At 40.4% G+C, this 118,434-nt stretch overlaps 2 protein-coding genes across 4 annotated transcripts; both read right to left on the bottom strand.

Annotated features, from left to right (window-relative positions):
• Positions 1-1,788: 1,788 nt before the first annotated feature.
• PYGO1 (pygopus family PHD finger 1) lies at positions 1,789-15,126 on the bottom strand. The gene is made up of 3 exons (XM_021537407.3): positions 14,884-15,126; positions 10,437-10,522; positions 1,789-8,704 (listed from the first exon to the last, which is right to left on the bottom strand). The coding sequence occupies exons 1-3, from the start codon at positions 14,930-14,932 to the stop codon at positions 7,583-7,585; spliced, it is 1,257 nt and encodes a 418-aa protein (XP_021393082.2). The 5' UTR covers positions 14,933-15,126; the 3' UTR covers positions 1,789-7,582.
• A 9,453-nt stretch (positions 15,127-24,579) lies between these two features.
• On the bottom strand, positions 24,580-105,423 carry PRTG (protogenin). Of its 3 annotated transcripts, XR_014957598.1 has the most exons (21): positions 105,209-105,417; positions 104,218-104,520; positions 75,365-75,509; positions 74,249-74,382; positions 73,826-73,963; positions 72,550-72,708; positions 71,808-71,967; positions 70,954-71,201; positions 66,894-67,058; positions 65,525-65,830; positions 64,475-64,663; positions 39,441-39,536; positions 38,741-38,927; positions 36,974-37,101; positions 36,046-36,216; positions 32,290-32,472; positions 31,622-31,742; positions 30,513-30,678; positions 29,434-29,538; positions 27,549-28,360; positions 26,541-27,470 (listed from the first exon to the last, which is right to left on the bottom strand). XR_014957598.1 is itself a non-coding variant. In XM_021537397.3 (20 exons), the coding sequence occupies exons 1-20, from the start codon at positions 105,267-105,269 to the stop codon at positions 28,091-28,093; spliced, it is 3,435 nt and encodes a 1,144-aa protein (XP_021393072.2). In that variant the 5' UTR covers positions 105,270-105,423; the 3' UTR covers positions 24,580-28,090. The 3 variants fall into 3 exon arrangements, 2 of the variants coding, with proteins under 2 accessions (XP_021393072.2, XP_085444829.1); XM_021537397.3 differs by having other exon boundaries at positions 24,580-28,360; positions 105,209-105,423; XM_085588703.1 differs by lacking the exon at positions 105,209-105,417 and having other exon boundaries at positions 24,580-28,360; positions 104,218-104,765.
• Positions 105,424-118,434: the final 13,011 nt, after the last annotated feature.

Below are 118,434 nucleotides of genomic sequence, written 5' to 3'. Positions count from 1 at the left end.
TTTTAAAATGAGACCAAGAATAATGGAGTTTAATGGCTCACATTAGCTAGTATTTCTAATGTGTATCACTGAAGATTTAATTTTTATGTTAAGATTTAATTTTTACATTCTATTACATGTAATACACAGCAATATTCAAACAGTGTAGGTTACTTTTAAGTACTGTTTATATATAAAAGTAGTTTTTGCAGAGATTTATTACTTTTTAGAGCAAGAAATCCATTACAATGCATATGATTTCTGGGTTATTCTCCACCCTCACTCACCCACATCAATATCATCTGGAAGAATTCTTGCATAGACTGGAATCCAAGAATTGAATTAAATTCCTCTTTCCAAGAACATTCAAAGTACATAGCAGCAGCAGCTAGAATGATAATAATGTAGTAACTCAAAATCTCCTACCACTCCAGCTGTAGTCATCCAGAAAGTCAGAGCTTTTGAGTGCAGGTCTTCTGTCTTGGTCACCCAGGTATCATTTTTGGTTTAATCACAGAGAATATACTGAATTTAAGCACTTATTTATTCCTGCTAGAAGAACTATATTATGCATACATACTTTACAAGACACAGTAATGGTTACCAGTATCCAGTCTTCTCAAATTACACAAAAGAGCTCTAATACATCAACCAAAATGTCTATTTACTTAAAACCTAGCTCTGCAATGCACAGCTTGTAGGAGATACAGTAAATATCACTAACATGCTTTTATGTCAAAGTAGTAGATTTACCTGCTAAAGGACACAAAAGGGATTCAGCAAGGTCTTGGATCAGCCTTAAAGGTTTTGAATTGTTGTGTACATGCAGAACCACCTCTGTCCCACCCACTCCACAGCCTTACCTGGACAAGCTGCTGTGCTCTCACTTGAAAAATAAACAGGAGACACCCATACAGCATGGTTCTTCTGCTGGCACTAACTTTATCAGTCATAAAGTCTGCAGTGGAAAGCTTGCAGTGAAAGAAGATAAATTTTTCCATTGAAAACCTGATTCCTAAATTCCCATCTCCTGTGCTATGAAGGATGAAGATTTATGTTCCAAACATGTTTGTATGTTTCACATAAACCTTAACAACATTATTAATATTCTGCACCTTCCAGCTGCCTATACATACATATATCTTTTTTGGGGGTTATTTAACTTCTAATGTCTTCAGAAGTTTTAATATATGGATACTTTTAGATACTTTACATTTTCTTACTTTTAATTACTAACCATTTTTTATCACATCCTTTCTAAATTCTCTCATTTCTCTCATCCCTCCATATTTTTAATAAAATGCAGAAACATTTTATGAGACTCTGTTTATTCCAACAAACTGTTTTGCATATGTAGCTTGGGACCTGTATCAGTTACTTGTAAAAAAGATTGGTAAAGCAGTGATTTGGTATGTGCTAGTTCTGGCATTTTAACAAACAGGAAGAACTTAGTAATAATTTTATAAACTGGAATAAATAATTATTTGTATAATCACTTTCCAAGTGCAGAAAATTATTTTAAAAAATCTATTTGAACAAATGGTGCTTGAGCATCCCTTCCCATCCTGTGAAGAAAGAAATGGGGCTGAAGGCACAAGACCTTTTCCCACCTGCCTTGAAGTCACTGCAGATGAACACCTTTACAGAACAGTGGAGCTCTCCAAGAGAGGCAGGAGCTGCATTTTCTGATCCACATGACCTCATGCTGCTTCTTGCAGGACTACACCTAATCCGAATGTGTTATCACAGGCAGAATATGAGAAGCATCCATCTAGGCATTGTATCATCTTCAGAAAGTCCACAGGCAACTTCCCCACAAAAATTATCTTTATTTTAAAATAAATTGAAACCAGACAACAGAAAGCAACAAAGTTACATACAGTGCTGGACAAAGCCTACCATATACATTTTCCAAGAACACTTGAATCAGATTCTGATATATGTTCTTCTAGAAGGTAAAAATATCACATCATAATTAACAAAAAGAGATTAAATGTCAACAATCTTAATCAGCTTATATTTTGCATTGTTTGGATGGCAGTAGATTGGTAAATTGCCTTTTTCTACTCACTTTTAACTCTAAAAGGAGAAGGTGAACAAAAAATTCCAAGTCAGAAGGCCCTAAAGACCATAGTGCCTGCTCTAAAGGCCACACACAAAAGCTTGGAGGAAAGACCAAGTTTTGAACAAAAAATCTCTAACAACTTTGTATTATTTCACATTTCAGAAAAAAAAAAACTATCAAGAAAGAAAAACAAAAATAAAAAAAATAATATATTAAGAGCTTTCCCTCCCTAAGTTATAAGGAAGCTCAGATTTAGACCATTCTGTAGAGGAAAAGATGAGTGTCTAGGAACAGACAACTCTCATAACTCCAATCCCAAAATGTCCCCAGTACAGCAATTCCTGAAATACAGTGCACAAATCTCCAAGGAAAAAGGTGGGGTTGGATAAAAAAATTATTTTGAGAGAGTTTCATTGAACATGAAAAGGAAAATAATGTATGGTATGCAGAAATAGTCATTCCCTGTGGTGCTGGGATAAGCCATTTCTAAACCAGGAGACAAAGGGTGACACTGAAAACTTCAAGCTAGAGGCAGCACTTCTGAGGGCCTGAACACCACTCAGAACTAATTACCCCAGAACGGATGACACACAGCACTAGGCCACTAAAGGAACCTTTCTTTTCTTCTATATAAAGCAAATGTTATCACTTCCACATAAAGAAGTGAATGTACATAACTCAAGATGTAGTGTAGGATAGTTATATTGCCTTAAAAAGTTCTGCTAAGTACACTTAGTTTCCAATTTTAGGGAAGAGTCTATTCCAATATAGAAAGCTTCAGCCAAAACTTATTATTGAAGTTATTCTGCAACTGCAGAATAACTTCAAAATACGTCCAGTTCTACATCTTCCTGCATATTATCTAATCACATCCAATAGACAAAAAAATTATATGCCTCCTAAGCAAACAAAAAAAATTATATGTTTTGTAAAACAAGTAAAGAGTCTTAGAACAGAATTTTCACGCACAAGAGCTGACTACCAAATGTCCACCCATTTATCAGTGGATAACATTAAGAAATTCATATTAAGTAATGGCAACAAGAAGATAATGCATATCAGTGCTGTGGGTTCTGAAAGGTATTCAGTTTTAATTACGAATTGCTACCATCTAACATACCTCATTCTATGCAAGATACCTCACCAGCTACCAATCCATAAACAATAATGTTTCACATACTTCATAGAGTAGCTTAAAACACATCATGGTATGAAATAATTTGTATTACATAGTAATTTAATCCCTGGCCACAGGGTTAATGTTGGACAAAGTCTGGAAACTTTTCCAATTTGAATTACATACATTAACTTTGTCACACACCACAGCACTAATGCATGTATTACATCAGACATGCTCTAATTTAAAATCAAAACAAAAAAGTTGTTGCAAAAATACATGTCACCAATGTGGAACACATTCAAGATTGTATAAAAAGTACTGAACTGATATCCCAAAACAGGCATATTTAAGCAGTACATAAGGAAAGATTAGTTTTAATATGAAACAGTCGTTTAAGTCACATACAACATGATAAGAAGCATGACTTCCTTTTTTTAAAAATGTTACACCAATACTTTTACTGACAGGCAATGTTTATTTATAAAATGAGAGGGATGTATTTAATGCAGATGTGTTACTGTATTAAGTTGGAATAAAGACAAATGTTAAAAGGGTGCTACATTTTAACACCACTGATTTTGTAAAAATCTCAAACCATATAAGCATTTCACTTGCAAATATCACAGCCCCCAAACTGCAAACACTTTAAAACATTCTTGACTGTGTGCATACAGTTTCACTGGCTTCATTAATTGTCACATGCTTGAAATTAAGCCTGAAAAATGTGATTACAAAACTGGTTCTTAGATTAAAAACTTCAGCGGTCACAAAGTATAATCTTCTTTGAGCAGCCCCCAAAATTATATTTTTCTTTTAAGCAGAGCAAACTTCATTACTTCTCTCTAGCTTCTTCCATATGAAGATCTTAAATAATAACTAAGCCTCTAAAGAACCTTTGGAAGCAAGCACCAGTCCCATCTTCTTTCAGAAGAGACAAGCACAAACCTGCTAGTTTCAAGTTGTAGAAGGAATGAGTAAAACAGGAAGAAACAGGATTTTTGCTACCTGCTCTCTAGTCTGTATCCAGCACTGTCACTTACATGTTTTCTCATTTAAAATTGGTCACTAACAAAAAAGTATTAAGGACAGCACAATCCAATTTATACCTGTTTATCTCACCCTGGGAGGAGGGTGGAAATTTGGGAGCAATCTAAGGCTGCATTTCTGATTATGACCACAAACCATGTAAAAAGGACATAGGCATTTCCCACAAAAATGTTAAGGTTTGCAAGATTTACAAAATCTTTGCAATATTTTTGGTGTGCAGCACCAGTAAAGTCTAATTCACCAGTAATGAAAGAAGCGCATGAGAGCTCAATACAAATTGTTTCATGTATTACAAAAAAACCTCACCTATTCTAGCCAACCCTCCCACCCTCCCTCCCACCCATCATTCTAGAACTAACTTCTAATGCTAATCAGCTGACATTTTCCTAGTACCTCACTAATTAAACATGATTGCTGTTTCTCCTGTGCATACCTGAACTACTACTTAGTCAACACATGCAGAGAAAACCAAAATATAACTGCTCTCTAGATAAAGAGTTCAAGTATGCCAAGAGCATATCAGTAGGGCAAGCATATTGGCTAGATGACTTCTGGAGATCCTTGTCAGTCCTATCTCTAAGATCAGTGTGCTAACAAGTGTGGAATTGGTTGTTCATTTGTTTTTATTTGATATCATTGACATTTGCTAATGCCTTGAACTTAAAAATTAATAAATGCAGAAAATTTACTGGGTTACAAACTCAATATAATACCAGTTTAGAAAAAATCTAAAATAAATTGTTAGAATAAGTTTCATAAATACACAATTTAAGGCCTCATAAAATGATATTCCAGATTATTTTGGGTATTTAAGAACACTGTTTAAATACTAATGTCCCAACAGCTAATCTAGAAAATAGTTGCTTAACTTCATGTTGGGTTGAGGAAAGGAGTAAGAAATACATGGCTATTTTAAATACAATGTCTGCTCCAAATGTTAAAACATTAATTAGACTTCTGAGAACAAATGCCCCAAAATCTTCTCACAAGAGGCATGGGGCACGGAAGTGGGAAAGGTAACAATATCATCATTGGACCTTTGGTTGAATTGGCACTAAGCAAAATTTTGATTTCACTTACATTACTGTAGGCGTGAACTAGCTCCACTATGTTCACAGTGCTAATTGTTGCAGTGATTAAACTGATTCCTAGAGGAACAAATCTATCTAAACAAGGTTTGGTTTAATTGCTACTTCAGGTACCAAAAGCAAATTCAAATAGTCTGTCAGTCATTAGAACTACTGAAGAATAAATCTCTCTAACAGAGGGTGTTGCTTGTTTGGTGTTTTGTTGATAGTTTTAAAATCACACCTCTAACAAAACAAGATTCAGTCTAGTTAATGTACTAAATTAAAGCAACTACTGATGAAAACAGCAGCTCTGGATCTACCTTACACTTTATATCTCCATACAGTAAAATTCTCAATTTCTTATATGAAATATGTCACACTCTAGATATTATTTTCTTTTTCCTAATTAAAGGGAAAAAAAACAAAAACAAAAAAAAACACCCAACAAAAAAAATGGTGGAGTAATGGGGTAATACTGCACTTATACAACTTTCCACTTTTAAAATAAAACATGTTGTGTAGATCTGCACAGTATCTTCCAGAAATGTACACAGTAGAGCCCATTTAAAATCAAACACAAGGTGACCTATCAGACAGGCCTTACTTTCATTCATTAGCATAGCTTACCATGAAAACTATCTCTTTATTAGATGACTATTCTCTATAAACTCCTATATCACTCATCATCACAGACCTGAAAAATTTATCATATTAAGGAACATGACTAGTACCTGTAAGCTTGACATACGATTTAATTGCTGTTTAAAGACTATTTCCAGCACAGTGGTACATATTCCAAGCAGAATTTGTTATCACAGTACCTCCTTTTAATTCAAAACAATATTACTCTCAAAAGAAACTTTTTCAGTTGCACGTGCAACTTAATCACACTGCTAAGGCTGAACTGTGCAAGGCTAGATGCTTCCCAACATTCAAAAAAGAATGGGAGTTATTTTTGAGATCAAGAATAAGATCAAATTACCCTTATTAAAATAGAATTTCTTAGCTTCACACATAAGGCTGTAGTGCCATTAATACTTGTCAGTAGGCTATCAGGTTTAGCAAAGGAGCTAAACTTCTGATTACTTAGTTCTGATATGAGCTAAACTCACCTGATATGACAGATGTATTTTCTTTCTTCACCTTAGATTTCCCACCCCCTCACTGCAAGACTGGCTGAGGCAGTGGTGGGAATTTAGTTTTAAGACTTTGCTAGCCAAATTATCAAGCAATTTGGAGGCTGTGAAGAGCACACTCCACTGCCTTGCCCCCTCCTTCATGCCAAGTGGACTGTGTAAGCTCAGGGTGACTGAGCAGGCTGGAGCTGACAGCCCTAGAAGCTGGATTTTCTGTGCACTACTTCATCACAATTCTCAAGCAGCACTGAGGCAGGAGACTGGAACCATCAGTGAGAAAGAATGAGAGAGAGGTGCATGACTGCACAAGCGTAACAGATGCAAAGACTGTATCCCAAGGTATGTCCTCAAGATAAATGAATTAAGGTTACATGAACAATCCTAGTTCTGGCAGTCTCTAGATTTAAAGCAGTGGACTTCATAAACTCAATGTGTTCTTTTTCCAATTTAATCTTATTTCACAACAATTTCCAAATAATGCAAGGCCTATCAAGAGTCTTCAGCATGTAATTGCTGAGAAGTCAAGAGATTATTGCCTTTTCTAGGAAACAGAAATGTGTAATAGTTAGCAGGTTTCATTGTGTTACTAAGCATGAATTCATGATTTTTGAATAGCACATTAATGCTTTACTTCAAAAATAGGAAAAAGCACATTCTCTGTATTTACCCTAAAATAACAACTATTAGTACTGCACATTCCTCCATGTCATGTCTACTATATTCAAAGAAAGGCTAGTAAGAATATCAATAACAGACATTCACGCCAAAAGAAAAAAACAAAGTCATGAGTACTTGCAAATATAGTACCATTAAAACTAAGCACTAAATGCTAGTGTTAGTTAACACATTAATACACACTAGCAAATTAGGGCTATTCATACAGGCACATTTTTTCCTTCAATAATATTGTCAATGCTCATCCTACTTCCGATCAATTGTCAGTTACAGTTTAATCAGAAACAAAAAATATTCCATCCTGTAAAACATTTGCACGCATAAAACTAAGAGTACAAAATCTGAGATGGAAGTTTATGAATGAATACAGATTAGGGGGAAAAAGATGACAGCAATCAAACACAAGTGATTGTCTGCAGAAAGTGAAGTACCCAATTTGTAACCGAATTTTCATTGCAAGTATTTGCTCCACTAGCACCCATTCAGGCTGTCAGCCTTCTGTGTTCAGTGCAGGTGGTCCTGCAGTCTCTCTCGTGCGCATTAGCTGCACATCCTTGTCAGCCATGCAAGTGTCACAGCCCCACACCGCCGATGCCTCTGCCGTGAGAAGGCCATAGGCTGACTCTGTCATGCCTGTACAGATCCGATGGAACCATTTCTGACAGGAGGCTTCACACAGGATGGCATCCTGGTCATCATTGACTTCGTGTGTACAAATTCCACACGGGTAGACGGGTTCAGAGGACGAGTGTCCATGACGACTGGGATGGAGGGCTGTTTTACTGCTCTTTTCAGAGTTGCATCCTTCAGCAGTACCTCGAGACTGGCGGGCCTTGCTCTGAGTCCCATTTGAGTGGCCAGCATTGGTGTTATCAGCACTGTTAGAATGGCTGTTATCCTGATTTACCACATTGTTTCGAGTAACATTTTTCAGGTCACTGTTACCTTGACTCACAACGTCCTCTGTCCTGTGATGATGCTGATGAGCAGCAGTGTTCTGGCTGGATGCTTTGCTTGCACCTTGACTAAAGTCTTGCTTTTGTGCTGATGATTTTGTCTGGTTGTAAGTATTTGGTGGAGGAACAAAAGAATGGTTTGACTCTAGCTGAGAATTTGGAAAATTTGGATTGTTTCCAGGACCAAAGTTAGCTGGCACATCAGGGTGAGGTATCTGACCAGAATGGCCAAAGTTCTCCCCAGGATTTGGTCTGAAATGCTGAGCAGACATATTGACATTTTGATTTATCTGACCACTGCCATAAGGTGGTTGATTCCCAAAACCTGGATTATCATGTGGACCAAAGCTGAAAGAGTGGGGTCGACTAAAACCCATGCCAACAGGGTTTTGAGGAAGAGGATGTGGTTGGTTTCTGAGGGAGTAAGAACCACCATATGGTGAGGACACTCTGGGCAGCATGTGAGGTGGCATTCTGAAAGTGTTATAGCCTCCAAAACCAGGATAACCAGGATTACTAAAATATGGATTTCCTGAAGGAAGTGGTTTATAAGACACAGTATTATAGTTGTCATCAAATGGATTTGCAGCTACAAGGTGGTCAGAGCTTGGGTTCGGTGGTGGAGCATATTCAGATGGAGGAGGAAATGATGACCCCTACAAATATTTTAAATACAACACTTTAATTAGTTTTAGGATTTCCCTGCAAGACAGACCAACCACAAAGATTCTGGATTAGCAACACAACTGCTGAAAGAACTGTTCAGTTGTTGTGTAAAATTCACCCACTCTACCCTGCCAGGCTGTCTGAAATTTCAGTACAGAGGCAGGGGAGGAGTTTGGGCTCCAGATAATGTGGAGATTTATAGTAGTTTCAGTGTTTCAAAAAGTTTGCAGTTGAAAATACTACTTGACATGTGACTTCTATTTCATAATCTTTTACAAAAAGCAAGCAACAATACAGAAATCCAGCTGTCACAAACACATACACAAAGTATTTCCAAATGTTGAAGAGCAGATTTGAAGCATTTCCTTAATTTCATTTTGGGTTCATGTTACTGATTATACATCTTTTAAGACACCCCACTTCTATGAGGATATACAAACCTAATGGTACTATAACTCTAAAAAAGGCACTTAGAATATAGGACTCAGCAGACTGGTATTTTCTATAGACTGTGGAATATTCTATGCTGTACATTTCTATACCAAACAGAGCATTCAGTGATTGTGGGCAGTCTGCAAAGCATAGTCAGTAGGTATGAAACATGAGGATTATGCTCTGGTTACAGAGCATAATCAAGTGTTTAATGGAGCCCAGAGTCTGTTTAAATGTCACCAGTACAGTCATACAATTGAAATTCATTCTAGACTAGCCTGTAGGGAACACCTGCTGGGTTCACCCTCACACTAACTGTGCTCACAGAAAGCACTTCCTCCTAAGTGCTAATAAACCAAGACTGAAAATTTATTAAAAAAAAAAAAGCTGCAGCACAAATTTCAACCTGATCTGAAGGAACACAAGCTAGTCTGCATGTCCTCTAGAGTTATTACCATTCCAGAACACAAGAAAACTGAACCAAGAAAGAGGTGTGAAGCCTTGTAAAGTAACTGAATATTTCTCAGAGCAAGTTTCAGCATGACTACTTTAAAACAAAACAAAAATTAAGAAAACAGATCCACATCTCAATGGACTCTACATAGGCCTAAGTGATTGTTTTACCTACATAAATAAAGGTATTCCCACTAGGCAGTACAAAATTAACAGATATTCTCACTCAAAGAATACACAAAGGAAAACTCAGTGCTATACCCAATTGCTTAAGATATTTTGTATTGAGGCTTTCTTTTCTGGAAAGAACAACTGCATAGAAATGTCACATTGCAAGGATTTACCTTGCAAGAGCTCTACCTGACTTAGCTTTTGCCTGAAAATCACTTGGAGGGTATGCCAAGAGCTTGGTCAAAGCAATAACAAACAGTACTGATTCATTAGCCCACAAACCTACACCTACTGAAATGACAGTAAGGTAAGGAGTCGTCTCATCGCAACTACTCATGCTGTACAGATTTCTACCAATGGCTACAAAGTCATTAAAAAAAAGCCTGCCTCAGAATCAAATCCCTAAGGTAAAAATCCATGTTATTGCAGTTTTACTGCGCTCCTCTCTTTATATGTCTTTGGCAACTTACAGGGATTAAAATAACTTCTGCACAAATACTAGTACTCAGGAAGATTTCAACTTCAAAGTAAAACTGAAATACTTGGTATGTAGCTGCTATTTGTGACAACAAACTGATATTCTGAACAATGAGAGATAGTCATACCAGCAAATAACATTTGAGTGCACTGTTTATTAAGAATTCAAAAGAAGCAAAGGAAATTTACCTGTGTATTTGCTTTGCGCTTTTTCTTATCAGGGCTTCCAAGCTGAACTCCTGGTCCTCCTAACCCATCCAATCCAGTGTCACCACCTACAAGATACCAATCAGTGCAATAGTACATTAATTTTATTGCAGACTGTATTTTAAGTTTAACTACCATAGCTTCAGATATCTGTAACAAATACTGAATTTGAATTGACTCTGGTGCCTTTATGTTCCAAGTGCTAAAGGAGCACAGATCTGGAGGAAATCTAACATCCCTCCTATAGCTCTGTCTGCTACCACTTTCATGTCCCATTCATGCTCATTCTTATTGAAATAGACATTCCCGTTTATTTTATTTTTATCTGTCCCTTGATTCTTAACATCTCCACATCACCAGTTAGAAGTATTTCTTGTTTGCATAAATCATAAAACTTTCAGAAGAACTGCAAAAAAGCCATGTCTAAGATTCACCTTTTAACTCACATAGACACAGCATCAATGTAGCAATATACAACAGATTGTTACAATCCACCATGAAGGAAAAGCAAACAGTAGTAGATCCATGAACAAAAACCACTGAAAACTTGCCATGTTGTTTAGACCAATCTCCAGTGCATCAAATCTAAATGCAAGACTTGATCAAACAAAAAGACACCTCACAATAATAAGTGAACCAGCCCAGCTCTGCAGAAACCTTACATAGTAACAGAGCAAGGCTATCCTGGCACAAAAAAAAAAAAAAATATATATATATATAAGGAATGTTAATTTCACTGGTTGCTCAATCAGACTTCACCCAGTGGGATTCTCCACCTTTCACAGCAGTGAGACAAGCTCTCAAATTTGTATAAATTGTGGCTTTCATTTTTATAATCCTAGTTAGATCATAAGTGAAAAATAAATCTAGCAAATTCATTATTATCCCAGCCAGTCTGCCTTCACAGACACAAGTGAAATTGCCACAATATGGGAATGTAAAGAAAACCCTGGGCTGAAGTATGAGAAGCATTTTCAGGTGATACCAGAGCAACACATATTAAAGTATTAACATCATTATATTAAGAAACTAGATTAATTCTTTTTTTCCCAGGCCCATTAGGATAATAGCTTATTTGCTCTTTTATATAAATATATAGCAATAGCACAGAACAGTAAGCAGGCAATCCAACCTAAACATTTTACTGTTGTTTGTTTAAAATTGATATTCAGAATACGAGTCAAACTTTATCAAGATGTAAGCACCCAGCTGAAAACACAGGTCTTCATTACCAAAGACAACCTGGAGATAACTGTGAATTATCAACAGTATTATGCAAAGCAGCACAATGTATGACTTTACACTGCTCTGTTAGACAAGTGTTCCCAGCAGACAGGTAAACCAGCTTTAGGAATATTCAGCAACATAACACAAAATCTCTTCTCACAGGGAAGCAGCAGACCAAATTGCCTGTACACAGACCAAAATATCCAAGTTATTTGAAATACCCCTGATCCAAGGAGGCCTGACACATTTTCACTCCTAGCACTTCCTCCATGCCTTTTTTTTTTTTTTTTTTGAGGTTTTGGGGAATTTACCAGTCCTACATCAATTAAGAATCCAGTTCTGCCTCTGCTTTAATAAGTTCCTTTTGGCTCTATCTGTCACTGTTAAAACTGATTTTATTTTTCATTGCACATAAGAAAGATACGTAGATATCCCAGATCAACACCTATCAAATTTTAAGTCTGAATTTCAAAGCCAAGGGCATGATGTCACAATCAAGTTCTCAAAATAAACTCATGCACATAGCCATATTGTGGTCTAAGATACCATCAGAGAAACTAGGGATTATTCTTCAAAAAGAGACCTTTTTGCCTTGATTTAGAATATAAAATCCTGCATATACACAGTGCACTATGCAGCATTGCCACTACATTACCTGTAGATACTAAATGATTACAGCATGAAGTTTTACATAAAGAATTATGCCAAATTTCAACTCTATAAATCATCTTCTTTATAATCTATTTTCTCAAAACTGTACTTCCTATTGGCTTCTTCTCCAGTGTTCCTATAAGTTTATACTAAATTTAATGTAAGAATGCACTGTGAACACTAATCCTCACAACTGCATAAATTACAATCCTGTTCATGTCCCTGTATGCTTAAAAAATAATTGACGTTAACCACTGATAGCAAAATACTCCAAATATCCAGATTTCTTTTAACAGATTGAACAACTAGCAGCACAGATATCAGTAAATTTGTGATCAAGTAGAATACTTAGAGTCATACACAAGTGCTGGTTTACAGTAGCTGAAGTTAAAACTTTATAAAATTACATATAAATTCCCTCTCTGGGACATCATTCTTCAAAAGCATAAGCATATGAACATTAGGACTCCAGTGACAAGTTCCATCAATTTCTACCTGAATTACTTTCATCAGCAAGGCCATTCACATGCCTCGGTTTACAGAAGGGAGTCCTGTGTCTGGAAAGGCACAAAGCTTTTGTATTTTCAGTTCTCACTGTGTGAGGCCAATGATTTAATTCAGCCCTAAGAATTTATATTTTCCCTTTGGGTTCTATAATGATTTAATTTATACATGAAAGGAAACAGAATGTTAGTCCTAGCATACCTCCAAAATAGAGTGAATAAGGCTTATTTTCATGAAGCCAAAATAAACTTTCCACAAAGTCACTTTTGGTACCTACCACACAGACTTTCATTAAAGGAATACCAAGCATTTTGGAACACTGCACTAATGAAAAATTATTCATAATCTGAGACTATTTTTTTGGGGCAAAATTACAATCCTTTTGACTGGGACATCACCTGTCTCATGGATCTGAAGATATAAATACATATCTGATAACTCTTCCCCTATTAAACTACAGATAAAATTAATTTCAGCCATTCACAGTTGGGCAAAGGAGAAGAGATAAGCCTCATATTCCCTTTTACTTCATACGTACCTAAGATGGACATTTTCAGTATTAAGAAAATTGCAAGTTGTATATTGTTTACACATTAAGGGATTTTGACTTTGCATGTAATTTATGCCATACTTAACATACTGCAAATACAGTATGGAATATTTTCATATTCACTGACAAATGTCAGTCTAGGTTTTTAGAGGATGGATGCTGGAGTCTTTTTAAACAGTACTTTATCTCAGTAAGAACATTTTCCCAAGAAAATTAACCAGCTGAATAAAGTTTTCATTATAGACAGAAAACTAAAAATAGTCCAATTTCAACCAAATTTGGTGAGCCTATTCTGTGGCCCTAAGACTGTAAACAGTTTTGATATTAAGCTGTAATCGGGTAGAACTTGGTGGATAACTCCAGCATGTGAAACTATATATGCTTAAATATTTGCAGAATCAGGGCTTGAGAGTGGAGGAGGCTAATGAATCCCAGTCTCCTTTGTAACACTGCTGCGTGTCTTCATTCTCTCATTTTCAAGTTTGCAATCCAGCTGTTACTATAGCAGTTTTAGAAAAGCAAACTGTAAATCAATGACAATGTGCACCATGGAATCCACACCTTTCACCACTTACCCAACCAGAAAAAAAAAGCTTAAAACATCAAGAACAATAGAATTCCAGGGGCAAAACAGGAGGCAAGAAAACGAGAAGCACTAAATTGCAAATTTTATAATTTTGCCATGATTTTCACCCAACTCAGTCACCCATCCTGCTGTCTTTGATTATTTCATTCAGAGAGGCATTGCTGTGTCTAAGGACTATAAGGACACAACAATCACTACGCAGGCTGATGTGCCACTGCCATTAAAGTCAGCTGCACTGCCGAAGTCAGAGGAGACCCTGCATTTCTGCCCTTCTCCCTACTCCTTTGAAAGAAACGCATACCTCAAACCTCACCAGAGCCATACGCCAGTGCTATTAGTAAAGAATAATATTTCGATATTTTTTTTTCTTTTTTCATTTCCCGAAAAAGGAAAGAAAAAATTCCAACTAGACTCAAGCACAGGAGCCAGGACTGGGGGCAGAAGAGCGAACATTCAAGTGTAATTTATGGGCTCTGCATCAGCACGAACTCGGACATGTGGCACTGCCGCCGTATTCCCTTGCACCAGCAGTATGCTCGCTGCATACTAATGCGCTGCACATCCCCAGACACACAAGAGACAGGACCGCACGCCGCCCTCCCCCGCGGGGCACACCTGCGCGCACAGCGAGCCCCGGGGCTGCTTTTCAAGGCCCGCAGGCTGCGGGAGCCCGCGGGGCCCGGCCGGGCCCCACCGACCAAACTTCGAGCGGCCCCCGTAGCGCCGGCCCCGCCGCAGCCGCAGGGAGGGACCGCGGCGGGGGCGGCCCGGCCCGCGCCGCGCGGCGAGGGGAGCCCGGCGGGCAGCGGCGGCGCGGGCGGTGCGCGCATCCCGCGGCTCCGCCGGCGCTCCGCACGGGAGCCAGGCCCCAGCGGCGGCCGCCCCCGGGCCCGGCCCGGCCCTTGCCGTACCTCGGGATCTCTTCAGCGCGATGGGGTCCTTCTCCTGTTCCGCTGACATTACAGACAGCAGCGCATGGCTCCCAGGGCGGCAAGAATCGGGGCTCTTTGATGCTGCTGCCGCCGCCGCCGCCGGCCCGCACCCCGCCCCCTCCGCCCCCGCCTCCTCCGCCGCCGCCCCCGCCCGCCGCTGCCCTAGCCGCCGCCGCCCCGGCAGCGGAGCTACGAGACTTTGCAAACTTTGGGCGCGGGAGGGCTCCGCTACAGCCCGCGGCGGGGGCCAGGCCAGGCGGGGTCCGGTGAGCGGGGCGCCGCTGCCCGGAGGCCGCCCGGGGGTCCGCGGAGCGCCGAGCCGCGCCGGCCAGGGCCCCCGCAGGCTGCAGGCGCCCGCCTCGCCCGGCCCCCGCCGCCGGGGCTGCCGGGCCCCGCGCAGCGCCCCCGCCGGACACGGCGCCGCTCAGCGCGCCGAGCCCCCGCTGCCCGCCGGCTCCCGGGCGCGCAGGGGCGGCAGCGCCCGCGGGGCGCTCCGCGGGGCTCCCGCCGCTCCCGCCATGAGCGCGGCGGGACTCTCGGCCGCGGCCGCGCCGCCGCTCGGAACAAAGGCGCCGCGCTGGGGCGGCTCCGCCGCCGCTCCACCCTCCGCTCGGCCGCCGCTGGGACTCGGTCCGGCCGCCGGACGGCCGCGGGGCGGGCCGGGGCCGGCAGTGCCCCTGAGCGCGGGGGCTTGGCAGGAGCGGGGCAGGGGCCGCCTCGGCCGCCGTGCCGGGGGAGTCGCCGGCCGGGACCGCGTCCGGGGCCGTCAATGGTTCCACGGCGCGGCTCCGGTGCGGCACGTGCCTCACGCCTGCCTCCCGCCTCCGGCTGCGGCTCCCGCTCTGCAGCCCGCGCGGCGACGGCGCTCCGGCGGCTCCCGGGCAGGGGGGCACCTTCCGCAGAGAGCGGCTCCCCACTCCAGGTATCGCCCGCCGGCCGGGTCCCTGGCCTGGGGGTGCTGCTCAAACCACTGGGCCCAGCCGGTGCCCTCACGGCATCGGTAAACGCTGCCGAACCCTTAAAAACTACGGGACAGAGAAATCGCTGCAGGTGTCGGTGTAATTTTGTGCAAACACATTCTGCCTCAGTTTCCCATCTTCTGAAATGACTGCATTTTAGAGGTGTTACATAGGCAGTTCTTGATCTAGATCAAAATTTTTAATCATCTGCATAAAAAGTAGCATTTGAATAAAGATTTATTCTCCCCATAAGGATAAAAAATGTCCAGCTGTACAGTGTAGGGTTTGCTCACGTGCCTCACTTTGAAATACTTGTCAGTGCCCTTTCTTTATGCACCTTCTTGTTAGATGGATAATTGATGCTTTTCCAGCATTTGGAACACTTTCTCTGAGAGGAAAAGGTTACATTCATGCAAGGGTTAAAATATTGGTATAGCTATTACTTTGTTAGACATGCAAAATGCAAAAGTAAAGTGGAGAAAGTAATTCAATTTATGTTGATTTCTGTCCTTCCCTAGACATCATTTTTATTTGTCCACAGTCTCTTACTTTGCAGCAATCCCAGATGTGCATACCTCAAAGTGCAGCACACCACCAGTATTCTCATGGGATGTGCTGCTTGATTCTGTGTAATTTTACTGAAGAGACGTAGAGCCTGTTATTAGCAAGGTGGGTGTGAGCTTGTCTATATTTGGAGGAAGATGAGCCTTATCTGTGAAGAAATTTGCATTTTCTGTGACAGAGCTTGCTGCAGGCCCAGCTGATTTTCCCAGGGCTGCACGAGCTTTGTGCACGGCTGCCGTGTAATGGCATGTAGACTGTAATTATGGATGCGCAGATTGATGTCACTGAGTCTATGAAGATTCCTACAGGGACATCGTCTGCATCAGAAATGTGAGCTGGGAATTCAGATTTAACCCAGTGCTCTACTTGCAAAAAATTATGTCTGTTTTGCTGTTCATCGAAATTCAGCTTTTAACTGCCTCAGGTCTTTTGTGAGCAGTCTGTGGGAATCCTGTTGGACTCACTTCTAAATTCTCAATGGAAATAGCTGATGGGGTGTCTGAAAGGAACTACTTCACTGGCTCAAGTGCCTGCTACACCAGCATCCCAAATATTTCCCAAAAATCTATAGAAATTCTCATTATGACACACAATTCACCACCTGATAAGTCTCACTGCTCACTGGCTGTTTTTAAAATTACCCCAACATTACTTCCTCTCAAAAGCTGGCATTAATTAAGATGACTTAGGGGTAGCTAGTTAGCAACCTTCCAAAGTGGAAGTTACTAAGAAAAGAGAGACAAAAGTCTTCACAGAAGAGTGTGACAGAAAAATTAGACTAATAATTTGAAATAAGCTTCCAATGGGGCAAATCCCAGAATTGCCTGGTCCACATTCAGCCAGCGTTAGACTTGCTTTATGCAAGAGCCTGGACTCAAAAGTCAAGACCTCCAAAGTCCTTTTGAACTGTAATTAAGCTGTCATTCTGAAATAATTGTCTTCTGGAAAAAAAGGGTCAGGTTTAAGGAAATTTGGATTGCAATAATCGTAACTTGTAACAGTATTCCAGAATCAGTAGATTCGATTCCCCCACTTGCTATGAGGAGAAAAAATACAATTCATTTTTCTAAAAGGCCTCTTTTCATGTTAAACAAATTTAAGTGCTAATTCTGCAACCTTGTACATGTTTCACAGCACCACTGTGATAAACAGGACTGGAGGGAGTTTCAGGCCCGAGACAATACTAAAAATCTGGGTTTGTTGTTCTGCTGGAGTTATACTGCTGCTCCAGTCTCATTTGTTCTCCTCCTCCACACCTCCCTTTGTTGGTAATAGAACTGAACACGTGCATGTTTATAAGTTACACTGAGATGTGCTTTTTATGCTTTTTTAGCCTGGCTGGTTTGGCAGCTGATACTACTCTGGGAAAATGTGTTAAGCAGGTTCCTTCTGGGTCTGTCGGATGCAGAGCATCTCTGCCGACCTGACTGGGTTGTAGCTGTGTCTGCAACAGCTCGAGCATGAGTCACTGAAGCCATTTCAGTGCAAACTGCTCTGCCTGCTGGTGAATGCCACATCTGTTCTGGTGATGCAAACCAGGCCTCACCAGCACACGTCTGTTTCGTTTCTGCTTTTAATCAGCAAAAATTAGGACTGTCTAAACTTCTGCACTAGCCACTTAGCCACATAATATAAAGTACAAAATACAAAACAGAATCTAATTAATAGTTTATTCATGTTTTAACTTCAGTCTGAAATTAATACAAAACTGTTTGTAGGAAAAAAGTGCAAAATATATTGGCTTATGAATTGATCCATGGAAGAATGTAAGTTTTTATCTGTAACCCATTACATTAGTTTTCTTCCATATGATACAAGTCTGAGAATGATCATGCCTTTGTCTAGTCACATTGCAAATCACTGGCTGATGAAACACATTTTTCTAGGTTTTGCAAGACAAGTTATTAGTGAACTGATCAAAAAAAGTCTCAGCTGTGCAAAGGCCACTCTAGTGTCATATCTATACTAGAACAAAATTTTTGAAGTTCAAAGCAAGCTTTTAGTTATGAAACCTAGTGAGACTAATTTTTTTTTGAGTGCACACTTATTTTTTCAGTTTACATCTAAAACATGTATATGCTCAAGTATATCAGAAAAAGCAGCAGCTTTCATGTACTCAGGTACTCTTGCCAACAATGCACAACTTACGAAGTTAAAACCTACAATTTTGCATTAGTTTTAAACGATAAAATTTTATATACAATATATATAAAAATAATTAGCATCTAAAGAGTTAAAATATAAAGATGATATTGATTATCTAGGAGCTTAAGTTTAATTATTGTATTTACAGCTATATATATACCAAACAACAAAAGTTTTGACAAGCAATCCAGTGTGTGTATACTTATTAAAAAACCTCATTTGATTTTCAAGTCACCAAGAAGAACCTCTGTGATAAGTAAAAGGGAACTCTCAGTTTGCCTTGTTGACTGCAATACAGTACCTTTTAGAAAGGGACAAATACATGCTTAATAACCTTTGTAGGCTTCTCTGCAAAATGGACTTCTGCCTATTCAGAGGTGGTCGCCTGTTGAGCAACGAACAGTGAAATGGGGACACTCTGTGGGGAAAGGAAAGAAATGCAATTTCTTGCTCTTTCTGGATCATCATCTTGAATCCTTTGCATTTTCCTGTTTATCGTGGTCTGATGAAAAGAAGGGAAGCATTTAATTCCTGCACTTCATCGCTTACAAAATGCAAAATGAAAAAGAAAAATCACAAACATTGTTAGAAAATGTAACAAAAAAACTCCACTATGAAATGTCTTCTGCCATCCTTGGAGAGGAGATAACAAATCCAACTTCATTCCCTCTTTTGTTTATTGTGCCACTAAAGTAGGGAAGAACACAAGAACAGATAACTAAATATGCCTAAGTACACCATGACCTAGTTACATAGATGCTGCACTCATCCATTACATCTGAGAGGAGCCTCCCTAATCCCCAGGCTAAAATTCACATGAAATCCAGGATTTCAAGAAAAGAATGTAGAATTATTTGAAAGATATGCACTATCTGTCTGCAAACACCAAACTGGATTAAATTACTTGGCATGTATTATGTTTAGTGGGGACAATTCCAAATGGTATATTTAGAGGCAGAGGTTTTAGGATGCTATACAGCTGTTCCTCTGGGGATCCTGTCATTTTCTTATCTGCAACTGCAGGGCTGGGCTCTGTTTTGGCCCTGTTGAGCTACAGAAAAGAAACATCATAATAAACTCTTAAAACCTTGTTGAATGCTAAACCAAGTTGCGGAGTGCTCCTGTTTCTGGCTGTTTCCAGTCATCCCCACTATAAATGGCAACCTCCTCCCCTGGGCTGAGACCTCTGAACCCCAGGCTGTGGCAGCAGCCAGCACTGCTGGGTGCCAGGGTCCCACCCCTGGCCAGTGCCCCACAGCCCAGCATGGAGGTGACCTCTGAGCCTTTCCCAGCACAGGTGAGCTCCTGGGGACTGGCTGGGGCTGTCAGCTGTGCTACAATGGCTTCTGGCACGCTGACCTTCTCCACTGATTGTATCCTATGCTGCCTACACCACAGAGGTGGAGAAGCAGTTTACAAAAAATGAGAGTGTTTTGCTCCTTAATATAGCCATTTTTCTGTAAAGTATTCTAAAAGCCAGAATTCTTCCTATTATGAACTAGAGCTTGTCTTTCTTTTGATTTATCAGAGGAATTTTAATTGAAATACTTAGAAACTCAAGCCTGAGGTTTACTTATCCTTTGAAGCTGGAAATCTCGATCTCAAGGGATTCATTCTGCCTTGACTGTGGGTTTTGTGTAAAGCAAAGCCAGATTGTTTTATTTGGTAGAGACTGAGCAAGCTGTTACTGACTTTTAAATATTCAGGACCTATTCCAAAGCAGGATGGTTGCTAACATGAATAATTTTAATGGGGATTTTTTTATTTTACAGTCTGTGCTGTAAACTATCTTACTCCCAACTTCAGTTGTATAACCTATCATAAGGAAGGCTATGAGCAAGTAATTCAGTAGGATTGTTTTATGCTATTGTGTCTGTAAACTGCAAAAAGTGAGGAGGCAGCATAGATTGAGGCCTGTCACTCATCCCCTGCTGATAGTTTTCAGCAAACCAGGGGGGTTAATCTCCTAGACCAGCACACCAAACTGAAAATTGTTAAAAGGCTGTAGTGAGCTGCAGTGTATGCAACACTTTTCCTGCTTTCATGTGGTGCAATAGCCTGGCAGCCTAGCCAGAAATTTGCTACTTTACTCATGAAAATCTTTTTTTTCCCAGTGTATTGCTATGCAGATAAAAGGAAATTCAAAACCATTCTATTAACAGGAGCTCTGGGGAGTCCCCATTTTATTTCCAGCTAAAGTAGAATCCAGTGTTTTAGGCAGTGATTTAAAATGTCCCGCAGAGTATAATAGGAAACATTATCTTCCATTGCCCATAAAAATTTACTTTCACCCTTCAAAACTGTGGATAATTACAGTATCCAGCACTCCCTGAACCCACCTGGAATTTTGGTCAGCTTCCAGTGACACTTGAGTCATCTCTCCAGAGGAACTTGGGCCACTTGGCAGCACTCCAAAACCACCTCAGCTTGTCCTTGCAGGGGACTCAGAGTCACCAGGACGGGCAGGAGCTCAGAGCCCAGGCATCTGTTGGCAGCCAAGGGTGAACCTATGGGCCAGGGACATCTGTGAACAGCATCTCTGTCACTGAGCACAGCTAGATCCTGAATTCTTTCTATTTTCTGTATGTCTTAAAAGTACTTTCCTATGTAAATAGCATTTAAATTATGGCATCTACATAAAGCTTACACTCCTCTTTCAGGTAGAAACAGTTTGATCTCTCCTTGTCAGATCTGAATGTGTTTACCTGGGGCTCTAATATGCAAGTATGTGAAGAGAGAGGGGCTCAAATCCCATCTCCTTTGCTGTGTGGGGAAGAAAAGGTGAAGCCAAGGCTTAATACATCAGTTATAGAAGGAGTAGAACGTGCAACATGGACAGCAGCAACATTAGCACCTGCAGCTTCTCTCTTACTGACAGAGGATATGCTTTACTCTCCAGCAATCAATGCTGAGCCATGACTGCAGAGACAGGAAGAAGGGAAAACAGGCTGGACTGCACAGTACCAGCACGTATCAGAAGGCACAGTTTAATCCTACAGGTAACAAATGTTTATGCATCCACAAACAGAAAACCCAACTGGATTTACTTGTATATATTCAGAGAAGTAACTTTAATAAATGGAAGGAAAGCAGAGGTCTTTTTTCATATATAACAAGATGTGAAGTCTGGCTTCAGGTGCAAAGGAGATTCTTAGCCCAGCTGGCCTTCATATTCCAAGGTATTGATCCTCTTATCCAAAAAACAGATAAGCTAAGACTGTAGATTGTTGTCACTGATAACTAAACAAAACAATAGCAATGCTGTCACCTCAATGAATGTGGCCAAACAGTGTAAGTGGCCCACAGCACTCACCTGTCTGTAGCTCAACTTTCAGGTTGGTGGCAGACTGCAGGCAGGTAGCACAGCATCAGATCCCAAACCAGGGCTGCTTCTACCAGTGCAATCCACCAGAGATGTTGCTCTTTCTCTAGGTGAGAACAGGAACCAGATGCAATTTCCAGTTATGTTACTGCTGGTTAGTACAGGTTCATTTTTACAGTCCAGAATCCTTGTTCTCAGTAGCAATAACTAAGCAGTAAAGCTCCCTCTTCCAAAGAGTTACTATTGCAAAGAAAAGCTTAGAAGCAGGTGTAAATGTGCTGGGGAAACTCAGCAGTGCAGCTTTGTCAGCAGCTTTCCAGGCTTTTGAGAGCAACTGCACTGAGAACCACGTTTCATACCCCATGAAAATAAAGCAGAACAGAGATCTTGCATGGATGTTCAGCAGTGGGACACACAGATTTAAGTGGGAAATAATTCCAGGTACATAAATGATAAATGAATACATATTTGGGAAAGTTCTATGAAATTCAATGATACGTTCAGTTTACTGTCTAATCTTTTTATAACTTCAAGTGCCAACAATATCCCTATCTGCTCAGCCTGAAATGAGTTGCTGCAGTTTTTATCTTCCTTGTTTTAAGCCACTCCTCAAGAGACACTGAAAATAAAATATCAAGTAACTCTTTTACTAAGGAAAACTTTTATTTCAACTGTGCAATCAATCAGTATTTAGACAGCAGTTTCATAAACATTTGGCATTTAAACTTCTATTATTTTTTGGCATGACCTTGGGGTAGTATATAAACAACCCTGGAGGGGGAAAATGAACCAACACACTAGGTAACATTTACTAGAATGCTAGAAAAAGAAAAACAAATCCACATTATTAAACAAAATAGTTTTTAAAAGACATTAAAAAGTTACATTCAAATCAGGGCAAACATTAGCTTCCCTCATGCAATGGAATTCATGGAGCTGATCCCCTGAGACAAATATAAAATTAATACAATTCAGCTCCATCCTCCATTAGCCAGTCAGCCATTGCTGCCCTTAGAAGAAAATGGCACACAGAGTGAAAGGATCCAGACCACCACAATGTCAGATACACACCTGGCTCCTACACTGGCAAGTTATTCACAACTTAAAAAAAAAAACAAAAAAAACCCAAACAATCAAAAAGCAACATTTGTATAAATCAGTTTTTCATATACAGTTAGTCTTCACTGAAAACACACCAGGCACATGTAATGTGAGTATATGCAACCATGAAAAGCTGAAAACTTCTGTTTTTGAAGGAGCCCTATGGAACCAGAGGGCCCAACTCAGCAAAGCCTTAAGCATGATTTTATTTCCCTTTTGAGTCAGTCAGGAGCGGGCTCAGCATAAATCTAGAGGAACTTCAAAGAAATAAACTTACATTTGAACCAATGTTCTTTTCTCTGTTAACAGAAAGTGATTTGGGTTTGGACTTGTATTCAAGAACTGTGGTTTTTGAAACACATGCTCCAAACTGCTATAGTGTTATTGTAGAAAGGTGCTCAGTATTTCCAGGAGAGAGGAATCCCTCTGCTTTAGAGGCTGCCTGCCATTAGCAGAGCTGCAGCAACTGCAAGTGTGTAACAATTGCTCAAGCTAAGAACTACCACTTCAGCAATCACTAAGTGTAATTCTGCTTTCAGTTTTATGAGAATAATGTCAGTTAATTGATTTCTGTGAAATACCACCAGCATTACACCTGTGCAGCTCTCTCTGATTGCCATGAATGGGATTTTGGGCTAAACATGGAGTGCCCTGCAAAACCTACCAATGTTCCCCATGTTAGGAGATGGAATTTTCCCTGCATGAACTTAATGAAATGAGCAAAAATTCATAAAATTAACAAAAGTTCAGAGTTTGCTCCGAGTAACATTTTACTGAGAGCCAACAATAGCTGTGCTTATGTACACCCAGGCTACAGCAAGTAAGTCATTCAAGTTGACTTGATTTGCAATGAAAAAAAGGTAAACTGACTTGAAATACTGAGTCTTTACTACAGTCCAATACTGGATTCATGGAGAGTTCTAAGACTTCTGTCCTTTTAAAATAATAGTAGTGTGAAAATTTAAAAAACAAACAGAAGCTTATATTGTTTGTCCAGACTATGCAAACTGAAATACAAATTAATTCTCCCATAGACTTAAAAAGAAACAGGATGAGGACCCTGATTTGAATAAGACAAACACGATGAAGCTCATATCAAAAGCTTGGGATTAAACCCAGAGAAGGAATGAACTATAAGAATAATGAAAAACAGGCAAAGCAATCTCTTGATACTCTTTCCTGTTAAAAATATCATCAGTTATCCAAAAAATGGAGAGCTAATATAGGAAATTACTGAAAGTGGTATGTAGATTTTTCAGGTTTCTCGTAACAACAACAGAGTGATTAAAAAGTAACGAAGTGATGTGCCCTGTCCTGCACAGCACACACATTCCCAATCCTGGAATACTCCTGAAAGATGGCAGTGCTTTGTATTTGTTAAACATGAAGAAAGCATACAAGGGTAGCTGTGGGCAGATTGAGTATTTCGTTTTGACTCCAGGCCTTGCTGTGGCGCTGAAGGGCAGATCCATTCCTACAAACACTATCACCATGGAAGTCAGTTTGGAGGTTTCCTCTGTAAGTTTTGATGCTTTTCAAGTCACATCAACAGTAACATTTTTGCTTTTTTTTTTTTTTTTTTTTAAACACAAGGGTTGCACATACACTCATTACACCAGCCATGGTCCCTTAGTTCTTACAACACTTAAACAAAATCATTTCACATAGTGTAACACTAAATTCCACATTTATGTTCATCTTCCAGAACATATTTAGCAAAATTCATAATTAAGAAATTATATTTTTTTCTCCAGGACCCAGTTTCTACAGACATAACATAGAAGAAAAACCTGGAAAACCTGAAACCAGTCTGCCTGCTGTGTTCTGCCAGCCCTTTCTAGGCAAATGGAATGAAAAACTCAGTGAAAAACTCATTCCCATGGGTATAAACTTTGAAAAAAATTATCATTAGTAAGATCATATTTATAATCACATGTGTTGGCCTCAAGGCTATAAAGCATTTAAACTTTTAAATTTTGCATAAATTCATAAATTTATGAAGGATTGATTCTACTATTATGTTCAATTGAGACATCATCAATTTATACAATTTTTCTGGATATTCCTTTGCTTACCTTGTTGGTGTTTTCAATAATAAGACAAATTTTCTCTCACAAAATCTTGTGATATATTAGTACTAGGCCATGAATTTTGAGGAGAGAATTTTTGCTCTGTAGAAATCATAACTGTGCCAAAGGGAAGCATATGAATGTAGACTGGGTTCTGGAGAAGTGTTTTATATTTGGTTAACATAAAAATAAAGAAAAAGACAGAATAATTAATGTCTAACTAAGCTTGCCTGTATGCTGAGGTAACCTTAAATATCTTTGGTTTTCTTTATTTGCTGATAAGAAGTACCTTGATAAATCGTTAAGTGATGAATCCAGTTCTGCTGCTCTCTAATACACTGAGTATTTTCAACTCTTTGGCTATTGAACTGCAAACATCTATATAAGATTGGCAGATTTTATATGAAGTCCATTTCTCTCAGATTATCCATAGGTCAAACTACAGAATGGGTCTTTGGAAGGAAGAGTTTAGGATTTACAGTATTTACCTGTAACGAGGACCATTAAATTATACCCCATTGCCAGTACTTACAGCAAACAAGTCTTTGGAGAAGCAGTTACCATCTGCATATCAGCTCTTTCTGAATGCAACTAACACAAGGCTACTCTGAAAGATGAAGTGTGAAACTTCATGCTACAGTTACACATTCTTACTCTAGTTTTGATTAATTCACACTCTACCTAACTAAAAACAGCTGTACACTACACGTTCTGCCTGACAAGACCGAAAATAAATCTTTGGTGAAAAGTTCTCTTTTTCTTCAGCAAGTAGTAAAAAAACTGTTTAAAAATATTTTTCTTAATACTGTACTGTTCATCAACTACAAGCTGGAGAAAAAAATTACACTTGGAATTCTTTGGAGATATCTGCTGGTATTTTAACTTTCTTTAAAGGCTCTTGTAACAACAAGGTAGTTAAAATTGTGAAATACAACTCACCTATGCAATCGGCTACTACAATCGAGTCCTGTTGGTTTCTGTTAGTAACTACTTATACAATAAAATGTATTCAGCTCTTCAAACCTATAGCTTTTCAACTAGTTCAAATTCTTTTGGAAAATATGTGGCCTCCTTCTCCTCCACCGAAAAGTCTTTGGTACAAGATCATTCTTCAAGCATTTGAATTGCCACTGTTAGGGAGAGGTGAGTGTGTGCTGTGTGCTTCAGGACTGGCAACAGTTCCAGGGGAAAGAACTCCAGGAACCAGAGCCCGATTCCTCAGCACAATCCAACCACGAGAGTAGGGCTTACCCACAGCTTGTGACCACCTACAGGTACTGAGGAGCATCAGGAGTCAGCCTGGCACACCTGGAGGTGACATCTCAGCCCCAGTAATGTCAGTGGGAGTTCTGACAGACTTAAATAGAGCCAGGATTTCCTATGGTTGATTTCTCACATTATATTTTAAACAATTTTTTAAAGTAAAAACATATGCCTAATTTTTTTTTCTTTTTCTTTCTTTCTTACTTTTTTTTTAAAAGTAGAACAGGGAAAGAGGAGGAGTGAGAAGAGGACTGGATATAGATACAGGCAAGTTTATAACATTGGATGATTCCAGCCTCCTCCCTGTCTCTCGCTCTCTCCTATTAAAACAAAAAATGATACCCTGTCAGTTTGCTCCACGTTTCCGTGAGGCAGCTTAAAAGTAACAAACTGTTCCCTGAGTACAGGAAAAAATAACAACAAAAACATCAAAACACTAGAATAATTTTTAAAGGAGGTAGTATAAAACAGGAATTGCATGGGTTCAAGGCAGTAGCAGTACTCACCTCTTTCAACAGACTCTTCAACTAAAGCTCTGGCTTTTTTTATTTCTCATGGTGGCCTAATCAGAGTTTTAGATTGGCATATAGGTTAAGTCACTCCCTGAGCTAAAATTCCTGGCTAATAGCACACTAGGTGAAGGCAAGGAGCAGGTTTGCATCCTAACAATAGTTCTGAGACTTACTACAATGCTAACAATCAAAGATGGGTAAAAATGAGCTATAAGCTCATGTTACAGTATATTTAAAATATCTAAGAAGCATTTAAGGCATCTTTCTGTACTCCAAAGGAACTTTATGAATACTAAAAAGGAATAAGGCAAATCAGTAATTTCATAATATATAATGCAAGGCACCACTGCTAAGAAGTACTGTGATACTGGAATACTCAGTGTTGTCATCTATTCCATAACTCTCAGGTGAAACCAAGCTGTTTGAAAATGCTGAGTACTTCTTCATTTTGCTATTATTTTTAGCCTTAACTGTGAATACAGGGGCAATATTTGTCACACTCTGGGGAATCCAGCACATCCCAGAGCCCCAGGGATACAGCATATATGCTGGCCCAGGTTTCTGAGGAAAGGCACTGTCCTAGGTTTACTGAGGGTCTAAGAAATCAAGAGGTACAAAAGATTTCATGTGGCTGTATATGTGGAAGTCTCAGTTCTCCCAGTTTTTAACATACTCTGTGTCAACCACATGAAATCATAACATTTTATACTCTGAGGTTTCCTTCTTTTTAAAGACAGAGCTTCAGCTAAACAATCTTGTCCACCAACCTATACAACTCCCTGATCACTGAGTCATACACATGCACGCACACACACACACTCTACACACCACTTGGGGTGAGGTGGGAAAATGAAAACAAAAACCCCTAAAATAAAACAACACTACTAGGAAGTATCAGTTCCATAGCTGAGACCAACTAGAACACAAATGAGGTAAAGCAGTCGTCATTCAGAGTTCACCTCTCGGCAAACTGAGGTAGATAGTCAGCAAAAGGGCCAACAGCCTTCCCTTTGCTCCAGTGACATATTTTTAACCTTAGTCAGAAATGTTCACTCCTTTCATATTTTTTGACCACCGAACATTCAAAACGAGTGAGCTTTAAAAAAACAACCCAAAATACAGGAAAAAAAAAAAACCAAAACCCCAACATTCAACAGAACTATGGATCGCCCGCTAGGTTAGCCAGGCTTTCCACAGTGAAACTTTGGCTCCTGTTCATTGTCCTTCGAACAGACAGGGCGGAGGCCGGGCTCAGTCGGGCACGGCGGGGAGGCTCCGCGGAGGGCAGCGCCCCGCGCCCGCCACAGCTGGAAGGTGAAGCTCATCGTTGGACTCGTGCGAAAACCTCCCGGAGTCGCCGGTCTCGTGGCTCCCCTCGCTGTTGGCCGAGTGCTCCGTGTCGGCCGCGGCCCCGAAGGGCGGCTGGAAGTCGGACCGCGGGCCGGGGCAGCCTGGGCAGCCGGCCTGGCGGAGCAGCGCGGCCGGGCCGGGCTGGTACAGACACACGAACCTCCTCTGGGGCTGCACAAGAGCACACAGAAAAGAGCCTCAGAAAAGCTGAGCCGTAATTTGAACTTTTACTGCATTTCCTGCTTCTCTTCCTGGAGGAGTTTAAAAATAATCAACCTCAAGTCTTGCTCATACTTTTCCACAGTAGATGAAATAATCCTTCTAGGTAAGCGTGGCTAATAAAAAAATATTTCACTAGAAAGATGAAGAGTTATTTTAAAAACACACTTGGTAGAGCTCCCTCCCATCCCCTCATGCGTATTCTTTAAGCGGTACTCCTTGGCTGATAGCAAATATTTTTCATATAGAGGCATCAGAAATACACAGCTGTTTGTAGAAATTTTTTTCAGTATGAATTTACTACATGAATATCAAGACTTTCTAATTCTTAAACACACAGGAGCACAATACAAGTTAAAGTACAATCAAGAATGGTTATATGTTCCATAGGTATGAATTTGCATAGTAATGTTCCAGATTTGGTTTAACACTTCAGTTTCAAACTGCTCTTTTTCTCAGCCAGATAGCAAATATGTCCAGACTAACAATTTCAGAAGCCAGACAGTTCTATTCAGGTTCTCAATTTTATCAGTACTTTGGGTTTATCATCTACTTTCCTTTATTTTTTTCTCTTCAGCCAACAAAAATTTTAGCAGGCAGAGTAGGAAAGGATTCTTTCTATTTTAATATTATTTTTATTTCTAAATATATGTTTAATATGTATTTATATTTATACAGAGTCTCTGCAGAAGTAGTTAATGCAATGCAAAGTGCACAGAAATATTTCTCTCTGTTCACAGATACAAAGGCAAAGGCAAGTAAACAATCAGTAAACTGCAGAGTTACAGTGTCTGCCAACTGTAAAGAGTCACAGCGTCCTGACAACAATATCTGTCAGAAAATGGAATTTCTGTCAGACTTTACTATGGTGAGATAGAACGCCATCAAACTTACAGAACTGAAACTATCCAATTAATACTAAGACCACTAAATATGTTTTTCCATAAACAGAGAGCTATGTATCTTCCTTTGCAAAGCAGGTGTTACAGTAAAGATTGTGTATCTCTGCCCATTAGAGCAATTACCTCCTCAGTCTTCACCTTCTTAGCATCTTGGAAAAACAGCCACCTTTTCTTGCCATTAGTCTTTGTGACAGGCCCATAGCTGTTAATAATCAGATCAGATCCTCCCTACAGCAGAGGAAGATGCAGACATTTATTTTAATAAAGTAAATTTCTAAGAGACTTGAAAATATTCTTCTATTCCTACCTATTGGTTCCATACTGAAAATGAAGACAAATGAAGCCTCAATAGTGAATCACATTTTCGTGGTCTGGTACACATCTGCTCAAGACAAGTCAAGAGCAGACCTGCTAAGTCTGGCAAGCTTTCTGTCCAAACCCAAGGCTGCAATACTGCAGTCACAACAAAATATTCCAGCTACTGCTCTTGCTCTAGTACTTAGAGTGAGGCATTCCTAAGTAGTGTCTGTGTCTCTGCTGGGTCCATTTCCACTTCTCAGCTCTCACACATCTCCTCAGGGAGCAGCTGCACTCAAGTTTGCAGTGTGAACAGAAGAAGCCTGAACACAGTATGTGTGCATGTGAAAGAAAGGCCACTGTGGTGTCACACTGGCCTCTTGGACTGAAGGTTCTGCACATCCACTGGTACATCCTGCCTCTAGCCTAATTTATAATGTGACTGAGTATGAGTTTATAAACTGCAACATTGTCTTACCAGTAAATATATGGAAAAATAATCCTTTCCTGAACACCTGCCTAGTGCCATAGTTGACTAGCCTGTGCATAGGCACTGACTGAGCTAGGTGCTGACAGGAACTCTCACTTTTCTCCTGGGACCAGCAGAGGCCACCCAGCAGCCCCGAGTCTGTGGAGCCTTCATCCTCTGATGCTGTACCAGGGCCAAACTGCAATCTGCAGAGTACAGTTGAAGACAAATGTACTCAACCAGGTCTCCAGCTGAACCTTCAGATAAGTCTTGAAAATCTGAGCCTGGATTGCCAACTTTGTACTTGTCCCATTAATAAAATAGCCTCCTGGAGGTTCATAGGATATATACTTTACTTTTGATAAGGACTCTGATATTATAACAATGAATTCTAAAGGAAGATTTCTGACCTGGGGGTTAGTAAAACTCACAGTACCTTAGCATCAATGAAGCTGTTTCCCACTATCATTGGCAATAAGGATTCTTCATTCTCTGCAATTCCTTCAATATTCTTCTCCACCTCACTAGGGCTGGCTAATGAGATGCTGGTATGTGACAGCTGGTCAGTGCTTTGCTGCACAGGCTTAGGAGCAGATGCTTTCCTACACAATGTTAAGGAGGAATAAAATTGACCCACAGGAATACAATAAAAAAAGTCAAGGATAAACTTCAAAGCTGCTATTAATCAAGTAATCCTGGTATATTCTTGGCATTTACATTTTGTTATATGATACTCCTAACTCACATGGAATTTAAATGTTATTGCTTGTGATAAAAATAACATCTGCTTCCAGTTAATCATACACAGTAGACTACAAGCTTATATGCAGACAGGAATTGTCATGATTAGTAATATTACTGGCAGGAAGTAACTACTAATGACATTAAGACCATTCTCATTCTACCATACTGCACAGAGACTGTCTCCCAATCTGTATTTTTTCCTGCATGGAAGCTAAAAAGCCCTTGTTACCGAAAAACACTCTCAGTGAGTTTTTTAATTTATTATTTCAAGTGACTTATATTTGTTCTGATCCCAAAGTTTTGGGCAGAGTCACTGGGCCAGTTTATACCCTCTAGCTAATGACAGACACAGACAGTGGCTTGCACCACTGCAAAGAAACTGCATCAGGGATCTGCTTTAAAATCTGCATCATGGAACTCCTTTATGTCAGAGTTCCTCTTGTCCAGCAGCACCAGGGGGATAAAGCCTTGCCAGCCAGGTGTGGGCAGGCTGGAGGGTTCAGCAGGAGGAGCAGATGATAACAGCAGCTTGCTTATCTGACCCAAAACTGGGGTTCAGCTGGACACATGCATCATACTGAGCTGTCAAAGCATCACCACTGACTCACTCCGTGGGGTCTTCCTCCTTTTCATTGCAGAGGGGCCTCAGGTACAGTAGGAAGAGCCAACAAATTGCTTTGTTTCCAACACTGGTAGAAACAGGTGAAGAGACAGAGTACTTCACAGAACTCTTGGAGGAGAAGGCATGTCCTAGAGTGAGTACAGTGAAAAAGAGGCCAGTCTTTGAGAACAAAAACATACCTGGCTTTACTTCGATAAATTAAGATCAGGATGCAGATAAGGATGCATGTCAAGGCTATGCAAACCCCAACAACAATGCCAGTCATTGATTTCTGGTCCAGATGGTAATAGTCAGAATAAGCTGTATCAAAAAGGAACACAGAAAGGCTCAGTAAATAAAAAGAGTTAACTCCTGCTCCCTGACAGGAAATTAATAAGGTTAAAGTTACAACCACAGAGACAAATGCTTCCTTCTAATGAGATCTCCAGGCCTTCTCTGTCATACATTTTTATACTTTTGAAAATAAAACTTGTAGACCAGAGGAGTGTCTGATCAGTGCAGTCCTGAGAGGGGAGGAAGAGGACAGACCCAGTGCCACTGATAAAGGACTAAAAGGAAATGCCTTAGAAGACTGGCTGCAAAGTTACTGATGTAAAATTCAAACCAATTATGTATTCTCATTTGAAAGGCAAACATTCAATTTCTGAGCAAGAGAATTAGACCAGTTCTGAGTTGAACTGAGATAAAAATTCCAAAATTGTTTAATTTAGAAGAAGAAAATGCAACACTATTAGGAGTGCCTCACATAAAACAGAATGGTTTACCCAGAAAGGGGTTACAGCTAAAACAAACAGGGGTCTTTTCTCCCCAGTACTTATGACAGAGTAAGTAAAACATGGCTACTGACCTGTGGAATCTCCAGAATCCAAGCGTTTAGGTCTCTGGTTAGACTCTGATGTCTCCTTTGTCAGGACAGCAAATTCCACTGCATTTGAGAAGGGTCCTTCTCCCACTTCATTGGAGGCTGCTATTTTAACCAAGTAGATGTTTCCTGCTATAAGGTTTTCCAGCAAAGCCATGGTCATTGCTCCTATGAAAAGATACAATAAACGGTTCCAGTTTGACAAAATTTTAGGAAAAAACTCAGATTTAGACATTGGGACCTACACTTTTTTCCCCAATAGCACCTCTAAATCTTGCTTGAGGATTGTGGTCACTTTGACATGTTCTACCCTGCATATACAAGCTACAGAATGAACACAGGGCTTGCATTCTCGTCCCTTCCTTTCTCTCCATTCTATTTGAGCATAGGACACTGTGAAGTGCCAGTAATTCAAAACCAAGATTCAAGTATTGGCTGTGACACACAGCACACCAACCCTAAATCTAGCAGAGCTGCATTTCAGTGTGACAGCCTTTATGTTGTGATCACATCTGTGAGGAGCTGCACCCAGCCTTAACCAGACTCTCAGGCAGAGAAACCAAAACATGAAACCTCTCTCATATAGAACGCATATGCCTCTCCTCCACCTGCTATACCATGAATAAAAATTAACAAAAGAATCCAGGTTCAGTTTATCAAATTTCAGGTCTAGTTAAATGAACAGGACATCTCTTCAAGAGTGCTTTATACCATGATTTTAAAATAAAAGTAAACCCTATTTAGACCTGTGTAGGCTTCCTTGATTACTGTACATCTAAGCTGTGCTACTAAGAATATTAGAGAAAATGTCTTTTTCATATGCTAGGGACTCATTTCTTAAAGTCCCTGAAGGCAGGAAAAAAGATTAAGAACATAAATAGGATTCACTGGCATTGTCCTTAGACAGCAAAACTCCTATCAAAGTCAATGAGAGCTTTGCCTGCCCAGGGACTGCAACTACTGCTTAGAATTCCAATTCATCTCTAAAATGCCTGTGTTTCTTGCTACCACAGAAATATGCTACTTTTATTTCCCTAACAGTGGCAGCTACAGCACTAAATCTATCTTTTTGCTTTCACATACTCCATTTACCTTCTCAGGTTTAAGTCAAAATTTTAACTTTTTTAATCAGTTTGAGAAGTCAAAATTTATAGTATCAGGGGAGCCTATAAATATAAGGCTGTTTTGTTGGCAGAAAAGATTATACATTTGGCAAAAAAGAAGCTACTTCAAAAGCTGTTTCAGTTCTTCCATTAAAAAAACCCATTAGCTGAGAGCATTTGAAGTAAAATGTGAGGTATCTGTAACCAAAGGAGCTGTAATATTTAGCACCAGCAAGGGTGAAAGGTCACATTTCAATATCACAGGCTCCTTGCCACCAGCTCCTTTCCAATCTGCTGCATTGCTAAAGAAAGTGAGCACTTGGTACTGATTTACTGCACACCAAGTGTGCAAGGGCTGTAACTTCTGATCTACTTGAAGAGAGCTAGGGAAGAAGGGGGAGGTGGCTGAAACATAACTCACATCATTAATCAGCACCAAAATGCAGTTATATTTTCTGGTTTTGCCAGGCCTAACACAAGCTCAGTCAAATTAAGGGGTGGACTGGGAGAAAATGTCCTGCATAAACTAGTAGCCCATACTAGGATTTTATAAGTGGAAGGGTTGGTTTGGGGTTGTTTGGTTTGGTGGGTTTTTTTGGGTTTTTTTTTTTTTTAATTTGAGGGGATTTCTCTGGAGGTATGACAATGGAATGGAATTGAGATTTCACAAATCTTCTGCAGAACAAGTTTAGCATCAAGACAGAACAATGCTATTTATTGCATAGGTTTAACTGATCGAATCTGAATAAATGCATTAAAAAACCCAAACCCTGCTCCTACCAAAGATTACCTTTGAAAGGACTGTCACAGAAAAGATCATGGTATGTGCCCAAATTTATCTCTACATACTAATTTCCTTTCAAAGACTTTTGCATCTACACTTTAACTAAGATATAACAGATTGTCCTAACGTGTCAAGATGCCTGAATTCCACACCATGCCTCAAGCCCTTATATATCTGTCTAAATGCAAAATTTGTGGCTCTAACATTGATGGACACAGTAATACACCAAGATTTATAGCTCTCCATTTGCTCATTCCCTCCAACACTTTCAGTATGGGACCACATGAAAATGTTTACTGTTACTGCCATCCTGCCATCCGAAATCTCTGGTGAAATACTACCAGAGATGCTGCTCAGTTTCACAGGCATGACTGAGCTGCACAATGTATCTGAAAGCAGTTCAGCCACTTTGCTGCAAGCAGCAAATCCAGTGTATCATCAAGAGAATCACAAGATGTAGTCTTCAAATATAAGCTCTCTGTGAATTTAAATCTGCTGGGATTTTTATTGAGTAAAAAAATAACTGTAAATTTGTCCTTTAATATAACAATATCACTGTTTCTTCTAACAATTTGGTCAGACAACTTTATTGAAATTACTCTTTCATTGAACAATTTTAATAGTGAAAACCTGTAGGCTCAATCTTCCCCTGTAGTTAGATGTGATCGATATTTCAGAGTAGTTATTTTTCACAAATTCAGTTTAATAGTAATTTTCCTGTTACTCTTCACAGCTGCCCATTCTCTTTGAGGCCAGCCTGACAAACTCCATTGTGCTGCAGCAGATCAAGTGGCACTGCAACCTTTCACAGGGGCTGCTGGTCCTTTGCCCTCTCCTCAGAAGCAGCACAAAGAACAGCAGCTCTGAACTAGAACAGCTCAGTCTCCATGATGGTGAAATGAATTATCCTCTGTGAGAGCTACTCATTAAGTTTTTAGAATTATCTCCACAGAAAATTTATAGCCTCACTCTCTCCTGACAGCTAAGTTTCCAGCCAGGTAACAAAACCGAACAATGAAACAGTAACTCTTCCAGGGCAATCCTCTTAAATAGGCTGCTCAAGCACCTGACTTCACTCTGTAACACTGAGTTTTCCTCTCTGGTTTGAGACATTATCAGAGCATTATCTATTCTGAACTACCTCTGTCTATTTTGACTATCAATGGAACAATAAATGCCTTTTACTTTTTTTTTTTTTTTCTGGCTACAGTAGAAATCTGTCCTTGATTCAGCTCTTCAAAACCCAGTATTATTCAGAAAAGTGCCTACAAAAATTTTTACTATCTCGACATTTAATCACAGAGCTGTGACTGCAGTTCACATCAGCATACCCAAGGTACTGTGAGATTAGCAGGGGCTCAGCAGTAGAATAGAGCCAGAGTTAAACTGAATTTGCAGAGTGATTTACTGGGAGTAGGAGAAAGTTCATTAAGCAAACAGAGCTAACTGGATTGGCAGAAACATATAAACCCACACAGCCACATTTAAACATCTCAGAGACTGCAGACTTGAAAGAGTGCACTTACAAAATGAAAACCATCACAATCATGGTTACAATGAAACTAAGATGGATGTAATTGGATTTACAAGACATTCTGGTTTACATGCACACACTGAGCTCTAAAGCAACACAGAGAGCCCCTTCTCCCCTCACCTTCTGAATATGAACTTGTTTTTTAATACATCTTCCCATGGCAATAATTCTAAACTCTCTGGAACTGTCATGTGAACATTTATATGAATTTATTTCATAATTCATAGTAGAAGTGCAGTCCAAGGTTGCTGAAAGTTACAAAGCATCTTATAAGTAGCATCAGTATTTGTCCAGTTCATAGGTTCATGATTTTAGTTTACCTTCTCTGTGCAACACTTGCCATTCCCCAGCAATCCAAGCCTTCCTGGATGCATAGAGGATAGTGTACCGTGTGACAACTGTTTCAGGACCATCAGGTGGCTTCCAGGAAACCAAAGCAGTATTATCCTCTATCAAAGTCACCTTCACTCCTACTGGAGGGCCAGATGGTGCTGTGAGAACAGTAACACAATGCTATTAGGCTAACCCAATTTACATGCAATTAAATTGCTCAGAAAGGAACTGATGTGCAGTCCTAATGGCTACTGCTACATCCCAGACACCACACTGAAACAAGCACATGCTGCTCCTCAGAGACACTCTCCTGTATCCTCTGAGCCAGTCAATAGCTTAGATTCTGTAAAAGCAAGTTTCCTTCATCTCCAGAAACAGTTACTGACAACCTCCCACTTCATTATCCATTTGTATGAACAAATACCTCCCAAACATTGCTTTGGTGAGAACATGGAGCTGCAGGTGTGGATTTTCCCCTACCAAGCTGACAGTAAATCAAACCAGCAGCTAAGGAAGTAGATGCATAATATTCTTACAGTTTCCAAAACTTCTGGGATTTAAAATATGTTTTCATAAATGCCTATGAATCAGCCACACCTCTTCAATACATGCATATTCTAAGGTTTTTATTCAAGTTATTTCTAGTCAGTTGCTGCTAGTAGTGAAAGCATCACACTTTATACAAAAATCAATGCTGGTTTAGGGTGGATTTTGAAAAATAATTGTACAGTTCCAAAACAGGGATTTCCCTGCTAGCATTTTTCTCTCTCTCACCAAGATGAGCACTATCTGTGTCTCAGAGGAAAGGATTTCCCTCTCCTACACACAGCCTAAAATTAATAAGCAGTTTTTCAGGCTATTTGGTTTACAAAATGTTCTTTTTAGAACCATAGGGTCCCTCTTCTGGTTCCTTACCTTCAGGGAGGGTAGTGTGGTAGACTACAGGACTCCAAGGACTGGAGAGCTGGTCCACATGCAGTCGAACTGCAAATTCATACATGGTTTTTGGCTCAAGACCTTGAACTAACATGTGAGTCTCTGACCTGGACAGATGAAGGAATAAAATGTATTAAACAGCAGCAGTTGACTTAAGGATCCCCAAATCAGATGTCTCAGTCACATGAGTAGGTCCCCACTGTCAGTTCAACACAGGACAAACCAGCCCAAGTCCAGACATGTGGCACATCTGTGCTGCCTATCTGGAAATGCAATTGCACCAGCCCTGGAGCTCTCAGGAGGATGTTGTATCTGCTGTCAATTGATGTGAGCTCAAGTTTTTATAAATGTTGTTTGAACAGCTGATACACAAATAGTATTATTGGCTGGATCACCAGCAGGTATCCCAAACTCAGCTCTTTCCACACTTGTCCATAGGACACTGTGCTTCAAGCTGGAGTAACAAACTTCAACCAGCATCACAGCTGACAAGGCACGTGGATCTGCTTCCCAGTTCACACACAGAGGCTGTATGGGCAACATCCCTTCCACTTATGGCCTCCATACCTCATGTTTAGAGGATGAATATGAATGCTGCTTACTGATCTGGTAGCAATATTTAGTAATATATTAATTGCAGAATTGATTCTATTAATTATAATACTGCAGTTTACAATTTGATCACAAAGTCAATTGTAGACATTTCACTTTACTTTGATTCTGGGGCAGAAGGAAATCATTCATATATGCCAGGGTTAATTCTGGATGATAATATCCCATCATCAAGATTAAATCTCAGTTTAAAATGATCTTACTCTACAGCTATTGCTTTATTAAATCTCATTTAGTATTTTCATCTTCTGTACTGCAGGGGCAGTAACCAGTCCTTGCAAAAGCCTCATCCTATCACAGAAAGCAGCACTCATTGCTATGCTCCACATTGCACACTAAGACCTTTACATGGTGATTATACTGTGCCTAATCATTAAGCTGGCAGTTACAGAGCAGATGTGTTCTTGGAAGAGAGAACCATGAATATAAGGATGGAAACTATTTATCCTTTAAGACAGCATTTCTCTTATTTAGAGGCTTGAGTAAACTGAAGTTTACTCAAGTTGAGGGAGCTACACACATGGATTCCCTTGGCAGCCCCACAGCCCCCAGTATGGAGCGAAGTGTTCTGCTCCCACATCACCTGGGCAGAGGCTGAAGAGCAGCCCAAGGCAGGCTCCCTTCCCTGTTCAGCCATGCTGTGCTCCACACATTGCTTCTCTGCAGACCAAGCAATCCTACTCAGCTTTCCCCTGGCAGGGGGCCACACACTCAGGAACATGGCATTCCCACAGCAAAATGCTCAACCCCTCAAAAATTCTCATTTTTGGTCTTAAAATCAGACACTGGACTAAGCCCCATCTTTGCCCAGACAAGCTACCTATAAAATAGGTATGCTCTTTTGTATAGTTGAAAAATAGCTTAAAATTAAATTCAACCTAGACAGCTAAAAAGACATTAAACAATCAAAGAGCTATCCCAATGACCCAACACGAGGATCACCAGTAGAGAATGAAGCTGTTCTAAGAATAGATCTTAAAAAACCCCTAGCAGCCAATGGGCAAAACACACAGTCCTCTGAGGGAAATAAAAGTTGTTGCTAGTAAAAGAAAATCCAAAGAGAGCAGGAAGAGTAGAAAGTGAGTGGGAAGGGTGTGGAAGTGGCCATCCAAGAGTCCCAGGAGCTGCGCTCACGTTTGCAGGTAGAGAACCAGGGAGGCGTTCTGCAGCCCCACGGGGTTGCAGCGCACGGTGTAGTTGATGAGCTGGGCGGAGGTGAAGGCAGGCTTGCCCCAGTGCAGGTAGATGGACGAGGAGGTGTTGGCTTTGGCATAGAGGTGGTGAGGAGGCGGCGGGGGCGGCACCATGCGGTCACGGACAGCTGGTTAAAACAAAATAGGAGCAGGAGGTAATAACTGCACTGGATACAGATGCTGGTTACATTAAGAGCTCTGAGCCCACAGTTTAGATACAAATCTTCCCTAACCCAGCACTACAGGTATTCAGACCCAGGAATCTGGTTAAAGCTATTAGAGATCCCTCCTAACCCAATACATGTCCCATATAATTTCTGCAATCCCACTCGTTTATTCAAAAATGAAGTCAAAACTATCAGTAAGAGACAAGAAAAAGAGATAAATCTCTCATAAGATACAGACACATCATGTTAGATGATGCAGGTAGTTTAGCAAGGGAAGGAAGTGTGCTTGGGCTGTCTTCTTTCTTCAGCTGTGCTTCATGAGCACAGGACTCAGCTGCAGGATGACTAAGGCAGTATTTGTCACTGATATGGTCTTTCTTGTTCTCTGTTTTACACAGAATTAATTGATAAATTAAAAGTTAAAAACACAGAGCTGCTGGGACCCTGAAACACCTCAACATCTACAACACTTACAGACACATCCTGGAGTGCTGACTGTTTGGTCAGCCTGATAACCTTCTTCCATATTGTTGTATGCCAGCAGCCTTACATGATACTTTCTTCTAGGATCTGCAGAAAGAGGAAAGGAATAATTAAGCTCAAGAAAAAAAAATTCTTTGGACTTCTACAGATAGACAATTTGATGCTCCTGAAAGTTTGTTTCAAAACTTGTTTGCTACAAGCAGTAGACTGATGGACGGGCTGGATACCTGGAAGTCTGTCTTTTTCTCCAGCTTTTCAAACTCCCCCAATTCTTTGCTCAGAAACAGTCAGTTATATCCCAATCTCACTTGCAATAGCCTAAATCAAAGGTTTGTAACAGAATCAATGGGAGTAGGACAAGCACCACATTTCTATCTGTAACAAAGCCACACCTTCACAGCTACAGAGATAGATTTAGTAGTATGATTCAGCATATTGTTTTCAGACCTTTAATAAAGATTTGTTAAAACAAAAGCAGGAGACCATAGAGACCAACATTTGTTTCTGGATACACAAGCTGCAAGGAAGCAGGGCAGTCAAAGCAATGACAAGACAGCACCCAGCAAAGAAATGGGAAATGTTTTGGTTCCAGGCTTCGAAGGAGATAAACTGTGAAACAGGGATTGTTAACAATGCTTTGACTAGGAAGTTCTGCCTCCATATGTTTTCTTGAAAGCTGGTTCTGGCACTCCTAGAGAGTCACCATTCCAAGCTGGAAGGATCTCCTCATTCCCTTTAGTGATCACAAGTCCTGCCCACACCTTTGGGTTAGCCACATTTCAGTTTGCTGTTACTCTGCTCTGTTGATGACATGCTGGCCTTGATCCAAGTGACGAATTGCTGCAGAGAAATGAGTTAGGAAGGGGCCTGGAGCTAAGTGGTGATGGCATGGGGCACCCACAGGAGGCCAAGTACAGGCACCAGGGTGGCTGTTCTGCTTCCTGCAGCTACTCTCTTGCGACTGCATTTGCAACCAACCCCTTGCACACAACAAGGATTTGCAGGTGGCAGCATTTACTATCAATTTATATGAGCTAAACTTCACCCCAGTACTAATGCAGGTACTGGGATATTCTCCTCTTCTAATGACATGAACCTATTTCTTTTAATTAAGATTTTTAGAAGGTTCAGATGTTATATAACTGTGCAGACCTTGCTCATGTCTTTTTTCTTTGCTGTAAGACACCATAATATTGTCCCTTCTCAAAATAAGCTCTTCCCTTTCTTCTTTTAGCTGAGATTTGATGTGGCCCTTCATGAAACAACAGGAGCACAAAGTCCTGACATTGCTGGACCAGGAACAGGACTTGTTTCCATCAGATCGTTGGCTCCCTCTGCAGTCACTGCACCAGCAACACCATCTCAACAAAATGATTGCATGCTTCTGTAAAGGTGGCAGAGTAATTTCCTAATAATGCCCTTTATAAAATCTTCTCATATTTATTTTGAAATAGTCACTCTTTTTGTGCTGTAGTTACCCTATCAGCTATAAATGAGATATCACTATGTAGAGTTAGCATCTCTATGTATATTATGGGGTTTTTTTTGAAACATCATTTTACCAAAATCCAAATACAGGTGCAAAAGCAAAAGGGTTCCTGTATTTGGATTATTATATTTGAAGTATTTTTTGATGTGTTTCACCTTAATAGTATAATAGGCAAGAGGAGGGCATTCCCATTTTTTGAAGACTTTAACATCACTAGCAGGTAATGTAAATAATGAAATGTAGAAGGAAAAAAAATGAAAAAAACCCATAGTTTTAAAACCAGAGTAAAATTCTTATTTGCTTTGAAGGTTTTGTTCACTTTACAATAGCACTTTGACAACAGATTACATCAGCTGTTCCTAGGCAACAAATTACAAATCAGAAAAAAAGGAGATGAATACAAACACACAGAATAATCTTAAGCATGTGATAAAAGAAAATATGGAATTCTAATATTGAAAATTCAGAAAAATTCTAAGATGTTATATGCAAAAAATTTCAATCTTTTTAAAAAATTGTAAAAATGCAAGGTGAATTTAAGAACAATTGGCCCAACCAAAAGGATAAATGATAAAAATCTTTCAAAAGTCCTAAGTGGTTTGAATACACTGAAATCAAGGGTGCCTTGTTGAGGAATATTGCAGCATGCATCTCAGAAAAGCAGAAACACCTTCCCAGGCCTCTCAGCCCGCGGCAGGAACACACAGCAGCACGCAACCGAAGGATTCACAAAGAAAGGGGGAATTTAAAACAAAAGTCATCTGGACACCTTTGAGGCCTCCCTAGGACCACAATCTGGAGGCTGCTGTTAACCAGTGCCCTGCGCCAGCCCCGCTCACAGAGCCCTGTGCCAGCCCCGCTCACAGAGCCCTGTGCCAGCCCTGTGCCAGCCCTGTGCCAGCCCTGTGCCAGCCCCGCTCACAGAGCCCTGTGCCAGCCCTGTGCCAGCCCTGCTCACAGAGCCCTGTGCCAGCCCTGTGCCAGCCCTGTGCCAGCCCTGCTCACAGAGCCCTGTGCCAGCCCTGTGCCAGCCCCGCTCACAGAGCCCTGTGCCAGCCCTGTGCCAGCCCTGCTCACAGAGCCCTGTGCCAGCCCTGTGCCAGCCCTGTGCCAGCCCTGCTCACAGAGCCCTGTGCCAGCCCTGTGCCAGCCCTGTGCCAGCCCTGTGCCAGCCCTGTGCCAGCCCTGCTCACAGAGCCCTGTGCCAGCCCTGTGCCAGCCCTGCTCACAGAGCCCTGTGCCAGCCCTGTGCCAGCCCTGCTCACAGAGCCCTGTGCCAGCCCTGTGCCAGCCCTGTGCCAGCCCTGTGCCAGCCCTGTGCCAGCCCTGCTCACAGAGCCCTGTGCCAGCCCTGTGCCAGCCCTGTGCCAGCCCTGCTCACAGAGCCCTGTGCCAGCCCTGTGCCAGCCCTGTGCCAGCCCTGTGCCAGCCCTGCTCACAGAGCCCTGTGCCAGCCCTGTGCCAGCCCTGTGCCAGCCCCGCTCACAGAGCCCTGTGCCAGCCCTGTGCCAGCCCTGTGCCAGCCCTGCTCACAGAGCCCTGTGCCAGCCCTGTGCCAGCCCTGCTCACAGAGCCCTGTGCCAGCCCTGTGCCAGCCCTGTGCCAGCCCTGTGCCAGCCCTGTGCCAGCCCTGCTCACAGAGCCCGGGCAGGGCTGAGCCCCGGGCCCAGCCGGCCGCGCTCCGGCCGCTCCTGTTCCCGCAGCACACAGCAGGACAGGCACGGCCATCCATCATCCTGCGAGCACCTTCCAAAGCTCCCTGCCCTTTGAAAGTGCTCACCCAGAACTGGTCATCTTCACTGTGAAATGAGGGATAGCTGAGCTCCAGTGACCTGCCGAGCTGAATGAGGAGCCTGTGAGGTCTGTTTATCCTAACTGCATTTTTTTAAACTGAATTCCTCATTAACGCTTGATTGAGGAGAAAAGGAAGAATAATAATGGGATGTGGAAGAAAGGCAAAAAAATCCCACCAAAAAAAAAATTCAAATGTCTTTGAGAAAAACACATTTTTAAAATCTTACTTTAAGTATCCTTAACGCTTTACATGTAGAAGAAGCACAATGTTGAATGCTATTCTTCTTACTCCTGTATAACACAAGAATTTTCAAGCAGAATTATCTTTATAAAGAAAAACCTTTTTAATAGTAAAGTCTCCCATCTAGTCTATACCACGTGAAAAACAGGGTTATTTCCATTTCATGATATCATGGTTTAATTGGTAGCAGGACCAGTTCAAGCCAAAAGCAATGTCAGAATTTTTAAGCTGTCATGCATTAGGGCATCTATGGTTAAACCCATCTGCTGGTTTCTAGAACTGAAACAGCAACTGAAGAGGGAGGAGTACCTTATGTACTGGTCTAGGAAAGGCTAAACGCTACAGTCACCTAAAAAGGAGAATAGAAAAGAATTAAAGGCTGTGTACTGAGCAGCAATAGAAACTGATGTGAAACTTGCTTCACGGAGTACACACATAAGGTAAGGAAAGACCAGATCAAAACACCACCAAGATGAGATCCACCATGTGCCACACACAGTAACCAAAGCTCTGCCAAAGACCTGCCTCAGTTCCAACAGTTATTTGCTCGCTATTTGTTTTATGAGGTGGTGGGAAATACTTTGTGTCTAAAGTAGCCTCTGTTTAGAATATTTTCTTACAATTTTACATTTCATTTTCAGGCTGATAATATGATTTACTCCTCAGTGGCAATCCCAACACACACCTGGCACAAACACTTTCATCTCGCAGTTCATCAGCTGGATCAAACACTCAAAGCCAGACACATCCGTGAGAGAAAACAAACTTCAGGAGCTTTATCTTTAACCAGCACAGGTATCTTGAGTAGTTTACACATAAATCACATAAATCATTGATAAAAGACTGGGGATAGCATGGCCACCTGGGGACTGACAGTCTCAAATCCAGTGTGTACCATCCATGCACAGATAACAGACCCAGGAGTAACACATCTCTCCACAGAAAATCACTGCTCTTCAGCAACAAAGCAGAGGCAGTGATTTACTCAGCCTACTCAACATAAATTCAGCTTAAGTAAAAAAAACACACATCAGAATTTCATCTCTGCATTTTTAAAACTTCTCTAAATAACCAGTAACACTGAATTGTTTCAATTAATTCTCTTGCAATTGCCAGCATTTGTGTGGAGGTTGAAAGCTTGTTCCCAGTCCTAAGGTGAACAGGAACAATTTTGTAGCCTATTTACCAACTGGCAGAATTTTTTAAAGTTAATTTGTTTCTGTTAGATATCATTTGGGGGTTTTTGTGCTGTTGGTATTAGATTGTGTTAAAATTGTCACAGTACCTAGAGGCCTTTAATAGGCATTTTTATTGTTATTACTTAAATCAGCTAATGGAAAGGACAAAAAATCTACACTGTACAACTCAGGGGGTTGGCAGTGATACTGATAGTAACATACTAAAGCTAATTCATAATTTTATTACAAGAGTGCCTCTGAAACACACAGAGATTGACTTAAAAGACATCACAGAATGGATGTGATAAGCTGGAGTAGCTTCCACAGTTCAAGGGATCTGCTGCACACACCTGTTTTGTGTAACCAAAACCAATCAGCATTAAGAACACATGAATAACACCTCCATCAGAGGCACAAAAATTGCTTCTGGTAACAATATTCCTATAAAATAAGAGTAGGAAAAAGTCTTCTGTTTATGCCTTATTTTGATTAATTTCAAATACCAAAATAGATACTGTCTCAAAAATCACTGCTTTGTATTTATGTCAGATCAGCCTCATCTTCCTTTGGCAGTCTTTGTAGGTGGTCACTGCTCCCTGATGACATTCCTCTGGAACCCCATATCCTGTCATTCCTCCCATCAAAATTTGCAGTGAGTCCTCAGATCCAACCGTGGTAAGTCTTTCAGCAGAGAGACACATGGGGGAGCCTTGCCTTCACTTTGTGAGTCTATGAATGGGTTCTACACCTCAGAGTAAAACTAGAGCAAAGTTAAATATTGCAAGTATGAGGAAAAAAAAAAAAAAAGTTGAACAATAATTCAAAACATGGACTGTAACTTGGAAAAACTTAAAAAATTGGAGTAGCTGAATTTCAGTAAGAATTTGATAATGATTTATTGTTTCTTACTCCATATCTGATATATAATCTTAGAGATAATATTTAGCTTGTCAGAAGGCAGAGAGGAAGATCACAGCAGATACAGATTCTTCAAGAAAAATTCTACAGTGCATTCAGATGTTCCAGCCTGGTTTGGTGACAACTCATTTCATTTCCCAGCATGGAGGGAGAATCCCAGATGTTTATCTGTCTGAATGTGAGAAAGTGCAAAAATATCAAAGAATTGCCACTTGACTTACTAGTAGTTCTGTTGTTCTACACTTCACTGGAACATCTACATGTTATTGCATCAGCTTGAAATCATTCAGTATTCTTTACTCCTGCCATCAGCCTTGCTTCTATAAATCTTCCATTTCTCTTTCAGGAAGGGGAAAGCTTGCAACTACAAAACAGCTGCCAGTCAGAAATAGTCATATTCAGATTTTCTTTTCCAATACTTAAGATATGTCTAAATCATGTCTATTTATTGGTTAAACACAGATTCAACATTCAGAGCCTAGTTTTCAAAGCCTGGGATAGTATACATGGTCTAGTAAATAGTGGTAGGCAGAAGCAACTCGAGGTTCTCTGCTTTGAAGTCATTCTCAAGTGATAAAAGTGGCATGGGGAGGGGAAGGTTCATTCCATCTGGTAGAGTTATAGCTCACAGCAGCCAGGTGGTGTCCTCATGCACTTCCAATGGACACAGCTGGAAAAACGGGAGGTATCAAAGATTAAATGCCTGTATTTGCACTTAAACCACTAAAAACAGAAACATGCTTCTAATCACTTTGCAGCTGGTGAAGCACTTTATAATGCAGCTACCTCATTCTTAAATTACCAAGATTGCACAGGTCAAACTTTTAGAAAAAGTTACTAAGAAAAATAAAGTCAATTCCACACTCACAGGAACAAAAATTCCATTTTCAATACTGTATTACATTATTAAAACTCTCTAAAGACTAAAGCAGCATGACACTAACCACACAGCCTAATCAAAATAAAAATCCTAATCAATGTATAGTTCCATCCTCCCTTCTCAAAAGAAAACTGAGAAATACAAATGTCCTCATTACATACTCTCTTCAAATCAGTTTATCGCATTCAGATTTTGATAATTTGTTTTCATACGATTCTTCTGTCCTAGGTAAATTCACAGCATTAAAGATAAGTATAAAACCTGTAACAGCAGGTTTTTATATATTGTATACATGAAGCACACTCTGGGTAACTGCTCATTCAGCTCAAGCTTATATTGAATACAAAATTAGGAATCCTAAACCAAAAGTGTTGAAAAGTGTTCACTGATATCAATACAGCCAAAATTTTAACTTTCTGGCAAATGCTTCCAAGAAAGCATCTGTTTACAGGCTACTTAGCCAAGGTTACAAGAGAGTGTAATATTGCAGCCCCTAAAAGCCCTGTCATTGTTTCTTTCAGCTGCTGCATGTTTGTGAAGCTCTGAAGGCCTTGAAAGGAGCCAGAGCAGAGCCAACAGGTCAGGGCTAGATAAAATTAAGAAAGAATCCGAGGTCAGACCATGAAAGAACTTCTTTTTTTTTTTCCACCCCTCCAGAACAGTGAGTCCACCTCCAGCAGCCTTTCATTCAGTCCTGATAAGAAGAGACAGCACCCCACAATCTGGATTTCAGACATTTTAAGTCCTCTTTGCAGGGAGGAAAAGATAGGGAAGATGAAAGAAAATGGACATTTTACTATCATTTCTGCTGGAACACACTTTCATGCCTGTTTTGAACATCCACGTTCTCAGAAATTTAAAAGGAAAATATTGCTAGAAATTAAAATACTGGGGGCTCTTGTTTATAAAATAATTGGTATAGCACTAAATTTCTAGAGGGAAAAAAAAAAAAAAACGTTTGCTGGATTGATGTTTTAAGCCGAGTTCAGTGACTTAAAAACCTAAAAACAACTTCTTAAGCTGCAGCCAGTATGGCAATTCTAACAACTGGGGAAGGAGATAAGAAAATATTTCAACTTAATTCTAGTTTGCAAAAAACAAAGATGTCATTGAAAAATGATGTCATACAAGATTTAAAATACTTTTTTTCTTTCAGATAAAAGTATCAAACCCACAGTAGACTGAAAAAATAGTTGTTCTAAGGACAAAACTTCTGTGTCCAAATGTCCATTTTTAATTTAATCTTTTGTGCTGCTGGATTTTTTTGTGTAACCTACAGGTCCATTGTTGGGTAGTGGTCTGTCTGGAGAGCTCATTGGTCTGGTTTGCCAGGGTGACTGTGCTGCCCCCAAGCCCATCCCTTCAACACAATAAACTCCAGATAATTATTCAAAGAAGAGGCCAGCAGCATGGGCTGCTCTGACACCGGGTCACGGCCTTTGACACCGAATCTGGGGCTAGCCAAAGTCTGCTCCAAGCAACAGAGGTCCAGGGGAATTATTAAGGGGGAAGGGTGGGAAAGGAAGAGCACTGAGAAATACTATCCTTAAAAATGTACTTTTGAAGCAAAGTAATGTAAATACAGCAGAAACTTATTAGGAAAATAAGCAAATACATTTCAAATGTACCAGAGGACAAGTACAGAGAGAAGTGCATCAAGCCAAACAGAAACATAAAGCTGGCAGGCAGGAGGATGATACAGACTCAGGTCTGTTCTTCTCTAAAGCAGGTATTCCCTCTCAGATTTTCAGTACTGGATTTTATTTCACTTTTCTAAAAAATGTCCTTTCACCTTATTTGTACGTGTCATTAAACAAGTAAACAAAGTTAAGCAACCGTGTTCTATTACAGTTTTCAAAAACTTGTTGAAGCTCTGGATATGAAATTTCTAAGCATTATTCTTGCCTTTAACTAATAGTATATAATTTATTTTATTTTAAATGAGATGGAATTGCAATTGGTTGCACAACTGAATTGATCAAATTTTAAGTAAAAACCTTTTAATATCACATTAAAATAGTTTGAGTAGCTACAAATTGCCAATATCTTATATGTCATGATTTTTTTTTCCATTTAAAGGTAACTTGAAACATTTAGATGGAACAAAGACTGTCTGTGATACTCATGTTTTCCTTTGCAAACCAAATAACTGAAGTAGAAACTAAGCAATTTGCTCTTTGTACAACATTGTAAAAGTTTATTTTGGTAGAAACTGGAACATATGACACATGTGAATTGATCCAGCTAAACAGTCTGGCTTTCCACGGCTTTGGATGGCTCTCGCTTATTTGTCTAAATCTGAAAAGGGTCTGTATCCCTTTTGTAGCTTTGTGCTATCCCTCGGAGGGCCCCAGGACAAACAACACCTCACACCCCCTTGCAGTAAAAACATCACCTCTCCTACTGCCCACCATCAGCAATAGCAGCTTCCTACAAAACCTGCTGGGGGAGGGCTGGCAGGGCAGGATGAGCTCCCAGCACACAGCATTTTAGACTTTGGGGCTCACAGAAATAGGAACTATCTAAAGCGCTCTAATCCTTTTAAAATAAGTGAAGCAAATCTCAAGGATTTTAAGTTTTCTCTATTTCCTTATGGGTGTAGGATATTCCCACCATGCCTGTAAGGTCTGCCATCAGTCCCTGTGCTTCTCCTGCATTTCAGAGAATTGTTAAATTGCACAAGCAAAAAGCTCAATGTTATTCTAACAATGCTCTCTAAACCAGCAGACATCCTTCTGTTAACTAGCCTGGCTCACCGTTTTCAAAGTGAGCCCTCAAAAGCTAACTTGAAAGCAATACCAGAGGCCTGGACAAACACCTAATTTTGATCTTTTGTGCTCTTCTTTTCTTCTAAGAGACCTTTTCTTTTGTTGCTGCCCAGTGGAAAGCACATAGCTCATTGGTCCTGCTTTGAAAGATGAGAGCACTGCCCCTCAGCCCACCCCTCGGAGCACAATCACTTTAATGGAATTATGTAGAGAGGCCATCTCTGCAAGAAGAAAGGGAGGGCGAGGGGGGAGGGAGAGAGTGTCCGAGGAGCCAGCAGAGCTGTAATTACCCCAGTTACTAACACACACATGTCCGCTGAGAATTCATGCCGTGATCCAAACAGGATGTGCCACCCCACACAACAGGTCCCCTTACTACAGCCGTGAGCCCTGCACAAGTGACAGGACACTGCTGGTGAATCAAACATTACTACAGTGGCTCAGGAAAAGGGGAAAGAAGCAACCCACACAGAAATGCTGCGGCAAAACAGCAGCATGATATAAAAGGTCTTTTCTGTAAGATGCAAGAGGCTGGAAAGATGTGGACATTTCTGGGTTGCAGAGAGGAAGAATGTTTAGACAATTTGCCTGTCCTTCATGCTAAAAGGAATGCTTCCAGAATATACACCTAAACACAATTCAATAAGCACTTTACCAAATTTCGTTTAACATTTGTTTAGGTGCCAAGATCTATCATACATATGCACTGACTGTCTGACATCCAGCATCACCTTACAAACAACACATTTGCACACAATGACAAAGGCAATCTGTTCACGGTGCCCAAACTTTCCCCTGGAGCTATGATATAAATTTTCTTTCAGAACCAACATTTTCTGCTGGTCTGTGATGGACTCCCTGTGCCATTTTGACCCTTTTGTGCAGCAAAATGAAAACACTATCTATCATTACTTGCACCACAGTGACTTTGGAGGAGGTGCACGGTTTCATTGCAAAAACATCTGGTGGTCTGGTGACTCAGATCTCAAGCCTTAAGATCTGTGCTGTTGCAAGCATGACTGCAAGATGCAAAAGTTTCAGGCAGGGCAACTCAAAATCAGTCTGGCTCTTTCCTCCTTCAGAGAGTTAACAAGGAACTGCACTAAAACACATTCAACTTGTTAGGTGTCAAACAAGTTCCTCACGACAAGAAAACAAACAAAATACATTCAAGGGGAAATCACCACTGTATTTTCCTTAAGGCAAATTTTGGCTGCATGGGCTCTACCCAGCTGCATCTACAATTAGTGCCCAGCCTCCAGCAGGATGTTCTGTTTTTGCAGGTGTCACAGGGCTGCTCTGCTCACACAGGGCTCCCTCTCACTGCAGGGATACCAGGCAGACAAGGGGCACTGCAGGACAGGCAGACACCCACCTGCACTCGTGTCCATGGGCCTGGGGACATGCACAGTTGTGTGGGCAATGAACTATTATCATACAGACTGTCTGCAGATGTAAATAAAGCAGCCTCTAAAGGAAGCTCAAAATTTGGCACTTACTGGCTGAATACAGAAGGGGGGCAAACTAACCTAGACAGCTGACAAATTTTACAGTGAAATTGCTAAACTGGCCCTTTAATGCTAATATTACAACCCTCATACTTAATTAACTGAAGTTAAATCCAGATGCATTAAAAAAAAAAAAAACAAACCACAACTACAAAAGGGGTGTCATTGAGCTTTCTCTATTATACTACTTTTAATATAAATTATTCATTGAAAATCCATCATATAATGCTAAATATTTTCCTATCACACATGTTAGTAAACAGAAAGCAAAGAAGACAGCTAACAGTACTTGCAAAGTGTTCATCTCAAATGCCTTAGCCTTAGCTCAGCACTTAATTTCACCTGAAGTGTAATGGCCTGAGGACACAGGATTCTGTTTCTCAGCTGTGAAAAGCATTGCAGAATCTCTCCCATACATGAACGTGTCTGTTACTTTTCTCTCCCTATCTTCTTAGAGGCCTCATTCCCTTCAGTGTCTCTGACTGGTTGCATATCTTTGACATTTAGGAAGCGTATTCATTTTAATTACATTTAGATTATGCTGAACCACCTCCCTAATGGTTTGGCACAGCAGTGTTATTTTTACCCTTTACATTTTCATACAGCACATCCCAAACTTCTAAAACATGCCCTACAGAAAATTTCCAGTTGTAATGACAATAGAAATATCCAGGACCCTACAGCTTCCTTGTCTCTAATATTCACCACTGTGTATTGGAATACATCCAATGGCACACTGGCAGAAGCTATTCATAATGAGTTTTGTGATATAGATTTGCACCGAAACATTTATTAAAAGAACACAGTAAGTGACAGCTTGCCACCAGGTAATGAAGCCTGATATACTACATACTTACACTCATTTTTGAGTGCTTTCACTATGCTGAAAACACCCATCTAGAAGGCCAAATATCTGTCAAAATTATAGTAACTTTTCCTTTTCACATTGATTCCTCCCAAAACAGCATTTCAATTACATCTTGTGTTCATCTCTTTCCAGGCCAAGACTCCGCTCTTCTAAGATAATTTATCAGGATTATTCAGTCTGTATTAGTGGCAGCAGCTGTGCAAGTTAATGATGTTGTTGCCTTTAGTTAAATACATGTTAATGGTTTATTTGAAGACTATTTAATTAAGACCAAGTTTCTGAAACACCAACTCTTGAAAGCACCACAGACAAATCTTGCAGGTGGTGTAAAAGAGGTCAACATGTGCAATCTGAATTTGGACCTAATATTACTAGGAGCTCAAATCCTTTACTCAGTGAACTGTAGCTTGAGTACCCTTTTCCAAATGCTTAATGTCAACACAAAGAAGTATCGTAACAAGAAGAGTAGCCTAAAAGATTTCAGGCTTCCTCAAACTTTTGAAAATCTTTTGCTCTTCTGGCTGACAATGCAGCTTCTACTATTTATTTTACACTTTGTGGTATTTCATAAAGACAAAAGTGTATCTTTCCCTCCATGGAAATGGGGTTTACAACATTACATGTTTTTAATATAGATAGTATTTACTACAGGTAAAAACTATTGTACTTTAAAGGATAAGAATAACAACATAGGAAAGAAAGTATACCTCTGCAGAAACTGCAGCAGAATTTTAATTGTTGTGTCCTTTTCTTTTAGAAAGTTTCTTATATCTGTATTTTCCAAAATTATATACATGGGAATTTGTTCTTGTTTAAATTTTTCCTTCAAAATGTTTAACTTTTCTTTTTAATATGCAAAATCAGTTTTCATAGGAAGCAATGCTACTGCTGTCCAGATGTTTGACCACAGACAAGTTATAATGTAAATCTTCTGCCTTACCTACTGTATTATTTAATAGTTTTGTGAAGAACAAGCATTTAATATCTGTCAAACATTGTATTAACAAACTGAAAGGTACAGAGCAAACAAGTAGGATACAATTAATAATGAAAGCTATTTCTGTTAACTTTTCTAATGCATTCAAGATTTAAATTCAACCTATATCAGTGTCTTGATTGAAAAAAGGAGAAGAAAATTATCTTGATGTAATCCCTCTGCATATGAAGTTTATACAACACTTAGGAAGTGGAAAGCAGTCTGACTGATTGATTGCTTAAGTAAAATAAACACACAGCTACTTAACTCTTAGCTAGCTATCTCCCTCTGCACAACTGAAAGGGTTTCCCATCATCAATTCAGTTTTACAAATGCTCTGTTGAGCCTGCAGTTTGATGAGCATTTTAAAGCAGCATTAGCTGTGCTGCTGCTGAAAGAAGCCAGCCTGCTCCCCTCCCCTGCAGCCACCCACTGCTGCCACTGCCTTCCCCTGCCACGTCCCACCCGTCCCTGTGCCCCAACACAGTGCCACAAGTGCAAAGCACAGAGAGCAGCAGCACAGATTCACAGAGTGCACGACAAATAGGGGGTGTTTTCTTCCAAAAGTGCCACCTTTTGCTACTTTATTGTGCTCTGAGTTGCACTTGGATGAATTCTGAGAGCCAAACAACATCCCAAGGCAGCAGAGGGAGCCCTGGCAGTGATCAGGACTCAGCACAGCCACCATGAGTCCACTTTGTTTTATCCAGCCTGGTGAAACTGTGACCCTCAAACCTACCCAAGAAACTCCACTGACCCCAGAGCTATGAGTTTATTAACAAAACACATTTCCCTCAAGGGGGAGCTGTTATCTAATAGACTGGAAAGCTGGACATTCACAGCTCAGTTCTGTCACCGACTGCAGGGATACGATTTTCAGGCTCAGCTTAAACCATCAGTATCTGAGCAGTCCATGAAAAGGGCCCTTCTCTTCCTGTGCTCCAGGTACCCAGTGTGTACCATGGGACAGTCAACACTCAGTCACCTGTGAAACCCATGGGAATGCTTACACACTGCTGGAAGAGCACAGCATGTGTGCTTAGCACGGACAGATGAGCGTGTGTTATTAGAAAAGTGGAAATAAGAATAACTGCCTGAGGTGGATGCTCCAGGCAGAGCTGCCCTGCACAGGGGCACAGGAGACAGCACAGGCTCTGAGGTCCCACTGGCAGACTCCTCCAGGCTCCAGCAAGGGGGAAGATGACCCCTGAGAGACAGATCTTCCAACAGGGAGGCTCAAGGGAAAGTGGGAGGTGTAGGCACTGCTGGGTCAGCTGGAGTGCCCTGCTCTCGTGCCTGCACTCTGAATCACAGCAAGCAGTTCACTTTTCTGTCCTACGACTTGACTGTCCTTTGGTGCTTTTCCTCAGGTATTTGGTTGGCTTGGAAGGAAGATCTGGGTGTCAGTTCTGAAGAGAAGGATGAACATCCCTGCCTATCTGACAGTGACATCAAACACAGCCCATGTGTGCCTGTCTCCTCTGCCTGGATAACACACAGACTTTATACATCCAAGCCACCTCTGAGAAAAGTTTTCCAGCATGAACACCTGGTAGAGAGTGCTACAGATAGAGATTTCTAAGGCAAATGATTGTCACCAAGGCAACACAGGCTGATGGGAAACTATGAGAGATTAAATAAAGGCAGGTGAGAAGCTGTAAGAAGGCAGCTAAGACATGAAGAGAGAAAAAAAAAAGCCAAATTAGGCCATTAGAAATTATCATGGAAATAACAATGAATACACAGTACTAACACAGTGAGAAGTGTGCTTGTGATGAAGAAATGCTGGGCTAGACTAAGACAAAGAGGATCAAAAAGATATCCTATTTTTCTCCCAACAGTGTCTGTATAAACATGCAAATACAGACACACACACACTGAGCTGGGCAGCAGGCTGTGAGCACAGCCCTCCCTGCCCCTTGAATACACAGGGAGAAAGTTGGTAAATGGACTAAAGGCACAGCAGTACAACACCTACCCATCTGTGTCTCTCTTCTCCCACACACACCATGCTACCTACCACCCCAAAACATCTCCAGTTCAACTACCTTAAAAAAAAAATCCACATTTTCAAGGTGTATTTGCATAAAGGATTCTGTATACTCCTCCTGTGTCTGAGTATACAGAAGTGTCGGTTGTACAAAGACCCCCAGCATGCTCAACTGGATGCCACCAGAAGGAGAAAATTCAAGTCTTTCACAGATCTATCAAAGAGGATCAGAATGATTTCCCTGTCCTGGTTTCTACAAGCACATGCACTAACAAGTGGCTTTGTTCTGTAATGATAACCAGCTTGAACAGGGGTAAAATACTTGGTTATGATAAAAGTAAAAAAAAACACTTTGAAAGTGAGTATAAATGTTAAAATACACTTTTTATGCAAATTTTATTTATATTAAACCTTTTTCCTGGATTAGAAACAAACAAAAAAAAACCCACTCAAAAAACCACCACTAAAAAAAAAAAAAAAAAAACCCAAAAAAAACCCAAAAAACCTTAAAATCCCAGGTATGGAAGAGATGTTTTACAGCAAGAGGGGCTTCTTCCAAGACAAGATTGTTTTTCTCCCCGCTTCCTGCATCCCCCCTTCATTTGCCACAGAAGTGTGACTCCAGGAAGCCTAAAAAAAAACAAACATGCACTTTTTCACTTTTGCATCTTTTCTCAAAATTGAAAAAATGCTTCTGTTAGCAATAATGCCTTCATGGCAAATATATAACCAAGGTGTTACTCAAGACAGGGAAGCTACCAGAAGGCATATTAGCTTAGCTTTAGAAGTGTGTTTACTTATCACTAACACAGAAATTACAAAGATCCCCTATTCTTACCTTTCCCATACAACTACAACTAGTAACATGACCCAAAAAAAAAGCTAATGAAAAAAACCTTCAGGATGAATTAAATTAACATTTGGATCACAACATCTGGATTGTTGTTTAACAACGGAAGAAAATAATAAATAAAAAAGGAAAAAAAATTAAGAAATGTAACTAGCCCTGTACAGCAAATGTTTTCTTCTGTCCACTCTGAAGTCTCTTTCATGTGCTAATGGTGGCATTTTTTTAAACTCTTCCCCTTTGACTTACTCAGACCTTTAAGGACCTCACACATCTAATGGTTCCTCACATTCACCAAGAACAATCAAGAGAGGTCTGGGGGTTGACATGCAGTATGATTAATGGACAATGTTGATTTAATTTCCTATAACAGGAGTTTTCTCTAAGCTTTCTCCAAGGAGCAGTTTCTTTGCAATCCAGGACTTAAGTATTTTACTAATGAAGTCCAATAAATAGCAAATTAAATAATGCTGTCTCCCAGAGACAAATCCTCTAATTCCAGGATAAAAAAGGAGGGGGAAAAAAAACGCCCACCATATTTAGAGTTCTGTTTAAATCTAAAAAGGGTTGTACATGAGGAATGTACATCATAGTTCAGGTTTCTGGGGTTCTTTTGTTTGGTTTATTTTGTTGTTTTGTTTAAGAAACTTATCACTTATCTAGTAATTCCTACCATCCTTATCTACTTTCTCATTTTTAGCTTTAAACAGGGGTTATACACTTAACTTAATTTCCAGTTTCATAAAATTAAGTCCCCATTTAGTGGTCACTTATACTTTACAGTTATCAAAAGATACTTATTACATATTCATTGTAATACTTAAAAACATTTTGGATGTTCTTAATTTAAAGTTATTTACTACTTTCTTATGGTAAGGAGAGATCAATATGTCCTTTCATGAAGCAAATTTTAACCTTCAGCTCCAGCAAATGAACAATGCAACACTATTTGCATGCATCCTAACTGTTACTCAATCAACATGACACCATCTCCCAGCTGAATTCCCACACAGGTTTAGCTCTAAATGGTGGAATTCCTACCCCAGGAACTCAGAGCAGCAGAGAGCATTTCCTGCAAGATTCTAATCGCTTTCCCACCATGGAAAAGTTTACCTTTAAATACCCTGAAGACAACATATTTTGCTTCACTACAGGCTAGCAAGTTATTTTGCCAGAGTGCAAAAAATCTTCTCCTCCTACTTTGAAGGCTTTGAAGCACCCTTGATTCCAGTTCTTGGAGTTGTGACACAATTAATCTGATCCCCTGAGAAAAACGTGTCCAACTCAGTCATGGAGACAGTTGATAAAGAGGCAAAAGTCTCAAAAATAGGCAAAACCCCTCCATGCTGCTGGAGTGGGCCCATGGAACATAATTTCTCCTGTTGCCTCAGCAAAGCCCATATATTTACATTATTACCTTTAACATGGTTACAGGGCATTGTCCCAAAGGATGGCACTTCTCTCATCCTGACAGCTCACAGTATCTCTTTAGAGCAGGGCTTAACTTGTCTTAGCACTCTTGATTTTGATTTTTTTAAGTACAGTACACTCAACTTCTATTCTGCTCTGAGGATCTGCTCCCTTGCCATGTCCTTCCCCTTTAAAGAGCCACTACCTTCAGAAGTTGAAAGTCAATTCATGTTTAAATGAGGATATCATGGCTATTTTCCCAGATAACCGAGTTCAAACTGGACAAGAGCACGTTCCAGAAGGTTACATAAAAATATGTTAGACATAAAAATCCTTTCAAAATGAAAGGATGAATCCTTTCAAAACACAGCCATGAAAGATCTTAGTTAAGAGAACAAGAATGCATCTTTCTGACCCAAGATTAAGTGTTTATCATGCTGACAAATTAATAAATTTCCATGAGTTTTAGAGCCATTCCGTGACTCTGTAGTTAAGTAAAAGAAAGCCCATGGATTCCTCTTCATAAGGGTCTGTCATACATAACATTTTAATCAACACCAAAGCAGGTTGTGCTGCTAATGCAGATGTTACAAATGTCAGTATTCCAGTGCCTACTGCAGTTAATTACTGACTAAATTGGTAACCTAGAGAGGCTTGATGGTATAATTTAAAATTGGCAAATACATTAAAAAATAATTAAAGCTTTCCACTAGAAATGAACTGTATGACAATAATGTTTACTTTCAAAAAAACCAAAAAACACAGGCAGAAGTAACTGTGATGTGGTTTAAAAAAAAACATAAATCCAACTTCTTTAATAGAGGTAAATTTAAATTCTGACCGAAAACATAGACGACAAAGCAATCTTTTTAAGAACAAAAACTAAAGTGAAAATATGCAGTAATGATACAAATCTGCAATATTGCACAACACAAAACAAATAATGGCAGAACTACACAGGAAGGAAGGCATTACAGTTTTTTACAGATGTGTCACTTGAGCTGCACAGAAGGTATGCAGCATTGGCAGCTGACAGTTAACTGGCTAGTCCCCAGCAAATCTGCTCAGAACAAGCTGATATTTATCAGGGATTCCCACTCAGTGCTTAAATAAAGCTTTGCCCAAAACACAATGGATGTAATGGAAGCCAGACCAACAAGCTCCAGCAAAGGGCCACAGACTTCAACATCAGCTTCAGTTTTGCCCAGTAACAATTCAATTCACAGCCCTGATGAATCAATTTTTCACCTAAACAGAGCAGTGCAGTATTTTCCTTCCATAGGGAAGGCATGAACCCAGTGGGTGAGCCTGGAACCAGTGTCTGGTCACCTGGTGTCCGTGTCTCTCACCTGTATTTGCACTGTGCAGCCTCCTGCTACCCCCCAGTACAACCCAGCTGCACAAAGACCAGCAAGTACACAAGCAGAAGTGCCACACAGGACAGGGATTTGATGCCCTCCCTGCCTCTGCCACTCAGTCTGGTCTTCCACAAGCATGGATGGTAAATCTGAGCCTACAGGGAGCTCTGATACAAACAGCCCTAGAGAAATTACTAGCAGTGCCATACACTGGAAACAAAGCATGAGGCAGCAGTTTGTAAATCACAACAAAACACAAAACCTAGTTTGATCTCTGTGTGCATTTACAGCCTGTAAAATGCAATATGGTTCTTATGTAAAAGAGTTAAGAGTTAAAAGCTTATCAAAGAAGCATTTGCTTTGATATCTTACAGGTAAAAAAGTTACAGGGTAATAAAGTTCCCTCCATTCTCTCTTCTAATCTATAATCTAACTTTCAAAACCTGGAAGAAAAAAAAAAATACCAGGAAAAAATGATATGCAGATATGCCATGTCTGCATTTGGAAGACAGGCTCATTTAGAGTGGTGACAGGTCTGTCTTTCATGACTGTGGAGCAAGGAATGTGTCTCTTGTTTATTGAGGTGCCAGGGAATCACTGTCATAGCAGGACGAGGCAAGAGCTTGGGTTTCTTAACCACAAATATACATAATCTGCCATGACTGGGGAAGAGAAAGGGGTCACAGTTAGCTGATTTTAAACATACCCAGTTTACTTCCAGGGCTTTTGGTTTTATTCCTGTGCAATTTGACCAATTCCTCCTCCCCTCTCAGCAAATCCCTTATGTTTTAGCTGATAAGTAGTAGTAGCAAGGCTGTTGCACACAATCAGGAGAATTGACAGATAAGAGGTTTAGTTTAAGGATGTAATCAGCAGGAGTAAACACTAGACTGACCCAGCTGTAAACAGTGGAAATAAATGATAATATTTGTCCTGGTCACCTACTGAGCTATTACACACTTTCTACTATGTAACAATGTAAATATAATGACCACAGTATATACAGCAGGCAGTGCAATCATCTGGTTTTCCAAGCAAGAAAACTGAGCTGTTAGTTGATATTTTTTAAGAACTAAAACAATTTCTGATTATTTTTTTAACAGAGCTGTCTTTTTCCTCAAACCAGCATTTCACTAACTGTGGATGTCTGATCTTATGTAAAATACCTCAAGCAGAAAAAAGTACATATGTTATACCAAATTATATTTTTTAATACCATTTGAGAACAGTTAACAATGAAAAAAAAAGAGCATTTCTCAAGAAAAGCCTGTGTTTCTTTCACACCACTTCATGAAATTGTAGGAATGCCTGGCTTCTTGAATTTGTATGGGAATTCCAAACTAAATTTCCACAGTAACTTATAAACAAAAAGCAATATCAACAATTTTCAGTATTCCAGAACTGTCAGATACAAGCATGTGAGACACAAACAAAACACAGGATAAAACTGAAATTATAGCCCCAGCTTTCAGAAATGACTGCATTAACACATCAAATGCAATTAGTGTTCCTTCTCAATACTTCAGCATTTGCAGTTCTTAAGAAAGATAGCATCAACACTGTCAGAGATGCCATTAAGTTTTTAAAACTTACATTTTCCAGCATATTAATTTGCAATATGGTGCAAATGAAACTGCTGTGTGCTATCTCAGCATCCTATCAACTGCTTTATGAAACTTTAAAGCACTTTAACAGGATCATTACAAGATAAGCTTGGGTGATGTGCAGCAGGCAGCTTAACCGGAGGAATTCTTTGCACTGACTCTCCTTACACACCCTTATTCAATTTCTATAGACTGTTGAATGACCTTGTCATCTTTGCTGCCCTGGACTAAAGCTTAGCTACAGTCATGGCTGTAACACAATATAAATAGATCCCAGGGAAATTAAACTACTGAAGGCCAGGTCTCTGGGGGAATCCTAAGTGTAGTAGGTACTGGCTAATTCTTCAGCAGAAGCTCTGTTTCCAAAGGGGAGTGCCATGCAGGGTCACAAAATGTGCCTTTGTGTCACTCAGACTTGGACAAATTTTTCACTTGGAAATATTGTCCAAGTCAAGGAACATTGAGAAATGCACTTTGCTTTATTTCTCCTCTCTGTAACTGGGAAAAGGCAGAGCTTTCAGATGGGGAAGCTTTTCTGATTAAGACCAAACTTTTTGGAGTACATCATACACATGAGTCTGACAGAATCTAATTTTTTTCCAAAAGTACTAGATTGAGGCAGGGGAAAATGCCAATGGGTAATGTAAAACCAGGGTAACAGGAGAACTACCAGGGCTATTATGCACCTCATGTTAAACAGTTCAGATGACCCCATCAGCACAGGAGAAGCTTTCCCAGAGAGAAAGCTTGCATTGCAGTGTCTCCAAGCCCCTCAGAAATCATCAACCAAATTATTAGTTTTATAACACCCTCCATGCATTCCATTTCATGCCATCCAACACTTGGCAGCTCCTGCCAAGTGGCCCTGGAGAGGCAGGGATGCTCCCAGCACAGGACACTCCACAGGCTGTGCTGGGGAAGGGCCTTCCAGGGAAAGGCCAAGGAGCTGGGGGCTCCCATGCTCAGGGCATCTTCACCACAGCAAACAGACTCGTTTTGCCATCCCCTAAGGTGCCTGTGTGAGAGGTGCTACTCTGGTATCATCATGCAGCAAAAAGCACCTACAGAACGTGCACACTTCTCTGCCAGTCCCTCCTGGCCTCAGGGGTTTGGGTGCATTTACTGGGCCCTACATCTGCCTTGTCACCAAAGTGCAACTTCCTGACACCCTCCTGCAACTGCCAGCACCAGGGTGGTACAGCTCCCACACAGCAGCCAGGGAAGAATGAATTAGCAGAGTGAAATCTTGCTTTCCTCCCTCCCTCCAAGAATAGAAGGCTTGGAGGCTAAAGGCATACAGACATCACCAGTGGCATTAATTTAATTAATTACCAGCATGATAAGGACTGAACAATGAAGTTCAATAATTAAGATTTCCAGGCAGCTTGAAAAACAGTTCTCGTGCCACAGCACCAGAATTGATCACGCCTTCTTGAGTTTGCTAACCAAGAAGTTGAATTTTATTTTATCCTCCCCGATGGACTCTTCTGAGGCACTGCCATGCTTGCACAGGCTCCACTTCCCCACCAACAATACAGCTGCAAACACAGCGAGCTCTGGCAGGCAAACACTCCACTCAGCCCAGCGCTGATACCAACTTCATGGAGGCACAGATGCACATGATTTAAATACTCTTTGAAAATAATAATCTGAACACACTTGAAGGGGGAGCTGAGCTTCTCTGGACACTGTCTTTGTTTTAACTTTCAAGTTTTTCCAATCCCTCTCCTGTTGCACAGCGAGGAGGTTCCCCAACAAACCTGCTTCTACTACCAGCAAAACTCACTTCAACGTCTGAACACGCATCCTGAACAATTACCTGGTACCAGCAGGCTTATCAAGCCTCACAATGAAAGACTTTCTGTGAGTGAAAAATTTCTTGACCAGGAGGAAGCAATGGAGGAATTAAAAATAGAGGCAAAAATGCATGGTATGCACCCAAGGGTCTGCTTCTATGGCACATTCAAGTAATAATGGAATTTTACACTGGACTAGGAAATGGCCTGCTATTGAAAAATAAATGCAAAGACCTTTAACACAAACAAATGTCTATGTGAAACTGTGGATATTTATTTTGAGAATAAATGATCAGATAATTTAGTTCTATTTACATGGTGACTATCATGCTAAATAAACCAGTTTAAAAACACACAGAAGTAACTGGGTAGACCTACACTGGAGAAAGAGAGGTCATGTCTCAGAACACAAGGTAGGAACCAACAAGAGATTAAAAATATGCAGTAAAATATTCATATTGCTACATTCCACGTTTAATCATTGAAATCTATTTCACACTCACATTGCTGATTCTGCTTTATCTATCATAATTATTCTTCCATCAAGAGTCCTATAGGCATTTGCAATCATTTACAGTAGTTATATCAAAGCTACCAACAACCAAGCAATCAACAGTGCTTGTAATAATAATGCTAATGTTCTCTCTGGTTAGAGACAATCATGAACTTTCATTTTGTGATGCACTTTAATTGCCACAGGGTAAGTGAAATGTCTTCTTTAATACACATATCTTGCATAACTGGCATCTGTACCAACATCTGCAGAAAGTTCCATGGACAGATGTATTGACATATTCTAAATGTCACTAGAAGTCTATCTGCAGTTTATTAACTATGCAAAAGAACAGGGAATGTAGGGCAGCTGTAGGTCGTGACAAAGACATGAAGAGGGAGTGTTTGGAAGCCATATAAATTCAGTGGCAACAGATAATGCATGAGAAACTGCTACTTCTTTGCCACTGGGAAGCACCTAGGACTGTGAGTATATCCTTTCAAATTAGGAATAACCTTTCCTTTTGACCATATTATCCAACATATATTACACCAGAAGTCTTAACGCACACCTTTCCCCTTCAAGTTTCACACTTCCAGTATTCTAATTCCTGTAGCTCATAATGAAGATCTTTATTTCAAAGACTCTGTCAATAAATCAGCAGTTTAATGTCCTCAGGAGAGACAAATGGATGACAGGACATCACTCCTCAAAGCCTCTGTCCAGTTCATGAAAAACCAGTTTACCATAGTCAGAAACCCCAGTGTGGTGGCTTGCCTTGTTATACCTCAGATTGTAGCAGGCAGGACCACTTCCTAATAACTAATACTTTTAGTTTTTAAAAGCATAAATAAATAAATGTACTGGTCCAAATTACTTAGATTATTCACAAGAAATAAAAAGATGAACAAAGCACCTTCCTGATGTGTGGATGTGGCTACAGTCTTTGTGGATTTATAGACTGCATACAATTCTACCTGCTATAATCACCACATGTGCAGCTGCCAGATGCAGAAGATTGGCTGTGTGCTGCTTTCTAAGAAATAATTTGGCATGCACAAGCATTTCAAGCAGGCAGTTTGGCAAAGGGCAATCAGAGTAGTCAGACAGGCACTATCACTACGAGCAGTCTCTGTGAACTTTCCAAGCTGCAGTGTAAGTAATCATCTTAGCAGTGGAAAATCATGACCTAATAAATTTTCCTGAGCTAAGTCTTTTGTAGCTGTAGTAATGAATGTCTTTTACTGTAAATGCTATAAAGCAAAAGAAAAAAAAAAACTTAGGAAAATTCATATTTGATATACACTTCAAATAACTCAATACATCCCATTAAAGAAAAAAAACCAAAACAACTATTCTTCAGTGAAACCAGCCTACAGCAGCACAAATTATGTAGATATGAAAAATATAAATTACAGCAATCAGAGTATATGGAATGTATCATATTTTGGTCACCATATTTAGATACTGAGCATTATGATAAAGAACAAACACTCAACACATCACATGCATCATGACTGAATGGTTAATTCAAGCATATGAATTCTTCCTTCTTGCAATTCAGTCAACTGTGACTATGTGAAAGTTGCAATTTCCAAACTCACTTTTCTTTCATTTCCCCATCTGTCTACATGCTTGACAGAAAGAAAATCCAACAAAACCACACAGATAATATATATTTTAATAGAATTCTGTAAAATAGTACTTTCATCTGAGGAGTATTAGTGTACTGAGAAAATCCATATAATGTAGATCACATTGTTAATAAGTTTGCATGTGTTTGAAATTACAGCTTATAATTGCATAATAAGAAAAAGATTTATGCATTTCTGTCCCAGGACACACAGACACCACATCCTTTCTGTGCTCTCAAAAGTGCTCTTTTGTCTCGCAGCTCTGTTAAACAGTCAGCCACTGCCAGATGCTCTGGCTAGAAATGGTCACAGATGGTCAGTTGTCCAGTTAACAGACCAGAATACTCCTCTCAAATCTCCCCTAAAATTGTATCTCAACTGTATGCAGCAGATGAGAATATTTGAGCATGGTCAGGAAGGCATTTGACCTAGTTAATACTGCAGGGCAACTTTGATAACTTAGTCAAGATTAACTCTCCACAATACTACCAAGTAAACTATCTCAACACATTTCAAGCAGCAAGTGCCAAGTCCTATATTACTGTTGCTGATTATGTGATAGATTGCATCTTTTGATAAATAAACTCTCAATTCTGCATGCAAACAAGGTACCTTCTACCTCAGGATGATCCCAACACATTTGTACTAATACACACTGCAAGAGCTACAGGAGGAGAGAGTCAGGTGATCAGTGGAAGGACTCCAGTGGTACTCAGCAAGCTCTGTGCTCAGTCCTGCAAATATTTACCAGTACCCCTTAAAAATATTAACAGGATTATAACATGCACAAGAGCTACTTGCTTCTGTGTTGAACAAGCAGTGCTTGTCATGCAGTGCACCTGTGACAAAGGCTATGAATAAGACAGAAATAGGCTAAAAATAGCAGAGAAAAATCTTTGGTGTTTTGTATTAATCTTTCACTGTTCCTTGATCAGGCATAAACACCAAAAATATTAAAAACCTGCATATCAAAGTGATTATTAAAAAGATACGTCATTTATGAGCAGCATTTACTAAGTTCTGTATCTTGTGGTAAGTAGATGTGTGTCCTTCCAACTTACACAAGACTTACAAGATCTGGTTATCTAAGTGTTGTGCAACACATATTTTGTGAGAGGATTATTCCCTCAGCAGCCTAACTCAAGATTGCAAAGCTTATAGCTGGGAAAATAGGTGGCCAAACCTAACTCTGTTGCCTTACAGGTGTAGAGATTTAAGCTCTCTAAGGTGTCACTGTCTTCCAAAAGTGTTGAGAAGCATTTTGTGCACTCACCCAAACCACTGACAGTATATTCCAGGTCACTGGCATCCAGCAGAATGGGTCCATTCTCCTGCTGCCCCTCTTCCTTGTAGTACAGTTTGTAGCCCTGGACAGCTGCAGTGTCCTCAGCATCCTGCTGCCACTGCACTGCAATGGTTGTGCAGTTCATGGGCTCCAAACGCAGCTCGGGAGACTTCGGTGCTGGGGTTAGAGAAATACATCTAGAAAATAGTCTTGTATTTGAGAAAGAGCTATTTTTCATGCAAAAAAATCTGGATGTCCATCAGTCCAAACTTTGATTCTAACTCATCTGTGTATTCCTGTAATTATTTCTTTCTTATGATATCTGACTCCCTATAACCTAAGTCTAACAATTTAATTTCAAATACAACAGAATAGAAACAGCTTTTAATTCTGCATCTTAATAAATAAATAAATAAATTTATGAGGTAGTTCTTTTTAAGTAAAAATGAAAAAAATTCCAAAGATAATTACAAAGTTACTTCCTGTTTTAAAGCAAGCCAAAGCAAATACGATTAACAATACCATCACACTTCATCAAGTGTTAATAATTCACTAGTAGTCAAAACTCAATTAAATCCAAAGCAAAAGGATGTGAACTACAGCTAAGCAGTAAAGTTAAAAATTCAAATCTGCATAATTTTCAAGCTATTTGTGTGAAGTTGAATGTTCTTCTGCATGATATTACTAAATAATAATAAAATCCAAAGCTCGATTATAACAAATTAGACTTCACATATAAAGTCAATTTGTATATTCAAAAATACATGCTTTTTTTATAACCCAGACATACATGAAACAACTCAGATCCTTTATTAGAGCATTACACTGCTAATGTGCAGTGTTCCAGTTTGCAGAAATGTACTTTACATGGAACAAAATAGCACAGGAAACTCTAGTTCATGTTTGTGAGCTGCTCAGATGCTTTCGCTTCTAGCCTCATTTTCTTCTGCTCTATGCAATTTGAATTAAAAAGAAAATGTAGAAATCCAACAACCCCAAAAGCCATGGCTGCTCAGCGCACAGTATGTTGAGAATTACCTCTCACACTCGTGGCTTTGGGAGTTCGGTGCGAGGTCCAGAGGGACGCCTCCCCCCAGCCCACCCTGGTGGCGGCGGTGATGCGAACCAGGTAGACGCTGTCGGGCCGCAGCCCCTCGAGCAGATGCTCGGCAGCGGTGCCCGGCAGCTCCAGCACCTGGATCTTGGTCTCCGTGCTGAGGCGGAAGGACAGGCGGTACAGCACCACCTGGCCTCGCCGGTATTTTGCAGGGATTGGCAGCCAAGATATGAGAATATCTGTAGGACTCCTGCTCGTCAAACTGATTTCAGGAGCTCTCAAGGGAACTAAAAAAGCAAAGACAAAGCTTTTGAGCTCAGGGGAAAGACAGAAAATTCTTGTCTCATAGCTCAGCCCACAACGAGATGCCAGTAATGTAAAACTAAATAATCCAACAAGTTCTGTAGATTCTTGTTTAGGGATAATTTGACACTTCTCACCTGCAGCATGCAAAACAGCTTAAGCAAACTTGTGGAAGAGATAATAAACCTACCCAACCTCCAACAGATGGCAAATAGAATACAAGCTTATCTTACAAACCAGAACAGGCCCTCAATATCTTCTCTTATTGCTGCCAGCAGTAATCAAAGGCAATCAGCACCTGACTGGTCTGACACACAGCCTGCCAAGGTTAGAGACAACAACCTGCACAGTTGAACACTTGGTGCATGTTTTCTTCCACCTACTCTGTAATGAGGGTTCTGACAAAGAGACTGGCAGACAACTAGAAATGGCAGTGTTCCATGCTGCCAAAGCTTAACCCTGTCAGAATTTATTAATCAGATCTAATGATCTACACTAAACAGTGTGTTGTTGCCATGATGTTCAGATCAATTAAATCATTGCACAGGAATAAGTCAGCAAAGTCTTCTACAAAATTCTGATTCTACTAAAAAAGGCACATACACACAAAAACCCCCAAAACAACAGGTTAATTTTTTTTCTGTATAGCAAATATATATTTCAAATTTTCCTATAAAGTTTGCAAAAGATGTGGTAGGTGTGCAGTTGTATCCACATTGCAGATGCCCAAGAGAGCGTCATAGAGACTAAATTCTAGGCTATTATCAAATTCTCATAATGAAAGGAGTTCTTAAAGATCTAGAACAGTTATTGACATGACTTAATGAAATGTCTTTCAACATAGAAAGAGGCTCTGTGTAATACACACCGTTGCTCTGTCAGAATGTTATTTTATTCTCATTCCTCTCATGAGCTGCTGTCTTGCACTGTGGTATCCAGAAGTCTCTCTGGTACCAACAGAAATTCAAGACCCTCAAGAGCTGTTATCACTGGACTGCACAGTTTGACTCAGTGCAGATAAGAACATTCACCAAAATGACTTCTTACCATCTTCCAGGGTGTGCTGAGTCACATGGTCTGACATCTGACTGGCTCCCAAAGGCATGTAAGCTACTATATAGAAGGTGTAGTTGCTGGCTGGCTCCAAGTCATCAATGATGTAATGGGTTGTATCATTTCCAATGACCACTTGGTACTCTTCATTATTTAAACCTAGTATAAAACAAGGGTTAGACAAACAAAAATTGCTGGAAATCCACAACCATCACAGTATCTTGGCTTTAAGATCTTATGAATTTAATTTTATGTTCTTCCCCAGCCAGCCTCTGTTTTTTCAACTCTGTTAAGCAAAAGCTCTTATGCACAGAAGTAACTGTGTCTTGCTGTAGTATAGATTGTGGTGTTTCAGGATTTCCTCAATAAGGGATGCTGACTGCAACTCTAAGCCCTATTTAGCATTAGTCACAACAAACTGTGCTCACTGTACAGTAACACAATGGACAAGCTCTAATAGCCATATCATTCATACCCAGCTTCTAAATCTATTTGTTTAGAGTCAGGCTGTTTTTTCAAAACCTATTTACAGAGCCTTTCTGTAGTAGACTGTGAGGAATGTGAGGGCTCCGCTCCATCAAAAACAAAACAAACACCCTCCTGCCCACCACAAGAAACAAACAAAAAGAATTTATTCAGCAAAAGGATCTCATTTTAGCCCTGAAACTTCTATTACATTTGATTGACATGGTTTTTATTTTAATTTGGATAAAGGCCAATAAGAACAGACTAGAATAATCTTCAAAAATGTTTGTCTTCTTAGCAAGTTGTTAAAAAAGAAAAAAAAAAGAAAAAAGTGTCAGCAATTCACACTAAAAAATGCATAGCAATGCATGCAGCAGTTCTTGTCTTTGTTGGGCTTTATTCCTATAGAGGATGGCTATAAAGTGGACCAAGTGTGGTGAAAGCTGCTGTGTTAAGGAACAATTCACACCAAGCACATGTCAACTTAATCAAAACTCTGTAAGAGCCAGCTCCTCCTCTTCACAACTGAATTTATAAACAAAACGAAAGCCAAATTCCACCATTAAGTTTTCCCACATTTATGAATTAACTTGATAGCATTTTAATTAGACAAGATTACGAGCATCTCACAACAGACTAGTTAATGACTTGTTAATTAGGAATTGCAAGGCACGATTTCTGACCTGCTAAACAAGATCCTTGAGCTCAAATTAAAAGGACTTGTTCTCTCATTGAATGGATTGCTGGGCCTCATGCAGAGGCCCTAATGAAACAGCCATAATAGAGAACAAGGCTTGCCTTCCACCACAATCAGTGTCCCCTTTGTGCCTTTTCTAAATCACTAACAAGGAATTAACACACTCCAACATGCACGCTCATCAGACTCTTATTCTTCTTGCTACTATGACCCCAATTTGAATGTAAAATATTCTGCTAAAAGAAACAAAAAACAAACACACAAAACCCACACCTGTTAGTTTTTTCAACTAGCTTGATTAAAACACTAACATTTTTTTATATAGGGAAGAGAACCTGTTTTTACAGTGAAACCTCAGAATACATGAGTTGTGAGATGTAACAATAAGTGATGGCATCTTTTGTATTCAAAGAGCTTACCATACTGATGTCTATTAAAAAAACTCTTTAAAACTACATACTATTAATGCATTATCCAGTTTTGCTTTCTGTTTAATGTTTATGGAATCCTAAACATCAGTTCAACTTAGAAGATGTGGCAAGCACTGTTTTCCTTTGGCAACACTGTGTTCTTTCCTCACACTTGCAAAGGAGGTTCCTAACTAAAACTAGAGAGCAACACGTCCAAGAGAGCAATAAAGAGAGCAAACTTTTTGCTTATATATTTATGTTCATACAAAGCTTCAAGCAATGATAAAACTTCATCAAGTCAGATGTATCTAATTTTTAACCTTCATTATGGTCAGAAACAGGGTGTGAGGGTGGAATGGGGAAGACAAGCTGAAGGGAATAATGAAAGCAATACATTAATATATAATGTTTATATTAATAAATAATTATCTAGAATTCTTAGAGAATAAATAAGATGTTGACAATGTCAACAGTCTGTGTTAGAACCTCTATGATCTGGTGCGATGTGAATATCATCAAAATATTTTCCTTAATATTTAATTTGCATTTCTTTAAATGTAGTTGTTTCTCAATTTACATTAGAGAGATGTTTGATGTGATAATTTTTCACAAAGGCATTTTCTAGACTTTTAGTAACACCTCTGATATGAGAGCAAGATCCTCAGAAAAGTTTACAGGCTATCACTCTATCACTTAGAAAGTTATTGTTTTTACAGAAGTGCAGTCTACTAACCCTTGAAGTTCAACATTTTTCTATAAAATAAGACAAAAATAAGGTTTGAGTTCTTATGAAAATTTCTGATACTATACAATCAGGTTAAAAATGAAAAATGCATGCAGATCAACTACATTTTGAATCCCACCACTGTAATTACTCCTCTTTACACAGCCCTCTCCACCTCTCCTTGTGTGAATTTTTTCACTAATGTAAAAGGATGCACAACAACGTTACATTAAATAAAACAAATACCACAAGACAGTCAGCAAAGATTAAAAAAATGGGTATTTGAGAAAGTACATTCAAATAAATCAGAGGTTTCTGTTTGGCTGCTCGCTTTTGTTTGAAGTTTGTTTTGTTTTTTAAACCAAGACAAGATATAATCTCATTTCACAAAATATAACCTTTGGATAAGCAAAGAAATAAGGCAGGGACTGCAAAATTATTTTGTGAAAAACATATTCCAGAAGATACCTCCTATCACTACTGTGCAAGATTATTTCCTGCACAAACTTCCCTAAGGACAGTTTCCCAGGTTTGTTTGAAGTTATCTGGTCTCTGCTCTCCACAATTACCCAGATAAATTATCCAGTGTGACTTTATTCATATTAGCTGTAAGAGGGGATTGTGAGCACAATACTTCAGTGACTGAAAGAGTAGGGGGTAATTTCCCACACTTCTTGTTCTCATTATGTTTTAAAACTCTTTCCTTCCTTCCTTCCTTCCTTCAGACAAAATTCTCCTGTGTCCTGAAATATCCCACTTGCAAAAGCAAATGTGGCTATTCCTGCATCAGCATTAGAGTAATTAAGCTGTCCTTCCTGTCCTCTGTTTAGCAGATGGCAGGCTGGTATTCCACACAGAGCTGAGCATCTGCAGTCCTGTCCTTGAATAAACCACTTACTGAATAGCAATGGAAACAGAAACCACTCCGAGAAAACTGGGCTGCAATGCACCTTACTTGAAGCCATGCACCTAACAATTTTTCAAGTCATTAAGCCACCACTTTCTGCTTTTGAAAAATGTCTGTTTCCTACCACCTTAAATTACCTTGACTCAAAGCAATTATATAATACTAAGGGATTTTAAAATGTCTAGTTACTCATTTTTATTCCAGCTATCCATTCCATTCTATTGTATATAATTTTAGAGACTGGGATAAGCCACTCATGGCCATTCAGCATTTGAATAGACTTTTCTCATTACAGGAGACCAAGGGGTGAGAGAAGAGTAGATTTTACCATTTGGCCAATATTCCTTATAAGAGAAGGTAGTGAAGACAAAGTATCAACTACTCTACTCCAAAATATATGAAAGTCAGTAAAGTCACAAGAATTTGGGGATCTAGAAAAAGAGCAGTCTGTAGTTAGAAGTTCAGATCTGTAAGCCTCCAGAACCCTGCTGTATGCTCTGTTCTTCCCTGCCATGCATACACTGAATAGGATAGGCAGAAATTCCTGCTGAGGACAGAGGGAAATCCAGAAAGCACCATGGAGGCCCCAGGTTCCAAGGTCCTGTCCTAACTCCGGACTCTGCTCACTGGAGCCATCAGACACAGGTAAGCTGGAAGAACACTCAGTCCCAAAATGAGATGGTGTGGGAAAAGCATTTTTCCCAAGACTGCCTGTTGATTACAGTATGCATTTATTTGCTGGAACGCTGTGATACAGCCCTATGAACCATTCAAATCTGACAGTCTTTGCAAGTTCACTCAAGTTGTGTCACATTCAAATCATGAGATGGCATTGAAATCAAACTGCTTACCTTCTGCTTTCATGTAATGCACAGAGTATGCAATCACTTTGTCTGAATTGTACAGTGGCCTCTCCCAGGCCAGCAGGATTGCTGAGCTCGACATGGTTTCAGCGTGGACGTTGTAAGGTGCACTGGGCCTGTCCTCTGACATAACCACAGTGAGTCTGGCCCTGGAGAGAATGGAGCCCTGGCTGTTCTCAGCCATGCACTGATAAATGGCATCATCTTCAGGAATGATCTGGTTAATCACCAATTTACTGCAGCCAAAAGGAAGAAAAAGGTGGAAAAGAAGCTCACATCGTGGATAAACTTAGCTCCATATAAGTGAAAAAAGTTATGTTTGCCTCTGCTTCCTAAATTTAGTATAATTGACTTACATGCCATAAATTCTTCTATTACAAATGGATGCTCAGCAGTGAAATTTAGCACCTTGAAATGTTCTGCAAAACCTGCCATGATTCTGTTTGTGCCTGCAAAGCCAGGCACAGTGAAAGCAAAACTGCACATCTATTCCCTCCCTGCAAAAAAGCAGACCCTTAAACTTGTAATACCTTTACCAAGTCTTTAACATAAACTTCTCACTCAACAGAACTAGTAGCAAGATTCTGCTACTCTCTAAATCTAAAGTAACTCTGTGGTGGAACTACAGTTCAGTGCTGCCCATCCTCCCTGCCAGGTAAGGCACTTACCATAATAAGCCTTACTGATTTTAGGTATTGATTAATATGCATCCATTGCTACATTTAATGACCCATTTCAGGTTGACTTGAGTTCTCTCTTGATTGTCTGTAGCTAGCTACTGTAATGTCATCTTTTGGTAGCACATCACTAGCACAGCTCTCCTACAGCAATTTCAATCTTACCTGTTGTACATTTTTATTCTACCATTGGAGTGTATTCTCCTTCCATTTTTTAACCATGAAATTTTGGGGGCAGGATTTCCTTCTGCTTGACAAGCAAAGCGAGCAGTACCAGCTCTAGGCCTTGTTAAGCTTTCTGGCCATTCCACAAATGAAGGTGGAGCTATAGATAAGTTACAAGAAAGAATAGTTTAAAAAAATCAAGCCCCTACAAATGCAAGATCAGTCATAACAATAATAATAATTAGTTTTACAAATACAAAACATCTCTCATCAAGCCACCCAAGCACATATACAGAAGCAGAAAGCATATTCCTTGTAAACAAAGCACATTTGTTTAAAGATACATGAAAAAAAAATACTATGTGTGCAGATAGTGTATTTATGAATACAAACAAATTAAACTCCAGGATATGACATCCTGCTCTCTCATAGATACATGTTACATATTTTTACTTGGTTACAGGGTGCTTTTCTGTGTTGAAACCCTGTCTTCCCAGGGCAAACATTGCACCTGGGTATCTCCAAGTGCTAGCTCACAACTCAAATCTTGAGCATCTGACACTTCTCATCTAAGTCAACAGACAGAAGAACGCAGCCACAGCTCTGTGACCTGTTCAATCTCTGCAGACTCCCTACAGCCCTTGGCACATGATGTTTGAGATCAAATGTCAGCCCAGCACACAGCAGAGCTCAGGAGGACAGACACAAGGTGTTCAAACACTGGAAATGGAAGCAGGCTCACCCAGCACAGTGAGAGTTGCCATTGCCACTGTGAAGTTGCGAGTGCCAGGAATGGTGGCCCGGCAGACGTAGACTCCTGCGTGCTGCACCTTCACATCAGAGATCATCAGGTTCCCGTTCCCAAGGACCCGCGTGTTGAACACATCAATGGACTTGTGGTCTGTGTGAGAGGGCAGCAGAAGTGGGTTACAAGGCTGTTGATCTAAATAACTAAATTGGGTTGTCCATGCAGCGATGGTTTAGATTAGAGTATAAAAGTCAAGAAATGCAAAGAAAATCACAGCTGAGCTTTCAGAACTTTCCATTTTGCATTTACTTTGATCTTCACTAGCTACCTGATCATTCAGATGGTTGGGCCTCATCACTTCTTAAGTGGTTTATATCTGGAATTCACCACCTCAGCTGAAGTTAGCCTCCCATCTGCCTAGCACTATGATTCAGTTCATCACTACCAACATCCACATCATCTTTACAAGCAATGATCAACCATCTCCTGAATTACACTGCACATAAAACTAACACATTTGAGTACTATGTACTTTCTCCTATTTTCACACCAAATGCTCTAGGACTATAATGTGAACTTTCTTCCTACTTGTTTGTCTGTAAGAGCCACTGAATCAACCAGGAAAGATACATTTATTTCTTACACTTGGAGAAATAGAAATGGAGGAAAATTTTTCATGGTTTTCTTCTATATGTACAGTCCCGGCTTCCACATTTAGGTACAGGTTGGAATGAAAACAAAGTGGTTTTAATGAAAAATATGTGATTCACTGCTCAATGTTATTATTCTTACATTCCTTTTTCTCCCCTTCCAGGCTGACTTTCCTGGGTTTGTCTATATTCATAGTCCAAATGGCCCATTAGTACCAGGTGCAAACCACATTCTCACAGGGCTTCTAAGAAGAAGAGTGGAATGAACTCTTACAGGTCTGTTTCATGGATGCAGTCATCCCAACGTGCCCCCAGCACCGGTTCTACTCCAGTCACGGATCCCTGGAGGTCACCACCCTGCCTGTCCCTGTGCCCACGCTATGCCTGGGACAGTGCAGGCTGACAGCAGCAGCAGGGGTCCAAAGCTTCAGAAAACCTCGGGGCTCCTTGGCAGCAGTACTGCAGCACAGAGCTGAAAGTGTTTCACTCATCCTACCCTAACCTGATCATTACTCACTACACAAAGCCTCAGAACCAAAACCTAATTGCTCAAATCCTTTTTTTCCAGTGTTACTTCCTCTCCACAGGCTGAGGTCACATGCTGTAATTTTAAGACCTACCTAACCGGCTCCATGAGATGATTGGCTTTGGATTCCCTGTGGCTACACACTCCAGTATGACAGTTTGATGAAGAGATGCTGTAATGTTTTGAGGACCAGCTATTATAGATGGCTTGTGAAAAGGCTTCAAGTCTGAGGCTTTGCAGAGATAAAAAAAAATTATAAAAAGTGAGCACAGTTGAACAAAAACTCAATTAAATATGAAATAAAATAATTTTTTTTAGAGGCACTGAGAGTTACATTTACACCAAAGCCTTACTTCAGTAATTGGAGACACTTACATTGAACAATATTTTAGCACAAGTTAAAAGCAAGCAAAATTATTTGGACATGTGGTTCACCTACAGCTTTTCAAGGCTTTTAAGTGTTTTTGTAAGAAAAAGAAGATGGTGCCACTGAAAAAAAATCTCATGTGGTAAATACCTGGAATAACACTCAGCACTGCCTCAGTGCTTTTGCGTCTATTGGCTGCAGTTGTGGCAACACATCGGTAATTCCCAGCATCCTTCTGCTCAACACCATAGATCTGAAGCACTCCTGTAGGCAGAGCAGTTATCCTGCCACAGAAACCAAAAATAAGAAATGCAGACAAACGTTTAGCCAGCAAACACGGTGGTGGAATTAACTCCTTGATTTACAAACAGCCATTGCTACACTGACCTGGGAACAGCAGGCTGGAGACTCAAAAACATTCCCGATACATGACTCACCTTCCTGCCTTTCTGAATTACAGGCAAAATTCCCCTCAGCACCACAATGAGAGCAGAAGAATTTACTTTCAACAAGCAGATCTTTCTCACCCTCAGAATCAACCATCCCAGCCTTCTTTAGCCAGCTACTACATTCATACTGTTCAGGTTGGCTGATATTTTACAGCAGCTTCTGATATATGGGCATAACTGGTGTACAGTTCCCAGAAACCCACCTATGGTTTCAATTTTTAGTTTCTCTTTTTTCCTTCCTTTGCATGCAGGGTATCTTAGACATTTTCAAATGGAGTTACAGATCAAAAAACACAGGAGTCAGTTCAAAGAAAACTGGACATAAAAAATAATCTAGTAGAGAGCAGACTGTATTCTTCAAGTTAATCAGTGCATGAGAAGACGCCCTTGCATAGAATTTCCCTGGTATCAAGCGTTTTAACTCAATTTTCTGTATATATAATTCTTTATTGTCCCTCTAAAGAAAAACAAGTTCAGCATCAATTCTTCACTGAAAGCAATCCCACTAGTTCAAGCCACTCCCAGAGCCAAAGTTCACCCATTCTGTTCCCCACTGCAATGCCTACTCCTGAGGATGTCTTGCATACAAAATTCACCAATAGGAATTCAAAGATTAGTGATTACTGTGCAGACAATAGTGGGTGACTCTGCCCTGCACTCATAACATATATTTAGCTTCATTAGCCAGCTATTTCAATAGTTGACATGGAACCTTTTTCACATAATGGCATTGCAAGTATCCAGATCTTCTTCTTGTAGCAGGATCAGAACGATAGCAACAAATAAAACATATTCTAAAATGTGTAATCCTACATACCTGTCCATGACTAAGGGTAAAGTTGTTCTATTCACTTCCCATGTCACAGTGGCAGGAGGGTTTGCTGTTATTTTACAGGCAAATCGAGCTACGCCACCTTCTTGGACTTCAGTTGAAAGTGGCTGGACTTCAAATGCAGAAATGGCTAAAAAACAAGAGAACATCAATTTTAAGGGACTAAAGTGAGAAAAAATTCCTGGTTAAATCAAACTCTAGTTCATAGATTGACTTGTAAAAATACCCAGAAATACTTCACACAGCTCTTTTATTTCTGTATGCAAAGAAAGATGGATCTAACTGCCTTGTCAGCTTAGCTCAATAGCCTGTTTTCACTGGTTGAAGGTTTACTTAAAATAACTTTGCTTTAACCTAATTCAGTAAAAAAATGTTTCAATGAAAATAAATATGACACGCTCAAATAGAATTAAGCATACAAATTGACTGGCATGCAGCTGGAAACCATATCAATTATTAGAATAACAAAGTTCAAGTCAATTCAACTAGTTTAGGACAGCCTTAAAAAATTTGACTACAATAGGAAATTTCCAAATCAACTTTTGGTTCCTGACTCACTTTAATAAAAGAAAACATTTGCAGAGTTGTACAAGTTCATGTGTGATAAGAAAATCAACTCAAAGTCAAAAAAAGATCTCAAAATAAGTTTTAGCAGGTGAGAACACTTTTATCCCAACAGTCTGAGCAGTCACCAAGCTAACGTCTGATGCACAGAGCATCAACGTCATTCTGAGCATCTACAACTTGAGGAGTTCACAACATTGAGCCAACTGAAGTGGCAGATCAATAGATACTCTGCAGCTAATAGCTGAGAAATTGATCAGTTGTTGGATTTCCTTGCTCAAAAACAAGGGAAAGTAATAGAAAACCTGCTAATTAATTGCTTATTTACTGCTACTTACAACTAACAGAACAATTTTTCAGAAGCAACTCCTTTTGGATAACACAAAAAATTTCACACATTTCCACTCCTAGTAACTGCAGAGGGAGCAATCTCTGTAAATGGTATTTCCTTTGTTTTTTTAAAAAATCAGATTCCAATTAAATTTCTACTCCTGTATAAATGATAGAGAAACATGGTTGAAATAGATAGACCAACAGCAGAAAGTTACACGTCTCTTTATATTCAAGTTTTGTGTTTAAATAATTTCTCCGGTTTACTTGTTTATTTACTAATGGAAAAGGTTTTTCATCCTATTTACTCCAAGACATCCTCAAAAATGCCACAGAGAATACAGACAGCACTGATGCACACCAGGCATTCTACTGAGTGCTCCCACTCCCCATCATTTTAATGGCACAGCACAGCATTGCGAGATGAATATTGGGGTGTGAAGGAAACATGAACTCACCTGGTTTCTTCCCCGCCTCCACACACAAATTAGCTCCTAGCACAGGCCTAACTACACAACTGAAAGATTCCTATTGCTCACATGCCTATTTCCCTTTCCAGGTGTGAATAAATGCCCTTTTTTTCCGCTGCATTCCCATAGCTGCATCAGCACTGCAGGAATTAGTGTTCCTAATCACACCAGCAAAGTGCTGCAGCTTCATGAACAGACCTCCCAAAGACTGGGGATAACAAGACCATACATCCACCTTGTACAGCAAAAGCACCTGGAAGCAGCTGCAGCCACATGCTGCAAACACTGTGGCCACTGTAAACCCGGTCTGGCACCTGGACGTGGCTCAGCCACCCGGACACAGGGAGCAGAGATGCCCCTGGTCCCCATGCTGTGGCCAAACCTGTGCTGCTGGCAACAGGTCTACACAGCCCCAGACACTCTCTGAGGCTGCTCCCTCCCCACCTCCACTGCAGACAGAACTGTCCTCTCTCACCAACAGAGCTAGGTTCTACTTTTTGCTCTTTCTTTCACTTTTTAGCAGTACCAGGTTCAAGAACACATTAAAAAACCCCACAACATGCATAAAGGTGTTACAACAGAACTCTCACATTTCAAACCTATTGGGGAGACATGAAAGCAGTTCTTGCCTTAACAGGATTTCTTCTCATTGCAAAGGAATCATCAGAAGTAAAAAAGACTTAGTTCTTTGACTATTTACAAAAGTTCACTTCACAAAACAGACTCAGCACAAGGCAAATAACCTGCACACAGAGCAGGTTGTTCCCATACAGCTAAACTTTCTGGATTTGCTTTGTGCTGAATTTGATGCCATCCAGCTCTCCAGCAGTCTTCCACCACAAAATAGAGAGGTGGGGGAAAAGAAGAAGAAACAGGAATAAAAGAATCCAAGCTTGCGTTACTTTCTTCCCTTCTTCTTTGTTTTAATTTCTCCCTACATAAATGTGTGTTCACCTGGATTCAGAATATTTCCCTACTGCCATTCTTAACAGATTTTCTTTCTTAAGAGAAAATACAATGCTTTGCATTCTTCATTTATTTACTGAAAGTATGATGCAGCAAATTAGACAAGTCTGCTCACATTTCAAAATAGAAGCGCTAGGAATGTAATAAAGGCATAAATGATAGGAACAATCCAAACCATTGCAATGTGATTTTCAGAGCCATTCTGTAGCACAGCTGCACCATGGCCAGTGGCATTAAAAAGGATCATTGCAACAAGGCAGAAAGTAATCATACAAGCTTACTGAAGCAAAACTCTTTCACAGCTTTAAAAGTTTCATCTCCATTGGAACTATGAAATTGCATCCAGAATTTTCTTATTACTTAGAGAGACACAGTGAAACAAATGAAACACAATATAGATTTTCATTTATGTATATAAAAATAATTATTTACTTCTGTGCACTCAGTTCATTACAGCTGCAGATTAAAGACAGAAGTGACACTCTCCAGAACTACAAATAAGTATTAGTATTTAGGCAATTAGTATTTCACAGACCACAAAATGCCATCACAACAGCAGGCAAGAACAGGTTCAGCTACACTGTATAGAAAGTCCAGTGCAAGTTATTAACTGAAGCTGATACACAAAGAACATTTTTCCACCTGAGCAGGAACAATGTATTTCCCCTGAAAATTTATCTTTAAAGACAGCAAAAGTCACAACTATGAAGAACTACACAAAATCTTAAAAAAAAAAAATATTAATGCTACTAAATGGAGTTTTTAGAAACAAAAAATCCCCGCTTACCTCTTATCTAAGTTCATACATTTTTTATCAGTTTAGTGCAATATTTGCTCCTTCTGTATCTTTCTTTATGTACATCTCTGGTTTCTTCTTAATTCTGGCTTTATTTGATCCAGTAAAATCTGTTTTTACAAGTCTATTGCTGTCTCGTGAAATCTGACCTCTTTGTAACAGGCTTGTTTTCCTGGCAAGCATTGATTCCAACTCAGAAACCCCAAGAACAAGTCATTAAAGCAGTGCTGTTAAGAGGCCAGAGCTCTATAAAATGGATAAGAAACAAAGTCTCAAGAGACATACCCTGCTCCCAAAAACAACCCTGCAATGCAATAAATGTAAGTGCCTTTTTATTTGAATTTCCCTCCGCTCTTCTCCAGTCTATTTAATCATTTTGTTCCCAGATTTATAGCCAAAACAAAATGATTAATGCTACTCTGAGAAGCTGATGCTCCCACCCTTTCTAACTTGCAAGATATCAAATGCTCACAGCAGCAGAAGACAATAATTAGAAACTGTATTTACTTTTATAAATTCCTGAAATTTATATGATAGGTGCATGTATTCGTACAGTTACTTCTAAGAATGAAGATCTTTACTGGGCAGAACTGTGTGGTTTATGCCATCAATGTTATCTATGCAGAGAGAAATCTGACTTCAGTTCTGGTACGAGTTCCTTCATTTACCATCGAGGCAAATATCCACAGGCTCAAAACCCAAATAATTGCTTTCTGATGAAGTATTAGAAAACTGCTGATGCACATGATTGAATACTATCCTGCATGATGTAGAAACCTTCTGTGTGCCTAAGCAGGTTTACAGATTTAACTATTATGGTATGAAGACATCAAACTTAAGAAGCTCATGCCTCACACCTTTTGTTTGTTTGTATGCAGCAGCAGTCCTTCATCAACTTTAATTATGAAAAGAAAAAGCCCAAACAAGCACAACACACACCCACTTCATTCCCTCCTGAAATGAAATCCTGAAGCTTGTTGCAACACAAATCCAGTGACCTGCTCCCTTACACGCTGCACTTTCTACTTACACACTTCATGTCACTATAATCTCATTTTCTGAATGAGCTTTCCGAGGAGGCAAAAAAAATTCCAACAACCTACATGTTGATTATTGTTTCATCACAGCTGACTCTAGCCCAAGACAGGACTTCAACTGTGAAATAAAAAAACTTCTAAGAATGAAAAATAAACCCAGAACTGAGACAGTAGCACAGTTTTCAACTAACCAAAATGCACCAAATATTGAGAAACTGCAGCACATGATGGTGATGGTCAAGTGTTTCTCAAGAGAAAATGGCCACTTAGAGATGAACTGCGCAGGTGGAAAGAACAGAAGTGCATAATGCCATTTGTACAAGGCATCTGTTAATACTACTGAGAATTTCACAACAGCCCTAGCTCTTCAAGTGAAACAAGAATCTTCCCAATTTTTTTAAACTCTTTGGTGAAGAGATTTCTTCTGAGAAAAATAAACTTGTATATTAAAGAGAAGCTATGGCTTTTCCCAACGAAATAGATTTCAGGGAAGCACAAGACAACCCTTGTCTTCTTGATCTAGTTTTTTGATGCACTCTCTCTGAAATAGTGTTGAAAAAGCCAACAAATATATGTGTGTATTATATTTTAACATAAAAGCAAATTTGCACATATTTTCTTGGAGTTACTGAGTTTTCTGTTCTTGTAGGAATGAGGCTTAGAAGATATTATGAAAGGCATTCTTCCATGCCTCTTGGCTATATAGACACACATTTCCAATGATTTGCTGCTCAAATGATACACTTTGGTCTGGATCTGGATTTGGAATAAACTTTGTATGAGGATATACTGACAGATCCAGAGAGTTGGCTAGACACCAAGTCCTTCTCCTCATTTCTGAATGAGCATGTGGAGTACCTAGAACTGGGGTGATCAAGTGATAGAATGGGTGAATCTTTCCCGAGTTTCCCTAGAGATGCTACTAAAAATTAAGTTTTTTGGAGTCCAAGTTCTGCTTATTACATACAGTTCAGAGGTGAGTGTCACACAAATACAGCAATATAGGTAAAGACTTTCGTAACTGTAAGTGAAAAGGGATTACTGTGAAAGGGCATCCTGTATGTGCTACCACAAGCAGAATAATTTCTTACACTCACCCTTAGAACTTTAATCAAGTGTTGTTTGACCTAGAATTACTATGTTTAACATGTAAGGCATAAAAATAAGAGACTTCAGGAGAAAAAGAACCTGATCTGTAAGGAAAGATTAAAAGAACTGGGATCTGATTAGCTCTGGGAAAGGAATCTCAAGAGAGAAGTGATAGTCTTACTGATTAATGACAGTCATTGCTCCCTGTTTTCCCTAATACTTCTTTGTATATTTGAAAGACCAGAAAAAGCAATAGCGGTTTTAGCTCCAGGGGAAGTTCAGGTGAGGTTGGTGAGTGGAAATCTATTGGCATGGAGCAGGTAAATAAGGGAGGCAACTGCATCTGCAAAGACTTTATCTCACTCATTGTCTGCACATCTCCCTCCTCTAATGGCCATTATTTAAGGCAAACAACTGAGCTGAGATGGAACTGAGCTCCATCAGTAAGAGGAAGTGATATCATCCAGAACACATTTGGCCCTTTCAGGCACAAAGGAAAGTGTCAGTTCATTCTGACTGTTATAAAAGACTGTAGTTCAAACAACATACTGGTAATGGCATCCTTATAAATGACCAGAGATTTAACTCTTCTACAAATTGCAAAGTGTGGCTTTTTCATTAAAGTCAGCTGCTATTATTAATTTCTGCCAGAATGGTTGGAAAAATAAGCTTAATTAAAATACACTTTTTCTATAACCTTGCATTTTAAAGAGTTATTCTGAAATTGCATGTTTTTGTGCTACTATTGGCTAAAACTTTATTTTAATATACCTAGATTTAATTAATAACCAAACCATGCTGAAAGGCTAATACTTAAACTTAATTGGAACAAAATTAGTTGCTTTAAAAAAAAATTAGAGGTGGCACTAAATAAATAAATAATCAGATAAATCATACAGACTGCTGACATCACTGTCCACATGCTAAGAACTTAATGAAAATTCTGGAGAATGCTATATCAGGTGTTTACCTTTACATGAGAATTTTCAATCTGTATTTCTCTTTCTCTGTATTAATAATCCCTGGCAGTAAATGCTATCACACATTGCTATGTTAACAAGTTGCTCTAGCCTAACAAAAAGCAACTGATCGTAATAAAACAACTAAACAACTGTTCTCTCCTTCTCCCAAAAGTCTAAAACTAGGGAGGGGACTGTAGTGTTCATAGGCCTTTTCTCAGATATAACTTCAGGATGGTTGTTCTTCTCACTTGCATGCTGAGAAACACCTGTAGGAGGGGAAAAGGGGAGGAGAATAATGACCCACCCTGTTCCAGTCCTTCTGTAGCTGCAGGAGAGGAGAGCAGAACACTGCACATTATCCTTATCTAATGCACAGGGAAGTCTTGATTACAGATGGAATCTCCAACACCAGGACCCACAGATTTTAATGTCCTTGAAGTAACCCAGGCCCAACCACACCTTCAGTGCCTTTTCAACTCCAATTGCCTTTCTTAATACTTCAAACAAGCTTTTCCAGACAATTTCACTTCCAAAGGTAGCATACTTTTTAAAGGATTAATGAACCAGTTCACCAGTTTTAAAATACACACACACACACGTGTGTGTGTGTGTGTGTGTGTGTGTGTGTGTGTGTGGCATAACTGCAATAGTTAGAAAAACCAGAGTCTTTAAGCTATCTCACTTCATCGCACTGATATCTTGGGAAAAGCTTTGCTAGAATGGCACCTTTTACCCTCTAATCCCAAATTAAGCTAAATCCTTTTAATGTACAACAAGGAGATCGGTGGTATTAATCCCTGGATTTTAATGAGGTACTAACACTAAACAGTTAGACATGACTTTAAAATCAGTATGCCCTCAAATTGCCTGGAAATGTGGTCACCCTGCAAAAGGGCATTCATTTTACCTTTCTGTTTTGTTTCCCAACTCCCTATTTTAGCTTTAATTCCTGCCTTTCCTTTCTTCTTTGAAGCTGCTTACTACAAATTGACTCAGAAAAAAGGCAGGATATACAGACCTAAAACAAAAGAAACACATTGGTTTGCCATGACTATGACACACAATTTCTCAGTATGAAAAAGAAAATTACTTTCCCAGGAAATCTAGAGGTTGCACATAAAAAGTGTGGGGGGAAATTACACCCAAATCAGATATTATATAACAGAAGAGAAATAATTGAAGGTAGAAAGAAAAATAAGAGGGAGACCAAATCAAAAAGCAGCCTTGAATTACTGATATCAAATCTGAGGAAGAAAATCCTTCCCTTTAGTATGAACACTGTAGCAGCAGTTTTAAAGGATGATGGTTCAGAATTGCATGGGAAAAGGAGTCCAGACTCAAACTATTACCTCACAATTAAATAATAGGGAGGTTAAATGAGATGAAACTGCCAAATTGATTTGACACTATCAATAATTTATATGGGAAACCTAATAATCTCTCTATCCCACAATTGTTTTAACCATTTGACATTTAGAATCTCCCAGCAGGCATTTTAACATTTTAGAGAATGTGGATCAGAATTACAGCTTGCAGAGAACACAATGATATTCTACAGCAATCATTCTGATGCTTTGGAAAACCCTGAAGAGTGGGAAATTACAGAACTGCACTTTTATGAGATGCTAGTTTAACACTACAACTTGGGTCCCTGAAACCACAAACCTAAACAATAATCATTTTTTAAAAAAATTTTTTAAAGGCCCAAATATTGCAAAAAGCTAACAAGATTAGAAATCCCATTTCTACAATGTGAAAGACACAAGCACAGAATATAAGCCAGGTTTGACCATGAAAATTGACATTCTGAAAATTGACATTCCCTTTAGGTAAAACTGATCCTTCACACCATGTGCTCCTCACGTTTCAGTTCACAGAACAGTACTCTTGTATCTAAGAAACAAATTTTTCTGAAGCATTAGCCTGCAAAACCTTTCAAAATCACTTTCTGAGTTTTGGAGGGAGCAGAAAATGCTCTGCACATAAGAGTAATTAAGGAAATCTTTCACTGATTAATAGCAAGAAGATCCCAGATGAGGTGATGAGTGAGCATTTGGGCCATCTGCCCTTTCTGCTATTCTCCACTCATTACTTCTGCTCTGGACAAATCTTCTCCAAGGCCCTGACTGCTCAGCTAAAGGCTGAACTCTTTTTTACAGCTTGCTGCAGTTTGCCTCCAACATAGTGCCAGACAATTTGGGAAACTGCTCTGCTAAAACTTATGGTCACCTGCCTTGCAAAAACAATTACTCCAAGCCTACCACATACTTACTTCCACACTAAACTAAACAATGAGAGAGAATGCAACAAAGAAAGTAATGGAAAAAGTAAGAAACAAAGGTATGCTCTCATTTTTCCATTCCTCTCTCATATTCTTGCCAACTTGCACAGATATCTAAGAAGTGCAATGTTGAGAGTCAATGAACTCCAAACTAAGATGCAGATCACCAGGAATTACTATCCAATCTCTGATAAGGGAGAAAAGGAATCATTAGACTCATATACAAAAGCCATACTTATAAAATACAAAGCAAAACTGTCTCTTCGTGCATTAAAGTATTTGTAAAGTAATGTCCAGTGTCTCCACTTAAAAAATCAAAAATTAAAAAACTGCCCATTCACAAACTACCCACTACTTTTCTGGTACTGAAGAATGCTAGAATCTAAAGGCAATGAAATGGAGAAGCAAAGAGGTCAACAGCCTGAGCACCCTCGAACAAAAGTTCCCTTGGAGATGTCAGCTGCAATCTCATTTGTTTCCTCTAACACTTTCAGGTCCCTCTGCTCCTTTCTTTAAAGCTCCTAATTCAGTGGCTGACAAATGATCATTTTAAAAATCCCTGTACAGGAATAACCAAGTCTGAATTTGTCCACTGAAGATCATTCAGCTCTCCATCATTTGGGCTGGGACTAGATTCTATAAAAGTGCTTATGGCCACAAACAGGCAGCATTTTTCACCACCAGATTCTCAAAGTTAGGACCAGTCTGACATATGTAGTATTTTCTCTTCCTGAAATCCTGGAAGTCAACTGGGCTATTCTGGATCAGGTTTTTAGGGAAATGTACTCATTGATCCTTTCTTTGCTCCACTACATCCTTATTCCTTCACTCTTACAGTACCCTTAGAAAGTAGGAAAATATATTGTCTTCTCCACTGTCCTGGTTTCATGATATCCACATACAGAATAGAAGTTTTGCGAGCAAGTTTCTGATCAATTCCAGTGCAGAAAGTCAAGAGAAGAGGTCTCAAGTGGATGCATCTTGAAGACAGTTCACAGGAAAGGAGGAAAACCTTGATAAGTTAAGAACAAATACCTCAACACCATCACAATAAATCAGGAATCTCTCTGATACTGATCAATTTTTTCAAGGCTAAAAGCAATAATTTCTTCTCAGGATACATTGTACTTTAAGAAAGATAATTTTTTTTTTTTGCTAAACAAGCTGCACTAAATTTTGGAAAGTGTTAACCTTAGCAAGAGAAAGAGTTCATAATTAGCATGTCCACTCAGTATGCTATGAAAAAAAATCTCATAACAGTTGAGGAAAACTGGCTCCTCAGAAGTGGATAATGACTCATCAAAAAGTTCTCTTCAATGCAGAAACACATGCAGGAACAGAAAGGCACAATTTGACAAGATGACTATTAGAATGCATTGTTCCCTCCTCACTTCTTCAAAACACTGGAACAGACACAGAGCTTGTTATTCATGCCATATTAACATAATTGTGACAATAAATGGGATCCTGGGCAGCAGCAATGTGACAGAGAAAATAACAGGAGGATCCTCACTGACACACTACCAGCCCATGAATGCCTTATTTAACAGTTTGCTCTCCTGCCCATCAGTTGCTCTTAGAGGTACTCTGAGATGAGAATCCAATATTGCAATGCAAGGCCATGCATCAGAATTCTCAGTCCGTGAGGGAAGAAAGTAGAGGGTAATACATCCAGGTCTTGTTATTTACCTTGGTAGAAGCAGCTACCAATATTGCAAAAATGCCACCACTCTTGCAGCTACATGCAAGCGACTCACATGACTACACATGTTGCCTTACTACACCTGAATCATTTAATAGGAAGCAAAAAATATACCACTACTACCCCTCCTAACAAATATATCACCTCAGGAGTTATCACTAGCACTGTTTTAAAGAAATTAAAAGCTTGAGGCTTTGAAAAATGTGGCTCTATAGATTCAACAGTTTATTGATGGTGTGACTGACATTCCTTACCAAATCATGTAAACAAGCATGAGAGATTTGATCTTTTCACTTCTGAAGGCATCCCAGCTGGGGTTTTCTCTTCTCAGTCTATCTATCATCCAGGCAACAGTGTGTGGCCCCAGAAGGCACAATAAATGCTAATGCACTTATCAAGGAATTCCCTTCTGCTCTTCTGTAGACAAGAAGCATAGGAAATAGAAGAGAAAAGGCACACAGTAAGCCACATTAACCAGCTTCAAAGCTGTTCTACTTGTGTGGCTGCATGCATTCAGGAGAAAGAACACACCACTTGCTCCCTTGCAAGGACTGATTTCCTCCAGCAGTTTGCCCAGTGATTGCCTTCTAGTATCTATGCTTAATCCCACAGATGCCTTTCTTTGGAGTTGCTGCCATTCTGTGAAGAATTAGTTCTGCTTAATAGCCCAACTGTTGCATGAGGAACATCCAGCACAGTTTTGCACTTTACAACATGAAGACAAGGATCAGAACACAAGCAGGATTTTGCAACAAAAGACACATCCCTTCACAACTAATCTAATCTGGCATCCAAAAAGAAAAAAACAAAAAAAAAACCACAAAACAAACAAAACCAATCCACATGAATCAAAATAGAACATGAAAGATTGACTGCTATGATTCTAAAGTTCCTCAAAGAACAAGAAAAACTTAATAATCTCTCAGTGCAACACAGAAAAGACAACTTCAGCACTTTGCAACAAAAGTATGCAGCACTGGAATCATAAATCTGCCCCATTCTGACCAATCAATTTCACTGCAGAAGAAGGGTAAGACTTCTATTTATCGGTCTTGTGTCTCTATAAATAAATAAATGCTATTCTTGGCTAAAATAAAACTAGACCCTAAGCAGAATGCAAAGCCCACTCTTCACCTCACTCTGCCTAGCTCATCAATCAGAGGAAGCACCAGAGAGCACATCCCAGGCCAGGAGTGGGGCCCCACACATTCCTGTGCTGCACCACCCACCCTGCGCCTTCGCTCACATCTGGGGAAGGCAGGGGAAGGGGCTTCATTTCATACAGTGGCAAACTGACACCATCGCCATATGAATGAGTGTAAGCTGATATGGTGGTGCTGTTAAGTCTCCAGACTGTCAGAAATGCTATTCCTGAGAGATAGGAGCACTCTCCATTTTTTGCTTACAGTGTTTCAGAATCAGCATCCCAGGATGAAAGATCATTTCAATGCAAAACACTGAGCAGGGGTGTTGGGAATTCAAGCCCTTCAGCTCCCTCTCCAAATGTCAACATTTCCTCATTCCCACGGGGAAAGGAAAGAAGAAATGCCTCCACTCTCAAGGGCCAAATGCCTGCAGCTCATTTCCCTGTCACCAAATGCCCACTACTGCATTACACAGCACAGAGATCTCACCCAGGAAGTTTTTCAGCAGAGTAGTAACTAACAGTTAAAATCTGAATATCCTAAACTTTGAGAGCAGCAGGGAGAAAATCAGAAACAAACTTCACACAGGAAAAAAAAAAAACCAAAATGCAATAAAAGACATTGTCAGTACTACCTATTTAATGAAGCTACTTAAATCTTCAAATTAGATGTTTACCTAAAAAAATCTAGAGGTACAGGAGGGGGAAGTGTTTACAACTCTTGCAATTTTCATATTAAACAAATCAGAAGTGCAGCTTCCAGAAAAAATTATTTTGCCTTCAATGTCTTTAGAGGAAGGCACCTTGCTATGGCTATTGACTGCTTGGGTGGGACATGATTATTAGACTCTTGGATTTCCAGTTTGCCCAGTCATAGCACAACCAAACAGCCATGTTCTACAAAGTAGGTAATATATCTAATTATTAGATTACATGTATTTTCCAATACACAATGACAACCCATTTTTTCTTTCCATGATTTTTTAAAGCTCATTGCTTGTCTCCAATTCAAGACCATGAATCAAAGCCAGAGGAGCACTGAGTGAAGTGTTATCAGGAGCCCAGAGAAGCTGGCATCCCCATCTCAGACATCCTACTCCAGCCTGGAACAAGCAAGTCCCAGGCAAGGAGACTGATCCCTGGAAAATGCAGCTGCTGGCAGAAGAGGAATATCACTCCATGAAAGAAGGCTGCCTATTCAACAGGTGTTTTACTTATCCCAGGTTTTTGACCCATATGTAGAGGTGTGTAACAGAGAAGTGTTAGCAAGGTTAGATTATCTCAGACTTCCATCTTCCCCTGTGCTCTTCAGGTAGTTAAGCCATTCATTTATCTTGCCAAAGAAAAAATTCTCCCTTCTCCCCCCCAAAACAGAGGGAGAGAAAAAGATACAACAGATCAAGCTTCACTGTATTTTCTCCTACATTATGCACTTGTTCTTCCATCAGCAGAAGTAAAATACCTTGGCCTGGAGCCAATCAGAAATCCCTCATAATACGTTCAATAAGCCAAACCAAAACAATACATAGCTTATGAGAGTGGGGAAAAGAAACTTGAAGGTCGTATTTCATCTGGTGCAGCTCATGGTGTTCATTCAGACAGAGGCAGAAGGTTAACTGGCAGGATCTGCTCTCTAATGCCTGTTATTTCCAGTGGAAGGAGCTAAGCAACGACGTGCTTTGCTCAGGACTTCATGAAGAGGACCAGCAAGGAAATCCTAATGCTAAGGAAACGCAACCCAGCTGGAGGGCAAATGGGAAGAGGAGCTGGCAACACTCTGAAGCTGAAACACACCTCCCTAGCACAATTCAAAGTTGGTTTTTTGGATGCATTAGCTGTAGAACTGAAAACATGATTCAAGCTTCATAATGCATGGAAATGCCTTCCTAGTTTTACAAAAAAGGGCATTCTAAACCAGCAGAGGGAAAACACCTCTCCTGAGAATTTAGAAAATGCTGAGTTTTTACAACAAACTATTATTTCAGGTGAAAACAGGTACTAGATAGAAAATTCAAGGTTCTACCCTCAGCTCTACCATCATCTGTGTTGTCTAGAAGAAAGTAATTTATTCATTTCACCCTGTTGAATTTATTTTCTTCTTACTTCTCTCTTCATCCAAAACAGAGGTAACATAACACAGTGACCTTTTACTTACTTGACACTTTCCCAGATTGCTCAAAACCGTATATGAGAGGTAGTTAGGAACATTAATACTCATATAACACACACATTAAACCTAAGAGTGAGATTAATAGTAATTAATATTCTTAACTCTGTCATATCAACCAATCACAAAAATCTATGGATTTTATTGGCAGAAACACAGTGGGGTGGACAAATCACAGAAAGGATGGCGGAAACAACAAAAACCAAACAAAACAAAATAACCCTATTGCACTGATAGACTAGAAATTATCTGTCCCTCTACATGAGTTCTCCACTGCACTGATAAACTAAATCTCTCTTTGATTGAAAGCCGAATTAAAACAGAGCAATGCAGGAACTCTTCTGACCCAAAAGTAATCCACTCAATCATATAATGCATCCCCTTCCTTTTAGTAAAATGAATAGCCCTCCATAGAACCTTTTTCTTCCTTGACAAGTCCTTGACAGAAGAATGTGAATCTGGACAGTTAAATGAATCAATCACCAGCTGCTAGTCTAGGGCCAAGATGGTGAGCCGAGGGGCCTGCCAGAGTTCACTGACCACTGGGCAAAGCAGGACAAAGGCTTTGCCTCTATGAATAGTCTGCTCCTGGGATCCAAAGGTCACTTAGCTGCCTTGGAAACGGTCCCCTTTGGTTATTTAAAGTTCTCAGGCTATTCTGCCACAGATATTATTGTTTCAGGTGGTCACCATCTTTCCCCATCACAAGTTTGTGAAAGGCCAGGCAACCATTATTTAGACAAATGGAAGACAATGGTGAACACAGCAGCAACTAAATAGTGAGAAAATGAACAATTAAAGTAAATAAAAATAATGCTTTAAACTTCCCCATAACTCCAGCTTCTGAACAGACCTGTGAAAAACATTCTCAGAGAAATAAGGTCCCAGCACCCAAAGGTACAGATCCCCAAGAGGATTTAGATGTACACGTTGCATCAAAGGCAAGAGGTCTTGAATACTCCACTGCCTTTGAGATTCTTTATTTAAATGTATCGGGAAGAGCAACAAAATGAGAAAAAAAAAAAGAACAACAAAACAAGTATTGGAGCTTTTCTCTAGTCTTGACTGCAGGGCTGTATTACAAAAATCTGCCCTATGGCTCAGCATAAGACTTGTAGCCTAGCAAGGTGGTAGTCTAGGCTATGTGGGGGAGTAAATATTTGAGAGAAGAGACAGAGCAGATGAAAGAGGAGGTGAAACCCACAGGTGCCTACTCCTCCACAGCACTGGAGCCCACAAGTCCTGCCTGGCACCTCAAAAAAGCTCTTCTCCTCTGCACCAGCAATACACCTGATTTCACCTCAGTCAGATGACAGAAGGTGTAAATTTTGTACTGTCAAACAGCAAAGTGCATATATAAGCATACGTATGTATATATATATATATATATATACATATATATATAAATATTGCCTGAGGACTATTATTGTCAAGTTAAAGTTATTGCTAAATACATGCCCATATACCAGCCCATGTTTTGATTGAATCAGAAAGTTCTGACAAACTTACGTGTTTAAGAAGTTGCCACAAGACCCTCTGTTACAAATCTTTTTTCCATTTCATTCTGCCCATATAAAACTCTAATATTTTCAAGCATATTTATTTCATTTTTTAAAATTACATACATCATTAGATAAATCAAGCTAATCCCTAAATTTTACCACTCACACATTCAATTTATCTCTTACATGTGTATATTACACACATGGTGAAAATACCTTAGAAATTTCTCAGAAGTTGGAAAACTGAAGATATTACTGTTTATGTAACTGATTTGCTCTGTTTATAAACATGCTTAGGAAACAATACAAGTGCACAATCACACTTCCCCCATTATTCACAGCACCAAATGAATGGTGCTCACATACTGAGCATCTATTCAATATTTTGTTTTCTCCTCTCTGTTCAGTGTGTGGCCTCATTCCTTGTTTATTACACTGTGCTAAACACTGCCCTCAACTGAGTTACCAAGTTCCTTCTGACCTTCCCTACAGGGCTCTGCACTACAGCTCTTCACAAATGTTACTACATCCTCTTTCACAACACCTTGAGATTACATTCTATTATTACTTGAATTTTTCCATACTGTTTGGTATGGACAAATATTTGGATGGGGGACTGAAATAGTCACTAAATTTAGATATCCAAGACACAGCTCTGATCCTTCACAGCACTCCATGTGTTGCAATTATGGACAGCTCCTCCAGCTTGTTGCAGCTCCAGCTGACCAGACCTCAGAACCTTGTATAAAATATTGAGGTCATAAGAAATACGTAATCAAAGACTTCCCATGAAAACTGGGACAGGTGGACTAGTGTCACATATTGCAGAAGCTTCTGGCTGGAGCAGAAATGCATTTTTAATACTGTAAAGATCTCCAGACTAGTGATGCCTCGGGCATCACAAGGCATCACTAGGAGATTATTCTTTGTCTTTCTGAAGTTCCCAAGGGAAGTCCAGGCCTCCTGGGCCCACCTTCCATGTCCTGAAAGATCAGCTGCTCTGATGGGCACACTCTCTTGAGTCTGTCTTTGCCTCTGCCCAGTCCTCTTCCACTCTGAACTTGTACCCATGGCGACCTGCAAACGAGCCAAGCCCAGGTCCCCTCACTCCACAAGATTCTCCTCAGCACTCTCCTCTTCCCACCAATACCCTTCCTGACCTCTAGACACATGAGGCCACTCACACCTCCACCTCACCCCCTTCCCCTCCCAAACTTCCTCTCCAGGTAATTAGAGCATTGTTTCCAGCCCTCGATGCCAGCTGGTTTCTCCAGGCAGTGTTAGATCACACTTCAGCTCCTCATTAATGCAGAACAGGAAAAAAAAAGCAGTTCTACATCTGTCCAGGACTGCTTAGAGGGAAAGCCCAGCTTGGTGCTCACAACAGGCTCATCACAAATATCACCTCCTGTCCTGAGCTAGTCAAACTGAGTAAAGATGTGTGAACATATGCTAAAATAAAATAATAAAAAAAAAAAGGTTCAGATTTTTCCTCAGAACATACAGAACAACCAATTCTAGTCACAGCAACAACAAAAGCTACTTCCAGTCACAAAGACCCCAACAAGTTCCATGTCTCTGTTCCCTAAGCAGACATATCCAAGCTGTCCTGGTAAAAAAAAAAAAAAAAAAAAAAAAAATACAGAGAAAATACTTTCATCTTCAATTTGCTCTAGGGAACAGGATAAACAGTACTGATGAAATATACTGTCTTAGAAAAATTTAAAAATAGAGATTAATATTGACATGACAAATTCCTATCCAAAATGTTAACATGTCAGAAAATTACCAACCACAGTTCTACAATATAAACCTTTGGTAAATTTAAGATCAGACTGCCAATAGTCCCCTTGAAATAAGATCACCATTTGTAGACTGATTTCCACCCCTCCTCACCCAAGAATCATGATTAAAAGCATCAATTGGTTTCATCTCTACTATGCAAAAATAAAGTCTATCAGATTATTCTTTCTTGGGGCAGGTAGTGGGAAGAATTTATGCCTTCTTAGAAAATCTTGGAGTATTTTTCCCATTGATAGAACTCTAGGCTCTGCTTCTCCTTCAGAAACATCCTTGCTAAAAGGACTTAAAGCCAGACCATGCTAACAATTCAAACCTTTGTCACCTTACCTAGCATAAATATTTCAATTATTTTAATCAACACCTTGGTGAGGTTATCTTGACATTACTCTTTCATTACATGGTCAGAGCTCATCTACCAGTCAGCAGCTGCCAAAAAGAGAAGACAAGCTCTTCCCAGATAGACCCAAAGCCCTGCCCACCACTCCTGCCTACCCACCTCTAGCAAACTAATGGACTGATTAAACTTAACTTTATGTTTCACTGCAGTTTCTTTTGTTTAATAACTTCATGTTTACATCATGAGTGGACTTGCATATCTAGCATACACCAAAAACGCCACAGGCTACTTACTAATAATGAAGGTCATTAAAGAAAATGTCAACATTATAAACATTCATCTAAACACAAAGCACAGATTTTGAACATGCTTTATTCTCTCAGTAGGATCTACTTCCAGGATCTCCTCTGGTGCACAAAGTATACACAGCTCTAAAAGGAAAGAAATACTGTTTCTAAACTATAGATAATAAAATTCTCCATGAAAAGTATTTATTCTGTTCTAAAAAGTGACCATTTTCAATAAAATCTACTACCATGTGCTCCATAATGATACCTATTTGCAGATTAGATATGTTGCCTTTCATGTATAGAGTTTCCTGCAGCTATTTCATGATAGATAATGTAAGGGTTCCTTCAGTATGTACAGATTTTTTTATTATTATTGTGTATTCATCTTAAATAAATCCATGCAAAACCAGTAATTATATTGAGGGGGGAAGGGAGGATAAAGCCCTGTTTAGATTTCAGGGATTCACCATCTGAAAGCTTTTATTCTTCCACAGTGAAGGAAAGTTATGACCTTTGACATGTGGCCATGGTGCCAAAGAAACTGCTCATAAATGTGTGTCAGTAAAGAAGCAGAAATCAATAAATTCATTTAATCCAGTGAACTATTATGTAGTGAGACACAATATGTTTTCAAGAGCCAACTGCTCTACTCTTTCTCTAAAAAGACAAAAAGTTTATGTAATGGACTTTTTGGATATTCAATTTTTTGATTGTATCTTAGACCCTTTAATAAACGTTTTGGTCAGTTATGGCACAATTTGTTAGTCCACTCATTTCTGCCTGAAAGATCCCTGATAGAGCTGGATTCAGGTAGCACAAGAGGAGCACTAGAAGGCAGGAGGATATCCTATTAACTACCTCTACCACTACCAGAGATAGTGATCCCACAGGAATCAAACACTGGCAGGTGTTAAAAGTGTGCATTTTTTTCCACAGTGGGTGCTCAAGAGCAGAAAATAAAAGAAATATTGTTCATCATTCCAAACAAAGGAATTTCAAAAGACAACACAAAGCACTATTATAAAGGCTTTCAGCAATGCATTTGGTCACCTACCAAACACTGTGAGAATCAGCAGTAAGCAACACTGGGTAAAGATTATGACCATTAAAAACAAGTACTAACTGCCACGTGTTGGGAATATCACAAACCTCCCATCAACACTACCAAGAATTCCACAGTTAATTTCTTGTACACTGTGGGATAAAACTGAGCTGCCTCCCTGGCACAGACTGGCTGAACTAATAAAAGCAGGATCCACTTTCAACCTCTATTGAAGATCAATGCTAAATCTGCTTACAAACTGTGGGCTACAGGGGTGTTTGCATAAATAAGCATTAAAAGCAAGAGGGGAAAAAAGAACTGGTCATATGCTCACTTAGGCTTTCGGACAGGAGGTGGGGGGAGGAAGTTTCACCCTTGTAATTTGGGACATGCTAGGTACAAAGTTTCTCCTCAGGCAAAATGACAGAGCCGTGCCAGAACTCCCAGAGAATATTTCCAGTTAACATCAATTTACCGGATGTCACAGACAAGTTTAATGAACAAAATGATAAATGTCTGTCATTGGCTTCATAAAGTCAACGAATTCTCATTACAAAGAACATACATAATGCACAGCCCTGCCTGAGGCACATGTTACAGTTATTAGAGGCTTACTAGAGATCTTGATGTGGACAGTGAAACAGTAATTTAATCATTTACCCTAGTTAATTTGCTGATAAGTCATCTAAGCAATTTATTAATACGTTCAAGATTGTACAAACAGGAGTAAGCATTGAAAATTCTTCTACATGTTCAAAGACCTTAATTTTAAGGTTTCTTTGAAAAGATAATGGGTTATTTGAAAACTTCCAGTTGTAACAAGTTGGAAAGCAAAAAACAATACTGTGTAACACTGACATGGTTTTATTGTACATTATGGCTACTAAAACAGCTTTTTCTTAATAAAAATTATTATCTGATATTAAGTGACAGGCAAACCATCTGAAACAAGGTATTTTACTTCTGTAGAATCATTTTTACCTCATCTAAATTTGGGGTCAAAACTGACCTCAAAGTATCTTATGACACTTCCTCCTCTGCCACAGCTGTGAAAATAAGCTCCTCTGGAAAAGAGCACCTCCTTCCAGGCACCAGAAAGGAACAAGGAAGGAGGGTCAACCAGAAGCAGTTTTGCAGATCCAAAGCAATGATGCACATACATGACAACTTATAAGAAAAAAGTAAAAAAAAAAAAAACCACAAAAAACAAAACAAACAAACAAAAAAAAAAAAAGAAAAAATAAAAACTAACTAAATGCAGAAAAATCAGCCTGCACGTGACGTGAGAGAAGAAAGAGACATGGGTGAGAACACAAATGATGAGAAAAATTTCAATGTTAGAACAGATCAGCAAATCAATGAAAAGCTTTGCTATTTGCTATGTTTTCCTCTGTGTTTTCCTCTCCATTTTAAGGTGTAGAGGAAGTGTCTTGATACAGCTTAAAAGAGCAGACAAACCCACTTTGTAAAATATGGTGATACAGACATGCTGATAGATAACTGTTATGATTTTAGAGGGAGAAGACAGAGCATTGCTACTTCACATTCTGCAAAGGCTGAGATGTAACCTGGTTTTCTAAACTTGCTTTAACTTGCTTGGACTTTAATCTGAAATGGCTCAAAGTAGAGCCAAGAAAACCCCAGGAATGATGAAGGTTTCACACAAGAAATTCTGGTCTACTGCAATGAGAACAAACAATGTAATCAATCAATGAGATCAGGATTATTATCTGAAGACACTAAAAATCAAAATTGAAAATATAAAGATGCTTCTGTTCACAGGATCCTCTCCAGTTTCCAACATTAATTCATCGCTATACACAAGATGCACACCACAAGCTGTAAAGATTTATTAAAACTTTCCCCCCAGCTATGTATTAAAAGAACACCTGATGACATGTTTAATGCTTGTAATAACTTACCTCTTATTACCTCTTGTAATAAAGTACCTCTTATGCCTGGTCAATCAGTAATTATTTCTTTTAAAACTCTCTCTCATCAGCAAATCATTTCAAAATTGAAGTACTGCACCTCAGAGCTAAAGAGCAAATTTTTAACACACTTCTAAGCCAAGGTAAATTATTGCTATGATTCAATTCTAAATCATAATCTTAGCATGTTCTGAGGCTAGAGGACTACAACAAGGTAAGTTTTGCTGCTTTGTCATCAATTCAGAGTAGCTTGCAGCTAAGACAGACTTTTCTCCTTTCTAGAACACTGTGTTTGCTCCACCTAAAGCTGCAATTCCTGAAGTCTCACACCCAAGTGTTGTCACCCAAGCCACCATCTACATAAAAGATGTGCTTGGCAAAGATGCTCCACATCAGAATGCAGATACAGTGAATTGAAATGTTTGAGATAAAACCCATCTGACCACCAGCCCCCAATATCAGTCAGTACACAGGAAGTTTTCTTCCTGAGATTCTGTAAATGGGAAAATATATCAATGACCTTCTCTGGAGTTGGCTTCATGCTTTTCACGACACATTTCTGTCACCATTCTGAAACAACAACCATCTTACTCCTCACTGTCCAGGAGAACTCTACCAGGACTCTGGTGGCAGACAGTGCTTTCAAACACGGTTTTTCTCCAAGGCGGAGGTTTCATTTGCCCAGCAGAATTCTACCATTGAAAAAATTGATAAAATACAAGTCAAAATGTAGATGTGGAGTCTTGAGAGGAAGAGAGTTGATTGTCATTTTCTGTTTTGTGTTCCAGGAATCCTTTCTTTCCTCAGAGCTTTGCCCACATGCAGAACTTTCAAATAATTTATGAGAATAAGGGTGTATTCTTACCACTTCAATCAGAAGAAAAAGTCAATTAAAACAGTTATAAATGCAAGAGTCATGACTACAGAAGGTTAAACAACTGCACTCTTTGCTGACTTTCTTCCTCCCCAGTAACCCTGCCAGAGATGGCAAAGTAGTGTCTTGGTACATTGCAACTTTTGCCTCAAATTATTAAATCCTGATAAAAGCTTTGGATATAAAGCTTGTTGTCAGCATTCCTATGTCTTTTATAACAAGTTCATTTTCAATATTTCATTTCTCACATTACATTCCACTGCTCTGACATCCAGTAAACATACTGGATATTACTTACTGAATACTATTGCTAGAATGCTCAGCTAGAAGCAAACTTGCTCAGGCTTCGCTACCAAATAATTTACAGTTTTCTCACCAGCCAAAGTCAGAAGAGACCCTGACCACATTGGGAGTTATAAAAGTTATTTAGTGTAATAGTGGCACAGAAAAACTCAGGAGCCGTGAAATTTTTACCCCATAAAATACAAATATTACACATTCTGTCCTTGTTGGGTTTTGATAATAAGAATCTAAGTGAACTTCAGGAGCAGACCAGTCTGCCTTTGAGGAAATGATACCAAAATTCTATTTCCCTACATTGCAGATGATCTAACATGTCAGAAATCTTTACCAGAACTACAAGAGATGGGCACTTGAGAAACAGGCACTTTAAACAGGGCCTTGAGATGTTAACTGCATTATCCAGATGCAACTTAGTTTATCTTGTCTTTGTTAAAAACAACAACAACAAAAAAAAAAAAACTCCCACTCACCTAAGACCAAATTTGATTTCATTAAAAAAAAACAACAAAACCAACAGAATTATTATTGAGAGTTATGAAACAAAAGCAGCAGGAAAAAAACTGTCTAGTAATGCTTATTTATATTTTCCTCTGATACATTAGGAAGGCCATCTCCCTCCAAAGTTTTTACACACAGAAAAAAATAGAGGAGTCTACAATAATTCCATACACTAAGGCAAAAGGAAACTATCCATACTCAAGTGGTTCCACAGACATCTCTTCCCTAAGTGTTTATGTCTTTAAAAAGTAACCATTTAATCCATACTACCAAAAATTGTTTCCACTACAGATGCAGGTTTTGGAAGGCTGACAGATGGATTTCAAACTCCCAACACAAATGATCTGGAGCAATTTTTTTTTCCCACCTCTAACTCAATTGCTGAGACAATCAACTTTAAAATGTAGACATTGCTTAAAATGCTGCTGCTTAAAAGCTACCTAGAGGTTGACCTTAGTAACTAATGTTGACCATACAACCCACATTTACTCAACAAAATGTGGAGTCTTGACATTGTTGATTACTTTTTCACTTAGGTGGTGATTACCAGTTATAAAGACTGGAAGTAATCAATCCCAATTTAACAGCTGGGCCTATTGATGAAACAAAAACAAAAAAAATGCAAAACTAAATAAAGATTACGTCCACAATTTTGGAGATAAAGTGTGGAAAAAACACAAAATGCTGAGGAAAACAAACAAATACTAGGAAAAGTTTGCCCAACAATGGGCATGACCATATTTCTGTAGGAAAACGCTTAGTAACTTTTAAATTCTTCCTCCAAGATTCTCTTTTGTCATTGTCTTAAATTGTTCTGCACACCATCAATAGCCACAGCTGTTAAATTGTGAAGACGTGACAACAAGTCTCTAGGCAAACAACTGCTCAGAGTGAGATCCTTTTCTTTAGGATAATCAGAGCTGGCTGACAAAAGGGGGCCTTACTGAATGCCCTTTCAACAATTTCTACACCAAGAAATGCAGAGAAAAAGGGAGGGGGAAGAAAGAGAGCAGTGGGGGGGAGCACCACACTGCAGGAACAGAACAGCATCTTTTGCTGCCATGCATTGCTTTGCAAGGAGGAGAGGAATCTCCATAGGTTTGTGCACACAGCACACACACAGCTTGCACCAGGTGAGGAGTGAGTGCTTTTGGCTACAGCTCTGAACAGCATCTAACACAGCACCATGGCTTCCTTCAGCATTTCTCATGTAGGTGAAGGTTTTATTAGCTACAGAGTGCACTGCCAAAAAGATTGAGCATTCTTTAAAAAAAGTAAAAACTTTATACATTGTAAAGTTATGCTGATAAAAACTAGTAAATAAACCCTAACAGCTTTGGTCTGACTAGCTAGGAAGAAAAGCAAGGGCATGGAAGGCCTCAGTCTGGCATTAGGCTTGTCACAAATTTGAAACTGAGGTGTTCAGGAAACCCATAAAAAGCTTACCTCTCAAGTGACATGGCAGTGGAAACAAACACTGTTCATGTGCACTAAGCAAAGTTCTATACAATTTTTTAATCCTAGTGACCATATAAAAGCCCATTCCTCATTCTGTGGAAGAGCTCTTACAAGTGCAGCCCAGTCACTGTTGAAAAAGGAGGGAATGCCCCGGTACCACCACCAAAAAAAAAAAAAATTAAAAAAAAATAAATTTTAAAAAAAAAAAACTAATGGTTATGTCTTAAAAGGATGCTGATAACTGTCTTCTGTCAAGGTGCTGCAAGACTTCAGGTCAAAAGATGCCTGAGGAGTTGTAGAGGAAAATATCACAATAAAAAGGGTTAACATGATAGTATTTCCCAGCTGTCTTATTTCTTCAGAATATCTCAGTTAAGGAACAAAACTCTTACTGTTCTTCATTGCTATCAACTGACATTGCTGACTAAGACATTGGAACCTCATCCTCCTGCATAAAAACACTGGAATTTAAATGCACTAATAATCAGACATGTGCACTCTCAGCTTAGAAACAAATTTTCCTCTCAGGATATTCAATCAACTAATCAAAGCAACAGCAGTAAGGCAGAACTTGTCAAAACCCAGACCACCAGGTTCCTCGAGCTGTCTGTAACCACACCAGTTCTACAGCATTAAGGCTTTGCTCTTTCAATACAACACTATTGCCTACAGCTGCCATCTGCCATTTCACTTCCACCTCAGTCCAAAACCACTTCTGCCCCCTAACACCTCCCTTCTTTCTCACAATTTGTACCTCTCTCCATTGCTATTTAAAATAATTAAACATAACTTTGAGTTCTATATGCACTTGGAAGACACCTGAAATGACAGATTCTGTGGAAAGCATAAACTATATTGACAGACCACAGCTATAACAAAATTTTTAAGGCAATAGGCAAGATTCTTATTAAAAATCAGTAGCAGAGGAGCAAAAGTTTTGCCTACACGTTTCACAAAGGCCCTAGTTTGATGAGTGTAACTTCATTAACCTTCCCCTGTCCCCAGTAAGTCTTTCCACGTCCACTTCAGTCCTCTCAGTTACACCAGTGCAATCACTGAGTGGCTCCAAGACAAACCATATCAGAGAACTGACTTGGGTTAAACACCATTTTTTGTTTTAATTCTATTATTTTAACCCAGACCAGTTCCCTGTTCAGTTAGCTACACATGCAGCTGTGCCCACACAAGGAACAGCACAATGCCAAAATGGGAACAAACGGCTGGAACTGCTAAGGAAACGTGATTGTCACAGTACAGAAAGAGGCTCAGCTGGATGCACTCTTCAGTGCAAATATTCAGTGCAAATGCACTATTCAGAGCAAAACATGCTATTAGGCTACCAAAACATAAATATGGCCAATTATTGTCAGGACAGTGGGATCTGAAGTCACATCACTGCCTCAGCAGGTAAGCATAGTTATGAATTCCCCACCAAGTACAGCCTGCTCTGTGTAAAGGCATTCCAGAAGCTGCAGTGCAGTGGGCACACACAGTTTCCCTCCAGCAGCATGTTCCCAGAAACCTGCTTGCATCACCTTTCACTCTTGGGAAATGCAGAAGCCTGTACAAGAATAATTAGGCTTACATTTCTTCTAATTCACAAGCATTAAAATTAATTCAGCCAAGTTACAAGAGGAGAAAGGGTTAACCAGGAATGCTGTTTATGTATCATCCAACCATTTCAAGACTTCAATTTCTACTTTTTGTGAAAAGGACATAAACAGTGAGCGACCTATCCAATCACTCCCCAGTGCCCATGTTACCAGCTTCAGAATATTATTTACTTTCCCCATTTCTCCTGAATAATATTTTATTGGAAGTTTAGCTTTATTTTTAGACAGAGTCTTAGTTAACTAAGTGGTTGAATAATCAAAATTTTAAAGTGCAGGAAAACAAAAATCTCAGCTTGTTTTCTTTTGATTGATTCAAAGTTGTACCAAAAGGACTTTCTCTGATGTCTACGTTCCCTTTATATTCTGTTTAAAGAGATTTCTCTCAGTAGCAGTGGCAAAAGTTGAATTTTGAGTAAGTCATGCTTTTAAGTAGCACCATTTTCCCCTCACAAAGAAGCAGACAGGACCTCCTCCTTTGCCCCCACATCAATCAGCCAGCTTTGGAAGTAACTACAAGCATGTACTGAAACTAATATTTAGTTTTACCTAAGCACTACCTCAGCACCAGAGTTTCCTTCTAAAAAAGTAGGGGGATCTCACCAAAAAAAAAAGCCCTAAATTAGTCAAATTCTTTTGTGCATGGATGAACAACAGGAAAGCAAAGCCTTGGGGCCTCTGGGGAGGAACCCTGTCCCTGCAGACCTACTCTGATGTGCTCGGGAGATAAGGCTCCATAGTGACACTTAAGGAAAGGCCTGCTCACATTTGAATTTCTGCATTCCTCAAGAACAATTCATGGCAATCACTAACTTTGCAGAGGAGCTACATGAAAGCTTTGGCCAATGAATGAGGGTCATCTGCTCTTTATCACAAGGGTAAACCTCATCCTGGCCAGTTTCTAACCTTTTAACCCTGTGAATTCTTAATTTGCACATGAATAATGGAATTCTTGCCAAGAGTGCAACCTTCAGCTTCCAGTTTCTAACTTTAGAAACCAAGACCTGATCTCTTTGTGTGTTCAGATCTTAAACTCTTGGACAGATTAAAGTTTTTGATTTCCAAATGCAACACTAAACATTACAATTCTGAAGCAAAAGATAAGCTTATTGGCAAAACCTCTGACCAGGCAAAGTAAAAGAACATCCTCACACCCTGCTGCTACCAGTAACTGAAGAGAGCATTTGCTTTTTTCCTCCAAAGAAAGAATGCCCATTTAATGCCTATTCTCCACCTGTTTAATATGTATAGTTCTTTCTGTATCCTGACGACAAGGTAATTTGCCTTTGCAGCAACCGACAACTTCTTCTAAAAAGAAAAATTGTAAGACTACAAAATCCCCCCAAAAGACCTTCATTTATTTCACTTTAAATGTCTGCAAAGTTCAATCAGTTCATGAGAGCAGGCAGAAACACTGTGAAAATGAGAGAAAACTAATTTTGCACGTGTTTTATGGGCTCCAAATTATCACAATACAAATTATTGCCCAATTTCACAGCTTTACAGTAAAGATGACATTCTGAAACAGGTCAGATTGCTGCATGACTAAAGGGAAGAGACTCTACATAGGATAACTTCATGTTTGGCCACTAGTTAACCACTTAATCGCTAAGTCAACACCTACTGTGATCATTATGGATCCACTATCTCTTCCAGTTTTCTCCAGCAGCCATAGAAAGCCTTTCAAGTATTGAAACAAGAAAAAGAAACCTTTTCTCACAATCATACAGAGAAGGGGAGGGTGGAAAAAAAAAAAAAGGCTGCAAAATAAGAATCACTCCACAGCAAAAATCTGTTGGTTCACAAGACTTCCTTGGTGAAAATCAGCATAATTAAACCACCTTTCTGATGAAATAATGTGCATGTGAGAAACAAATATTTACAGAAGTTCAGTATTGTCTGAATAAAATCAAATACTACAATTGCATTACCGTGCTATTCTACTATAGTGCTCTGTACTATTCCAGAAGTTCTCTGGTATTAAGCATAGAGCTCATTCTTCAATGTCTCCAATTTAAAGTAGCCCTGAATTTTCAAGTCCTACCCAGAGAATCCATCAGCCACTGCTTAGCTTTATGTTGGTTAACAACAACAAAAAAATCCTATCCTCTTTAGGGGGGTTTTCTTGTCTAATTTTTAATCATGCTGACATTCTGAAACTTAGTGAGGTTAAATGTTAAAAATTTTATTTCTTTGTTTTTCACCATCTTACCAAAAGCACCCACTAATTACTTAGTCTCTCAATCCTGGATGTGAGCAAGATAAAAAGTAATATGTAGGCAGATTTTTGAAATTGAGACTTCAGAGTTTCACATTCTTACAGCATGTGAAAACTCAGTACTCACTTGGAGCCACCTGCTTCCAGGATGGTTTTGAACCACCCAGTGCTCTGGCTCACTGAACAAGGTTTTTCACAGCTTCCTGGGGGATCTCGTGGACAGTATTTAGAATCAGATCAGAAGCACACAGAAAAAAACTAACAAATGTTAGCATTCACACATTTTTTAATGTAAGCTAATATAACAATTTCATTAACTATTTCAGATTGAATTTAGTAAAAGCTGCAACTTAGAATTAATGTCAGGTTTTCACAGAGGTACCAGCCCCAGTTTTATTCAACTTGCTACTAAGAACAGGGTCGAAGAGGTCATAGGAAGTCTTTTCCTATTAGATTAAGTTCATCAGTTAAGTCCCATTATAGAGGGAACATGAGAAGACTACATAAACTGTGTACTCTCTAAGTTATACTTTCTTTGAAATGAAAGTTTTCTTTACTTTGCCAAAATTTACTTTTCTTTGAAAAGTGCATTCCCATGTACTTTTGGGAAGCAAAGGCAGATCATGTTGTAGTGTAGTGTAGTGGCAAAGCTCTGCTCTGCCATGGAAAAAAGCACAGCATTCCGTTCCTCACATACATCTCTTGCTCAATGTTTAAAGATGATAGGAAAATGGAGGGCAACAAACACCCGGGGTCAGTCTGTTAAAGCCATAAAGGCACTTAGACACAGCTATTTCCTTCACCATTTACCCAGCAGCAGAGTCACTCCAGAAATGCAACTCTCCCTTCCCAGTGGAACCACATAACAGGTCCTTATGGGAGGTCCCAGAGGAACCAAAAGGGACAGCACCCACACCTGCTTGGCTGAACACATCAGAAAAGCAAGGCCTTACAGTTGCCCAGAAAATGTTTCCCCCCCTTTCCTCTCCCAGAGATAGACATCTACATTAATCATTTCCCCTGCTCCAAGATGGCACAACACAACTTCAAGCTATAGAACAAGGAATTTCTTTTTTTTTTTTTAATCAGATCTGTAGATAACCCTTGTAAGGCTGCTAGAACAGCACGTGGGAAACAAGACCCAGGATTTATGCAGCCAGCATGACTCTGCATCACTACCTGCTCCAGAGACCATAAGCCATCCACACAAGGCAACACTGCCCAAGAGGTCTCACAGGTGTCTGTGCCTCTTCTGCCACATCAGGGACTGAAAAAGGGACCACCACCAGTTTTTTCCATAATCTTTATACATTTAAAAATAAAGAAATGTTCTCTAGAATTACTCTATAATTTTGCACTTCACCTTTTCAGGTACACAATCAAAACTATAGGTCGTTGTGTGCTATTCAGGGAGTTGCTCTCACAAACTCAGGAATAGATTGATAAACAAGAGCTGGGACTTACTTGCTAGTGTGAGATGACTTTTTTGACTGAGAATGGCCCCATGTTTGTTCAGAGCTAAGCACTGGTAAAATCCTTCATCAGACAATTCTCCTTTCTTTCCTTCTACCTCACTGATATACAACGAGCCATTGGATAAAGTGTAGATCCGTTCATTTTCAGACACTTTGCCTCCGTTTTTCAGCCATGTAATAGTTATAGGAGCTTCACCACGGGCTTGGCAGTCTAAAACCACCGGATCCTTCCTTGACACAGTAACGTCCTGAGGTTCTTTCACAAAAAACAGTTCACTAAAGCACCACACTCCTAAGAGAAAAGAAAAAAAAAAAAAAAGAAAGAAAAAAAAAAAGGGTTTTTTGGTTTTTTTGTTTGTTTGTTTTGTTTTGTTTTTTTTTTGCCTAAGGACAGACATGTAAACAGAGACATGCAAGTTACCACGCGCACTGTGAGCTGCGAGTCATGCCGCGGAACCCACAGCACGAGGTGAAGCCATCGCTATCACACGCGCTCCGAGCGCTCCCAGCTCCGGCAACTCTGGGAAAACTTGGTACTGACTCCAAGCGGCGCGAAGCCCCCGGGCTGTTAAAGGCAAAGAGCCAGAGAACCAGCGCCTTCCACACCGAACCGGGCACCGCCACGGCACGGGCGGGGGGCGCGGTGATGCCGGGGCGGCCACACAGGTGCGACCGCTCCGCCCGTCCCGCTCGCTAATTTTACAAGCCTGCCAAAGCAGCCGGAGTGGGTCGCGTCGTAAAAAGGCTGATTTTACAAGGAATCGTTAGCGAAAACCTCTCAGCAGAGCGCGGAGGGGCCGCGCACCGCCCAAGCCCCTCACGCCCCCCCGCCCCGCCGCGGCGCGAACAAAGCGCGGAGCCGCCGCCGGTTCCCGCTCCCTCCCGCCGGTGCTGCCGGTGCCGGATAAACAAAGCCACGTGCGGCGGGCGCAGCGGGGCCGGGCGCGGGCGGACAATGGGCACGGGCCGGCCGGACTCACCTGGCAGCGGGAGCAGCAGCAGCAGCGCCCGCAGCAGCGGCCGGCGGCGGAGCGGCGCCATTCAGCGGGACGCGGCTGGCATGCCCCGCCGGCCGCTCCACAGACCGGTCAGCGGGCGAGGGGAGGAGACTGCGGACGGACGGAGCGGCCCCGGCGCGCCCGTCCCGGCCCTACTCTCTGCATCTCGTCTCCATTGGCCTTTGGGGAGAAGAGGGGCGAGGGGCAGGGCCGGCCGGAGGAGGGAGGGACGCGGCTGGACGGGGCGGGCCGCAGGGCGGGGGTCGCAGCGGACAATGCGGCGGGGCCGGCCGCCAGCACGAGGGGCCGCGGGCGGCGGCGCCGAATGGGCCGAGCCCGGCCCCGCGGCCGCGGCCCCTCCGCGCGGCACCGGGACCCGACGGCAGCTCCGCCGACCCCCGAGCCGGGCGGCTGAGCCTTCCAGCCGCGGCTGGAGCTGCCGGCCATGCCTTCCCCCGGGACGCCGGGCTCCCCCCAGCACCGCATCGGCAACACGTGCGCTGGACCTGGCGCGGCGTTACCGAAGGGCTGTGCCAGAGCTCCCCGCCCGAAGCACCGAACCAAAGGAGGTGCTGAGCACTGGACCCTGCACCGCCCAGCGCAGGTGCAGAAGTGTCCAGGTGTGCCAGAGCATCCTCACATCCAGATAAAACCGGCCTTCCCACACATGCACACAAATGTTTGACTTGAGGACGGACGTTGATCAGAAATAATAAGCCAATTTTGTTAGTAGCTCTCACTGAGCCCATCCTACAGCACCAAGAAAACCACTTCCAGCAGGCCACATGGGACAGTGCTGCACTGTCGAGGATGAGCTGCCCTTTACTTACATCCTGAGAAAACAGCATTAAGTTTACATTTGTCTCCAACTGGCTTGCAAAAATGCAACTTAAACAGAAAACATGGCTTCAGAATTTATGCCATCAGCACCCTCTGGATAACGTGTACAGGAGATAACATCAAATGCTGCCACTATCATTTAAGCTTTTAGTTCCACCCCTGATTTTACTCCATGCTTGCAGCCAGCAATTTCTAGTATCTTCTTTTTGTCTGTTCAGATTTCTGGTTTCTAAAGTTACAGTGTAGGAAGGCATCTTCTTACTCAGCAGATTTGCCTTATGTTTGCATTCATTGTGAGAGCTGCTGACTTCAGTGACAGGCAAGTTTTTACTGCTTTTTGTCCCTGCCAGCACTGCAAAGCTCACAGAGCTGAGAGCTGGCAGCCAAACCAGTCCCTTCTGCTGCATCATCACCGGGACTGGCTACAGCCTGAGTCAGTGACTCCTCTGAAAGTCTTCAGGAGAAAATCAGAACTAGCTAAAATGTGATGTAAACCATAGGTTGATCTACATCACCTTCACTTGTCAAAAATACATAAGCAGAGTTTTCAGGGAAGATAATTAGGAAATATTTGCTTTACATGCAAATCACTTACCCAAAAAGAATCCAGACAGTTTCACAGTCACTTTGTAGAGGAGAACTGCACATGCACTGCTTTGGTGTCCAAATAGGACCAAATACAGCAACAGGATCCTCCTGACTCAATATCTTTCCATTTTCCTCAGTGTTTTAATTTATCTAATCATAAAAGTGTGAACTATGAAAAAATATCACAAGCAGGTTTGTTTATATTATTTTTTGAGCATTAAGGACTAAATATTAATTCTTTCTCCTGGTAAACTTTCATCTGCAGTTCATGCTGGCACTGTACTCTCCTGCTAAACATTGGTTCATCAATGTGACCTGCATTTGAGATTTACTAGAGGAGCTCAGCACACCTAGAAGAAAAACACAATAGAGAATGCAATATCCAGTAACATTTCTATGCCAGATGCCTCAGTCAGTTGGTGGAGTGGCTGGAGCTGTACCTGGGAGATGTAAGGTCATTTCCCTGCAGACCTTGGCACTGCCTCCTGCAGGCATGAGTAGGCTGAGCTGTACTGCCCAGCACTGGACGCTATCCCACCTCTCCCAGGGGAGCACCCCCTTGCCCAATTCACTAGCCTGTTTTGAAGGAGTTGGTCTGAGTCGATTAGAGGACAAAAAAAAAAAAAAAAAAGCCAGCAGAGAGCAAGGTAGTCCTATCCTACTTGTGGGCTGGTTTGCCTTATCTGTGTCATCTGTGCTCACTGCAGTATTCTGCTGTGATGAGGAAAGTGCTTTACCATCTCCCTGAACTACACTGTGCCAACAGGAGATTTTGACTCATGAGATCAAATGCAATATTTGTCTTAAACGGCTTAACAGAGAAAGTGCTTCCCTCTGGAATGCTCCTTGTGCCTGTGTCTGGGCAGCTACAAACACCAGTATTTTCATATTTCTGTTCAACAAAATAAGTAATGCAATTCCAACTAGAATTAAGCAGTTCAATAGCTAGATGAGTATAAATGCTCCCTCTTTAGTTTGTCAGGATTCATTATTTTAACACATTTTCCAGTAATTAATTGGGTAAGAGATAGTGCAGACTTGTGATAACACATCTAAATTCATACATAACTGATAAACTCACTGAACCACAGTTTAAAGGCACTGCCAGTTGCAACTTTGTCAAATATATTTGATTTGTAAACATGCAGCCAATGAACACAATTATCTACTTGGCCAACCATTTCAGAAGCATTATCTTGAGGAAGACAGAAAGGCAGTCCAGGAGCACAAGATCTTGCAGCCAACATAAACAAAGCCATGCCTTACTTTGCTGCAAGTCAGCAATTTTTCTTCTGTCACCAACACAGATTTTTTTTTGCTCGATTTGAGCTGTATTTTTGGTTATCCTAACTTCCCCAGTTTTTAGTACCCTTTTTAATGTAAGAACTCTCTTTTAAGTACTATCAACAGCTGGAACAACAGCATGCTGTCGAGGTTGCTGTTTGTAAATAACCTGCTTTACCTTATGCTGCATTTCAGCCTCAGCCCTGGCCAGGCTGATCTCTATGCTTCCTGGAAAGAAAGATTTTAAAAACCAGATTGACTTGAACAGCTCTGACTCAATGTTTTGCTTCATGGGCAGCTGGCAATACATCCAGGACTTTTAAACTGAGCTAGGTCTAGAAAATCCAGAATTTTGGTACTGTTTTGAACCAAAGAGTGGGACTTTCCAACCTAAATGAAATCCCATTATATGCTTTGTCTAAAGTATTCCCAATATCACTAGAAAGTGAACTGATAGCCAGGAGTCTTCTCTGGGATGGAATGTAGCAGCCTCAGAAAAAGGAAAGAAGCTGGAAATTCACTAACTGGACCTCCCCAATGTGAACTGTGTATTTATGAGATCACGGCAGCCCCAAAACCAGGATGGAGAATGCAGTTCTTTCCACACTAGAATATGATTTTTCTGATGTTAGAACATTTACACCTCCTTCAGCTTAAACCAGAAACAGTCCTGTTTAGTCTGTGGTCAGTTTTGCACTGAGCATTTCACCCCTATCTGAGAAAATGAATAGCATCATGTTAGCTCTTTCATCCCTGTGGTATGGAAAAAGCTGTCACAGCAGCATGGATGGTGTTCAGCATAGCCACAATTGGCCTGAGCTGTGTTCCCATATGCTGCTGCATCCCACCTGATCTAACAAGCTCAGAAATGGGAAAGTGGTTTTACTCACATGATCTTTTCTTTTGTTTTGGCTTCATATGGCTGTGCTCTAACACCACAGTGTCATGGATCAGAAAAGGAGGGGAATGAGCACCTCTGGGTGGCAAACGAGAGGTGGAGAGGGAGCTATTTACAGCAGTTTAAAGTGTCCCCATTGGAATATGTGCAATCACTATCCTCAATTAGCTATAGCCCATAAGATGTGGTAGTAGGGTCCCAGAGCCCAAATCCATTTTCAAATGGACATATAATCATTATCCTGGTCCCCCACAGGCTCAGCCCTTCCCAGCTACCAGTGCCAGGTCCCAGTTCATCCTCCAGATCTGCTGGGTGTCAGTGCTGGTGTGGAGGAAGCTGGAGCTGCAGGCTCCGCAGCAGCACAGGCAGCTGAGTGCTGTGGTAATTGCCAGAAACCCATTAATTGCAGGGGAATTACTGCAATTTGCACCAGCCAGCTCTGCCTTCAGACAGAGTCCCCGAAGCCCACCTAAGGGGCTGCCACGATGCTGCACTCCTGGCAGGGTGCCATTAACTCTTCTTCTCAGGGTAGCCCCCTTTGTCTTCACAGCTCTTGCTCTGAGTGTTTTTGATCTGGTGTCACTCACTATAAGCATGTTTAGACACTTTCTTGGTTCTCATGCCAAACTACTGACCCAATTGCAACTGTATCCCCAGATTTTAATTATGTTACACTAACTCTATTACAACCCACCATAAAAATGTTTACTTTTGGCACATTTTGCCACTTAGTAGATTCTTGTTTCATTCTAAACCTGTGCATAGTTACCATCTCCATTGCTTTCTCAGCAGAGATTCGCTCCTTCCATGAGCAGATGGGCAAGGACACTTTGGGCTGAGCCCTTGGAATGCTAATGAACTTTTTCTCCAGGCAGCCTTCATGTACAGAAAAAGCACACCTTGACAAAGGCATTTTAGCACAGTTCTCATCTCATCATAAAACAACTCGAAAGTGAAAGCAATAATTTTATTTGCTGTATCAGCATTTTTCCCCCTTCCGGCCACTGACCAGCGTTTCACTGGCTGAAATCAGTGGTGTACCTTTGCCAGATCATTTCACAGTGCCCCAGAGGTAGCCTCCCAATGTTTACCCTCACCCCTGAAGGATCATCACACCAGAATGAAGAGGAACCCTACCATGAATTTCAGCAGGAGATGGATGACACCCCAGCATCCTCCCCCCTGCTGCCAGAGGTAACCACGGGCAGTTTGGAAGAGGAACCTTACAGGCATCTGGCAAAGTGCATTCCTTTGCTTTGCCATGCCCATGTGCTGCTACTGGAAGGTGTGAAAAATACCTAAATATTTTTGGTTAGTCAGCCTGCTGTTTCTTAAATGCAAGCCACCAGATCTTGTTGGTACTTTGAACAAACCACACAGCTACAGAGAAAGGGACATACCTGATCCCAGATGCACTCTTGCCCTCACATACAGTGTTAAGACTTTATGGTGTGGAATTTGGATTTATTGCAGCTCCAAGCTCTCTCTTCTGGCCTTTGTGCCACAGCTGATGCTCCTCTGCTTCAGTGAATATCTCTGAAAACATAACCTGCCAGAAAATCCTTTCTGTTTTTCAGCAGAGCTTGTTTTTTCCTGGTTAATCTCCCTACCCTGGCTCTGAGGTGTAGAAACAGCAAGGGTTGCAACATGGAGCAGGTATGGCAATTGCATGGGACAGTGGCTCAGATCAGCCAAACCACCACAAACATTTCCCAGCTGGGGACCCTGCACACTTCTGCCATGCCAACCTTGGGCTCTCAAACCAGGAGCTAAGCACCCTTTACTTCCTCTAAGCTCAGGGGTGCTCAGCACTCCTGGGAGGAAAATCCTCACCACTTGGCTGGCATGGGACCAAAGTGACAGCAGACTGGCAGCAGCAGCACACTGAAACACACAGAATATCTTCACAAAGGGTTTATGCACACATGGAAATCAGAGGCACAGGAATAGCTAACAAGTGGAGACTCCCATTTTATGGGAGCTGTCCTATAAAATGCATTTGCAATGTATATATTTTTAATTGGCTCCATAAAGTCCCCTCTCTCAAACCTCTCCCCAATAAGGAAACAAACAAAATCCTGGAAATGCTGCAGTACTGTGCTCTGATGATATCTTCCATAAGTTGAAATGTTTAGGCACTGGGTCGATACAATAAGTATCAGACCAAGAATAACTCAACAGAAAGAAAATATCTCCTAGGTTACTCTTTTCTATCTCTTTCAATCTACAAAGGCATCTCTCAGAGGCAGCTTTTTGTTAGTCTGTCATGCTTATCATGATAACCCACTGTTCTGCAGCTATTTGTTTAGCAACAGGCATGAAATATGGTCTCCTTTCATCCCTATATGTTACCTTCATTTTGCTGTTAAACAGGAAACAGGCAAATAATTTCTTCCTCTTTTCCTTTATATGTTTGCAACGATAAAACAAATATTAGAAATAAAATAAAGAACAAGGCAAGTCAGAGGCTAGCTAGCATTTGGACATACTGCTGAATATACTATGCTACAGATACCTATTTATTTTTGCTGTGATTGTCTTTTCTTTGTCTTTGCATTCTCAGCATGTTAACAATGTGGTCTCTCTTATCTACAATTTATCCCACGGAACTATTAGAAAGAAGGATTGGGGGAGGCTTCCTGCTGCTCTTGTCCCATTTCATCTCACAGAGACATAAGGAATGGCTGGTCAGGGAGAGGCCACTTGGCCAAAGCAGGCTGTGCCCCATGGGTTTATCTGGCTGCTGGCAGCGCTGCTCCCTCCAGCGCACTGCCCTGTCACGGGAGAGCGATCGCCTCTCAGGAGTGTGAAGATAAACAGATTTGAAGCCTTCAAGGCATGTTCCCACCACCTCCTACCCCTCACATGCACACAGAGGCTCGGCCTGCAAATGCCCCTCTGCACAAGGTGGCTTTGGGGATGCAGACCGAGATGTTTTTGAAGGGCCACACGAAGCTGTGACTCGCACCAAAACGGCTTTACCAAGAATTCGGGCTGACCCGCTAAAGGCAACACCCTGGTGCAAGGAGCAAGCTGAGGGGGGTGAACCCAGGGGAGCCAAAAGCTGGGCATTGCAGGGGTGATTTCTTTTGATGCCCAAATTGCTGCCTCCATCAGCTGCAGTTGCTGGGATTTTATCTCAGCTGGGCTGCACGAGTCACTTGGGGGCCTGTGGGGACCTCTCCTGTTTAAAGGCTCTGGAAGAACTGTCTGCCCAGTGCTGGACAGGATAGGAAGGCAGGAGACACAGCTGGATCACAGTGCCCAAGGAACTGGGGAAACAAAGCTGCCCACCCCAATTCCTCCTTCCCCTGCATTGTTACTAACCTGGTTTAGGTTTCCACATGTCTCTGCCCAGGCACAGCCGAGCAGGAGGAGATGAGAAGCTCTGCTGGAAGCACATCCCCAGGTGCCCTCAGTTTAATGCAATTCAGCACTTGCCACTCCAGCATAGGCATTTCCAGTTGCAAAGACGTTGTGTGGCCAAGTGAGGAATCAAGAGAATTAATACTGATAGAAATAACATGGGGGGTGGGGGGGGGGGGGGGGTAGGGGGCAAATTACAACTTTTGTTTTGTTTTGCTGGAATTAATTTCCTGGTTCAATTTAGTGTGTGGTATTCACAGGTATGGATGCATAATGCATCATGAGAGCAACCAGCAGTTAAAGCTGCTCATAGTGTAACTGTGCTGCTATCCAGCTATCTGTGCTGCTAATCATTAGTCCAGGATTATGTTTGCTAAATGCTAAATAACATTTTTGCTGTTACCTGTGTTCAGATACCTCTGTAAGACCACAGTGGCCAGATGCTGGCACATGACAGAACTTGTACTGTTTAAATAACACACACCAAAATGTTCATGCTAAGTAACTAGAGGAAAAAAGTTACCAGTGCCAAGTGTGTGGGGGGTGGTTATGACAAGTTAGGGAGTTAAATTGGCCTCATGTGCTCACTGAGGACCAGGCCACTGCAAGTCCCTAGGTGGAAGTCCCATCTGGAGCAGCTGGGGCCATCCCACCCAGCCTCAGCAAGCTGCAGCACCCAAAGCACGATGCCTAACCAGAGCAAACCTTCAACATACAGACAGCAGCCCTCCAAGTCCTGCTGGCTTTTCAGACTCCTGCTGGCTTCAGCTGGAGCCTGCCCTGTTAACACCTCCAGTGCAGGACACCCCCAGCCACATCCTGGAGCCCACTCCCACCACAGCCCAGCCCCGCAGCAGCTGCAGCCCCACCCCAACTGACTGAGCTGCTTCAATTACATACAGCCTGATCAAGATTAATTTCTTTCTCAAGTGAGAGATCAACTCATCCAGCCTGTTTGCACCTTCAGTGTCAATTAAATAGCTGGAACTTTTCCAGTACAGAAAAGCATTTATGTGACCAAAATGATGTTAATTTTTCTAATTCAGGTCTATGTAAGCAAGCAAAATTTCAACTTCACATCTTATCTTCACAAAGTTGTAGACATTTATATAAATGAAAATCTATTCTTAGAAAGGCTTACAGAGAGACTCCAAATTCTCAGTGTAGAGAATAGTAAAATTAATTAATTTACAAAATAATAATTTTTGGCTACATATTAATAGAGGTCAATTATATTATATTGTATGAAGCAGCACTTCACATTTTGATGGCTAATCTTTAATTAAACTAAGAAAAGCACTTCTAACAATCTGATAAACCACAAATAATTAGTTTTTACTAACCTGTGAAATAATTATTCTGTGAGTTCTCAGCACAGGATATCTAACTACTGGACTGAAACCCAAAGTAGGAATGAACAGCTTCTCAGTCCCCTGGTTTTGGGCCCATTTCTGTAGGTCTACATAGAAAGGCAGGCACTTATTTAAAACTCTGCTTTACAGCAAGCAATAATGCATGAGCAACTAATTAGGTATAAATCTATTAAGGATGGACAACTAATTGCTGGGTAGCAATACATAGAATGGGGGAGCTCATAACTCCATCAAGCACTTTCTAAAACTGAATTTATTACAAAAGTATCATAACTATAAAATAATTTGTAGCTTTTTGTCATAAATAAATATATTCTCATTAACCACATCTGGAGCTAGAGAATAATTTCTAATATCTTCTATAGAAAAATTCCTTTACTTGGGCAAAGGAAGAAAGCAGATTTTCCAGACAAAGGGATGGCATGGCATGGCCTGGGTAACTTCTATTAAAGTGGCATAGTTTGTCATATCTGACAACCCACTGAAGAAAGTTATCACTAGTTAAGGGCCTGACCCTGCATTCCTTAAGTAGACAAAAATCCCTTTGAAGTCAATGAAGCATCCTGCTCAGATAACTATATCAGGATTTGGCAATTAATGAAAACTTCTGATTTCTTAAGTAGATTATAAAAGGTTTTCCCTGAAAAAGAACTATTACATGTTACTCACTCCTTCACAGTGCAGGTTTGCTTCCAGCAGTTCTTGCAGCACAGGAACTGTTTCTCACTAACTAGGAATTACCTAAAGTCAAAACCACATTGTTTTCTATTTGCATTGATCTGCCTTGAATGTTCTTCTCTAGCTGATGTATAGTTGAAGGTTTTGACAGCTTTGCATTCAAAAGGTCAGTAAGCAGTCCTCAGGGCAATTTGATTTAAACCTTTAGCATTTTGCATACTCCCAAGCAGCAGTGCATAGAAAGAAGTGTATTCACAGCCTCTAAAAGGTCATACTTCCCAGCCCTCAAAACAAAACTCCAATCAGAAATATTTCAGCTTGTAGAACATATCACAAAAGCTAATGATTATGAAAACATTTGTCATTGAATTAAACTCAAAATGGGTTAAGAAAAACAAATTGTAATGAATGTTTTTAGACTGTAATGTATTACAATGGGAAGTTTCACATTTGGGAAAGCTGCCTTATCTGTCTTTACTCAAGAGGCAGGCTCACTTAATGTCTGTTTAGGTTTTCCAAACCGCTTGGCTTCCCCCTCCCCAAAATCCCAAGCCTCTCTCTGGGATGAGAACCTGAAACCTACAATACAAGATTTGTTTGAAGTCTCATTAAGCAAGAAACCTCAAATTAAGCACAGCTCAGCAAAACAAAACATTTTTCTACAGAATCATGTGGACAATAAACCAAGCATTACATGGAAGTTCTCCCTCATTATCCCCTTTGTGAGTTGTTTGTATTCTGATTAGCGTGCTAGTGATGTATGTTCCACAGAGAAAAAGCAATTAAGTCTCCACTTCAAAGAAAAATGATTTAGGATAAGAACACCAAAGCTTGTGCTTGCATCTCCTACTGATTCTGTGATGCTGCAGAGCAAAATGGCAGCTGTTAAATGCTTAATTCCCATTTATAACCATGGAAGATGGTACGTGTGGGTTGTCTTTTAAATGTATAGACATTTCAAAAAGATGCTTCTAGGCCACCAGAGGTATGGCTCCTTGGTGGTGGTCAGACTGCAGATAAATTAGTTCCTCTCAGTTCACATCATAGGAACTGCAGAGAGAATCTTTTAACAGTTCATAAAAAAGGGGAGATATTAAAATAAACTGCCTGATAAAAAGCAAAATCTCATAGAAAAATATTATCATAAGACCCTATATAAAAAACTCAAGCACTACAACAAACTAATTGATGAGAAACAGAAAAGAAAACACACATGGACAGCATGAAAAATAACAGATAAAAGAATCTCGTCTCCTAACAACTGACATTATTTTTGACCCCAGAAGAAATTGGTTAAATGAAGACAATATTTAGAAGTACACAAACTCAGATTTAACATGTTACCACTGCCACAATGCAATTACCACCCTAGGGAATTGACCAGTATCATGTATTTGCTAAGTAATGCTGAAATTGCACTGACAAAAGTACACAAGGAAAAAAATAAGGAAATGTGTGCTGATCCAGGACATGTTCCACATTGACAGTATGCCAGAAGCAGCCATGGATTTCAAGGACACGTGTGCAGATTTTTGTAAAGATGTCATCAATTAGTGTAATAGCACCAAACTGTGCTATGGATCTACAGTACAAATCAGATGTCAAGGCACTATATAGCTTACAAAGTAACTGTATGTATGAAATAGTGAGGTTAGAGAGAAACAGGATAAAGAAGGAAAAGTAGTAGTACACTCATGTATTTTGCCCAGGTTTTATGCACCAGTCCTAATCTCTAATAAAAAAAACCCAACTTGTTTGATATGCTACAGATGTGATTTAAAAATAATTTTATTATTAAAATTAAATTTAATAATATTAAATAATAATGGAATTTAATAAAATTAGAATTAAATTTTACTTCTTTTAATTAAAAAGAATTTAAGTCCTGTGTTCTTCCAACTGCATAAGTGAAGACTCAATGGCACTTTCTATAGAGATTATTGGTTTTCACTTCCTCTTAAGCCATAGCTCTACCTCATGATGCAGCCAGAATGCTGAGGAATCACCTGCACCGCCTCGAGAAGTGAGACTTGATACAAGTAACACCCAGGCTGTTAAGAGAAATTAATTTTGAAGGGAAAAACCAGCAACACCCACTGCCCCATACCTCCAAGTGAGTGTTGAATGTGTCTCCTTCATGCCTAAAGTCTCATTTCCCTACCACCAGACTGCAGAGCAGTTACACAGATATAACCTTCAGAGTAAAGGAGAAATTTTAAAGTTTCTACTGCAAGTCTTTGTTGAGGTTAATCTATATACTTACCTTTTTTAGGCTAAATAAATTGCCTTCAAAAGCATCATAACCATTTATTCAGAAACACCCTTTACAATATAAATGTAATAATTAACACACAAATAAACACGACCACCAGCCTTATTAAACATGCAACAAGAATAGTTTTACTTCCTAGGGAAGCCTGAAAAGTTTCCCAGAGGTTTCACACCACCCTGACATATCTAACCCCTGTGCCAGCAGCTCACATCCCTGCTGTGCCCCATCACCCTGACCCCAGGGCCTGGCTCAGCCATCTCCAGTGCTCAGGGAGGCCTGTGGCCACTCCCAGCCCAGCCAAGAGTCCAAATGCCAGGCAGAGCCTCCACTGGAGCCTCTGGTTTCTATACAAGATGCTGGGAATCAGTACTAGCTGCAGAAGCCACAACCAAAAGGAGGGAAGTGTTTTGCTTACAGCTCTCCAGCTTGGAGCAGTCCTGAAAACTTCAATCACAAACTCCCCTGAATTTTCAATTTGACCTTTTTAAAGCTGAGAAAAGTAAACTATTCCTCTGCCTCCTGTTGTGACCAATCCCCTGTCCTATAATGCACATTTTTCTCAAGATCTTTTTCATCTCAGTCTCTTCATAGATCAATGTTAACCAGATCTGCAAAAGTCTCTTACTAAACATCAACCCTATATCCACTTTTTCCCAGCAGATTAGCTTTACCTACCTGAGAAACTTTTCTTCCTTACCCCTCAGCTGGCACCTCACCTGGGTGTTAAGAACAATGGAATCAGTGGGACAGAGCTGGTTGCTGGCTCACAAGGACGCAGCTGTTAACCTCTCCTCTGCATTGCCACAGTAAGAAATCTGCAGCTGACATGCAGAACTGTGTTTCTGGTGAAAAAAATGGGTGTTCATAGGAGCATCTCTGGAGTTTCCCCCCTCTCTCTCTCTGTGTATGTGCTTCAGGGAATACAGAGGATGATATGCAGAAAATAAAAGTACAAGGGACATGCAAGAGATACCAAAGAGCATGTCCCTGGTTGCCCAAGACTGCACCCTTGCTTGGCTGTTCATGACACCCCACAGAAGCCTCCTCAGGTTGCTTCTCCTTGCACTGCCCTGCCTCCAGATGTGAGAGCCTGGTTTACAATTCCAGAATTCCTTGAGAAGCTACAAAACCCACCCGGCTCCCTTCCTCATGACAAAGACTAGCCAGGGCAAGTCCAGACCAGGATGTTCCCATAAGGGTCTGCACCAGCCTGTTGCCCCTTCTGCAGTCCTCACTCCATCCAGCAATATGAGCCATGTCTTTTATTCCTCACTGGCTTTTCCCTGGCTGCCTCTTGTGCTCAGGCTGCCTTTTCTCCACAAGGGCTGCCTCACTCCCATCACCCTGCCCCATTTGCTCTGCAACCAGAGGGTTGAAGCACCTCTCCTCCAAAGAAAGGCTGAGAGAACTGGGATTGTTCTGGAAAAGGGAAGGCTTCAAGGTGACCTAGTTCTGGCCTTCCAGTACCAAAAGGTAACTTAGAGGATAGATGGGGCAAGGCATGTAGTGAAAGAATGAGGGGAAATGGGTTCAAATTCAGAGATTAGGTTTAGATTAGATGTTAGGAAAAACTTACTGTGAAGATGGTGAAGCACTGCCACAGGTTGCCCAGAGAAGCTGTGGCTGCCCCATCCCTGTAAGTGTTCAGGGCCAGGTTGGATGAGGTTTGAGCAGCCTGGTCTGGTGGAAGGTGTCCCTGCCAATGGCAGGGTGTTGGAACTGGATGATCTTCAAGGCCCCCTTCCCACCTAGGCCATTCTCTGATACTCAGCACCATCAGCCTCTCCTTTACTTAAGCACAAGCTGCTGTCACCACTCCCCACAAACAGTTTGAAGCCCACAGAAAGGACCTGCTGCTGGGCACTCCCTGCTGCTGGAGCAGGGTTTCAGGGCCCTCTTCCACTCCCCA

The sequence above is a fragment of the Lonchura striata genome, chromosome 10 (assembly GCF_050655825.1).
Source record: "Lonchura striata isolate lonStrDom1 chromosome 10, ASM5065582v1, whole genome shotgun sequence".
Taxonomy (NCBI): Eukaryota; Metazoa; Chordata; class Aves; order Passeriformes; family Estrildidae; genus Lonchura; species Lonchura striata.
Note: the sequence above shows the minus strand (reverse complement) of the source record. Positions and strands in the feature narration are given on the sequence as shown.

Excerpts from the sequence above, each read along its gene's own strand:
- PYGO1 (XM_021537407.3), bottom strand. The coding sequence starts at position 14,932 with ATGTCAGCGGAACAGGAGAAGGACCCCATCGCGCTGAAGAGATCCCGA. Across the intron at positions 10,523-14,883 it reads CGCGCTGAAGAGATCCCGAG|GTGGTGACACTGGATTGGAT; the intron begins GTACGGCAAGGG and ends GGTATCTTGTAG. Across the intron at positions 8,705-10,436 it reads AGCGCAAAGCAAATACACAG|GGGTCATCATTTCCTCCTCC; the intron begins GTAAATTTCCTT and ends AAATATTTGTAG.
- PRTG (XM_085588703.1), bottom strand. The coding sequence starts at position 104,626 with ATGTCTGTCCTTAGGCAAAAAAAAAACAAAACAAAACAAACAAACAAA. Across the intron at positions 32,473-36,045 it reads GCAAGTGTTGCACAGAGAAG|GAGCAATGACCATGGCTTTG; the intron begins GTAAACTAAAAT and ends ATCTTTTCATAG. Across the intron at positions 28,361-29,433 it reads AGAAGGTGAAGACTGAGGAG|CCCCAGAGGAGGTTCGTGTG; the intron begins GTAATTGCTCTA and ends GCTCTTGTGCAG.